The sequence below is a fragment of the Ammodytes marinus genome, assembly GCF_949987685.1.
Source record: "Ammodytes marinus genome assembly, chromosome: 6".
In the NCBI taxonomy this organism is placed as follows: Eukaryota; Metazoa; Chordata; class Actinopteri; order Uranoscopiformes; family Ammodytidae; genus Ammodytes; species Ammodytes marinus.
The window spans coordinates 11,327,280-11,471,458 of NC_137235.1; the positions used below are offsets into that span (position 1 = coordinate 11,327,280).

The 144,179-nt window shown below is 41.0% G+C and overlaps 5 protein-coding genes across 9 annotated transcripts; 2 read left to right on the top strand and 3 right to left on the bottom strand.

The window, feature by feature from the left end:
- Window positions 1-19,279: 19,279 nt before the first annotated feature.
- Window positions 19,280-63,342, top strand: lef1 (lymphoid enhancer-binding factor 1). 4 transcript variants are annotated; one of them, XM_080030180.1, is made up of 11 exons: window positions 19,280-20,235; window positions 22,276-22,342; window positions 23,587-23,711; window positions 42,523-42,658; window positions 45,886-45,973; window positions 47,711-47,830; window positions 48,643-48,805; window positions 49,584-49,691; window positions 51,455-51,503; window positions 52,121-52,163; window positions 61,847-63,342. In XM_080030180.1, the coding sequence occupies exons 1-10, from the start codon at window positions 20,038-20,040 to the stop codon at window positions 52,153-52,155; spliced, it is 1,089 nt and encodes a 362-aa protein (XP_079886306.1). In that variant the 5' UTR covers window positions 19,280-20,037; the 3' UTR covers window positions 52,156-52,163; window positions 61,847-63,342. The 4 variants fall into 4 exon arrangements, with proteins under 4 accessions (XP_079886306.1, XP_079886307.1, XP_079886308.1 ...); XM_080030181.1 differs by having other exon boundaries at window positions 61,850-63,342; XM_080030182.1 differs by having other exon boundaries at window positions 51,461-51,503.
- A 1,549-nt stretch (window positions 63,343-64,891) lies between these two features.
- Window positions 64,892-68,850, bottom strand: hadh (hydroxyacyl-CoA dehydrogenase). Its single transcript, XM_080030188.1, has 8 exons — window positions 68,686-68,850; window positions 67,353-67,481; window positions 67,099-67,256; window positions 66,590-66,716; window positions 65,890-65,979; window positions 65,731-65,803; window positions 65,350-65,466; window positions 64,892-65,229 (listed from the first exon to the last, which is right to left on the bottom strand). The coding sequence occupies exons 1-8, from the start codon at window positions 68,800-68,802 to the stop codon at window positions 65,111-65,113; spliced, it is 930 nt and encodes a 309-aa protein (XP_079886314.1). The 5' UTR covers window positions 68,803-68,850; the 3' UTR covers window positions 64,892-65,110.
- Window positions 68,851-69,565: 715 nt separating this feature from the next.
- On the bottom strand, window positions 69,566-74,995 carry cyp2u1 (cytochrome P450, family 2, subfamily U, polypeptide 1). The gene is made up of 6 exons (XM_080030179.1): window positions 74,418-74,995; window positions 72,532-72,821; window positions 71,709-72,072; window positions 70,921-71,082; window positions 70,616-70,783; window positions 69,566-70,512 (listed from the first exon to the last, which is right to left on the bottom strand). The coding sequence occupies exons 1-6, from the start codon at window positions 74,875-74,877 to the stop codon at window positions 70,331-70,333; spliced, it is 1,626 nt and encodes a 541-aa protein (XP_079886305.1). The 5' UTR covers window positions 74,878-74,995; the 3' UTR covers window positions 69,566-70,330.
- Window positions 74,996-76,351: 1,356 nt separating this feature from the next.
- On the bottom strand, window positions 76,352-87,344 carry sgms2a (sphingomyelin synthase 2a). Of its 2 annotated transcripts, none has more exons than XM_080030186.1 (6): window positions 87,251-87,344; window positions 80,742-81,248; window positions 80,081-80,198; window positions 78,774-78,927; window positions 77,817-77,983; window positions 76,352-76,922 (listed from the first exon to the last, which is right to left on the bottom strand). In XM_080030186.1, exons 2-6 carry the CDS (start codon window positions 81,188-81,190, stop codon window positions 76,737-76,739), a joined length of 1,074 nt encoding a protein of 357 aa, XP_079886312.1. In that variant the 5' UTR covers window positions 81,191-81,248; window positions 87,251-87,344; the 3' UTR covers window positions 76,352-76,736. The 2 variants fall into 2 exon arrangements, with proteins under 2 accessions (XP_079886312.1, XP_079886313.1); XM_080030187.1 differs by having other exon boundaries at window positions 80,742-81,245; window positions 87,251-87,323.
- Window positions 87,345-88,214: 870 nt separating this feature from the next.
- papss1 (3'-phosphoadenosine 5'-phosphosulfate synthase 1) lies at window positions 88,215-107,405 on the top strand. The gene is made up of 12 exons (XM_080030177.1): window positions 88,215-88,460; window positions 89,294-89,408; window positions 89,529-89,764; window positions 90,478-90,616; window positions 91,260-91,378; window positions 91,711-91,824; window positions 92,351-92,462; window positions 95,082-95,287; window positions 97,801-97,936; window positions 98,561-98,829; window positions 99,527-99,756; window positions 106,254-107,405. The coding sequence occupies exons 1-12, from the start codon at window positions 88,401-88,403 to the stop codon at window positions 106,390-106,392; spliced, it is 1,875 nt and encodes a 624-aa protein (XP_079886303.1). The 5' UTR covers window positions 88,215-88,400; the 3' UTR covers window positions 106,393-107,405.
- The last annotated feature ends 36,774 nt before the right edge of the window (window positions 107,406-144,179 follow it).

A 144,179-nucleotide genomic window follows, 5' to 3' on the forward strand; every position in this document is an offset into this window, starting at 1 on the left:
ACAATAAAAAAAAAAACCTATGTGCTACCTAACACATAGGGTTTTTTTTGTGCTACCTAACACATAGGTAGCACAAAAAAAAACCTATGTAGTAGGTAACACAATAAAAAAAACCCTATGTGCTACCTAACACTTAGGGGGTTTTTTTTGTGCTACCTAACACATACGTAGCACAAAAAAAAACCTATGTAGTAGGTAACATAAAAAAAACCCTATGTAGTAGGTAGCACGATAAAAAAACCCTATGTGCTACCTAACACATAGGTTTTTGTTTGTGCTACCTAACACATAGGTTTTTTTTTGTGCTACCTAACACATAGGTAGCACAAAAAAAAACCTGTAGTAGGTAACACAAAAAAGAAAAAACCTATGTAGTAGGTAACGCAAAAAAAAAAACCTATGTGCTACCTAACACATAGGTAGCACAAAAAAAAACCCTATGTGCTACCTAACACATAGGTAGCACAAAAAAAAACCCCTATGTGCTACCTAACACATAGGTAGCACAAAAATAAAACCTATGTGGTAACACAATAAAAAAAAACCCTATGTGCTACCTAACACATAGGTTGTTTTTTTTGTGCTACCTAACACATAGGTAGCACACAAAAAAAACCTATGTAGTAGGTAACACAATAAAAAAAAACCCTATGTGCTACCTAACACATAGGGTTTTTTTTGTGCTACCTAACACATAGGTAGCACAACAAAAAAAAACCTATGTGCTACCTAACACATAGGTAGCACAAAGAAAAACCCTATGTGCTACCTAACACATAGGTAGCACAAAAATAAAACCTATGTAGTAGGTAACACAATAAAAAAAAACCCTATGTGCTACCTAACACATAGGGTTTTTTTTGTGCTACCTAACACATAGGTAGCACAAAAAAAAAACCCTATGTAGTAGGTAACACAAAAAAAAAACCTATGTGCTACCTAACACATAGGTAGCACAAAAAAAAACCTATGTGCTACATAACACATAGGTAGCACAAAAAAAAACCTATGTAGTAGGTAACACATATCTATGTAGTAGGTATGTAGTAGCTACTACAATTTTGTGTACCTTATTGTAAAGTGTTACCGAAAAAGGTAGAAGTTAATACCAAATGTGGATGGTACAGAGATGTTAATTGGTTTGTTGGTCTATATAATCAACCCCTACACGCTCTGGGTGACTGTAAAGATGAAGACTGATACAGATTTTATTGTGGGTGAGATGATGCATGTACAGCGCCCCCCCCCCCCCCCCCCCCCCCCCCCCATCTGCTCTATGTTGCCTCAAACAGATGAACAATAGGCCAGATATCCTTCTCTGCACTCATCCATTTCTCCCCATTTCCCTTCTCATTCTCTGTCATCACATTTAAAAAAAGAGGCTCACAGACGCCCCATCAGCAGGGGCTCCCTTTCATCATTATGCTGAATCCATTGCTCTCCATTTTTTTGCTTTCTTTCATCACCCGCACAATGGGTCAGGAATCATCGTGGCGACATTATGCAACACGCTGTAACACTATTACCTCATTGTCACACTTTAGCGTCGTCGCAGGGGGCGGGTACAGCGTCTTCCACCGCCGTAATCCAACAAATAAGATAACAAATGTGCCCTCGCACGAGAGAGACACGTTGTGACTTTGCTTCCCTTTCTCTGCCAGACAACCAGAGTCACGCCGTCGCAAGTCGGCCGTCTCTTATTATTTCATGCCCCTTGGTTCTGTGTGGACAGGACACAGCACAGCGCACTGTTGGAGATGAATGAGGAAGATTGACAGCCAGCATCCATCCCACAGGAACTCATTAGGCTTCCTGACTAAAAGCTAGTGGGCACGCTCATGCTGCTTTTTGCCTCCTTCTTCCTCTGGTCCTCCTTTTAGTCCAACACTCAGTAAAGTTGGAGAAAGAAACGCCTGAACTCAGCTGCAAGCAGAGAGTGAACTTAACATGCTCTTATCTCATTTGATCTGCGGATCAGCTCCGAATAAAAGTGATTTTTTCTTTTCATTTTGACTTTCTTTTTCTGTGTTGTGAGAGTTTCTCTGCACATATCAGCCTCTATGGCTCTTTTGCATTTTGGTTTTGGAGTGTTCTTCTTCTCCCTCTTGCTGGCTGTTTCTCTTGCCTTTTCCTTTCTATTCCTCTTTGGCCCCCTTTTCTCTCCCTCTCCCGGGGTGATGTGAGGCAGTGGTGTGGGTTCTAAGAAGCCCTTGAAGTGTTGGCTCCTCTGAGAGTACTTTAAAAGGCCATTTCATCATGTTCATGAAGCGGCACTTGAGACCAAGCAAAAATATGACTTCTGTGAAAACTAGTATAAACTCCCTGGAAAGTTTTGTTGCGCCCTTTGCAGTTATATACCACTTTCTCTGTGCTGTCGATGTCAGCTCTCTCGCTGTTTTCTTGTCATCTTGCAGTCGGTTACATTCAGATGCATGTACATAATGTTTCTGGTTTAAGGAGAAGGGGAAGTGACTCACTGGAGTGAATGCTGATTGTAACCCTGATCTGAGCTAACTGACCTTAGAGCCAAGTGGTGCAAAGACACCTAAACATTCAGTGTCCATATGTCACTGGGCTTTGTGGAGTGGCACTTATGATATGCCAATTAGACAGAGAGATAGAAGGATGGATGTGCAGCTTTCCAGTTTCCATTCCGCTCTCAAACTGGGAAATCTACAGAGTAAGTGCATCTCACTTGGTTCACACACTGCAATTCATTTAACCCATCTATGAACAGTGTTAATACAGTGTGCAGACACACATTTCACTCAAAATGTATTAAAATCTTGCTGAATTTAGGCAAGTAAATGTTATAATGTTTGCAAATGTGTCCATTTTACACAATGGTTTTATTCCAATGTCCTTAACCAAATAAAATAGCATATTTTCTACCTGTACATTTGTAATTTGTACCAAATTACAAATGTTTGTCCTTTATCTGCATAACTGTGACAGTACGTAAATGCTTGTTGCTATTTCTCTGTGGGTTCATCACTTAATGCAACCCCCTCTTACATACTTACAGTAGCCATGTTATCTATTCTTACTTTAAATATGAAATAACAAAAGAGGTGTATTTTTTCCTTTGCCAAAATGCAAAATCAGAGAGGGAAAAAATTAATTACTGGAATATTCTACCCCAATATTTTATTTTAGTTTCAAATATGTGAAAATAGTTTTGTTGTTTTATTGTGACAATAGGAATTAGTTTAAGTTCAGGTCTATCTTCTTGTCTCAGCAAAAAAGTGCACACGAACACACACACACACACACACCATCTTGGATTTATGAACATATGAATTCCATATTATTTAAACTGAATTTGTGTTGTTTTGGATATACATTGACCGAGCTCCCTTCCCCAAAGCTGCTTACTGTTTCTTTCTCCCAATTAGTTTCCACACAAATTCAAGGCAAGTTCCTATTGAGCTCATGCGATCCACTGAAGACAATTACTTCTTTTAGTTGCAGTGTTGTACCAAGACTTTAGGGCTCAACAGCCTGTTATGGGAGCCGGGGTAAATACAGTGTTGTTTGAGGAAATGTTGATTGTGAAATCACAGTTTCATCTGTGATTAACATTATTTATAACATTGTTTTCCTTGGGTTTAGTAGTAAAACATTAATGGTAGATTTGCGAGGGCCATAAACACAATCTTTTCCTTTATTTTTTTGTGCCATGCCAATGGTTAAATATGAATTAAGAAGAAAGCAGAAGATCAATGGGGCCTGTATCACTCTCAAATCCCCATTGCTTTATGTTCTGTTTGATGTCTCAAGTGAAGAGCTCATTCACACTAAAATCGAAGACCTGTCATCTTGGTTGCAGTAAGAGCTGATAATACGGTGCAGGATCTTGACTATGGGTTAGTTTTCTAAAAGCCTTTAGGAAATTGTTGTTTCCACTGGGATGTTTATTTGTTCTTGTCTTTGACTCCTTTGCATGCTGCATATACTGACCAACATCTTTACACCGCTTATTGATTGTCAATAGGGACCAGTGAAAATGATCATGGGAATTTGATCCAACAGACCCTGCCAGATGAGTCCTTTCCAACTGATTCTGCACATACAGTATTACTAGTACAAGTGATAATCAAGCAACACAAATAGCCAACATTTTTAATTTTGAAAATGAGTATGTGAACAATAAGGACTCTTCCTTCATCCTTTATGCTGAAAACGATGAAGTGTGCATACAGGTACCCTTTGCCTTTTTAGATTACAACCCTTCTGATGTTTTCCTTCCTATAATAATACAAGTGACGTATTTGATACAGACCGCAGTGTTTCTCCTCCTACCAGGGTAAGCTGGGCTCAGTGAGTCACCTCAGACAGTTTTGAAAAGCTTGTGATATTTTTAAATAAATTCCTTTTGTTAAAATATAATAATTATTGCATGAGGCACTCGGCTGAATGACTCATTAAGCATTTCTTACAAGATAATGTGGGAAAATCTGACATCACTCAAGTTGATGAAAAATTGAAATTATGCTTATTATTAGCATGTCTTTCCCCTGGTTCCAATGACTTACATCCCTAAACAGTCAATATTATGATAGTATTGCTCTGTCCTGTTTTTATAATTCACGTGGGAATGGACACACCTTCACAAGACTGTGCCATTATTTTGGCAATTTAATCAGCAATTTTATGGAATTGAATGGACAAAGCACATAAGAAAACACATAGCTGATGTTTAATTATTGCACAATAATGATTGTATCCGTAATATTGAATTTCAATAGTGTGGATTTATAAGGGAACGTTTGTTATATCCTCACTTCCTCCTATCAAAATGTTCTTCATATGAATACATTTTTGCGAAAAAATATAAACGTTGTTTTTTTAATGGTCAATGTTGTAGGATTATTCCTGTTATTGAAAGTATAGAAACGGAGATGAAACATTGAACAACATGGAAAAAGGGACATTGGGGTCAAGTATGTTTCTTAACAACTGTTCCAACAGGGCTACCTGAACATCTCACCAACTTAATGTTTGGTAATCTATAAAGGATGTACAACAAGCATAAATCTATCACTGATTTTAAATGACCCCTGACCATATCTTAAATTATAAATGCCCTTGTTTACATATCTTGGAATGATCCGGGGCAGAAAGGTATCAGCATGGTAAATTACTAATCACTCCAATCATTTTTTCATGCCAAAAGGCCCATACATTTCCTGGTTCAAGTGTTTTAGATGTTTAGATTTACTGTTTTTCTCTATTTATTGGATAATAAAATGAAATATCTTTCAAACTGATCATCAGACAAAACATGATATTTGATGTTAACTGGAAAATCATTTGCAGATTAACTGATAATATAATTAAATGTAAGTCACACACTACCCAGATCTATCCCTGTGTAATTTGCAAACCCAATCTGTTTTTATTCCATGGAATTTATCAAACTAAGTGAGTATAAGTTGCTGTCATTTTTATTTGATCATTATCGCTTCTCCTTTAAGAATGATGTGTTTATGCAACCATCTTGCCTTAGCAAAATACATTTTGGGGATTTTTCCCCCAAGCATTGTGAAATTATCTGGAAAATATACACTGCCAACTTTCTCTCAGTTTTAATATTCCCTTAATAACTCATTAATCACAACTCAAGTATGGTGAAGGTTAGGTTGCTTAATCCACTTTGTTTAGGATCGAAAAACTCACCGTTACTATACTAACAATGTAAGCATATGACGAAGGATATGAATCCACGCCAACATTAAAGTAAAAACACACACACACATTTTTTTTAAAAGAGAGGAGCTGTAAATTATTATAAGTCCTGAAAGAAAGTTTTTCTTTAAGTGTATGTAGATGTTTTTTCCCCACTTGAATAAATAATTGTACAGGCGATCAGTCAAAAGACTAGCGTATGTGTTGTTACGTTGACAGATTCTGGTGAAAAATGTGGCCCTGTCCATGATTTCTTGTGACGTTGTGGAGCGAGATGTGGTCATGGCAGATGTGAAAATTGTTACAGGAGCTTATTGTGTGAGCCGTCACTTAGATTACGCATGTAAAGCCATGGAGGAGAAACCCACACGCCACATGGTGGAGTAATGAGATGAGACACAACGCAAACCACAAGCAGCCCGAGAACGAAGAAAAAAAAACTTCTCGGCCTGTCAGACGTCATGACAAGGCCACACGATGTAAATAAACCCCTATGTCTTGTGAGTGATAGAAAGAGGGCAATGGAGAGGGAGAGAGAGAGTGTGTGTGTGTGTGTGTGTGTGTGTGTGTGTGTGTGTGTGTGTATGTGTTGCTGTAATCATGTGCGACTGTGGATTTTAATTGTGCTGCGCCCATGCCTCCACCAATCAGGAATCTTTACTTGGCACGCTTCAGGGTGACCGCAAAGGAACTAAAAACAAATGCTGGGCAAACAAGGCGGCCCAGATCCGAAGCCACACTGACTGAGCCCATCCTGTCTTAGCAGCAACACAGCTGTCAAGACGTTTTTCAGGAAACAGACCTCCATTCCTCCACGCTTTCTCCTCAAGATTTTCCTTTTCACCCCAAATGATCCTGTCCTATTTCTCCCTTTCACTCCCCTCTCTTCCTATGACCCTCTCGCTATCTATCTGGATGCTTTCAGCCTCGCTCCCTTCCTCCTTCCTTTCCTCCGTGTCAATCGGCCCATCTGGGCTGTCTGGTGGAGTTGGGAACATGGGTCCCTGTCAGGGGAGCTCAGTGGGGCCCTGTTGAAGACACAAAGGGCGGATTACTGCAGCTGCCAGTCACACTAAGACCCACACAGCGGCTTCTTCGGAGTCTATTGCAGTGTCCTCAACCCTCACACCCAGTCCTATCACAAAGGGACATCATTAGCCCTGGCACAAAGGAGCCCCCCGCTCACCCCGTCTTAAGCAACACCACAATCAGGCCCACAAATAGCGTGATTAGTGAAGATGATATGCATGTGTAATGTATGCTAAGGCAGTGTCATCTGCTCAAAATGGAAAGGGGTACGTTGAGAGGGGCTTTGTTTTGGAGGAGCATCCTGGACGCAGATTGCACATCTTGTCTGCTCGCAATTGCCTGTGTTGTGAGCGGTCGTCTCACTTTTCCCGAGATGTTGTTTTTGCCTTTTTTTGCACAATGCACTCATTAACTTTGAGTTGAGTAAAGGGGGCAATGTGATAGCGATATGAAAGTCCATAATCATGAAATACTAAAGTTTTAAATCTGTTTCTCGGTTTGTTTTACTTTGCCTTAAATGATCTTTAAGGCTATTTATGTGTCGTAGGATTAAACTTAGAAAATTCATAATATTGCAATGCTCCAGCTGAGAGGTTATATTATATATTATGCAGTTTTAATTATACATCAAAAGGTGTGATTTAATTGGACTGTCCAGGAGAATTTTACTCCACCTCGATGAATGCATCTGGTGAAAATATGTTTTTGTCTCCAGAAATCATTACATTTTTTCTTAATAGCAAGAACAAAGAATTCCCTATACCCATCCCTCTCAGATCATCAAACAACCACAATACACATAGTTGCCCTTTTGTTTGTTCTTCTTTTTCATTCATTTCTTTATCATCAAGCAGAAACAGCAGGCTACAGTTGTGCGCTGTCGTGTTAGACCGAGATCAATTTCCATTCCACCCGCTGCTATTCAGGCCGATCGCTATGACAGATCACACCAAGCTGCTGCCCGGATCTGCTAATGCACCGAAGCCATGACAGCACTCAGGGTGCCTTAAACACGTATGCAGCACTCATGTCACCAACACTGTCCAGCACAGTTAGAGTGTTGCCTGTAGACTATAATTACTGATGTCTCCATTTATGCAGTTTATCCAATGAGAAGACTGATAATTGCATGGAGGGACAATGTTCCATGCTACTTGTGTCAGATACATTCAGACTGCATGATCAGGATCAAGGGATCAACAGCGCTGGTGCTAATGTCAACGACATCAAGATAGCCTTGAAAATCGAATCAAAATGTCTCATTAAGTGGACAATCCAATCTCTCTGGATGTCCACAGGGTCTCAAAGGAATAGTTGGCTCTAAAAAAGTAAAAACATCCATTGGCCATTTTTCAGGGGTTTTGGGCAGTGCTATTTTTTGTCCAGGGTCAGCTGCATTCTGTGACCTTATATTTAAAGTCAACGATTCTGGAGAATACTCGTCTTCAAAATCTGTAAATATCTCATCACGATCGGCTACCTGCCCGTACTGTGAGTGCGCTGAAAAAAACAAAATAACAGTTTAAATACGCTGCCTTGTCTCTGTAAACGGGTATGTAAACAAAGGGGGCCCACCATCGCTATCAACATGCCCGTTTACAGAGCCTAGGCTGTGTATGAACACTGCATTTTTTTCAGGGCAAACACAGTGCAGACAGGTAGCGGATCGTGAGGAGATACTCACTGATTTTGACAAAAAGCGATGTTGACAACAAGTGTTCTCCAGAATCTCTGACTCCACCGGAAAGCGATAAGTAAGTGTAGTTCTCAAACTGTTGAATTATTCCCTTAAATAGGCTTACCTTGTTTTCAAGTACTTGGGCTAGATGATTGAATAGAGAAATTCTCAAAAACTATGGAGTGCATATGTAAGCCGTTACTCATATAATTGTAACATCTACAATTTTGCTGCTAAAATTGCACTGCACATCTCCCCTACTTTGATAGACTAGGAACTAGATTTTTCCATATCACTTGTTTAATCATTGACCTGGGAAATTCTCATAACCTCAGATCAGTCTTTGAATGTGTTGGATTAAAGTGAGGAACAATATAAAAATGAGGCTCAAAGGCTCAATATAAAGAGGTTGGGAATGCCTTTTAAGTCTGAACCTGGACCAGTGGCAGTCTACAAAGAGAGGAAACATTCACATGTTTTATGTGTGGTGGGAGGGATTTTTTTTTTCTTTCGGCGCAACTGTGTGAACACTTTGTTAGAGTGTCATGTGTGGAGGGCTGGCTGGGTTTTTCTCTCTCACCTCTCTCTGTCCGTCTCCAAGTCTTTTGCATTTGACATTTTAGTGCCTGACCCCCCCTCGGCAGCACTGGCATTCCCAGACAAATCAAACCTCTAGGCAGTGACTGTGCTGGATGGGAGATGAAAACTGAGAAATGCACAAGGGAGGCTTGTTTATGTGCACCACTCTTAAGGTCAAGTGTATGGGAAGGGGGCAAATGACATTAACAGCAGTGGAAAGGCACAAACACTGGAAAATCAACAGGGGCAGGTGACCACATCCTGAATAAGATGCCTTCCTGATACATTTCAATTATGTGCAAGGAAACTTGGAAAAATAGCATACATGTTTACAGAACATCCTTTTAAGGTGTGGTGGCGACACACACAGGCCTTCTCGTGGCTACACTCTATGAAGCAGATGGCAGGGCGAGGCAGCGTAAGAAGGATTTTGGCAGAGGCACTTTATTTTACATCCTCTGGGATTTTACTGTTTCAAATTTGGCTCAAATTGGGGCCACCACTTGCGCGGAACTGAGGGCCAAGAGTTCAAACGCTCTCCTGGCCACATATTTTGGCGGTAATAAAATTAGCGACAAGACAAAACAGGCTGTAAGTGTACAGTAGACTGTTCGTCTCGGGGCCTCCCCTCCCCACACCCGTAGGGTAGGGGAGAACGGGGGAATCTGAGGCATCAGGTAATGTGAGCCACCCCCTGTATTTAGGCAACGGAAAACATTTGTGGTCATGTGAGATATATGTTTTCAAGCCCCTCTCATTTCCCCATAGCCCTGAAAGAGAGGACCTCATGGTGCTGTGGTAAGCATGTTTTTTTCACCAAAATAGGTATTTTGCATGTAAAAGTAAATTTTCTTGCTGTCAACTTAATCAACTGTTGTGCCAAAGCAAATGTATTCACGTAGAAAAACTTCTATCATACGTGTTGATGAACTACCAACATATGAAACCATGTGATGCTGATAACTGAAGATTAGCCTGAAATGAGAGGTAGTTTTTGCTCAAATTGTGGTGGTGGGGGAAAGTGAGCCAAATGCTGTGGGGGAAAGTGAGCCACTGTCTCACTTTCCCCACCATGAGGCACAAGATAAGTTTAGTCTTAAACATATTTTAATATAATATTACATAACATATGTTTTATTGTAATGTCATACACATTGTAGAAAAGCCATCATGCCAAGGAAATACACCAGGAAGACGACCTGGGGCAACCACACGGAAATAGCACCTTTTCATCTTTCCCTGTAACCTTCAGGGCTGGAATGTAGAGTAGGCCTAGTTGTAGAGTATGACAGGCTGATGTTATAATCCAGTTGGGTCTTCTCCTGTGTTCTGAGTCCCAGACTGTTCTCGCTGGTTCTGATTTTCCTATGCTTTGACCCCCAGACACTAGCTGGCTCTAACTGGCTCTATCTTTCATTTGAATCTTATTAAAACCTTTTGAATTATAATATGTTGTATTTGATTTTGTTCAGAGTTACTTTCAAGTGTTTAGAAAATTTGCTTTGCTTAATTGACCAAACCCCATCATTATTTTACTAGTCCGACATTAGTTCTGGAATGTGTGGCTAGCTTTCAGGATTCTTACTGTTACAATATGTGTTGTTATGGTAGTTTCAGAGTGGAAAAAGTAAGTGGATCAGTTTACCCCACAGCTGGGGTAAAGTGAGCCACATGACAACTTTTTTTAAAACAATCATATTTTCACTGCCCTTTGTCTTGAAAAAATTCTGCTAATGCCCATTTCTAGGAAACATCCTGAATTAATGGGAGATGTGTGAATTTGAGTGATAAATAATTTTAGCTCGCTTAGAGGGGAGCAAATATTAAAAGTGGCTCAGATTACCCCGTTCTCCCCTATGTATCGCACTTCAGAAATATAACCTGCAGCCACACGTTGGATCTCAAAGGAACTAGGTGGAAATACAACATTTTCAGTTTAGAATCAGTCCAGAAAGGAAGGCCAGTTACAGGGACACAAGGTCTGTCTTTGATCTCAACTACCAGAGAACAATAACTTACCACTTACCAACACATGATGTCATGCATGCCCACAAACGTAGACCTCAGCAAACATTTCCCAAAATATTTTTACTGCACAATCCCACACCAAACTTTTTATAATTGTTGTTAATTGTTGTTGGTATGTGTGCAAAAGAAAATAAGTTTGTTGCCATGTTAAGACCTATACCATTTTTTTTAAAGATGTAATTTAAGATATCACAGCAAATACATTTCATTGTTAGTAATAAGAAGTAATTAAAGCAGTGACAGGACAAGTAAATCACTTTTGTCTACTCAAGAACATGGCTAATCTTTTTTTTCTGCCTGGCCTGAGGCCTGCCAAGAAGAAATGACTCATTTGCAACAATTTCTTCATGTTGGGAGACGTGGGGGGAAAAACCCTTAGACAAAAGAATGAAATGAGTTGTTTCCCGATTCTGGCGCAGAGTCAAACACACAGCCTGCCTTAAAAAAAGGGAAAAAAACCCTCATCTGATGCCTTTTAAATACAACAAAGGAGCGGAGCCAAGGTGCCTAACTAAACCTGTCAAATTGGCAGCATGTGCCCGTGTCTGGAAATGCTTTCCTCTCTAGTAACAACTCCCGGGAATTGTGGATTTTTCCTCTGTGAGACTAGAAGAAATCAATCAGCACGAGTAAGTATCACACTCCAGTGGTTTTAACAGTTAATTTCCTGATGGTGTGGGCTGGTGCACACAGGAGATCAGCTACCAACCCTGGTTAAATATTGCTTGCTAGGGCTCTTTACACTGACTTGCTTCAGTTGTAGGCCCTTGGAAATCAAATGTGCATTATAACAAATCCAAACAAACGCATGGCTGCAAACATGAACACATTCACTTTGATTTTGCATTTAAAAAACAGATTCAAAATGGAATCTGTTCCGAATTTAAAAGAAGAACCATCCTTTTTTATTTCAAATATTAATTCCTGAAAGCAATGTTCGAAACTGGTGTTTCACAGTGCTCATATAATATGATTCTTAATTAATATGATATTAATATGTATCTAACAACTACACAAGTGCCCCCATAAGGTTCTTTGAAACACGATTTCAAATGCTGATGTTATTCTGTGTCAGCTGTATTTGTAAGTAAACAACTGATTGCCATATCGATTTATAAGTTTGATATTGCACTGCCCCTTTGGACAACATAACCTCAACAATTGCATGTTTATTTAATTAGCTTATAATGATTTCTTTTTGACATATCTTTTTATTTATTTACTTTATCAAATACATTTCAAGAATCCTAACCAGTATTCTGTAATTCTGTATTCTGTAAAGTCAGAAATGATGAGCACAATCACCAAGCTAACCTTCCTGTATTTACACACAGGCTCCCATACTGATATGTACACAAGCTCACTCACACACATGGTGAGCGAAACCAGGCTGGCCGTGTTTACTGTTTAGCCCTGTGTGTTGATGTGATGAGACACCCAGGCTGGTAACACAGGGCCGGAGGTACTGCCGCTCCGTGTTTGATCTCAGGCAGCCGCGGAGGGCTGAGGCTGGGCGATGGCACTGACGGAGGAGTGGGGTCAGCGAGGTGTGCTGTGTGCTTGATTACAGATTGGATGGGGGCCCCGTGACCTCTCAGCAGGTCAGCTCTGACCCCTGACCCGCACTCCGCAGGCCCCTGACACACTGCTCAATGCTTTCTGCAATAACACAGTGGGATGAAAGGAGTGGCTGTGTGCGCTGAGAGGACCTGGACCACTTCCCCTTTAGACCCGAAGAATGTAGCGCAACACAGCAGAGCACAGCGGAGGCTGGACGGCTGGTGGTGAAGCTTGGCCAGCCTCTGGACATATGTACAACCCGCCGCGCAATAAAAAGAGGCCTTGTCATGCCTCTCTAACCTGATCAATTACACCAGTCTAGACCTAGCCCCTTTCCCACGGTGAAACTAAGGGGAAAGACCTCAAAATGCACATGATTTGCTTTTTTCCCCCTTTTTAATATTTAATTAACCCTTGTGCTGCATTATGTGATAAGTCATTTCAGGTCATTCTCACAGACTAAACTGCCCCTATCAATAAAATAAATCCATGGTGCCAATGGGCAAGCTCAGCAGATTTCCACAAAATCCTCCAAACTGACAGTCCGCTGCGGAGAAGGTGGCCGTCCCAGCTGGGTGAAGTTTGTAGGTAAACACCCTCACCATAATTTTCCCCTCGAGGCACCTGGGTCAGCCAAGTGTTAATCTGCCCATTAGTCTTCCCCAGTGACAGCGGGACAGGGCTGCAAGTACACACACAGAACAGACCGCCTGTCATGATATTATATACCCCAGAGGATTGCTCTTTTGGCCGTAGTGAGGCAACACTTGCGTGTGGTGATGTGGGCGTGCTGTGTGTTGAGGAGTGATAGACATCTGTGCATGTCCATGTCTGTCCAGTGTTGTACACCAATGATGGCGGCATGCAAGCACTCAGGTTTTTTTCAAGCTTTGAGAATGTAAGTGAATACTGTCTGGCCTGTAAGAGCGAGCCAGGCCTCAGAGGAAAAGCGATCCCTTACCCTCCCTCTCTTTCTCTGAGGGGCATACTCAGAGCTTCTCTCTCTTTTCCGTCAGCATCGCTGACTGGCAAGGATAGAAGGGTGGAGTCAGGTGCCACTAGGTGTGAATCATTCCTTATCTCTGTGAGTAAGACAATAGTGGAGCCTGCTCATTGGATTCGGTAATCTGTACAGTGGGTGGAGGAGCGGATCCCCACGAGGAAACTTGTTAATCTACATTGTTTCAAATGTAGAAATGTTGCCACGTTTCATTTTAATCCACGCTAGCTCCATGGCTCTGTGGATGGCACTACTTTGGATGAAATATCTCAATCACTATTGGATGGATTGAAATTGGGTCTATTACTTCTATATTCCTCAGTTGATGAATCCCTCTGACTTTGGTGATCACTTGACTTCTCTTCTGACACTTTTTGACATTGAAATATAAAACAAGAAACAGGCCTCCATCCATTTTTAAGCATCTTTAGGTATCCTGACTTGAGGTTTCCTCCTGTTAAAGCTCCTCTATATTTTTCTCTATTAATATGATCATTGATTGGTTTCCACATTCCCTCATAAACACCCAGTTTGTGATTCAAGACATATGCTATTCTTTCCATTGACATACACTGCGCCATTGTCTTGATCCAAGCAGAGATTGTAGGTGCATCACATTTATTCCAGTTAGCTATTAATACCTTTGCCTGCAGTATAGCAAAATCAACAAATTTGTATTATTTTACGCTCTTGAATACATGTGTAACATTGGAATCTAATCATGGGTTTTTTAAATATTGCTTTGTGTTCCTTGACTATATCTTTGTTTTTGTAAACTCTAGCCTCTCCTTTCCAAATTGGACACATCCCAAATATATACATAGCACGACAAATTCCCCTCCCCTTCCATCAAGGAGATAATTTCATTTTAATGACAGTTTGTCTGAGACAGCCTCCTGACAGCGTTGTCATAAATCAACAGATCACACGTCTGCCCCACTCTCCCTCACCTTACCCCCAAGACACTTTCCTCCCCTTCAAGAAGGTGACTCACCTTCCACCAATCAAAGAGCGGCACAAACAATCACTCACTGGCCTGCCCCCAGTTTTGATTTGCACGTTTGATGAATGGTGTCTTTTTGTCGGCTTCAATTGCAAGCTCTTTTCATCATAATTTGATGTTTGTTTCCTGTCGTTTTCTTGGAGATGGCTGTGAAGGCTATAATTTCTACATCAAGGAAGTTGTTATGAATGACTAGCAGGTGGAATAGACAGCAGAGTAGGGAATTCACCACTGAACTCACCTGGCAGGTGAATTTAGGAGACGATATCGACAAATCATCCCAGGCTCTCTCTCTCTCTCTCTCTCTCTCTCTCTCACACACACACACACACACACACAAACACACGCGTAAATACTTGCACACAGTAAAGCCCAAACAGGAGATAATTAGGGTAATTTCTGTTTGAAGTATTATGCATTGCAATGAAAATAGAACAGATAAAAGATGAGACAATAATAGATCTAAAGAGGACCTTGACTGTATGTTGTTCCAACAACGAGCATTTTGTTTGACACAATTCATACTGTCTTCTAAACTGATATGCTGTCCCAACTTTATGGGTGAGGGAGTGGGGGGTTGGGAGTTAAAAAAAAATAATACTATAAAACAAAATGTACGAAACATGCATTATGTCCATCAACTTTGTATCTCAGCGTGATGTGGAGACCATGAATATATTTATTTCCTTCTTCAAGTTGACTACCACTCTTTAAAGGGGGAGATAAGGAATCAAAAATCTGCTGATGATAAATTATGCCGTGTATAGATATTTTTTTCTACTTATATAACGTGCAAAATGTAGTATCTAAAGTGAGAGACAACTGAATTCAGGTCACAGCACAGCAGGAAATCTTCCTTTTCATGTGAGATCCAGAGGGGTCAGTCTTATGAACTCATTAGGAGAGAAATGCTAATGTAGCTCTGTTTTTTTTCTCCTCCTGCTTCCTTCTCTCTCTTCTCTCCAACTTTTTTTTTCCCAGTAACAACCAAGGCTGCTATATGGTGTATTTTGATGTCAAGGGAAAGTATGTATGGTGGTTCTGACAGCGTCTTCATTAGAGAGAAGAGAGTTGTTTGTTGTCTAGTCATCAAGTCAGTCGCTAAAGTAGAATCAGACACAGCAAACAAAGCCTCATCGTTATCTTTGCTGTTTGTGCCTTATGTACTTCTCTCCTGCTGCAAACGATATCCCTTAAATGAATAGAAAAAAAACACTGGAAAAGAAAAATCCATAGTGCTCTGTGAAATATGTACATCAGTGTGTAGTGTTCATGGTGAACAAATGACCCCTCCTCACAAGCCCTCTTAACATGAAGATGCTCTACTCTGCAGTGGTCTCTTATCATGCAGTGGAGAACATTGAATAATTCATCTCTCACACACCCAAGACTTTAACAAACTACTTCCCTTGGCAAGACCAGAGTATGTCATTTGAATAGACCTTTTACGTTAGTTAAAAATGTACTTGCCGGAAACACAGTTCAATTGATACCCCAATTGTAATTTTTCCTGTAGAGGCTAATATGAATCCCACAAAACTGCATTGTGTAACATTTGCAACAACATGCTTTGGTCAAGTCAAATATGCATTGCTTTATTTGACTTCTTGATTAAACCTGGGCTTGCACATAATTATTTAACTGACTCATGATTTCAGAATGTCTGGAAAATATACTCTGCTTCTTAATAAAAATTTTAATTTTTTTAATTTTCGGGCTTTAATTATTTTGTAACAATTCTCATCTAGATCAACTCCTGTGTTTTGTTGACAATGGCTTTACTTCCACGTTGTTTGCTGGGATGCGAAGTGTTTTTAAAATATATAATAGGCCTATAGGCTTTATATAACTGAGAAATCTAAAATGCCTTATTTGCTTAGCTTTTGAACTGATCAATATACATCTGCTTCAAACTGGGCAGTATTGACAGTGATTGCCATGAAACCTGGTTACCATATTACATTATTTTATATAGGCCTTCATATGGGCTTTGCATTAAAAAATACATATCTGATTTGTTTGACTTATGTATGAATAGGGGAAGTGCTGCATAAAAAGTAGCCTACTGTCATCACCAATCATACATCAATACATCAGAAAAACCATTGTATTTGTTTTCCAGCTGGAGTCTCTGATACATCAAACAGATGAACTATTGTTAGTATATATTATACTATTATACCACATCAGTTTCAAAATCATGGTAATAATCAATTGTCATACAAATTGTGTAAATCATAAAGTAGGGAAGAGCTATAACAGTGTTAAGTAGGTTTTTTTTTAGCTGTTACAGAGGCCCTGGTGTCTCAGGGACCCCAAATGGAGCATTAGGATTAAGATTGGTATCCATAACAAACTCTTATATGTAGCCTTGTGATTTATAATATCTTACAATGCCATAAACCAAAACCTAAAACAGCAAACATGAATCATTTAGTCCTGTGATTTATTTAATCTGTTTAATTTGTCACAGTGGGATCTCTTCACCTATTACCTTAGGCCCGCAGGCCTGCACTCTCTCTCTCTCTTTTTAGTTACTTAATAGGCCTACCAATTTTTTACCCTTTCTCCTAATTTTAGGATTAAAACCATGAGGTAAGGGCTGTAAAAGACTAGGAAGAAAAAATACATTTCAAAGCAAAGATGTGGTTCCTAGCATGGTTTTAGGGCGGTGGTGGTGGATGGCACTATAGCATCATTTCAGTTTGTGCCAGAAAACAGCGGCGGATAATTAAATTAAACAAGTGCCGTAATTAGGTAGAACCGACACTTTCTACATAGCAGGAAAAGGAAAAACAGTTTATACTTTGTCACATTTTTCTTCTGCTAGGCCTCATTTTTTGGCTGTAAACAAGGAATATAATGTTAAAGGTTTTTTTTATATGAAAGGGTTGGTTGTTCTGGTCTGCCTGTGTGACATCTTTGTAATTAACTGTCTCTCTTTCAGTGCTGTATTTACGCACGTGTCGGTGCCTGTATACCGCGTGCGTGTGCGTTCGTGCGGGCGCGTATAGGCCTTTGTGCGTGTGTGTGTTTGTGTGTGTGTGTGTGTGCGCGCGCGCGTGCGGGAGCGTGTGGAAGCGCGCGTTTTCCGCTATACTCTGGAATGCAGCCAGTCTCGGCTCTTTTGAATCCACACTCGGCTTCCAAAACCGAAAAGCCTTTGATCTTTTTTTCTTTTCTTTCTTTCTCCTGCTGTCTCCTTACCCGGAAGAGAACCCCTTCTCTCTCTCTCTCTTTCTCTCTTTCTCTCTCTCTCTCTCTTTCTCTCTCTCTCTCTCTCTCTCTCTCTCTCTCTCTCTCTCTCTCTCTCTCTCTCTCTCTCTCTCTCAGCTGGGATGAACGCACACGTGGAAATGTTGGCTCGGCTCCACACTCGGACCAAATTTAGTCATACAAAGGGAGAGGGAGAGCGAGTGAGGAGGAGGGGGTAGAGGGAGGGAGGCGGTGGGGGGAAAGCGGGCGGGGGGAGTCGGGGATGAAAGAGCCAGCCGCCGCAAGATCAAAGGCAGCCGCAGCTCCGCCCCGCTAACCCCACCTCCGCGCTTTATAAAGATCTGCCTCCCCATCCCAACTTTGATTCTCACGCAATCTCTCACTGCTCAGACTCAGAAAGCACGACACTTCCACTGCTTTTTCTTTTTGCTTTATTTTCCCTTTCCTGTTTTTTTGAATGAAATATACAGGACTCTAATATTACCCAACTCGTTATTTTCTTTTAACTAATCCCCCACCCTCCTTTTTTTCTGGAAATGTTTTACTCTTGATTAATTAGCCTATCCAATATAATTATTTTGTGTATTTGTGTGTAAACAAATACTTTCAATAATAACAGCTGTAAATAACAGTGGAATTCTGGGATGCCAATCATTGTTCCCAAAACTTGGTTGTGTGTGTGTGAAAATAAAGTCGGGTCAAATGTTTCATCCTTCAGATAGGATTATGAGATTTATGAACATATTAAGGGTTCCTAAATATGCTAACGTTGAGGGACTTCTGGCCTGTTCTCAGTTATTTCGTTCGTCTTTTATGTTAGCTACATTTTGTTATAATCTTGCCGCTGTGGAGAACGACTTAAATGCAACATTATTGTGTCGAATAGCAATAGCATTGACTTAGAAATATGGAAAACAAGCCTTGATATAACAAATACAAGGCAAATTAAAGAGCAAAAAAATAAATAATAAAAAAATACACTCCCCCTTCTATTCCCAAATGTTGCACAATAAATAGGCAACATAGGCCTAGATTAATAATTTAAAAATGTATACCCTTTTATAGGTTGGTGAAAATGTAGAGTAATATATAGGCTACACCTGTACTTTGAAAAAGTGCTAGACTAACTAATGTGACCTAGGTATTTTTGCTTAAAATAACACTATTTACACTTATTGTGTTTAGGACTCATTTAGTTTTTTCCTTTTTTCCTCGTTATCGTTTTTATTTATCACGATTGTTTGAACCCATCTTCTTCTTCTTTGCCTCCTGTCTGCGGGTTTGTTGTGAGCTGTGTATAAATCTCTCTCTCAGGAGGAGTGTCAATCGGTGCGGTGTCAATCAGAGCTTCGGCTTCCCTTTCATCTCTCCTTCCTCCCAATGACTGAAGAGAGAGAGAGAGAGGAGGAGGAGGGAGCACGGCTACATTACCAACACACACATACACATACTGGTTACATTACGCTGTGGAAGCTGTGCGGCAGCAGTGGGAAGTCGGTCCACGGCGTGTTTTTTCCTCTCCTCTCTATATTCTGTTTTCTAATTGTCAAATTACTTTTGCTTTGTGTGACGGCTCCTCATGCGACCGGCTTTGAGGATGTATTTTTTTGTTAAGTGGCTCACTGCGTTGCTCGCAGCCTCTTTTAAGTATTAAAACTGAGTTAGCTACATCCATCAGTTTACCTTTTCACCTCCAGACGGTGTTTTGGTTTTTTGTTAGCCTACTTTTTTATTTATTTTTTCCAATTTCAAGGACGACTTCTTCCCTGGACCAACGAGGAAATATTTCTCACTTTTTGAACGTTAACGACGGTTAACAATTTTTTTTTACTGGACCATAGGCTATTCGTCGTTGGTTATATTGACTGAGATTTTAACTCGTGGTTCGTATCCCTTTTTTTATTTTTTTCCTCATGACATTGAGACGTGCACCGGACTCTCACTTTGACCCTTTAGGCTACACCTCAAGTGTAACGGGTCTGAGAATCTGTCCGTTTTTAGTTTAAAACACATAAGGGACGCCGACAGTTGCCACACTCCTCCTGTTGCTTCTTTGAAAATACACCGGCAGCGTGTTCGCACGCGCCGCTTCCTCTCCGAGTGACTCACGTTTGAAGAGGGCTGGTGGTGGTGGTAGGGGGAACGTTTTTGCTGGGAGTTTTTTTCTTCCCCCTCTGTACTTTTCAGACAGTGCTGGCTCTTGTGTGTGTTAACTTGCCTTTTTGTTGTTGGTTAAACACAAACAAACACATTAAAATGCCACAGTTATCAGGCGGCGGAGACCCGGAGCTGTGCGCCACGGACGAAATGATCCCGTTCAAAGACGAAGGAGACCCGCATAAGGAGCAGATCTTCGCCGAGCTCAGCCACTCGGAGGAAGAGGGAGACCTGGCAGACATCAAGTCATCTCTGGTCAACGAGTCGGAGAGCAGCCCCAACAGCAACAGCCACGATGTGAGTCATGTCATGTTCTGTGTGCACTGATGTGGTGCTGAGTGATGAGGGGGAGAGGAAGGTGGTGGGCATCAACTTCCATCAGCTTGAATCAACCTGTAAACAAAGTTGCTTTTATCCTTTTAATCATTAAAAGACCCGGGTTTAGTTCAGCTTATGGCACCTATGATAAGCTATTAATTACTCTGGGTGAGTCTGAATTATTTGTCAGCTTTGAAAAAAGAGAGAGCAGTCAGGCCTAAAATTAATTTCCATTTTTACAGAACCTGCTCAGATTTCTAATGTATGATGGGCTAATGTCAAGCAATTTCATCAAAAAGATGTTTTTCAAACCTGAAACAAATGTCTATACAAGCTGAGTTGAAGTATACTGTAAAGCCTCTGTCTCACGTTTGTATTATTTAAAAATTAAAACATTTATATAATGACACACCATTCAAAGTCAGTACCAGCCTCTGCTCACCCCCCAAAAAAGAAACCTCCTCTGAACATTATAATATGAAGAGCTCTATAATCTTTTTTTGGACACATTGGAGGCCTAAAAGCAGACATGACAGAATGTGGTGCCTGTAGTTCGTTCATCTTTAGTGGAATTTTGAGATGTAAAAAAATGAAGGAAAGAAGAATTTGGGCCATGTGTGCTGATGACTGTGACAAGGAGGCTAATAGCTTTGTTTGCAGGGGCACATGTAAACCCTCAGCAGCTGTGAACACCAGCATCCAAAGCATGGCTTAAAAGCCATATTGACAAACAGGATGATTAGTATATTTCAGTAGCACCTGCTAAACAATGAGGACAACATCTAATTATTCTGCTGAAAGGATGTGCTTGTTTATGTTTTTATTTTAATGTGTTCATGTTCATTTTAATTGAATAGCTTTTTTTCAATACATGTTTTGGAGTTGAGAAATATATAAAAAGCTACACCTATTTGTTTTGGGTTTATCCGAAGAATCTTTTTAAATAAATGTATAAAAAAAGCTTGAAATCACACATAGAATTTCACAAGAGGATGTATTCACAATGTATTTTTAATGTTACTAAAATTATTACTCATGCTTTTTATATTTCGATCCTGCAAGATGGCCTTACATCAGCCCACGTAAAGATACACAGAGCTGACATACATGGACCATCGCAGTTAAAATTAAAAAAAATAATAATTTCTGCCCGTGCACCGATCTCAGGATGTAGACTGCATTCAGCCTCCCCATCCCGAAGTTTTGTTAGCTGTTTAGTCATTAGGCGCAGTGTTAATGAAATTTTGAGCACATCCGAGAACGAGACTGTTCACGGTCACAGCCGCAATGTCCCAGAGACGCGACAGACGGAGGCTGAATGTTAATTAGGAATCCAGTAAAGTTTCCTCAGCTCAGCGTGAAGCCATCCTGAGGGATCTGAACTCCAAAAAGGGGCCCTCCACCCAATTCTGATTCTAAAGAGAGAAAGGAAATTGATGTGCGAAAAGCAGGGGATTTTCCTTCTTCTTTGTATTTTAAAAGCAAAAAATAAATAAAAAATGTCCACTATTTTCTCACTTTGTGTGATGCGTTTATTTCGCATTGCACCTATTGCACCAAGTCTTTTAATTCAAGACACAAAATACAGTTTATTTTAATTTAGAAGAAGGAAAGAGATGAAAATTAGAGTGAAGCTATGGTATGGAAAACATGTAATTGTGTAAGCTCCTTAAGGACATGAAGCTTAATTAAGTATTTCTTTTGAAGATTTGATGCAGGCTTCTCCATCACCCCTCTACACATAGGTGTGTGTGTGTGTGTGTGTGTGTGTGTGTGTGTGTGTGTGTGTGTGTGTGTGTGTGTGTGTGTGTGTGTGTGTGTGTGTGTGTTTAAGCTGGTTCTGCTTGGGTGACAACTTGGCAAAAGGGACAGCATTTGTCCCAGTTGTGTTTGTTGGTGTATGATCGTATCAGCATTTCTCTATCTGTGTGTGTGTGTGATTAACTGTCTGAAGGACATTGTAATTGATTTACCATCATGTACATTTTGAATTAATAATTTTTTCTTTCTTTTTTACAGGGAGCTAGACTATCCCAAATTCAGCAAGATTCATATCATGAAAAACACAGAGACCATTCGGAAGATGGTAAGTGACACCGCCTTAAGCAGATGCTCATTAAAGCAGCGTGCTTTAGAGGTCAACCAACATGTCATTTAGCTGCAATAAAGCCCCAATTTGATTTTAGGATAACTCGCTTTATGTCTGGAGAAGTTGAGGGTGTAAAAAGTCTCACATTACCCCCCCCCCCACACACACACACACACCGACGTGATCAGTCACACTTTTTCACTCTTGCTGGTCCTTTTCTTTATCTTAGCCCCTCTTTCTGGCAGATCATCTCTGATCCAAGTCTAGTCAGGACATGCTATACCTTCATGGAGACAGCTACCTGTTACCTACCTCGTAGATAAGGGCGCCCGCAGAGACAGGAAAACAAAGTACACTTGAATGGAAAGCAGGATGAATGTGCACTTTTCTCTTGTTATAATCGTGAAATTTGGCAAATTTGGTACAAACCTAAAAATTGCAGACGATTTAAAAAAATCCTATTTCTAACTGGCTCTTACGTTTCTTATGCAATTACCCCAATAAACCATTTTCCCCCAATGAATCAGCTCATAAGGTCGCACTGTCACATGCAACATGTTGCTGCCGTCCTCTGCTGCAGGTCATCACTATGGCTTCGAGTGCGTCTCCTCTTTGTTCCCTTTTCACTACTGAGCAAACTAAACACTGGGCTTCTTTACGGGAATAGATCCGTCATCAATCAGGCTATAACACTCCCCCCTTCCCCCGGCCTTATTACACAGTGTGTAGTGGCAAGTGGCGCTGTATTGAGGCCTTTTGTACAAAGCTCCCCCCTCTTAGGTCAAAGGCGTAGTAGAGGAACAGTTGGGGCGTCTCCTGTTTTGACACAGTCTGTATGTTCTTCTAATTGGTGCTAATTGGCACAGAGGGGCTCCATTGTTCCTCTGCATAATACAACCCTCCTCTCCAAGACGGGAAGAAAGGGCACAAACAAAAGGCCTCAGCGACACGGGGCACGGGTTAAAGCGATCCACAGTGATATCATTACAGCGTCAAAACAGGCGGGCGGACTTTCAGCTCTGTCATTTACTCCTCGCCTGATTTATTGACTGAAGCACGCTTAGAATACGTCATTTTGTAATGTGTGTGTGTGTGTATGTGTATTTTTTTTCTTCTTTTTTTAAAGTTCCAGTGTAGTGAGGAATCCAAAGAACTAAGATGTTGACAGATAAAAGAAAAATAGCCTTCATGTGATGCTTTTGCAAACGCATAATTGTCACTTTTTAACCCATTTTCATCAGGAAAACTCCAAGAAATGTACAGTAAAGGCCATCCATACTCAGGCTACCCAGGCTACATCATGATGAGCAACATGAACGACTCCTACATGAACAATGGCTCACTCTCGCCGCCCATGCCCAGAACGGTCAGTACCAACAACACTTATTCTTTTTCTTCTTCTCTAAGCCAGTTCATCAATTAAACTCATATGATACAATGGAATGAAATGCTGTTGCTGCAACAATGAATATGAGCCCAACAACCTGATAATTAACACACAAGTAAGAATAAACAACTCTAAATCTGATATTGAACTAGTAAAATCCAATTTCGATCAGAAAATACATCACCATTTGATTTTTATAAGCGGTTAAAAAAAGGTACTCAAACAATGCTACTTTGTTAGTTTATTCAGGGCTGCTCAGAAACAACACATTTTCCATGTTTATTTACATGCGCTTGTGGGATGGAAAGCAAAGCATGAAGGCTGATGATGATGGAACAGCAGACAGTTGTGAAATCTAAGTTCACGCTCTATTTAAGTTCAGTTTGACTGAAGTCAGGTGACGAGTTGTTTTGAACTCTGTCATAATAAAGGCAAAGTGTTCAGAGAGCAGGTAGACTGAGAAGGAAGGCCATCTGTTGCTTCACCGGCTTCACATACTGCACTGTCTCTTTTTGAAATACGTGACTTATATTATACATCTCTGGTGGTATCAGTTATTTCAAATTCCATATAAATATACCAGCTACAAATTACAAATAATTGAAAAATCTAAATACCTTTTGCAGCACTTTTATGAGTACTTTACTTAATGAAATCCGCACCATGACAAATATGTATTGCAAAATGTTTGCCAATTTCTGGCTTTAATTTTTATTTTTTTTATTTAGTTACTAGGTACCTCACAAGTAAAAATGTTTGATGTTTTCAAGCTTCTCAAATTTGTGCATTTGCTTACATTTCAATGTTTCCACTATCTGTAAAAGTAATACTTGGTGGTTTAGACTGTGAGATCAAACCTACACTTTTGAGGTATTGCACCTAATTGTGATAACTTGTACATGTTTTTAAACTTACCAAAGCCCTTGGTTCATTAGCTTGCAGGGCTATTTATTACCAAATAAGCATTTAATATTTACTAATCAATTGCTTTGAATTCACTATCTTACTGAGACATTTAGTTTTATATTTAATGAGTAAACCCTGGAATACTCATAAATAGTAAAAAAAAAACATATATGATAATAAAAAAATATAAAGTTATTGATCCACAATCTGAACCAGAAGCTATGAAAAAGTGATTAAAATAAATGAAAGGATTGATTAAAAAAGACAATATTTTCAGTTAAGATCACATTTTGTGACTTACAAACTTGAACCTCATAATCTAATATAAAACAATATTTGTGTTGTTGGGTTGGGCTTTTGTGTAATATTTACCCACACGTGCCGTCCCCATGACAACCATATGTTACCCTTGGAAACCAAATGCCTGCCATAATTTCCAGAAGATTGACATGAGAATGAGATACAGTTTTTTCATCTTGTTAAAATCTTAAGTGATGCATTTCTGCATGGCCCACATAAGCCCTCTAATTAGCCCAGCATGACAGAGGCCTAAAGGCAACATTACGTCGGTGAGGCTGCCCTGCAGAGATGTGTATTGTAGTGTCCAGTGGTGGCGTGTGCTGTTTCAGATATCGTCCCTGTAACAGTATTAATTTCAGACCAGCTGCAGGTCTCTCACTGGCGGCTTCCTGTGTCTGTCCCGTTTGCAAATTTCTCCTCTCAAGACAGACATAAAACGCAGGGCACACCAGCAGCTGTCCACCCTAATCCTGTTTTGTCCATGTCTCTGTATCACACTTTGGGAAGACAACCAGCCTCAGTCTGGTTATGGTTTGGTGCCTCCACACAGGAAACGCTCACACATGGTGCAGAGGAACCAAAAGCTCTCGGTTGTTTGTACTTTTGTAGCGCATATGGGTTGATTTCATCAGCGTTAAGTTGTGAAATGGGAGTTCTGTGTTATTAAAATAATTGACTTTCAAAGGCAGATGTGATTGTTGGGGGCAGAAGCCGCATGCTGTGTCTAAAGGAACCTCCGTCACTCCATCGCGTAATGATGTTAAGATTGTATTGCGTCCCCTCTGAAAATGTGATCACGGGTACTTCACAATTTGCCCTCTTCAATGAAACGAGTTAGGAAGTGTTGGACACAATGCTAACCAAATTGTCTTTTTATGGTTTGTTTTCTGGTCAACTTGATCAATTATTCCATCAAATGCACAGAAAAAGACCTGCGTAGAGGTCTGTATGGAGACCAGCTGACTGAATGAGAGGAAATTACCCTTCAATGCAGATGAATTAGGCCAGGCAGTTAGGCAGCAGTGGTACTGGCTGCCAAAACTTTGAAAGCCTTGAAGCGCTTTCATTTCATTTACCATGGCTGCTTTTCTTTTTTCCCCCCACCATAATTTCCCCCCTCACCCTGTCTTCAATAAAACGGTAGTCATTTTATATACGTTTCTCTCACTTATCCAATAAAAAGAGCCAAGGCTTGGTGGAAGGATCACGGAACATGAGTCCTCTGGCTTTCTCACTGATGTCAGCTCGCTGCCTCTGCTGCTGGCCACCGCAGCTACAGTATCTGCAGGCCTGGGATCGGTTTTCACTGAGATCAAAGGCACATTCTCTCTTTCATTCTCTTCCATCCCCAGCCCCACCGCTGCCCCCAATCCCAGTAGTTTAGATTGATTTCCATTGACCATGACATTCCTGCACATGCCGTCCAGTCATGATGGAGCTGTTGGGAGTAGCTGATTGTCAGCAGATTTTCAGGCTTCTAGCTTGATGGGTCGCCTCTGCCACAAGAGCCGAGATTTCGGTGTCAAGACGCCTAACGGTGTTCAGTTGCATACACATTGTTGACCACTTCAAAGACTCACTGGTGCGTTACGAGTGCCCCGATGTTTACGTAAAACTTGCCGTTTTTAGGATGTGGTGGGTACCCTGAGCAAAGTGTAGAGTAGGAGGTTCATCATTGCGGGTTGTGGATTCATTGTTTATTGTACATGATGCTTTAAACTGGCATCCAAGTGGCTCAATGTAATTGTACAATGATCATCTTTCTTGTGCGTCCGTTTTGTGATCTTTTTCAATGCATTGATGCTCATACAAATAAAGGTTGTAACAGGTTAAACCAGGAAATCGTCTGGTATATTTTAGTGTAATGAAGTGAGGTGATTATACAGTATGACACTTCAGCTTATAGAGATTTATTTTTTCTTAGTCTGAGTGTTTGGACTAATGAGGGTCAGTTTTTAATCATGCTAATGTAAAAAAATGTACCGATGGCCTGATGTTCTGCTGTTGAAATGAATAAATAGCTATTATAGCTAATATAGCTATTTATATCAATTATAATTTAATCACCGGCCTCTGCCAGTTGTGGTCGTTTCTGTTGACCAAATTAAACCTGCCGCTACAATTTTATATAATACCCGATAGTGGTAGTGATGATAATAGTTGAGAAGTATGACTTTCAAAGCCTTTTTAGGGTATCATCACTCCAGGTTTGTTATGTGAAAGAAGTTTGAAACTGCTTTTAGGGGATTCATTTATCTCTGAAGAACTATTCCTGCAGCATCTTGAAGTGAGGATTTGAAAATGACCTAAATATAGATCAAGATGCGTGTGATGGACACGTCACTCAGTGCATATTATTAAATTACCTGAATTCTATTCTCGGATCACGTTGATGTCTCATTAACATGTCTCTTTTTGTAAAATATTCAGTTGTACATGCTCTTCTATAGGTTTTAGGAACTCCTGCAACCTCTGAGAGCTCATGACATTTGAAAACCCTTTGAATAAACTCATACATGCATGGTTGACAAGATAAAGACACAACTGTGTGCTTTAAGGTGGAATGCCTTGTACTGTATCTGTGCACATCAGCATTTCGGAACTGACAGTTAAGATGTGTTGGTGATCTCCAGCTGTGATAGAACAGTCCAATGGTATGTGCAACAGCTTGAGGAGAGGTATGGATATGAATAGTTTTTTTTAAGGCTGGGTTTTGCTGCCATGTTGGGGGGGGGTGAATTAAGAGAGTGCCTCTCCTTTACTGTTCCCTTTGGACCCTCAATTGCAGATCCTCATGGCGAGAAAGAGGGGCTGTGGAGGAGGGTATACAGCACTGTACTTTCCCTTTGATGTAGTGGGAACGTGACGGATCTGCCAGCCAGTGTCTCGCAGCGTGGAATCACTAACCCAGGCTTACCTAACGGGATTTGGTAGGACCGCTCTGGTGTCCCTCAGTGCCATGTGTGTCCTGATCTCATGCCCCCAGCCCTACCGTGGAAGATCCCTGTTAAAGAGTACACTACATTTACCAGCAGCATTCCATGTCCACACATAATGTTCTAAATGGCACCTTTTTGGCACCTTGTAGTTTATTTTTTAAGTCTCACTAGGGTGGACATGCTGTGGGAAAGGTTGGAGCTGAATGTAGGATGTTGCATTTTAGAGGCTGGACTCCATTAGATCATCCCACTATCCGCTCATTTTGTTACCTCTAAGAAGTCCTTAGTACATCACTGTCTAAAACGTATATAGTAGTTTAAAATGAGATTAAGAAAAATAGAGCAACTGTATGATATAATTGCCTAATTTTACGGTATGTACGTTTATAACAAATCAGTCCTTTCGTTGAGCGAGGCACTATCAAAGAGTCACGCTGACATTGATGTCATCTGCTGTGCAGTGCTATCAAACGGTGAGATATGTGCGTACACATGAAGGACAGCACCAGGGACCTCACACAGAAGAAACACTTGGCGTCTCTGGCTCTTTGTAGTGCTGCTGGGTCGTAGTGTTTTATAAACAGCACCATTAACGCCAAGGTTTCTTCTCGCCCTCCACTCTATGGTGATGCTGGTTGACACATTTGCTCCATATGCACGGCTCTAATGATGCCATGTGGTTGCAATCACCTTATCGCTTTGTTTCATCTTGTTAAATGGAGCTCAGCTGAGTGATGTTTACCAGGACCGAGAGATATGCATTGTTGTGCAAGATGAGAACCAAAAACAAGACAATGCAAGTTTACGTTTCTGTAAGATTTTTCTCGATAATAATACATCTTTCTTGACAATAAATAAAAAAAGAGTTTAATATTAACACATTTATGTTCTTAAAGCTATAGTGTGCAACATCCACATGAGGTAAGCATTTGGTGATTGCACATGGATTTTATTCCTTCTGCTTTTCGTACTGATTTTTTCTTAGCAGTGGAATCAACGACTGAAACATTTCGTGGCCGTTTCCTGGGATTTTTCTGAGCTCCTGCGCCAGTGTCAGGGAGCGACACCACTTTGTAAAGTTGCCATACTGAGAAATAGAGAGTTTTGTGGAGCTGATAAGCTTAATCAACGTTGTGTCAACTCCTTTGGCAATGGCTTGAATGTAACCAACATTCATTTATATGAAAAAGCTACCCACTATAGCTTTAAGCGGATACAATAAAATGACTTTTTTACATGCCAATTGCAAGGCAGTGTAATTGCATTACAAAATCAGAGCAAGCCATAGATATAATAATACAAGTTATGACTTATTTGTTTGTTACCAGTGACCCACATGAAAGAAGGCTATTGACAAAGTTTAAAATATTGAAAATATGTTTCTATATGTGTCTGAGAAAATCAATCGGGCGGGGTGTCATGGTCATGAGCATGACATGCAGGCGCACACTTAACCCTATAGTTGATGTTTATTTTGAGCATGTGTTACTAGTCAAAGCGAAGCTCTCAAAGATGATGACACTTCCTTTGCTCCCCATCCTCCAACTGAATTGGAATGAAGCTTAACCAATCAAGCCCTGCTGCCTGGAGCCAGCCAGTCAGGCTTCTATGGACAGACCGCTGCTCAAGCCCACAACACCTGCTCGGAGGACTTCACTCTTCACCAGCAGCCTGCCACTGATCTCCAGGGGTCAGTGGAGGGCCTCGCCAAGGTTGTCCCTCATGCCCGATTCTGTTTGACTGGCCTGGGTGGGGACTTCCTGTAAGGGTGGGTCAGAAATAGAGACCAGGGGGGCTGTGTGTGCATGTGCGGAGTGTTTTTCTTGCTTTTCTTTTTTTCAATGTGTTGTGCAACAGTCGTAACGGTTTGCGATGTTATGACATAGTGTGCATAGTTAAATGGGCTAGTGGGTGAAGTGGTTGTCTCTCGGCAACAGTTTTTTGTTGTTGATGTTTTTTTAAGAGGAACTCAACATTTGGTCAGTGTGGAATGGAATAATTAAATGCATTTCAGAATCAAGCTTTGTTAATGTAAAACTTGACCCGGTTCAGTCTTTAAGCCGGGACTGAAGTTTGACAGCAGTCACCCAAAGCTGATCACAGTGCCTCACTGTTCCCTGTTACAGTCATAAAATGAGTAAAACATGAATCGCTTTATTGACTTCCTCTGGACAGCTTTAAGGACTATATAGAGGCAACCAGTGTTCCAGCTAGTAAACTGCATCAATGGGGAACAATAGGACCACAGGAGTAAAACATGGGTGCAAATCCTGCTGTCTGTGTCCAGACGTCAGAGAAGCTCAAACAGCCTTCACTTTGTCTAGCTAAGAAATAGAGCAATGATCAATAGCTGCTGTTGTATGAAGTTGGTCAGTCTCTGGCGCGCTCTCGCCCTCCCTCCCTTCTCTTTGCTGTTTCATATTTTTCAGAAGCTCATTATTTCTTTCTGCTGTGGGTGTGAGTGCTAAAGAGGCTCACATGCAATGTGTATCTGACAGCGCTGAAATATTAATGGTCCCCAGTGTAGGAGGTTGGTATAGGGCCTGCATAGTTACAGTACAAAGGGTGCCTTCTCGCCACCAGGCTTTATTAGCCAAGCAGTTAAATGAATAGGTTGATGTAGCTTGCGCTCTTTCTTCATGCCTCCTTTCGGGTTTTTTCGTTACACATCAAACCGCTTTCTACTTGTCTAACAGTTTCCAACATATGCACTAAACGTCTGTTTGATGGAGACTTGCACATGCGCCGTACAAACGCACGTGTACATTACTGTAAGAGCTACGCTACGCTGTTGAGCTTTTGTGGGAGGACAAAGAGGAGGGCTTTGCTATCAGTTCATTTTGTGTGGTCTTGGTCATAAAAAACACCCTGTTCTTTGACTGTGAAAAAAGCCTGTCTTTAATTTTTGGGAAACCCATAAAAGTTTGTCGCTCCTTTCATCGGCTGCAGAATTGAAAACAAATGCTACATTCTCCCCTCGTCTCCTTTGAACTGGCCAATTATGGAGTTGTGAAAATAAAAATCAGTCTCTTTCTTTCCTTCCTTCTCTTTCCCCCCCTTCTTTCTCTCTTTCTCTTCCTCAGTCACTTTCTTTTTTTCTCTCCTCCCCTCTTGTTTTTGAAGAAACCGAGGGGGATCACTGATGTCAAAGTCAAAACCAAGAGCATTAAGTAAACTGGCGAAATGCAATACAGCTGCAATCCGACATGACGCTAGAAAATAGGGCTGAGGAGCAGAAAGCCTCTCTCCCGTATTCCCAGGGCGCGCAACTGCTCCCGGCCTTGGCTTTGATCTCTTCAAAGCCTCCTGCCTCCTACTAGATGGAGAGTCTTGGCTGCCGCTCGTGAGCGCTGGAGAGAAGCAGGGAGGGAGGTGGGGGTGTGTGTTTTTTTTAAGGGAGGTAGGAAGGGGGGCGTCGTCTTCTCCTTTCCGGGGCTGAAATCAATCACAGTGCCGAGACAATTATTTGTCATTCAACCCCAGTCAGATTAGTGACTCTTGTTACCTGAGCGACCAGAGCTCTGTAATCTGTGAGACACACCGGCCTCACCAGCAAAGGAGTAGCCAGGAACAGGCCAGGGCACTTGGGGAAAGGAGGGGACTGAGGGGAGAGGTGCTGAAAAGCAGGCTGCCATGCTGCTGTCCAGCAGAGCAGAAAATAAGAGTACAATGGGAGTGATTACACTTGCAGATGTAGCCATATTTATGACAAGGTGGATAGAGAGACCAGGAAGAATGATGAGGGCTGATTGCCATGGCGCTCGCTAGTTAGTGTGCTAACGAGCCAGGTCTCTATTGTGTTAAAACATGTGCGTAATGTCACCTCCACTGTGCTTCCAGTCCTCCCCCACCATCCACCAGCCTGTCCCCCCCTCCCGTGCCATATCTCTATCCCTCATGCCCTCCACAGTCGACTCCGAAATGCAAGCTTGGCCAAGGCTCCTGCCCCAGGCGCCCAATTTACTATGGCTGGAGAAAAACTCAGTGGCCCCTAGTCACAGAGGAAAAGGCAGAGCTGAATGCTGCTCTCTCCTTGGTGCTGCAGTTCTTCTGATCTGTGCAACTGTTTCAGTGTCTTAACACACAGCAGTGTAACCATTTGCACCCTTCTGCTTTTTTTATGTGGCTTAATGGAAATTTATACCAATTTTGTTTGCTCCTAGTTTAGGCGAATCTACAACGTGGTAGTTGGATGCTCATGACTAATACCACTTGGCGTACATTATGAGATTATTTATTTGTATGACTTCTTTTAGGCTCATGTTATTTTCATGTGGGATTTTAGAAACAATTTATTAGAGGTTGGGTAGAGGGCATAGGAAAAACTGCAGATTCAAATTAACTTATTTATTTATTAATTTGAAATATCTCATTGCCTGGACTTTAGATTTTTCCCCAGTGCTCTGTCTGTAAGCGCTGATGTCACAGGGATGAGAACAAGGCTTTGTTTTTTCCCTCAGCAGTCACTTGATGCAGGATGATGAAACCCACAAAGATATCTAGCAAGAATGTGTTTGTTCATCTGATGAGTTCGTCTTGTGCTCCATGTTTCTTTTGATCATCCGAGTGCTCTATGTTGGTGATGGCAGGCTCTTATTTTCCCCGTGAGATGTACACATTGAATAAATAAGATATACCGTTCTGTTAAAATAGAATGTAGTTGATCGGGACCTTGATGTGTGTGATAGTTTTTAACAAGGCAGGCTGACAGGGAAGTGGAGCTGGACTCTAGAAATATAAAGGTCACACTGAATGGATTATATGGCATCAATGGAGCCACCGTCCAGCTCAGCAGGAGCCCTTAAATCCACTAGCAGCCCTAACCCTCTGCTCAGGGGCCAGGTGACGCTTTTCATGTCCTCCCAACGGAGAAACATCACAGAGGCCTCCTGCACTTTGAGCTGCCCATCATCAAACAATGCATCAAAACATCAAATCAATCCACCCCCACTATCCCTATATTTTAGGATGAAAGATAGGGGAAATGTAAGTGACCACCACACACCTTGCACCTCCAATCTACGCTTTGTTTATCAACCGCAAAAAGTGACATTCTAAAATATCGAAGCAACAAACGGAACGTAACAGAATAAACTATTTGTTATGAAAGGCTGAAAAAATATTATATGTGATTACTATAGACTAACATAAGTAAATGTGGTGTATTGGTCATAAATTCTGCTGCCAGGGATTGTAAAGATGCGTGAAGATGTTTGTACGCAATTTGAACATAATATAACATTAACTCATTATAGACTGACACAGTAAAGCAAAAGTTACATTTAAAGATACGGGAAACAACATTAAAGATATATTTATGGTTGCCACGATCTGCAGCCAACATTTATAATTTTAGTTTGACAGCATTTACATTTTGGTATGATTTAGACATTTGCTAGAATTTGCAGTTTAGAAATTTTGAAGGTGGCATATTCCCATGTCTTGTTTTATTGTGGCCAACAGTCCAAAACCCAAACGCATTCAATTTTAGATAATTCATATACGTACGGCACTTTTGCCTAAACATGACTTGAATTGAGTATTAAAGTACATGCTCCTAAAGCTTTTGTTGAACGACTAATTGTTTAAACATTTTTAAGTACTAAGACCCACCGATAAGTATCCTTGTTCAGATAACTCAAAACAAATGAGTCCATGTTACAGCTCATTCAGTCTTACAATTCTTTCTTAATAGACGAAGGACATGAGCACTAACCCTATGAATAAATCCAGCGTGGAGCTGTATAACAACCACAGTGTGTTCATTGTATGGCTCGTCTTTCAGATTTGTGGCATCAGGTGCACGAGTGTGCCCTATAATGTTGCTGTAACCATATGCCCTGAGCTTAAAGAGTCCCTTTTGTGCAGCCGAAATTCACTATTACCATTTCTTTAGAGGTATTAAGGGATTGGCAGACGTTGTCCGTTGCCATGTTGTACACGGCCTTTGTTTTGTTTGTATTAAAGCCCAGAAAACCCTGCCACAAAGCTAATTGACAGAGGCAAAGTTTTCATGTGACCGTTCAGATCCTTGGAGAGGTTCTTCAAGTGTTCCCTGCGTCTGTGGGGATGGAGAAAAGCCATTTGTTAGGAGGGGATCAGATTTGAATGGCTTTGTGCTTTTCATTCAGATCTGAACAGGGGCGTCTGCGCCTGGTTAAAAAGAAACCCCTAAAATGTGTGGTTTGATTGATGACTAATTCCAGACTGAAAGGCAGTTGTTGGTAGTCTTTACTAGTTAATCTCTTACAATGTGGAATCACACCCAAACAGTGGGCTGCTGGTATTGTTGTACGGTCCAAAATGTGAATGAGCTGAAAGGTTTGCAGTGGGATCTACAGCCATGTATATCTCTCAGGAGTGTGGCATGGGCCGTGCCTTATTATTACCAGAACCAAAACAGTCACATCATTTGTAACATAATGAAAACCCAGCTTTGCTTTTCTAGCTATGTAAAAGGATCATTTTGGAAGTAAACAGGGTCATGGTTCATGAAGGTGAAAGTAGCACTAATCATGTGACTATGGGGTTAAAGGTTCAGATCAGGGCCAGGACACAGGTGTCTTGTCACCTGAGGCAACAGGGCTTCTTTTGACCCCCAATTTTTTTTTATTACATAACCTACTGCGTTAGGTCACGTCATTTCTTCCATACATTTTACAAAATGGTGTTATTTCCTGTGAATTAAATTGTATGCAGCATTAAGTCATCAATACAGGCTCACTAACCCACTGTGTTTCTTTCTATTCTTACACACTGTGTTGGTGGGTGTGCATCTGTCTGAGAGAAACACAGAAGGAAAACTAGGTCAATACTCTCTACTGCTCAGGCAGAAGCAGCTCTCATTCAAAGCACATCCCCATGTGCGCCATTGAAAACTGTCCCCGGAAAACACGGCAGCGTGTTCACAGCCTGCTGATGCCTGCCTTTCGTCCAGCTCTCTCTAGCTAGCTAGCTTGCAATAGTGATATTTATCCCTTTCCTTTCCATGGATGCAATGTGTTATGTTGCATTGGAACTAGCTTGGGCTTAGTGAGAAGAGTTCTGTCTCCACAGGTAGAGACACACAAAGACCCCCACCAGACTCTATTTTCCCCCTCAACGCTGAGCTCCCAAATCCAAACTGACAGCCATTCATGCCCAGAATACCTGGGCGAAAGCTGAGGGGGGGAAACACTATCTAGGTGTAGCAGGCAAATCCGCTCTTGTTCGACGGATCTATGAAGCTCCTGCATAAGGCAACTCATCAGCACTTTTCCTTCCATTCTGCACTGCGTTTTCTCTCCGTCTCTGGTATTGTGCGGAGGCTAAGGTTTTAGCGCGCTTGCCACACAAAGTTAGCTTGTGCTGCGATTTTATTTGTGTACAAGTCTCGGGGCCTTGGAGTGTTGTTGTTGAATGTTGATGTTGGCACTAGCGCACTGCCTGGCATGAATGCAGCTACTCAGCAGACCAGAGCTGGCTTCTAATGATAAATCATGCAGTGTGTTAATGCAGCAGCGGGGTCGCTATAAATAGTTGCTTGAGACGGGATGCCGATTGATTCAGGAAGAAAAATAAAGTGTGCTACAAACATTTTCTTCTTGTGGTCAGCTTTTAAAGGCTGAGTTCAAACCTGTGCCCCTTGAGATTAACATGGTCTCGGGTTTAAGACAAACAGCTGCTCAGATAATTGAAGCACTGACGGAGCTAAAGGCGTTATGACTCAGCTTTTAATACAGTTAGACACTTTGGCGGTGTCCAGATTTACCAGGTAGCTATATTTATGGCTCTAGTGGGCTACCAGTGGTGAAAAATGACTGCATTCTGCATAATTTGTATCATCTAATCTATTGTTCAGATTTTGAGTTGATATGTCCCTATCTAAGGAAAGTGATGGTGCTACAGAGAACAGCCATGTTCTTTGTGGGGGTGTAGATGCCTAGTGGGTGCTCAAGTGTGTGTGCGGTCTGCCCTTTTGTGTATGTGTTTGCGAGTGTGCTCGCAGGCCTGCTGACAGTGGCACTTCAGCAGAATGTTTGCCCTTTCCTCAGTCCTTTGATGTGACCAGGTCCCGCTGTGATAATGAGCCCTGTGCCCCGCCGCAAGGTGAACATCCTGCAGTTTGCCCAAGGCTCTGCCAGAGCAGCGGCCCAACCCCCCCCCCCCACACACACACACACACACATAGAGTCTCGCTGCAAACACAAGAGTGCAAAAGTGGAGGAGCCAACCAACTTCCACGCAATGCCTCAGATAGTGTGAACACGACGACAACCCATAATATGCCACAGAAACATTTCAAGCCCAACATCTACACTTTTACTTATGCGCATACCACATTAAGGGCTTAAAATATGACTAATGGTGTGATCAATATCAAGATGTTTTCCAAGATAGCGAGAAATTACAAACATTTAATTTGATTTGAAGCATGTGAAGGCTGGTTTGCTATATTAGTCTTTGTGTCACCAAATGCCATGAAAAATACCTGGGCCAACAATGAATGAAGGATTCTACGTTTTTTGTGTGAAGCCAAAGTCGCATTGCCGCAGCTTCTAATTTAAACCCTCACATACTCTTGCATAACCTTTTTTCAAGCCTTGTCTACTCTTAAACAGACATGTTGTCAATTTGTCGACATTACTCCTTCTCCTTAGCTCACTGTGGCTTGGCAGTGTAGAAAAATAGCAGCTGGATAATTTCTAATGTTCCGTTGCTCTTAGCTCCTTTTTTAATAGCTCTGTGACATATAGAAATTAAGAGTTGAACACTTTAAGAAGCGGATCAAGCCTTTTAATCTGGGGCAGGCACATTTCACACAAATTATCTTCTTTGCACGTTCAGAATGTGAGTATGAGAGCTAGCGTGATTGGTTTGCTTGGAGCACCCGCTCTTCATGCCAACTGAAAGATGATTGGTAATCCATTGGCGGTGGTGGCAGGAAGGAAGACATTCAACTGTTAATGGCTTCTTTGTGTTCATATGTAGCATGTATGTGTTGTATTCATTAACTTTGTGGTATGTATGCATGTGGATTCCATGTTCACACAGTGGCACGTGTCGGTCATATGTCGGTTTTACGCTGGTATTTTGAAGACAGTGTAACAAATTCCCTTGCATGATAAAAATTAACATTGCATATGCAGTAAATGCTGGATTCTGCTATCTAAGCGATTCACCAAACACTATTCTGCTACAAGTTTGGCATATCCTTTTATTTCTTTTGTGTTTTTTCCATCTTTACCAACTGACCTCTCGGCCTTCAGTGTCAACACTTCTCTTCAACTTTCGGTCTTGTGACTAGCATGCAGGATTTATGATTGAAATGAAATGAGGGGGGAGAAGAAGAGATTGGGATTCACAGATGTCAATTTGTCTCCAGGGCAGGCTTTTCCTGTTATTTGTAGCCTCCTCCACTTCTTTCCCTGTGGTTGGCTTCGCTTGTTCGTCTCATTACCCTGGGCGCGTGGCGCTGCTTCGCTTGCTGGCGGCCCAGCTTTCTTCTCCATTAATTGGGTTTCGTTACATTAAGCCTCCTGGCTAAGGGGCCATCCTGCCAATGAAACATTCCATTTTTAGCACTCTATTCCAAGCTGGTGGGGTTCACCCTGCTGTGCGAATGGTAATTGGCTATTTATTTAAGCTTCCTCAGGTTGGTCTCCACTGGTTTTGATAAAGATGGAAGGGAGGATAGGATGTTCAGTCCCTTTTCTTTTCTGTGCTGAAAAGCTACAATGGAAGAATGTTTGCTTACTTTTGTTTGGAAAAGGTCAGACAGCTAGCTCACAAACACACCTTACAGAGAACACCTGGTCTGAGGGAGACTGTTGGATTTCAGTACGGTGCTACACACCCCAAACCCTTGTGTCATTCTGCGACTTTTGTATTTAGAGAGGCTTTTCATCTGTAATCTTGTCTTCTATATGATCACATTGTCAATGGAAACAGCCAGACAATATGTGAACAATCAGAGTGAGTGCTCTCTGCCAGTTATTGTAAATGATTTCCTCAGGTACTGGGAACTGTGTAATTTCATTGGAAGTGTACAGGAAACTCTTGATGGTTGCGTTTGCAATCACAGACGAATATTTTCCCTTTCTTCTGTTATTATCCTGGTGCTTGTTTTTCTTTCTTCGGTGCATCTTCTTTCTCCGGAGTGTAAAAAATCCCGTGAGTATGTGATGTTGGGGTTTTGGTGTGAGAGAAGGTCATCTTGGTGAAAAGATTTAGCAGCATGGGAATGCATACCCACCACTTGAGCTGCCATCTCCCCAGCTGTTTGTGAAACACCTCACATGGTTTTTACACACTGGATTGTAGCTGCAGGCTCGAAGAGTCCTCATTGCATATAAATTACAGAAGTGGGAAGTGATTATTATAAAATTCCCGGCGCTTTCCCATTTTTCCACTCCACTCTGCAGAAGTGGTATAATTGAGTGTAGGACAAAAGCCGTGCTGAGGGGAGGGAGGCAGCGGGAGGGAGGGAGATGCTAAAAATGCAATATTGCAAGGATCATTATTGCCCACATAGACACATGTATAAGCACACGCAATCACGCTCCGAAACCATGGCAGGATGTTGGTGGAATTAGACAGAAAACAAGCTCAGAGACATGCCATCAGAAGAAATTCTCAATATAAGAAACAAAATCGAAATGTCCCATTTCCCTTCCCCACCCCCCAATTTCAGTCGGCATGCCAAGTCACTGGCTCCCCGTGCTGAAACACACTAGAGTGTCTCCTCCACTGAGGGCTCCCTGCCAGCTCCAGTTCCGCACAATAAATTTCTCTTAAAACCACATCTGAGGGGTTCTTTAGAAGGGCTGGCCAAGCCTGGATATGAAATTCCAAATGGAACGTTTTCTTTTCAATCCTCGCCGCCTCTCCTCTTTCCCTCTCCCTGAAAAAATATGAATAGAAAGATCCTAAGCCTATTATTTCTCATACACAATAAAAGGGACCTCCAATATGGCTGCCCTTCATTGCAACACCACTACTGCTGCTGCTGCTGCTGCTAAGGGCTTTTGGAATCGAGATGGGGATGAGAGGGGATCAAATTGCAGCGATGTGGCGTGACCCTCGCTTGACACTTGAGTGTCTCCATCTACTTCCTCCAGGAGATTGGTGAAAGGGTGTCGCGCTTTTTGGGCGTGAACTTGCCAATACTGCAAAGTGGGTGCTGCAAGCCAACGAGTTTCCACCTGGAAGAATACAAAAATTGTGACTCCATGGTGGCCGTTGGCACATAATGACCATAACTTTGAGGTTAAAGCATGTGAAGAATTTCCCCTTAACGCCGGTACAGTTTTCCCCATCATTCTGTGTGAATTTTTAGAGAGATGTGAAGATGTAAGAACCGTAAAAGACAATTCCTTGCTCTACCTTTTCTTTTGAAAGTAAACCATGGTTATTTTTGGTATGAAGTTTATGTAAATAGGCACCCACATTTCCATACATTCTGTATTGGTCACAGAGGCCTGCAGGTTTTTCCTTGGTGCATTTTGCTACAATGGATGCAGTTTATTAAGAAGTTCAAAAAATTGGAATTGAAAGCTGTAAAAGAATAAAAGTGGGCTTCTCCTCTATGGCAGAAGCCTTTTAACTTTCTTTGGTGCCAAGTAATCAATCGCCTTTAATCGTCTTAATATGATGCAGTTTACGTTTGTGTGTTAACACATATGAGATACTAACTTCTGTTTCAACATGCTTTTTTTGTTGGAGAAGAAGACTTCCATCTAAAATGATAATCCTTCAGGTTCTTATCTCATTCCCGCAGGATGACAAATGGGAGTGGAGAGGCGTAAAATAATATGGGCAAGAATACTATCATTTAGCCCCTGGTGTGGGCATGTCCCAGCTAGCATGGTCCAGGTTAGCCCTCCTTTAGGGTTAGCAGACTTAACTAATTAGCCCTTCCCTCTGTAGGATGAGGTCTGACACTCCCACACTTGCAGATTATCCCGTCACCTTTGACTCTTGTTGACCAGGCTCAAAGAACCCCACTCACCTGGGCTAACCTCAAACGTTTCTGCATCATGGCTTGATTTTTCTTTTGGGAGTGAGCAGCGTGTGATTATCTCAAATTGTATGATGTGGACTGTGATAGTTGACACCGTTTGAGGCTAATTTTAAGAGAGGAACTTAACTGTAAGATTGTCCCTGGGAGGTGAAATTCCCAGCCCGATAAGGAGACTGATTCAGAAGACGTGTCATGTGGTTGAGGAAACCTTTTTTTACACACACACACACACACACACACACACACACACACACACACACACACACACACACACACACACAATGCCCTTTGTGTAAGTGGTTAGGACGTTCCCAGAAGGTAGGGAGAGCGAGAGGGGGTCTTAAGTTGAGAATGGTGCCAGTCTGTGAGAGGTTCGGGGGAAATGCAGACATTCCAGCCACCCTTGTGTCCAAGGGGTTTTGTGTGTGTGTGTGTGAGTGTGTGTGTGTGTGTGTGTGTGTGTGTGTCTGGTCAGCGAGGAGGGGCACCAATCACTACTTAGTCTTTCAGGAATGTCACCTTGGCAGACACCTCGCTAGGACAACGAAATTAAAGCTAATGACAAGAGTCTCTTGATTATATTGCCTCTTCAGACTCGTACTAAATTAAGATTTAGAATATGTTCAGCAACATCATTCATCATGTGACTGTTCCCTTGAGAGCCTCTGGATCAAAGAGTTTCATGAAACTATATTCAAAGCTTGTGGGAGCCGTCTAGTGCGAGATGTGTCTCACCTCACAGTGAACTGATGTCTCTCTGATTAGCCATATATCCTGTGGAGGTGATATTTTGACTCCAGCTCAGCTCTAGGCCTGGATTGTGAATAGTAGATTTAGCATGGCTAAGCATTGCCATGTGTTCAGTGCTGCTGAAGCATGTAAGCGCTGTTGGCTGTTGGCTGGGGGTTGGGTCCAGGCTTTTTTGGGGCCCGGCTTGGCCTGTTTTAGTTGTCAGGAGGGCAGGTCTCTTTGAGTCAGCCGGTGGATGGGGGTCCTGTGGTCAGGCCAATACCGACGTTATTACTCCTGCTTTAAGTACCGCCGCAGACATCTGTCTCACTCACTTGTGCTTGCTCTCTCTCCACAGCCAGACCCCTCCTCCTTCTCCTCCTCCATCCCTCATCCCTCCTTCCCCCGGCTCTTGCTCTGTAATGAACTCCCCTTATTCACTAGCTAATGACTGCCTTTGATCTCCCGCCTAAGACCTCTGCTCTAACTCTACCCTGTGAATCTCTCTTTTCTATCCCGTCTCTTTGCTCTAGTAGCGCTTGCTGGCTCCTATTTGCTCCAGTCTTTTGCTTGCTGTCTCAAATGTGCTCATGCAACCATTTGACTTGTTTTCCTCCTTCCTTGGGGGAATCAGCTTTTTGGTCCTGCTGACCTAGGCTAAACAAAGTTTTGAGGTGCGGCGCTAAGGCTTCTGAAAAATAAGACATTTAAAAAATTGTATTTGTAGTAGTGCTTTTCTTTTGTGAATACCAAGTTTCACTCACATCTACAAAGAGCAGGGCTGTACGCTTATTTTTTTAGGTGGTAGCACTGGTGCTAGCAAGCAAAAAAAATCAGTAGCACAAAAATAAATTCAGTAGCACACAAAGTATGATCGAAAACTTGCATAACCTTAACCCATGCATTTAGCTCTAATTACCTTTTAGCCTGTCATCTTGGTCTCATTTGAAATTCTCAATTAATGAGGGTGCACTGATTGTAATTTAGACAAAATAATCTAACCTGCCTGCCAATTGCGATTTTTTGCTGATTCAGAATTATTTCTCCCCATAAAATTAATATCTATATATTTTTTGTATATACATATCATTATTATATTCATAATAATAATTTTTTTGGGTAAATGTCCTTCTGTTAATTAAAACCTATAACTTGAAAACATATAGCCTATTAAATAAATAAGTATACATCTTGGTACAATTTAGGATAAGTTAAATAGGTTGTTGTGAATGTGTTGGGAGTAGTTCTTCAGTGGCTTATCAGTTATTTCAAACTTTGTTTAAATAGACTACTGTTGTTGACTGCTCTCTGCAGCGGAAGCAGTTGATTTTCAAGCTAGCGCACTGCAGGGCTGTGAAGTGCGAACTTCCTGTTCTTACCGGCTTCAAAAAAGTCAACTCACGTTTGGCTAGTAACATGCTTTTAATGTGAAGGCGCACCGAAAATGTTCTGTTTGCACACGCGCTAACTTAACTGCGTGCCGTCTCCTTCCGGTTATTACCGTTGGTGAAGTGTATTTATCGCAGCACAAGCACAGATCCCGAGCACACATCTTTCACCAGCCAAAGTGGAGGGTGGACTCAATAACTTACTTGCCTAAGACTACATTTACCCGAATTTGGAGAGTGTTAATGTAGAGCCCTCTAAGCAGTGTTGTGCAGCACTCCTCTGTGTCTCAAACAGACAGCATCTGCTCATTAGCACTCGTGCGAGTGTACTTGTATTCATCATCGCACGTGATCAATTTCAGTAGCAAATGCGATAAAAACTGTCGCACTGTACAGCCCTGACAAAGAGGCAGACCACCAGGTCACGTGGCAGTGTACAGGGCCATATTACGCATTGAATACTGCTGCCGATGCATTATGTCATCACTCTTTTATGTTTTTAAATGTTCTCGTATTCTTCTCCACAGTCCAACAAAGTCCCAGTGGTGCAGCCTTCCCATGCAGTCCACCCGCTCACCCCGCTGATCACGTACAGTGACGAGCACTTTGCCCCAGGATCACATTCTGGTCATCACCCCCATCATGACATCAACAACAAACAAGGTAAAGAACAAGCGTAAAGTTTGGACCATGACACGACACTCACAAGCCTGTACAACAAAGTAATGACACTTTGTGAATGATCTACAGTATGTTCCAAAAGATTCCAGATGTGCTTGTCATCCTTTTGCTTTATTATTCAAAGCAACGCCAACATTTTCAAAGTGGACCAAAATATTTATTTTCATCTCTCATCTAAACTACTACTAATTATGGATGCACTGATCCAATCTGAATCTGAAAACTGAACTCGAGGTATAGGCCAGATCTGAATTCTGAATTTGAATATAATAGTATAGTATATTTATATATAACGTCTTTGCCTCATTCCAACTTTCATCTAATATTTAGAGTCGGTGAGCACAACAGTGCAAATAAAATAGGATAGACAACTTATTGAAAGTCAAAGTTGCTAGTTTAATGACTTTGTTTGCTGCCATTCAATGCTAATTAAATGAATGTTAAGTTGATATTAATATATCAACTTAATTAATACAATTTAATAGGTGTGTTACTCCCTAGAAGGGCTTAAGTGGAACAAAGTTTTGTCAGTGTTAAATTGCATTGTTACATCTTATTCAAAGTGGCAATTGAAATTCTTAAAGTTTTAAACATCACACATGGAGAAATGCTTTGCGGGTTCAGAAATACAATGGGGTTTGACTACAAAATATCGCAATAATGTTAAACAGCGAACTTGGTCTGCATCAACTGAACCAAGACCTGAGGTTTTAAGTTTTTACACCCTTATCTGCCAACACTGTCAGAATTCAATAGAAACAAACAATCCAAAATTTGTCACCGCAAAGTCATCCTTTCTGTCAGCATGAAGTCATTTGAAGCAGTGTGTGGTACGCTGAGTGCTGCCCTCTCCCTCTGAACCCCGTTGCCTCTCTGTAATAACATCAAGCTACAGCTCTGACAGTCTTTTGAGGACCAGCTCCTCAGCCTGCGCATAGCTGGAGACTTTGGCAGCTTCTTACGGATGCTAAAAACATGTGGGCTCCTCCGTAGTTCTGTGCCCGCACCTTTTCTCTTCTCCCGGCTTTCTTCTTCTGCGGCTGCCGGTTGAAAAGGATCAGAGGGATCAGATGGGATGTAGGCGACGATGAAGATGATGATGTTGATGATGATGAGGCTGGGGAGGTTCTGAGGGACTTGCTATAAATAACAGTGTAAGAACGGCTGCATAGGAGTACGCAGCGTAGTGAGATGAAAAGTGAGACGTATAAAGAAACTGTGCTCCAAATATGTCAGAAGTGTCGTGCATCAGACACATTTCGTTGACAATTTTTCTAATGGAAGCAGTGAGGAAATGTGTTGACATGGAATTGAGCAATAAAACACTGCACGCATTAGATCTCAGAAATGTGTTGTCATGTAGTACAACTTATTAAGGGGTAGTGCTCTCCTTGGTGTTGGTCCATCCAAAGAGATCCACCAAGTTTGCCGACAAACACTGAAGAGCACAAAACACCGCCGGAGGTCTTCTTCTTACTGTATTTGATCTTAGCACTCACAGCCCAACACAAATCCATGTCTAAGCGATCCAGTTGCGGAATGAGCTGCAAATGATTTCCCAAGGCATATTCATGCGTGTATACCAACAGAGAGCCGAAAGATGCTTAAGAGGAAATCTCTCTCTTATTCTCTTTCTTGCTGTCCCCCCCCCCTCTCTCTGTCTTTCTCTCATTCTCGTATTGACCGACTGCTGCTCTGCCTTCCTTAGTGAGCTAAGACTTTGATCTGCTCGTTAATTATGAAAAACAATCATGGATTTTCTCATTATGCTCTAATATGCACAGGGCCGCAAATGCAAGACAGAAGGTCAAGGGGTGGTGGTGGTGGGGGGGGGGGGGGGGGGGTGATTTTCAGGTTTACAATGAGAATCGTGTCAGTGTTGCTTATTTTGGGAGGAAAGGCGTGAGGGTGTGAAGCCTTGTTTGGGTGTCAACGGGAACGTATGAATAAGGTGTGTGTGTGTGTAGTGTGTGTGTGTGTGTGTGAGGGGGGGTTAATTAGGCACCTGAGGAGTGTGAGTGACAAGGTTAACACGCTGAGGCTCTCTCCTCCCTCCCCTCTCCCGCTCTCCAGGCCCTCACCCCTTGCATCCTTCCCTTGTGCCCTCGGGAGGGCCCTCAGGAGTGTAGCTTGGTGGATTAGTGGGTAGGGGGTAGTGCTATGCACGCTATGAATCCAGCGTTTCAACATTGGCTTTGGAGATATAAGACCCCTGCTCGCCCTGCTTCTCTGAGGAGGGGAGGCCTCTTTAGACCAGTGCAGCCTGGAGAGAGAAAAGATAGAGGCAGGGAGAAAAATGTTGGCTCCGGCAGGGATTAGAAGACGGTGCTAATCTGGAGGCATTTGCCCTCTTTTCTGTGTGCGTGCATGTGTGTGTGTGTGTGTGTGTGGCACTAGTCTGTGTACTATATCTACAGACTTCCAGTGGTAGTATTAGCTTGCTCTGCTCTCAAACGAAATACAAAAAGGTGTTAGACAAGACGACATGAGTTGAAACAGATTTACTTCGAATTTAGCCATCTTAAAGCCACGTCCCCAGTTAAGTCTTCCCCACATAAAGGGACCCCTCGACCTTGAAACCCAGCTGGAGCATGCGAGCCGGAGATGGAGGAGCTTAGTCCTGTAGAAGATCCACTGACAGTTAGTCCAAGTCAATCCGGTGTCTGCAGGGAGAGCGGCAGCCTCTGCCACAAAGAGGAAGACCCAATTAACCATCTTAAAGACGCTCAAACACACTGGCAGCTAAGCAGGGGAAAATATGATCCTTTTCTTGCTGGTTGATAATGTGAGGTCAAGAGGCATGTTCAAGCTCTTACATGTGAACTGTCCCTGACTTATAGTGAAGCAGGATGGGAAAGGTGGGAAGGAGTAATAGGTTTAAAAATGAAAAATAACATTTAAAAAAAAAAACTATAGGTCCATATATTCGCCTTTTCAATTGTAGCACATAGTCTTTTTTGAGTCACTTCTTTTTTATATTTTATTTTTATTCTTTCATCTCGTTCTATTTTAATGTTCTTTGTGATGTGTTTTAAAATGATGAAGGCCACAAGCTGAAATGTTCCTTCTTTATACTAAAAGTGTTGTTTGAGTTTTGATTATAACTTTTGGCTAATGCCAGTTTGAGTGTTATAGGCACGTTTCGATTGGCACAGATTAAATTGTGTATCAGAATTAAATCCTTTCTGTGCCATTTGTTGTTTGTCTAGGAATGAGGCATCACCATGGACCAGACATGACCAACTTCTACTCCCTGTCTCCTGGAGGCGTGGGACAGATCACGCCACCCCTGGGATGGTGAGTGAGAGAGACAAAAGCCAAAATTTGCACAGCTAACGTAAACGAGTAGCAATTACTGTCCTGTCTCTTGACATCAGATGCACACTGACACTGTAGCCTAGCTTTGTGAAGTGAATGGAGGGATGGTGGCCTGCAGCAGCAGCAGCAGCAGCAGCCTACACAGGGAGGTCTGCCTCTGGCTGTTCCTGCTGCACTGCTGTGGCTTCAGCCAAACCGCTCCTCTGTGTGCCCAGCACATGTCAAACACATCACAGCATACGTGCCCCTGCATAACCATATGGCTGCTTAACCCCCATCAAAGCTTTCTGGAAGCACTTCTCTCTCTCTGAGCCTTACTTTATGTTTGCAACATTTGTTTGTTTTTTTTGTCTCTTTTTTTTCTTCTTAGAATGCATCCTTGTCTATTTTTCCTTTTTCTCAAAACATTGTACCTTCTTTTTTTCTATGTCAGCATGATGTTTGTAAAGACAGGGCTTTAGGCGTCCCCTGAATGAATCCAGATGTAAGGTGCAAAATCAACCCAGACACCGTTTCTTATTCAAATCTGATTAGCTATACTATATTAGCCCTCTTTTTTCCACATGTCCTTTTCCCCCTACTTTTTCACCTGAGGAACCTTGTTGTGATTGTGCATCCTTGGTCAAAGTTTGTACGCCACAATATGTCCCTTGCTTGAGAAAGTGTTGTGTTTGCGGTACTGAACATTGCTGATCAGTAAATGTCATGCTCCACAAGAACAATAAAAAAACAGCAACCAGATGATTGAAACACAATCACAGCATGATGAAGCGAGTGTTGAAACAAAACAACTATGAAAAATGGAGGTTCAACCACTTAGGGACTGAGGTCGAGATAGAAGGAGTATGAGACGGTGACCAGGAAAGAAAAGAATATCTTAAGATTTCATCATGTTTAGCAGGAATTTATATTCAACGCAGCTCTGGAAGAAACTCAAACTAATTTTAACAGATTTCTAAAAAAAATACTGAAGACTACTATGTTTCTCTTTCAGTTCCTATTCTGCATTGCTCTTGAAATGCAGTGTGAAGTCACACACAAACACAACTTATGGACACATGAACTCCTGGATAGATAGACACACAGTGGCATAGAGTCCAAAACATGCATGAGAATTCCTATAAATCATATCAACCAGCGGTACTCAACCTTTGTTTTTTTTTAAATATACATTGGGATCCTATTAATATGAATATCTTCTTGTGTCTCCTTGTTACAGTTTGGATGTTTATAAGTTGAGAGCGGTTCATTTAAATGTTTTTAGAGGAACGGAAAGTTAACAGAGTATTCCTCCAGAAATGTCTAAAACATAACCAAACTCGGTTCCTACCTGTGCGATAACATCACCACCCACTAAATGCATCTCAAGATTTTCACGTGGCTTTGTTTACTGTGTCCAGCAGGGTTACTATTATCATTATTATTGAGTGCTCTGCAGACCAAATTGCCCCTCTGGGACATTAGGGTAAGATGTTAATGAAATCAGTGCATACACAAAAACAACAGTCAGGGACTGACATCGTTTTCAAGCTGAAATCTCTGTCTAATTATTTAGGATTTAACGTCTAAAAAGTACAAATATGACAATGGATTCCTTACTTGTTTGTGTGCGCTGTTGCGTCGTGTTTTTTTCATACTTAGGTGAGATTTAGAGGACCCTTCCCACACCATGCTCCTTCCGCCTCTTTAATTAATGAAAGTCTGCTGTTATTGCAGGTTCTCACACCACATGGTGCCCGGCCCCCCGGGTCCCCACGCCACAGGGATCCCCCACCCGGCCATCGTCAACCCACAGGTCAAACATGAGCCTCTGCATGAAACAGACATCATGCACATGTGAGTCCTGCAAACACAAAACACCTCCATCAAACACTCACACTTTTTTGCTTGGTGTCCTCCCTGTCACACCCTCTATCGACAGTTACTACATAGAGAAACTGCATACTTCCAGGTATTGGTCCTGTCCACCACTACAGTAGTCCGCTGCTGAACAAACCCTCTGTCGGAGCCTTGTTCTCATTCCCTTGATGTGAGCAGATAAGCAGCGAAGGCCCGCTTGCTGTACTGATAACAGGCCTATGCTTCATTTGGCCTCAGGGATCGCAACGCACTTAGCCAGCAACAGATACAGGTCCTAGATTAGTGCTCGGATGAACTGAATTCACATCCCCAGTGTGCGCAGTGGGAAGTGCTGTGAGCGCCCTGAAGTGGTTATCACTGATATTTCCATTATTCATGGCCATCATTCCAGCGCCAAGACTGTGCTCGTATTAAAGAGGTTGTTAGAAAGTAAATCGGGATTGGGAGCCGAGTGTCTTCTGAGTGTGCGTTTGGTTTTAAGCGATTGCCAATGTGCTGTGGACAAGAAGGTTTGGTTGCCATTACTGGTGAAGTAATCTCTCTGCTTGAAGGGCTGCGACTGTGTGCAACTGCACATGATTAAAGAGGCAGGGGGCCCACAGCGCGGTCACCCCTCTCACGCCGCCTCCCCATTGGCTGAGAGCAACCAGACCCCGCCGCTTTTGTCGCCATTGCGGCACCACAATTTCACTCTTCTTTTGCTTTGCTCTTTCATCCTCTCATTTTCCTCTTCTTTACCTTCCTCCGTGTACCAGCGTTGATGTTGGTTTTTTCCCCCCCTCTCATAGGAAACCCCAGCATGAACAGAGAAAGGAGCAGGAGCCCAAAAGACCGCACATCAAGAAGCCGCTAAACGCGTTCATGCTGTACATGAAAGAGATGCGTGCCAATGTGGTCGCAGAGTGCACGCTGAAGGAGAGCGCTGCCATCAATCAGATCCTAGGACGGAGGGTAGGTGCACCCATCTCATTCTCTTTGTCACTGTAGTTTATCTGTTTTGATTTAGTCAAATCATCCAGAGATGGCCATGGCTCTAATGAGGCTGTATGGACTCCATTCCCAGGCCCAATTAGTTTTAAAAAGTACAAAGATTCCATTAACATACAGTTTTCTTTTATGAACTAGTCGTGATTATTGTCATGACGATTGCCCCAGCCAATTACGTGCCGTTTCTGCAGCACAGATACGGACTGCCTATCTAACTGACATTTAATCAAATTGGCTTTAATAAAATATGCCTGGTTAATGGCACGGTTGGAAATGACAAAATTTGTTCCTTTTTGAGGATGGGGAAAAGAGTGGAACCACATAGCCATGTTAAAAGCCTTAACGAATAGGCCTAGCGGTTGAGGCAGCCAGCCACAGCAAAGCCTAGTTTGTGGCCTGCATAGGGTAATTGCTCGCTGACATAGTTTGAATAAAAAGCGCCGCTAAATTGGAACCAGTGTTTTGATTTGAAATCAAAGTTTTGTTCCCCCTCCTCTTCTCACCCTCTCTCTCTCTCACTCGTATGCATGTTAATCTCTTCATCATGTTGTCCCCCTTCTTCTTTGTCTCTCTTTTATCCCCCTTTTTTATTCTACACCAAACGTTTTGAAGTTTAAAAGATCTTTTCTTTTTTTATATACCAAAACACCAGCACACTTCTCTATGCAGGGAACCATGCAACTGCATGCCAATAATTGACAGTATGCTATTTTTTCCCCTAATCTCCTTTGTACTGAAACAGTGGCATGCGTTATCTCGGGAAGAGCAAGCTAAGTATTATGAGTTAGCCCGCAAGGAACGGCAGCTCCACATGCAGCTCTACCCAGGCTGGTCCGCTCGAGACAACTATGTAAGTATCAACAGAACAGATTGACAGAGGTGCGTGCGTGCGTGTGTGTGTGTTTATTTTATGTTGTTTGTTCATGTCAGCGTTGCATGACTTGTTCTTTGAATGGCACACAATAATGGCACACATGTTTATTCACACTAGTCGGCCCCATGGTAATGGCGTCAATTTGTGGACCCTTTGTTACAGCCTGAAGTGCAATTTATAACACTGGGATCCACCGTTCTATTAACATCCACACTAAAATGGATTGTAGTACCATGGACATTATTATTGCCACAGTGAGTGAAAACTGCCTGGTAATTGTAATGCCAGTCTTTGATGTTTTCCATATCAGCATGGAGCTTTGGATGTAAAAAGCACCTGTTCCACTGTGCTGATGAGGCTGGATCGCACACGCAGCATTCAGCACAGCAACCTTTGCTCCCTCTAGCTGCCCAATTTTGTTTGTGAATGTGGGAGGTTGAGCTGGATTAAGGTGTGTGTGTGTGTTTGTGTGTGTGTGTGTGTGTGTGTGTGTGTATGTATCTGCTGTTGTCAGAACTGTCTCCGTGTGTGTATGAGTCTGTGAGAGAGAGAGAGCGCACCAGCCTTTATTAAAAGTGTGGCTCCGGCACTCACATTCACTCCACCACTGAAGTGCTTTGTGGTGTTTATCTGCCTCCCCTCGGACACCGGCAGCATCCCTCCTCCTTCTGCCTCCACTGCTCCACTGCCAAACTGCCTCGCTGAGAGGGGAGGGGGTTTCTCAGCTCTGCTCCCTGTGAAACACAGCACAGTGCAAGATACATAATAGCAGCTAGTGACAGTTAGCCCAGTTTCCATTTGATTTCCAGCTTTGTTTCTACAACCATATTTGATAGGTAGGGGGTAGAGGAATAAGAAAAAGGGAATGGCTTTCTAATTGGCATGCCAAATAGATAAACGGAATCTAATATATTTAGTAAAAAATGACTTTACAAGTACATTTTGTATTTGTGTGAGCCCTATCTTCACAAAGCAAATATTCAGCTGTGAACAGGAGGCCCATCACTGCCTGGAAACTCCCAAAATAGGTAACGGGCTGGCATAGAGAGCGTGTAGCGTTCATAGTTTTAGCTGTGTACCCCCTCTCTCTCATCCTCCTTCATGTAGTCTCTCTTCTTCCCTGTCTGCCGCAGCAGTAGAAGGCAGATTAGCTCATGAATAAGTGGATTAGCAGACTTTGCAGCAGGAAACCAAAGTGCTGCTCATATTTGACTAGAGCGACTCCACACTGCTATCTATACCTATAGTCCCCCCCTGGGGATTTAGCATAAGGTATAAATCCCACCACCACACTGGAAAAAAGAAGAGTGGGGCTCTTCACAGTCATTGAGCTAGACTAGCCTAACTCACAGTGAGCCTTTTTAATAGCACTTCATGTTAATATGTGTCATTAGAGGGATTTCAATAGCAGGGGGGGAATGACACAGACTGGTCACAAAAGCAGGACAAGCTACTTCTATTGGGTTAGGATGGTCCCAACTCCTCCCAAAAAAAGGCCAAAAATGATAGAAAGGAAGCCGTTTAAAAGGCAGTTGAAAGCAGGCAGAGTACACTTAGCATCACTCAGTCCGTCCCTCTCAGCGTGGCAGCTTGCGGTGGAGTCCGGAGTCCAAGGGATGCTGGTCGGATGGCCAGCAGGGGATGAGTGAACATGGCAGTCAGCAGCAGGTTACCAGAGTGGTCTAGTGAGCGTGAGTGCTGGAGCCACACTTTATGTGTTCCTCTTCTATATTTTTTAGGGAAAGAAGAAGAAGCGGAAGAGGGAGAAGATGCAAGAATCGGCCCCAGGTAAGCAACAGCCCCCAGCAGCCGCTTCCTTTCTTTTGTCTGTTGCATCTTAAAGTCGTGAGTTAACGCCATCTTTCCATAGACTACACGTCATCTTCTATACTGCCACATCTTTACTAAAGCACACTCTCTGTTAAGTTGTATAACCAACAACTGATCATCCTGTAAAGGTATACACAAACTACACTAATGTCACCTACAAACCTCATTCTGGCTTTGGTAGGCTGGCTTGATTCGGAGTGCTGGCATAGCCCGCCACACACTTTTCCTTCTAGACTTCCTTTGCATACATCCCTCCATCCATTTCTCCCCATCTTCACATATTACACCAACTTTGGGATTAGTCTGTCCATTCTATATGACTACTTTTCCGATTCCGAGGCTTTTTCCCCTATTTGTTTGCCTGCTGCACTACAGTATGTCTTTCTGCTGACCTTGTTTAGCCGCGCTTATGAGCCTCCTCTCAGCGCTGCAACTCTAATCCATTGAGAATTACATTTTAAGTAAAATGTCACTATATTTTTGGGTCTGTACACTGTGTAGGCCAAATGGACGGTTAAGAGCTATGCCGCCATGATACCTAAAACATTCATTAAAAAAGATGCAATTTTCTGCAGGTACAGGCCAGAGAATGAAAACGGCGTACATCTGAGAAAAATGGTAAGACAAATACCCCTATATCTCCTCCCTGTGTGACCAGTTCAATATATGTCAAGTATTTTTTTTAAACTGCTAAACACTGACTCAAGAGTGTGTACTCACAGACTAATCCTAAAAAGGTCCACCCTATCCTCACCATAGTCATTGTGTCGATGGTGTTAAGGCCTGAAGAGGGATTGTGCTTTGTGTGTGGAGTTTGTTCAATGGCCTCAGCACAATGGGCATTGGATTTTCTCCGCGTGTATGCAAACATGCGTGCGTGCGTGCGTGCGTGCGTGTGTGTGTGTGTGTGTGTGTGTGTGTGTGTGTGCCTAACCAGTCAATTGAATGTTTTTGTATGCTAAACACTGGTTGGATGGGAGGTCAGATCTGTTGTGTCAGCAGGGTATGGCTTACTCTTCTTCCATCATGCATTAGAAACATTTTCAAATACCTTTTTTTTTTTCTTTTTTTTAAATGATTGCTTAATAAATCAGACCGCTCAGCCACATTTGAAAACAGTTTTACTTGCCAAAAACGTTAATTTTTTTTTACTTCTGGTATAGGTAAATACAGTAAACTCATACACTACATGTGTTGTCCCTCTGCATCTTAATAAAGCATAACAGCATTCGGCAGGAACTTAATGAGATGCTATACCTTAATAAGATTTCACGGTATCTGGGGTTTCATGGTGCCTATAATGACTTCATAACAAAGGCACTCTGCGGGGTTTTTTTCTCTCTTTTTCAACGTGAATATGTTGAGATATATTGATTCAGATGAAATGTTACCAAACTGTCTTTTTTTTCTGTCATAAAAAGGATTAATGGTCACGAGATGTGTCAAAGGCATCTCTCTATCTTCTCCCTTCCAGTCTTCCTTACTCTCTCTGGATCTTTTTTGCCTTTGCACCTCTCTCCCAGTGAGCAGTGAGAGACGGGCAGATGTGACAAATCTGGTTCTAGCGTCAAAATCACCCCGGCCAGACAAAGGTTTTTTCCACTTGATCGATTCCTGACCCAGTAGCTCCCTATGAACTCAAAATTGGGCTGCTTTTCTTTTCTCTCTCTCTCTTTTTCACCGCAGCCGGTTTTCAAAGTGCAGGGAAAGAGAGCGCTAAAAGCACTTTATCTCTGATCCAATAATTAGCAGCGCCTAGCCGCAGCGGGATGGACACCCTTGCTGATTCTCAGTGACAGCCTTAAACTAATATGCATAATACCAAGGATACTGCCACAACTCCCCAATCCCTCAATTTATGCAGATCCCAAAGAGCTGGATTGAGGTTAGCTTGGTGTAGACGCCAAAACACATCTTTAAATGAGCTCGTTTGTCTATTTCTATTCATCTGCCCTAGCCTCTACCCCATCTGTCTCCCCTCACATATGGAAAATCTGAAAGGAAATTTGTTAATGAGGGAAATTTGAAACCACAATTGGAACACCTTTTTTGTATGAAGGTTCAAACATAGTTAGCTCCATTTAGATTGTTTTCTTATTAGCGCCTGTATGGTCGTAATGAAGATGTTCAGCATGACAAAGTGAAATGCTTCAGTCTTGGTAGATTTTATGAAGGGAGATTCGATTTAATACATGTCCTTCATATTAACATAATTTATGGCTTCTGCCGAGTTCTTCTGACTGTGAGTCAACCCAGGAGTTGAGTCGTTGAGCAGTGTTAAAATGGCTCGAGGTCGGTTCTTTGTTGTCTTTAGCATGTCAAACACTGGGTCCGCCAGTCAGCTGGCTCTCACCACAGTGAACAGCACTCTGAGAGGTCAGTACTCTTGACTATGTGAAATTACGGTTTTCCTATCACTTGACAGCCGTGACTCATCCCACTTTTTTAGTATTTTTTACTTAAACTGACAGGAAGTGTGCCGTTTTACTCTTCCTTATCTCACTGTACCTACACCCTTTTTCAATTAGTTCCTCTCTTTCTAGCATCCTCTCGCACTGTTAGCCTTTTGTCGGACTAAGGTCTGCTGATCTGCTTTTTTTTAAGATATTTTTTGGCACTTTTCATGCTTTATTGATAGTTTGAAGAGACAGAGGTGAAATGGGGCAGAGAGGGGAGTGACATGCAGAGAACGACCGCAGGCGGGAATCGAACCCGGGTCTGCTGCTGGGCCCGGCCCAGGGGGGGGGACGCCCTACCAACTGAGCTAAGGGCGCCCATTCAGAGCCTTTTTGAGATGGTTATCTGTCTGAGACACGGATGTATCCTCGAGCCTTTCTGCCGTTTCAGCCACTGCACATTTATTTTACTCTTAACAAAGGCCCTTAAAGGTCACATACAGTCATATGAAAAAGTTTGGGAACCCCTCTCAGCCGGCATTATAATTGACTCTGCTTTCACAAAAAAAAGATAAAAGTGGTATGTCTTTAATTTACTAGGAACAGCTAAGTACTGGGAAGTTTTCCAAACAAAGATTTTTTGAAAACCAGTATTTAGTTTTATTAAATAAAATAAAATGTGAAAAACTGGCTGTGCAAAAATATAGGAACCCTTGTGGTTTTGTTGATTTTAATGCCTGTAACAGCATGTAAAACTGATGACTTTAAACACAAAGTTGGTTGGATTATGTTGTTAAGCCTTGAACCTCATATAAAGGTCTGTTTAATCATGAGAAAATGTATTTTAGGTGCCTAAATGCAAGTTGCACTTCTCTTTGACTCTCTGCTGAAGTGAGACAGAATGGGATCATCAAAACAGCTCCCAAAAGATCTGAAAAACAAAGATTGTTCATTGTCATGGTTTAGGGGAAGGCTACAAGAAGCTTTCCCAAAGGTTTCAATTGTCAATTTCGACTGTAGGGAACGTTGTCAGGAAATGGAAGGACACAGGCATAGTGGCAGTTAAACCCAGGCATGGCAGACCAAGAAAAAAACAGGAGCGACATAGGTGGAGGATTGTGAGAATGGTTGCACACAACCCACAGATCACCTCCAAAGACCTGCAAGAACATCTGGCTGCAGATTGTGTATCTGTACATCGTTCAACAATTCAGCGCAATTTGCAGCAAAACAAGTGCTTTTTATAAAGACCAAATAACTTAATTTTTGTCTCATCAGTCCAAAGCATTTTCTTCCAATATGAAGCTGGCTTGTCTAAATGAGCTTTTGCATACTCCATGCAACTGTATCTGTGGCGTGGGCGCAGAAAGGGCTTCCTTCTCATCACCCGGCCATACAGATGTTTTGGTGCAAATTGCACTGAATTGTAGAACCATGTACAGATACACAATCTGCAGCCAGATGTTCTTGCAGGTCTTTGGAGGTGATCTTTGGGTTGTGTGCAACCATTCTCACAATCCGCCGCATATGCCGCTCTTGTACTTTTCTTGGTCTGCTAGACCTGGGTTTAACTGCAACTGTGCCTGTGTCCTTCCATTCCCTGACAACGTTCCTTACAGTAGAAATTGACAATTGAAACCTTTGGGAAAGCTTCTTGTAGCCTTCCCCTAAACCATGACAATGAATAATCTTTGTTTTTAAGATCTTTTGGGAGCTGTTTTGATGATCGCATTCTGTCTCACTTCTGCAGAGAGTCAAAGAGAAGTAGAACTTGCATGTAGGCACCTAAAATACTTTTTATCATGATTAAACAGACCTTTATATGAGGTTCAAGGCTTAACAACATAATCCAACCAATTTTGTGTTCTCAGTCCTCAGTTTTACATGCTGTTACAGGCATTAAAATCAGCAAGACCACAAGGGTTCCCATATTTTTGCACAGCCAGTTTTTCACATTTTATTTAATTTAATAAAACTAAATACTGCTTTTCAAAAAATCTTTGTTTGGAAAACATCCCAGTACTTAGCTGTTCCTGGTAAATGAAAGACATACCACTTTTATCTTTTTTGTGTGAAAGCAGAGTCAATTATAATGCCGGCTGAGAGGGGTTCCCAAACTTTTTCATATGACTGTATTATGCTAAATGCACTTTTTAAATGTGTTCTAACATATCCATGGGTCCACAGTGTGCCTAGAGACTGCCAAAATATTTAAAAAAATAACACTCTCCTTTTCTCACAATCCCCCTTTCTGAAACCCCCACCCCTCCCCCCCAATATACTCCAGTCAGAATTCTCCCAGTTTCTGACCTCACAAACTGGAAAGCCAGAAGCTTCCACTGTGCAGCCCACACCCCTATTTTTTATTGGTCCACGGCCCTGACAGACAGAGGGCGAGGCGTATCTGGCTTCGCTTCCGGACAGGGGGCGGGGGGAGCTCAAAGATTGTATATTTACGAGGGGAGCTGCAGCTCCTTTTTTTTTAAAATAGGCCATTGTTGGATTAGCTGAACATCAGCATAGTACAATAAATTATCTGAAAGTTTTTTTCAGCAAACAATTAAAGAAAAACGTATTAGGGCCCACTAAGACCATATAATATGGTGTATAATAGAACCGAAAAGTGTATAATATGGGAGCTTTAAAAGAAATCTGGCTAGCGGGGACACTTGCAAGCCCCCATAGAACTGTATGCGAGTCATCTCACTGAGGGAATCATGAGGGTGCACTTTTATTGACAAGCAAAATGGACGTCTTCACAAGTCTACGTTCACTTGAGTATTGCCTAATGCTTTACTTTTCATAAAGTCTGGTAAATGCAGTTTGAGGGTCATTTCTTACCAGTTGTTCTGGTCCTGAAACATGAAAGAAAGTGTTCAAGCATGAGCTTTGGTGGCTACCTTCTCTCCTCCTCTCTTTTGCCCCAGCTCCACTCCCTCGGATGTGTGCAGCCTGAAGTCAGCTGTCAAAAGACTTTTTAATGAGCTGCATGCGTGTATGCGTGCGTGTTTGCAAGAAAAATCCCTCATTCTCTCGACTTCTGAGTTTACCAAATCTCACTTAACTGCTGCTCATCCTTCAGTCTCCATCCCTCATTTCTTTCCTTTTTCTCTCACTCTTTTTTAAATGTGTTGCATCCTCCCTCTCTCTGTCACACTCAAGCACGCACATCTGAGCAGCCAGCCACACACTCCGGCTGCAATTAGGCAAGATTCGGCGTCTGCCTCTATTTCCCGAGTCGTTTCAATTTGGCACCGAGCCTCGAGGCCACTGCGGCACAGCCCAGTGCCTCCACACACACCCCGCCTTATTAGTGACCTGGGATAATTGGGGAAGGAATCGGAATCACAAAACTGACTCTGGGTCTCGCTCTGAGCAGCGCAGAGGAGAAGAGATGAGAGGATGTTTTTCAAAACTGTCCTTAAAACTGTAAGGGGGCTACTGTTTCCTTTTGGTAGCAAATAGAATTTGAAATGTTAAATGTGCACTGTCCTCTCGGTCCGTCACTCCCCCTGACCTCCACAAAGCCCACTCTGTGAAGAAAAATGACTCTCAGCACGTGGTATGGACCTCCAGAGGAGGCACTATGTCAAACTCAATGTAATTTTAAGTACGCATTTGTGGTTTTAGCTTAGAAGTACAAATCAGTGATGTCTTACATTGGTCTGGCAGCCCTATTTGAGAATGAAAACATTAAGAGGTGAGGTAGGCCTATAACCCTCTCAAAGGCCTTTGTTTACATGTGAAAATGCGGCTATAGTGCTCCCATTGTTTAGACTGGGGCTTGAAATTTGTTTTGATTGAGTCACGGGCCTATTGTGATGCGGTTTGGCCAGCTGCAGTAACAGTATGAGGGTCCAGTCTCTCAGCTTTTTGTGATGTCTTCTCTACTTCCTCTCTCTCTCTGTCTCTCCCCCTCTCAGCCTCACCCCCGCGGCTCCTTGAGGCATTGCAGCCCTTTCTTTCCTCCGGGAGAGGCAGAGATATGTGACCTTTTTATTAAAACGCTCCCCTCGTGAGAGGCTTAGGCCTCCAGGTATCACGGGGGCCACAGACAGGAAGGGGGGCTGGAGGAAGCAGTATTTATTTTTATGCAACTGCTGTCAGTCTGGCCATTGTTAAAGGAGGCAAAACCTCACCATCGTTTTCTCCCCCTTTTCCTCTTTTTCCTACTCCTATCGTCTGTCCTGACGGAGCATATGAGTGGCGGCAGAGGCCTTTGAAGCGAGACCACAGCAGAGGGAGCAGTTATTGTGCCGGCTCTTTGAATGTGCAGCTACACCCCCTCTCCCCCCATCCCCCAGCCTGCATAGGCTCCTACTGAGCTGTGCGGGGGCACACGGCCAGACTTGAGCTGGCCGGGCCCCCCAGTGATGCCGCCTCAGATGTGGGCAACGCCTCCAACTACCGCCCCCACACCCTCCCATACTCCCCCTAGTCTCACCCACACATGCCTGAGGTTTGGAGTTTTGGTGACTTCCCCCCCACCCTCCCCCTTTTCCCCTTTTGACCACAATTGGACCCCACCCTTTCCTTCTCTGCAATATTTAAAACAGACACATTCTTCCATCGTTGTTTCTCTACACACTTCTGACTGACTTGTTACTTTCTGATTGCTCCTGTGAAAAAAATACAGCATCCCCTGAGCCCTAAAAAAAATCAAAGGTTTTCCTTTTTTTTTTAAGGGGGGGGATTTCTTTTTATGTTGAATGGCTCAGAGCCGAAGAAAGTGCTGACACTGCAGAGGGTTTTGTTTAAAATATTGCTTTGTCTTCCAGGTGCTTTTTTTATTGGCTTGCTCTCTGTATTTTCCCTTTTGTCTTTAAGATCAGCACCACCACAAATGTATAGAGAGGAAGCTCCTTTTTGAAAAGGTGTCACCAAAGCCAGCTGTGCCATCCAGGGCCAAGGCCACTAAATGTGTGGACAGTTACTTTTTAAAGGTGAAAGTCTGCTGGTCCGAGCCTGACGGAAATGATCTAATAAGATGATGTAACAAAGGGTTGGCTAAGGTTGAAGAAAAAAGGCCAACGGTTTAATTTTTAATCTACTTTTTGACATTTGAAAGATGCTGTGAGAAGTGCTGGTTCTGTCTTTGTCAGAACCAATGACACACCTCAGTGATGATTCCTCTACTTCATCAACCATTGGGGCAGATGGTTTGCAAAGAAAGTGCCAACAACATGGGCTATCTTTTTTTATAAGCTGTCCAATTGGGCAAGACATATCTGCAGTCTGACAATCGGACAGGTTGGTTACAAACCCTCAGGTGAGCTAAACTGAAAAAGTATGATTATGACTCAAGCTGTCAATCGATCACAGTTCACAGAGCAATGTCCTTGTTCAACCTAATGTGCATAATGCAGCTTTCAGTACAACGACAGATAATTACTTACATTTTCAGGTGAGTTCATTTTCAGTTATACTCCCAAATAAAGTGACAAAAATAAATCTGACTTGTTCACAACCTGTCACATCATCAGACTGCACACTCGCTCTTTCCGTCTTCTTTTTAGCGATGTCACCATATTCCCACATCCTAACAATTAACTTGGTGACTTTAATGTTAGAATAACTGCTAGAAATTATGGCCATGTCGTAATCAACCTGATTCGTCTTTTAAGATGACTCCGACACGTCTTTCTTTACCCTTCAGTCTTTCCTCTTGTTTCTCCACATCTCCCCTCTTCCCTCTGCCATGGTAAAGTCTGCGCCTCAGCCTGTGCTGGAGACACCTCTCTCCACTTGGCTTATTTTTAGAGTAATTTGTCGGCGGTGTTTTCCTTTTTAATGGCACCAAAAAAAACCCCAGAGCTGTGTGTAGGGGTGGGGGAGAGAAAAGGAGCAGGGGAGGTGGGTGGGTTTAGAGGTTAGGGGGCTATAAGGCAGGCGGGCCCCAGCTGCGGGCGCTTTGATTTGGCCTGGGAGGTGAAAGCGCCGATTGAGACGCGAGGCCGTGCCAGTTATCTTAACCTCCCACACTTCAAAAGCTGGGCGAGAGCTTGTCCGACTCCTTCCCCCATCCCTCCTCCCTCCCTGCGTCGCGCAGAGGGAAAGGAATTGGGGGGAGAGAGAGAAGGGGGAGACTAAACCTTTGCTAGCCCTCGGAACAGAGGAGCGTTTCATTTCCTGCAAAAAAAAAGTCCAGCCGGCATTCCTGAGCACTGTGGAGGGAGGTGAGGGAGGGAGGGAGAGGAGGGGTCAAGTTGCTCCTGAATCCCAGTGTTTGTGTCGGCCGGACCTTGTGAAGAGCTGGCCCAGTGCCCCCTGCAACCAACCGCCACGCAAGTACACCCCCCCGCTGCTGCTACCACCACCAATTCTTTTTTGAAACTTGCGCACGCACACACACTTCTCACCCGCAGCCCCTCAGGCCTCTTCCCCCGGCAGGAAGGCCAGCGCTTTTCATGTCTGCGGTGGGGGAAGGAAAAATGCTCCCCAGGAAACAGGGTGCAGCGCCGGGCGTGCGGGCGGGCTTTGAGATCCTGGGATGAAAAGAGTGAGGGCGGCGGAGGTAAATAAAAGCGACAGGGGCTCTCTCTTTCTCTCCGAGCGCTCTGCTCCTTTCAGTTTCTGCTTCATGCCGCTCGGGGTCAGCTCTCCTCTGGAGAGGTGGCCTCAGTCCTTTTCCCTTTTATCCACATGTGGTAAAGCAGTCTGCAGGGTGGTGTGTGTGTGTGTGTGTGTGTGTGTGCGCGTGTGTGTGTGTGTGTGTGTGCGTGTGCGTGTGCGTGTGTGTGTGTGTGTGTGTGTGTGTGAAGACTTTAGTGTGTTAAGATGCAGCGAGCAGCAGGGCTCAGCTGACTTCTCTCCTACAAAAACACACTCTTGGCTTTGCCACAAGGGAAAAGCAAACTAATACCGTTTCTTTTCCTTTTCTCGTCTTCACAAAACATCCCATCTTTTTAGTCGCAGGAGGCATCCATCCACCTCTGTCTCTGCCGCTCCACTTTGATCACACATTCTATTTGATGCTGCTCGGGTCTAAAATAACTCTCCTTGGCTTGTCAATAACTGAAGCTACCTCTGTTATGTTAGCTCAGGCCCAGATCACAAGAGGGAAAAGAACACTTTTTTTCAGCTTGACAAACAATTTCCCTGTCAGGGAAAAGTGCCAGATTCACGGGCCGTCATGTGAAGTGCTTTGAACAGTCGGGTAACATGTTTTACTCAGTAGTGCCAATCTGCACCTGAACCTCGTCTGAGTCTCATTTTTCCCAACGTAGTTCCACCAACTCGGTCACTGTGGTGCTCATCCTGTGCGGAGAGCGTATTCCTCGACCTGTTTTTCCCCCACGGCCCACCTGCGGCGGCAGCCTTAAATGTCATCCAGAAGCTCCACAATGGGCTGCTGGCCCTGAGAGAGCCAGAGGAGGAAAGAGTCGGTCAGGGGAGGGCAAAGAAGAGCGGAGTGCTGCCAGCTGGGTCACGGCAACCCCCATGTTAGACCAGATCAAAGGCAGACCGGCCCACATCCTGTCACTGACCTATAACCCCCTCTCTGTAGTTCAGCGCTTTGCTCAACACTGCTGCAAAGGCTCTTATTCAATCAGCTGTAACACTAGGAAGAAAAAAAAGATTAACTATGTAGATGGTCATGGCGAGGTTTTTGTCCCTCCCTGAACCGGAGAAGCATGCTTGCATGGTGAGACACTTTCGAGTCATTCTGACTCATGTTGACATGTCTGGTTTTGGTTTATGTGAATGCGAACAGTGTTTTGGTGTGGGTTACTAATGTGTTTTTAATATCTCCCCCCCCCCTCTCCTCACTAAGAAGAAGCAGCTATGCTTTTTGTGTGTGGGTGTGTCTACAGATGCAGTTAATTAATCGTTAACGCAGTTGATTGATCGATCGTTTTTTTTTCTTACCGTCTTTGTTTTGTTTGTTCTTTTTTTTCTTTTCAGTAGGAAAACGTAGCAATTTCTCCACATGCAAAGCGAAGGCAGCAGCTACGGGCCCTCTGCTAGAGATGGAGGCCTGCTAGATTCCATGAAGACCCTTAAATCTCCAAACTGAAGCCTCCAGTTCCTCAGAGGACCCCCCCCCCTTCACCCGTCCAACCCCATGTAACCCCCTACCCCCTTTCCTCCAGCACAGTCACATGTTGTTGCCACCACCACCACTACCAAAAACACTTCACTGTTTGACTCTCCTCCCTCTGTGAAGGTGCCTGCTGTTGAGACACTGAACTGAACAAGACAATCACTATAAGTAGGAGCACCATCACGCAAACCACGTCCTTGCACCCAAAAATCATTAACTCGATGTCTGTGTTTTGTCAGTTTCCCTTTTTACTATCAGCTTTACTGCAATCCAAGGCACTGCACTGATCAACAATAACAACAGCAGCAATTTTGATGTTCACACAAACTTCTCCACTGCACCGCCCAAACACCTGTTTCCAACTTACTGTAATTTATTTGTCACCTCGGTTCCTTTGTATAGTTCATTAGACCGACATTTACTCCCTCAACACCCCCACCCCTCTTTCTCCCTCACTCTTCCTGGATTTTTGAGACCATTTTGGGGTTTCGCCCGACCGACCAAACACCTCTTTTTAGACTGCACTAAGGAAGACGGAGGGATCTCATCTCGTCTAAGCAACGTCCCTCAAGACGCCATTTTAGTTTGATGCTGACCAGTTGGTGCAAAAAAGGATCAACATTTGATTTGCTTTTTTAATTTCAAACTGAGTTTTATTTTGAATGCTTTTTTTGTATCTTGAAGCTTCTTTTGTTAAAATTTCTTTGTGTATATTTTAGTGTTTTTCCTTTCTTTTAAATATTGTTTTTTTTATATATATATAGTGGTATATATGAAAAATAAGCTTTGGACACAGGAAAGCCATTTTTCTTGTTGAAGCGTCTTGCAGAAAATTTAAAGTTAAGGCTTATTTTGATAACTATTTGTAACAAATAGTGACCTCGAGTCTTGCTCAGATGTAAAATAATGCTCAGTATGTGTACTTTTTAAAACTGTCAGGATATGTCAATTTTCTTGGTATTTTTTCAGGCAACATTAGGACAAAGGCGAGAGTGGATAGCTCAGAGGCCTATATTTTATTGTTCTAAAACATGACAAATGAAGCAGATATATATATTTACCCCAGCACTTGGCAGTCTTTCTTTTATTGCAATGGACCTTTGTCTTTTTTCTCTGGTAGCTAATAGTGTGGTCTTTAGCCATGTTGTTTATTCCATGCAAGCATCTCTGTAACATTTTGATTTTATTGCTCTATTTTAGTATTACTTGATGAATTCCTTTTTTTATTATCATATTTTGGGTCACTGTCATCTTGGTGTGGCATTTTGCTTCCCAAGTGGTCATATTTGAACTGTTTCAACATGTTTTTTTTTGTCCTTGTTTGTTTTGTAAGAAAAATAAAAAAGGCACCATTGGCTCATTTGATTACTTTATGAAAAGACCAGAGCTATAAGTGCCAGATCTAATGGCCTGTGTCATCCTTAGAGAATATAATGTAAGGGTTCGCCAGTGGTTACACATATTAGTGTTGTAAAGCAAGTTCAACAAATTAGATATAACTTGTTTTTGTCTTGGCAAGACTTACTTTTATCAATCAAATTAACAATCAAAGCTTCCAGAACAATGCTTATGGGGCTATACTTATAAAAGAGAAACGAAGTACCGTCCATCAGGTACTGTCTGGTAAACCCCCTTTAAATTATGTTAATACTCTTTAAGATAAACCTGAATATATGAAGTAAATCTCAAAAGATCAAAGGAAACACAATGCTATTTATAAACCATCCATATTGTGCCTCTCAAAGTAGAACAGCACCACCATGTGTTCATGTTAGGTAACTGGACATTTTGAAGGGGCAGAGTGGGTAATGCTTTTAGGAAAGCATCTCAGAAATGATTAATTCCATGGATTCAAGTCAGTTTTATTTATAATGCACACAATTACACATTTGTTGCACACATGATCTGAACATGGGCCTTTAAATAAAATAAACAAACTAACCAAATAGCCCTTTAATATGTACCAAAGTAAGAGCTGCAGAATTATAATAAGGAATTATATAAAAGGTTATGGTCACCCTCTACTCTAAAAGTGTTTTTGTTATGGTTACGTTCCTTGGACGTTTGAGCCTCACCGACACTAGAAAGCTGTTTTCAGGTTGAACTGCTTAAGGGAGAAAGTTTCTCCCCTTTAATCTAAGTTTAAGATGTGGACGTACAGAAGGTGATTCTGTGACATCACAGCTAGTTTGAACACCAGTTGGGTTCAGCAGCTAGGCAACGTTAACCAAGTATGAAGGGAAAAGTTGAAGCCTTAAAATAAACTACGAATGGACCTTTCAGCCAAGTAGGAGAAAAAAAAATCGAAATAAACAATATTTGCATCTTTAACGATTCTGGATTTTTAAATGTGGAGGAAGGAAAATGTTCTTTCATGGACATTTTGAACAAGATCATTGAAACTTTTTGAGAAGAGACAACTCATTCAAAACAGTTTTTTTATGAATTAATTTGTGTCTGGAAGGGAACTTATGGATCTGGTAAAAGTATGTCCACTAAGGGTCAGGTGCTGATCTTCACATTGAAACAGGTTGTGCCTGCTGTAACCATTCCCCCCGTTACTGATACATATAAGCTTAACAAGGAAGCTTATATCTGAGTGAGTCACTCAAATCCAAAATCATTTACTTTTTGTACAATGTTTCTCTAGAAAGTGTTTTAATTGTTGAGCTGCAGTGGAAGGGACAGTAACCCGGAGGAACTTTGCACCGATAAGAAAGACATCCACTTGATATTTTCAAACGATTGACAACAAATACATGTAGCACATTTGTTTAAGCGTTCAGACCTTAGCAGAATGTCTACTTTGCAGAGGCATTGACTTGTGTGTCACAGTAAATTTAAGATGAGCTGTGTACCTACAAACTCAAAACCTTTTGCTTCTTTGTCAAAAACAGACAAATAAGTAATTTAAAAATCAATTTTATCAGATTTAATCTTTTCATACATGAACACAAAGATTGTAATATGGCGGATGTTGATAAGAAAATGGACTGACAGACAAAAGTTAACATTCGATGTTGAAGGAACAGGCACTTCTTTCCGTTTGCAGCTTATTTTCTGAAGCTCTTATTAGTTTACATTGATGTCTATAACCACACAATCAGCGACTCTGTAAAACTAAATCACTTGTACTTGTAGAATCCTTCTCCTGTCTTTTTTCCTAATTTGCCCTCTGCAACCAGCTTGTTCAGCAATTCACTCGGGGCAAAGAGAGGGTTGCTAGGGTCCATCGCACTCCAACCTGCAATGACAAAAAGGGAATGCTTTCACATTTAATATATCAGCATTTTCTCGCAGCATTTTTTTTTAATCTTTTAAATTAAAATCCTATCAACACCTATACTGTCCCTATAGTACTCACCATCAATGATGAACTTCATGGTGTCTAGTCCAACATAGTCTGCAAGCTCAAATGGCCCCATGGGATATCCCGCACCAAGTTTCATGGCAATATCAGTGTCCTCTTTGGATGCATGACCTGAGAACAGGATAGAATACAACGTTTACCATGCAAAACTGCAAAATCAATCAAAATGTTGAAAATGGATGTAACAGCATATTGAAGTAAGGCCCCAATATTTGATGCAGTTCACATTAACATGAATGTGACACCAAAGACAAAAAATGTATGAGAATATTATAATAAGTCTTGTGTTTCCTCTTAGAAACGTACAGTACTTAAGGACCATTTACTGTAGTGAATGATCCTCAGAGTTCCCATGCTCATGGCAGGTATACATACCTCTCTCAATCAACCGGATGGCCTCCGCCATGTAAGGAACAAGTAGGCGGTTCACGATGAATCCTGGTGTATCCTGGACAAAGAAAATGTATTGTGAATGTTAACTTCGATTTTTAAAAATAGACTGCAGCTTTGAAGGCACCAGACAACTCATCTTACCATGCAGGACACTGGGGCTTTTCCAAGCGCTTTGCTGAAGTTCAGGAGGGAATCAAACGTCTCTTGGCTTGTTGCTGAGGTTCTCACGACCTGTGAAAGATGGGACAGTTCAGCAGTCAATAGCAGGATACAGGTGTCTCCGACAGGAGCAGAGATCTGCATAAATTAAGAGTCTTATCCTTACAATATCAGTTAATGGGTATAAAAAGAGTGCAGAAACCCATAGCCCTAAAACCAAAACTTAGCCAAGGGCAGCTCAACCAGTCGTGAGGAGGAATCTAGTGGCGTTTCCCTTGTACGACATGTCAGGTAACTAAAGTAAGCATACATTATTATCCTAAATACTTCCAATAGAATTAATTTGACCTTTGAATGGGTTTTGAATGGATCCTCTGGACACAAAGATGTTCTGCTGAGTTTACTTCAGACTGAAGCAAAACATACACACAAAAACATGCGCGCAACCTCTTCTGTTGATAACGACCTGAATCTGTTTAGTTGTGTTCTTTATGTTCTTACCTGGTTTTAAAAGACTAACCAATGAAAGGGGGAGGGGGTGCAAATAAGCTGCGTCTAATGGCCCTTCATACAGTTCATTCTTAATATGTGACCATGTGAAATGAAACTGTGTTGTCCCTGTTAAAAACTCAGATAAATACAATGACAAACGCACGGATTAGAAATAATTCCCGGAGACTACCTCTACGAGTTTCATCATGGGGACGGGGTTGAAGAAGTGAAGGCCTCCGAACCTGTCCAGTCTGTTGGTGGAGCTGGCGATTTCAGCGATGGGCAGAGAGGACGTGTTGCTGGCAAAGATGGTGTGTCTGAAAAACAAAGCACAGAAATAAAATGATTAAGACATAATACATGAATGTGTTGTATTAAAAACTTTATTTTATTGTCCTTTAAATAGACCACCAAATGTGATGTATCCCCCTTCTCTCTATCAGACCAGAACTTCACACACACACACACACACACACACACACACACACACACACACACACACACACACACACACACACACACACACACACACACACACACACACACACACACACACACACACACACACACACACACACACACACACACACACACACACACACAGTTGGTATTAAATCCTCACTACACAGTAACTGCACTCATTTGTAATCTCACAACACTTCTAGCTAATAAATTAAACTGAAACGAGACGGAGCTTACGCCGGTGCCACCTTGTCGAGATGACCAAAGAGATCCTGTTTGATTTTAATATTCTCCACAATGGCCTCCAACACAAGATCCGAGCCCTGAGCTACAGCACCAGCATCCGTATTGGTCGACACATTCTGCATGACTTTCTGGATGAACTCCTGTCCTGCCTGAAAAAGAAACAAAAAACAAATATCTCCCATTAAAGAAATACATGTCACTCTTTTTTTATTTATTTTTTTAGGTCTGGTGATCTACTGTCTCACCTCTGGCTTATCTGCAAACTTCTTCTTGACCACTCTTTTAAGGCTCCCTTCAATTCCTTTGACAGCCTTCTTAAGGATGTCCTCATTTGTGTCCACCAGTGTCACCGAGTGGCCAGTTGCTGCAGCAACCTGTTGGAAAGAAATGAGTTCCAATATAACTGGAAACAGAGACATACATGGCAGTGCTGAGGTGGGAGCAGAAAAGGTGGCACTGTTTTTGATCCAGTAATTGCTGCTCAACAAATGATAGTGTGTGCCACTGTTGCCTGTTGGTCTTAACTGGCTTAATAAATTAGTAAGCAGCAAATGTAAACAGAAAACCAATTAAAGATTCTAAAAAAAAAAATTGTATTGTGTAAAACAGTCTGCTAAAGAAACAGATTTTGGAGTTTGCTGTGTGGATGTATATTGTATACCACCATGAGATGAACAAAAAAGCAGGGAGGAGAAACACATTACAAGATTTGTCAAACTTCTTTTTTTTTTTTTTTTTTTTTTTTTTTTTACAAGTAGGCCTATTTAAAGTCGGTACAAATCAATAAAAAACATTGATGCATGGATTTTTTTTGTATAAGAACTGTTAAAATACATTGACAACTTGTATATTGTGAGACTATATACTATATTAGTGTGTACGATTTGGACACAAATTCTTCAATAGCAGTTTAGTGGAGAGCAACTATAGAGATGAGATTGCGACACCTTGTGGTCAAATCTGTACCTACAACTGCAGTGCATCATAGTTTCAATCCTTCCTGAACTAATTGTATGTGGCAAAACGGGGTTAAGAACTGTGTTTGATGAGTGACAACTAAATTTATCTTGAACACAAATTCCGAATCAACCACAGGGAAATGTGAAACTTTTTAAAGCGAACGCCCACAGGCTTTTTGGTCCCATGGTTCATTGCGAAGGTGGTGAGACAAGTGAGACAACAACATACAACACATTAGTTCTATATTGGACGTGTTTTCGGACAGTATGTTGCGGTTTTAAGAATAAGGACTTCGAGGATAATGATGTACTCCCTAGTATGGCAAATGCAGCATTCGCGTTGTTGACAGCTCCACCTCCATCGAAGAGCAGCACACACTGCTTCTCCGAGCTTATGGACCCCAGGAAGGGCTAACTCGCGTCTTTTAATAGTGGTCATCCTCCGAAACGTATGCATGCATGTATATTTATGCAAAACAATATATCTTAAACGGACAATTTTTCACTATGTGTTTGAAGCGTGTGGTTTGGCTCATAGCACGTCAGCTGGCTATAGCTATAATGAAGCTAACTGCTAGTAACTTGGCTAAACAAACACCAAAGGCGTGTCGTCGCTTACCTGTGCAATTCCTGCGCCCATCTGCCCTCCTCCGATGATCGTAACATTCTTGATAACAACATGTCTGACTGCCGAGGACGACAGACCCCTGCATATTTGGTGAGTGAAGAAAGCCATGCTGCTGTGTCGACCTACTACAGGACTTGTTCTGCACACTGACCCGGTTACGTGAGAAAATTGGGAGAAAGGTCGTCAGTCACGTGACCGCACAGACGCTTCTATGACCTTTCCCACAGATACACTATATGCCCAAAAAGACATGCAAACTGTGCATGTTATGCATACAAAGGTCATAATAAGTGTTACGTCCTACTTATGGGCCAATATTCATAATTAGCAACACAATGTAAACACACTCTTGAGTAAAAGTGTCAAATTTATTTAATTAAACTTAAATTTAGATACAATGTATGTATGTATTTCTAAAACACATGTTTTCATATAATGTAAACAATGTGTTGTATGTTATTGGTATGTTCACATTATATCTCATTTCATATTGTCACATAAATCTAATAGAGAAACAACTACAATATTCCTCTGAAAAGTAGAGTAGTGGAAACATTATTGAAGAAATAAAAGGACGGGAAAGTACCTCAAAATTTAAATAAAGACAAGTACTTGTTTTGTAATATGCTTGTCCTGTATTTCAGCAGTTATTTAAATCTTAAAAAGAGATGTTTGATTTTGAATTATTAATTTGAGGGCTGTTAACCTTTTACCACTGCAGCAAAAGTATATGGATTCTACAGACCTTGCTGCTAATTCAATAAACAACTTGTAAAAAGTACCAGAATTACTCTTGAAGGTTTAAAAAAAACACCAAGCTTTACATTTTATATATATATATTTTTCATATGATTTTAATTTATGATATTTATGGGTGCACATGTCCGTGCTTCAAGTGAGTCAATACCATACACTATGTCTGTGTCAGTAACAAAGTTTTACAAGTCTTGCCTCATACATTCTTCACATGGCTAAAATGTCAACAATTTAAGACAAAAACATTGAAAAGAGTAAAAATTGGAACCAAAAATATATATTCATGACAAATGGAGGTCATTATTATTAAGATCATCTGCAAATATAACATTAATTGAGTCTGTAAGGAAATATTTTCAAATTCTTCTTAAAACTAAAATCTATTCTCCAATAAGATACATTTTAAAAACAGGTAAAGATATTCAGCAGATAATTAAAAGCATCTGGTGTATTATACTGATCACTCCTCTAATGGATGATAGACAACAATATCAACAGGATCTTGATAATATAGATCATTATAACTTGACCATCAAGTAAATATACATAACGATTGCATAAATATCCTTGTTAATTTAACACCAACTGTAAGACATCACTTTGAAATGTGGTCATCTGATGGTTGAATACCCATCAGAAATGTAAATGTCATGGACCAAATTATTACTTAAAAATTCAAAATGATATTCAATAAATTAACTGATAGTGAAATATAATATGCAGCCATAATTACAATAGCAACATAAGCAATATTTTGCACATATTGCATTGTCTTTCCCCAGGAAACATTAACCAACATTTTTGGACTTTTGCAAAGACTTGCTCGGCATCAAAGCCCCTGGTTTACAGAGCACCAGTTCAAACCAAGTCTTCCACAGTGTCATGTGCGAGGGCTCACACACACGGTGTATGGGCAGGGGGCCAGCGTCAGGCCAAATCGTCCATGCAGGTTAGGAGGAGGTGTTGCCTCTGGGAGTCTGAATGTGAAGGCCTGCAGTAAGATGGTAACAGTCAGGAAGAGCTCCATCTTCGCCAGCTGTTCACCCATGCACACCCTGCGACCTGGAGGATAGAGACAGTTGAAGCCATGGTGTACAAACAATTACAATACATTTAGCTATTCATGTTTCAGTTATTAAGCTCATATAACTAAGGAATGGCATACCAATCCCGAATGGTATAAAGAACTCTTTCCTGCACAACTTTCCCTCATCGTCCAAGAAGCGTGCTGGGTTGAAAGTGTCTGGGTCGTCCCAAACAGCGGGATCTCTATGCACCGACCACAGGTTGGGCAAAACAACGGTTCCTTTGGGAATAGTGTAGCCTCTGAACTCTGAGAGAGGAAGGAAAAAAACATCAATGTCATGTCATCCCTTCACCTCAGCCAACGAGATGCTCTTGAAATGATAAGAAATCAACCGAATTCAGCTCTGTAGATATTTATTATCCCCGAGGTCCAAATAGGTTTACCTGTTGTCTCAGAGGCCATGTGAGGAATAGCCAGAGGAACCGCAACCGTCAGTCTCTGCACCTCCATGATGGTGGCTTCAGTGAAAGGCAAACTTCCCTTGTCGGTCAAAGACGCTACCCGCTCTCTGCCCACCACTCGGTCAATCTCAGCCTGGACCTTTTCTGAAATCCAAAAAGTAGAAGCAAAGCGACAAGTAGGCCTATTTAAAGACGGTACAAAGCCATCTCATCTCAACAAATCAGTAAAATGTACTGTGTCAGAGTCCAAGAAAGCGATAGTAAAGGTTTTGAAATTGAAAGTAATTGTTTTGAAGCGTTAAGCAAGGCAGTTGTGAGACATTTGGAGAAGTGGTAAAATGTGTAACTGATCCAGACAATTTGTCTTCCTAAAAAGTAGGAAATATTTTAGCCGTGGTTTCCACAGACCGATTCGTTTTCCCCCCAAAAGAGTTTCCATTTATGTACAAAACAACATTATCGAATTATTTACATGTAAAGATTATAGAAATGTATTGAATTATTGACTCAAACAGTTGATTTAAGATGATCTTACGAACCAAAAAAAAAGATAATGGTTTTACTACTTGTATAACTATATCAAAATCAGACATAATCTGATTGGGAGAAATTTCAGATATTGCAGGTGATAGTCCCACAGCTCCACTCCAGTGTCAATGTGGAGGTCAGTTTTGCACCAGCAGACCATACAAAGTGCTAGATTTCACCGGAGCACGAAAGCAGTTTGCAAGAGATGAACCATACTATGGACTGTTGCTATACTATGTTACCTTGGATATCAGGGTGTAAGACCATGTAGAGCAGTACCCACAGGACTGAATTAGTGGTGGTGTCAGTGCCGGCGATGAAGAGATCTCCTATGATGTAAAAGAGATAGTCTTCGGTGAAGCTGCTGTCTTTCTCTCCGGCGGCTTGCTGGGCCAACATCTCCATCAGGTACATGTCGGCGAGATCCCTGGGGTTGCTAGGATCTAATGTCTCCCGGTGCTTCGCGATACTCCTCTTGAGAAACACCGTGATGTCTCTCTCCACCCGCCGTAGCTCCGCGAAGACCCCGAAAGGCAAGTAGTAGAGCAGCGGGAAGACGTTGATAAGGACCGCGGCACTGTTCACGCAAATCTCCAGCCCTCGTACCTATAGGCATGGGACGACAACCGGTTTCAAGGTATACCGTGACATGAAAAAGTAAAGGTTTCAATAGCGCCGTTATCTCTGTCGTTCTAAGGTACTAGAACACACAGGATGTTAACATGGAAGCTTTTGTAGTATTAATGCTCAGAATATTTCTGCCGCATAACCACTTTCACTAGAAGAGAAATGTGTAGAAAGTGAACATGTCTCTAAAAACCTTGTTTAGCTGCTCACTTAAAAAGGACTGCTTTGTTTAGAATACGTCAATTGTTTAACGTATAATGTTATCATACAAGTTTATTAATGTTAAAAAAAAAAAGATTATGTCCAGCGGAAGAAAAAAAAAACTTCACCCAGACATTTCAAAATAACACATTGAGAGCTGTAATCGCAATACTGTGATATTGTGAACCCGTGGTATTTTTGCTTAAGGTTATCATACTGGCACATGCCTACTCGTACCATCAGGTCCAGCGTGGTGCGGAACTCGCTGTCCTCGTGACTAAAGCGCTGACCCAGGATCAGCGAGCAGATGACGTTGGACACGGCGTTGCTGATGAGCGGGGCCAGGTCCACAGCGGCGCCATCACCACACTCCTCGTTCAGTCGCAGCAGCTCTGTCTTGATGCCGGCCAGGCCCTGTTGGATGCAAGGCTCCAAGCTCAACTTCCCCAGGCCAAAGTTTCGGAGCGTGGTGTGGCAGAACTTGCGCTGCTTTCTCCACACGGGCCCATAAGGTGCGAAAACTATACCTGAAAGTTCCATTTAAAAACAAAAAGCACAAGGCTATTAAAAGGTCAAGCATGTCAGGGTTAATTTAGTTGTTTTTCATTCTTATCTCTAATGGACTTCAAACTATAACACACACACACCAATAAATACAGACTACACCTGCCAGGAGGATAATTCCGTTTTTTTCCCTGCCCAAATCCTACATTTGATAGTGCAGGCCTAACATTGGTAAATGAAACCTCTCAACATAATATTGAGAGTTTTAAATCTGGAAAAAAAAGTGATTTTTCTTTTGCTATTAGTCAACCTGTTTACTGCATAGCCCGGATGCACAGCCACGTTAACAAGGATATACTCATCATTTGGCAGTATATTAGGTGAACTAACCTCCAATGCAACAGTCTTGCAATAAATCCTACTGACGTGATGTCAAGTGTTTTTGTTGTTGAAACAGTTTAAGAGGGTTGTTGATTCAACTAAAAGGTAAAAGGCAACTAAGAACTCTTTCAATGTTTATGCACAAGTGTGAATTGATCAAATATGTCCCCATCCCATAGTCTGTGACTGTGGTCATAGTAAGAAGTGTTTTGACCATGCTTTTTCTTAACCATATCTTCACACTGACATTTACTATGTCTTCTGGTTGTATTAACCGGTAGGCCTATACAAAAGGATAGAAATAGCATATGCTCTGGATTGATAAAAGAATATCTTAAAGGCTCTTACTTTGGACTGTTTACTTCACTGATCCAACAGACTTAACTTATTGGGTCACCTAGACACAACCTGTCAGACTGTCTCAAGCGTATACATGTCTAATTAACTGGCTTACTGACTGTGAATCAACTCATTTGCCTGTTTACGTCTGACTGGATATTGGGACCGTCTTACATGTGTCGAAGTGATGGTAATCTTTTAGCACCTGTAAGGAAAGAATAGGACTACTAACACAGCTGCCAACACATAGGCCTATGATTTCTTCTTGTCATGTTTTACTAGTTACATTTATTCTCCATTTTTTCAAAAGCCTACATAACAAGACTTCAGGTAGCTGTATCCGGAGGCAGCAGGAAAACGTGTTAAAAACTGGGCTGCTTCTGTTGGGAGACTCCTTGTGTGCCCAGGGAGAGCTCTGTATTGAGCGCCAAATGAAATCCCATCAAATAAGCCAATTCTTGTAATGTTTCATAATAAACAGGCTATAGGCCTCTTTAGCCTATTCAGACGGTTTTGATATTTTTTAAATAAAGACTCTATTTTAGACTTTTCATTATACATTGGTAAAGGCAATGATAAAGGCAATAACCCTAGTGTATGGGGCAATACTTAACCGATCAATATTCACTCACTAGGTTGGATCAAAAAAACAACCCAGCCTTCTGTAAAAGTTCAAACCCAGCGCCTGTTCTGTCCTAAAGTTACCCAACAGACCTAGTGTGATTGTTGGGTTACTTTGTAACCCAGCAGTCAGTTTGGTGAACCTAGGTGGAAATAACGAGTAGAAATACGCATACAGTGTTTATGGGTATCTGTTAGGCTAAATTATAACATTTACCCAACATTGACATGATGTTGAAAAAAAGCAATAAGACAATCTAATGCAAACAGTGTCCTACCTTTGCGTTTAGTCATGAGAGTGATAGCAGGGATGTCTGGTCTGTCGGAGAACACCTCGGGGTGGTTTGAGAGAGCATCTTTCACCACTTCATAGCCATTAAGCACAACGATCAACTGACTCCCTACAAACAGGCTGTACACGTTGCCATACACTTTGGCTTGTTCTGTCAAAACAACCACGGCGCTTTTATTTCCAGTGCTGGCTGGTTGCTGGCCGAACCTCCTCTGGATGAAGGACGGAATGAGAAAGCCGCCGAAGTTGCCGACTATCGGCCAGGGCTTCGGACCTGGCGGGATATTTGCGAGGTGCCGTCGTCTCTGATAAAAACTAAGTAAATAATACCCTATAAAGAATACTGTGAAAGCTACAATGTTTGCGTGTGTCAATACAGAGCTGCTCAGATGTTCCAGCCATGACAGCGAAACCATGTTGTCAAAGTTAAAATAAACTGAATTCATTGAGCTGACATTACTATCCCATCTTTACGGGTATTCGTACAGTCCTAGTGCAATTATTGTTGATGCAACAACACCGCGAAACTGGTATTTAAGCGACCTCAGCCATGCCATGGACCTATTATCCAAGACCTCAGCTCACGCTCTTCCTGTGTTGTTGTGAAACGTGGGTCAACGTAGCACCTTTACTGGCTTCCTATTGGCTGACAGTTCCGTGACCTGCTGTGATTGGTGCGCTGTGACAGGCCTAAGTGATTTTCAGCCCATCATTTTGTTTTACAGGCATGGCCCTTTAATATGCTTTTTGATAGGCTACAAAATAACAGCCTAGCACAATTTTATAAAATTGTACATTTCCATTTAATTGAAATTTTCCGGTGTGTAACAGAAACATTTCCCCTTTGGGGAAGGGCTACCACAGAGGTTAAATCCATGATTAGATGCCCATTAAATATACTTAGGTTAAGTAGGCTACTATTTATATTGTAAACATGGCTATAGTTTGAATAATCCCATATCTAATTTCAATATCAATGTTGATCAATTCTATCAGTCATAATCGTGTTTAACTAAAATCATTTGAAAAAATGAGCACTGCCAAACAACAAAATATTTGCAAGATTGTACTTTTTTAAAACAAATTCAGTTGAAATCATTGCTCAACTTCACTGCAGAGTTGTGGTGAGTATTAAACATGTTAAACAATGGATTTTTTTTGGTACTATTCCTATTTCTTCCCAGTAGAGGGAGCTATTCCCCATGTTGACAAGCAATTCTGACAAAATAAAAGTAATATTTTATTGCAAACATGTCTATAGTTAGTAAAATCCTATCCCTAACATCAGCATCAATGTGGACATCAATTAACTTCACATGGCAAAAGCAAAAGTACATTTCAGGGTCTACATTTGAATGGTACTTTTTTTAATAACTATTTTGGTTTTGGTTTTCTTTGGTATTTTTGCTTCCCGCTAATATAAACTACAGTATTAGTTGATATTAGAAATTAAAACAAGCATAGAGATATGGAAACGTTACGGATACAGCATGAGACCATACAATATTTTATCATACAAGCAATATATTAAATTAAAAATTATATAACAGTTTTAAATGTAAATAATGAAAAGCTGGATATATACTGTAAAAATGCATGTATGATAGGAATTACTTCAGAAAAAAGGTCTGCAAAGTTGAACAGATCCATTAAATATACAATTGTTTCGAAAACAGATAACTAGTATATAACATAATTATGACTTTCACTGATGATTTTTTAAAATCAAAAACACACAAAGCATTTGTATGGTTAAATTTTAATACAATAGTACAATTTAGGAACTACACCTACAGACTAAATTCTACTGAAGATACCATATTTATAATAATAATAATAACAATAATAATAAAAAATCATATAAAATAAAAACAAATACAGAACTGTTAACGGCAGTTTTGTTACACCTACTGACGTTTAATACACTAAGGCACCTTGTGACTTGAGCACATTGATATCCTATTGAGGTAAACCCCGTCAACGCATAGAGTATGAAAGAGTTATGGTAGCAGATCTAAAGTCAAGTCTTTCAAATACTGCAACAAACCTGCAAGTCAGTTGCGATAAAATGTCACTATGCTGACACAAGTATCAGTTACAAAAACGATGACGACCTTGCAGGACTTTATTTTATAAATAAATTACATCTACAACGATCACACAGAGACAATATGAGTATCCTTCAAGACACATATTTGATGAAACACTTCTTTCATAGCTAATAATCTGGGACCATTATGTTCCTGTCTAGTAGATAAGTCTGTGTGAAGGCGAATACCACTTCCGTGGATGATCAGGGGTCATGTCACTCCTCTCGTGTGCTCTGTACCATGGAATACTTCTCGCAGGGGTTCTTAAGGCAGGCAGGGGGCCAGGTGATCGGCCAACTGTAAGAGCATGGCACCGACGTTTGGACGTTTCTTTCCAGGAAGTTGAACAGTGGGTTCCACCAGGTGTTGGTGAGGTAGTTGTTGGGCGAGCATTTCAGGGTCTGTCAAGAAGAAAAAAAATATCCTTGAGAATAATATCAGTAAAGATAAAGGTTTTTGTTTACATACCAAATATTTTTTACATACAGGGAATGCTGTTCAAAGCGCTGCTGATGAACAAGCCAGTGCTGCGTGATCTAATAGTTACTTTTGTTATAATTGCATAAACAGTTAGATTATTGGAATATACTGCAATGTTAAACATTTGTGGTTCTCTCTAGTTGAAAAAAAATACACAAATCTAAGATATTACATAACCACCCTCTTTATATAACTACAGTAATCTGAATATAGGAACAGAAAAACAACAAAATGTTTTCATTGCACAATTTCAGAGATTGTGTGTGTGTGTGCACGCACATTTTTTATAAGCATTTGGTTTATTGATATTCTTTATTGCAAACTTGTGATGAATGGTATGTTAAACATTGGATGTTTAATAAAATAAACCTTGCTAAAAGAAACTTGCTTGGTAACACCCCATAACTGTCTGAACTATTTTTGGCCAGTTGAGGGAGTAATTCACCATGCTGAAAAGCCTTTCTTGCTGACTATTTGAAGGAAATGAAACCAGAGCATTTTGACAGTCTAAAAATATAGCACATACTCACTGTAAACATATAATTACATGAAATACATAGACGATTTCACTCAAACATGAACTGTTATAAATTCTTCTGTCTGCATGCAACTTTAAGTTGGTACATTCAAACAGACAGCGTGAACAAAATCAACCATATCTCCATAAAGACAGTAAAACCCTCTATGCATTAAGATTTATCTGAAACAAGGCTCAATGAGAGGGGAGCCTTATGCTATGAAAGCTCTTTATTTGAGCCTCTTCCACTCCAACACACACACAAACAGCCACCCAGTGTTCAGTTGTGTGTTCAGACCTGTAAGTTGGCCATGGTGTGATACCACCAGAACAGGCGGGAGGTAATAAAATAGGCCACGACCACGTCCACACTGTAATGTTCATGTGCCACCAAGATGCACACCACACCCACTGCAGCCAGCAGCCAGCACATCAAATGGTACCACCAGAAGGAACGCGGCGAATCTAGGGAGAGGAAGCAAAGGAAAAATAAGAGCATTGACAATATTTTTACGACACAATCCTTTTGTGGCCTGTTCTTCCATGTTTCAACTGTCGGAGCAGTTTTTAGCATTTCAGTGCAATGTGACAAGAACAGAGAGATTTTCAGCAAACTTAAAACAACTTCCACTTCAAACAACTTCAGACATCTATTTGTTATATATCATCCTCACATTGTTGTTTCATTTGTTTGTTCTTTTTTAGAAACGTCTTTAATACAGCTCTCGAAAAATCAAAAGACCACTCCATACTCTAGAATAGGCATTTCTGCATATATTGATATAAAATCCTCTAAATGAAAATATGTTTTACTTGGAATAATGCTGTCAGTAAAGTTTAATGAATAAAACAAGAATGTTCATTGTGCTCAACACATACCAAAGTCAAACCAGCCAAACAGATTATTTGGACTGGTCTCCCCAAATTGATTTGCACAACTGTATGTACCCAGCATACCCTCATTTGTTAAATACATCTAGCTTAAATTAATGCAGTCTAAATAAAAAATAAATAAAAAAGACTACGATTATAAAGGTTAAGTCTTAGTGTTTAAATTAAACCCAACACTATTGAAAATGTGAGTATATCCAGCAACAATTATATGTTAAAAGAATCTGTGCAAAAGTGGCAACACACATCACTTGCTTGTATCCTTTTAGTCCCTTGAAGGTCCGTGTGTTCATATATTATTCATGGAAATTCACATCAATTATTCCATACAAGCAAACAAACAAGCTTTGCTTTGAGTACTTACACTCCTTAATGAACAAGTAGGTGAGAGTGAGCATCACAGTGTGTCCACTGTAGAGGAAGTCTCCACACAAGAGATGGGAGCTGGTAATGGACAGACCCCCACCTGAGACTAGTCGCAGAATCCGCTGCATTTTTGCCTGGGAGTCATCGTGAAGCTGGTCGAGAACGGGGAGTTGATAGATATATCAGCAGCAATATCATCATCAATTATTATTTCTTCATTATCATTACATTTGCCCAACATTGTTTCAATTAATAAATCACATAGCCCACTCAGACTACTGAAAATGTCAGAAAAAGTAAACAAGAATATCCATCACAAGCATTCAAGGCATTGTCAAATTGCTTGTATTGATGGACCAACAGCTCAAAGGTCAAATATATAAAATTAACAGTGAATAAGAACAGCAGCAAATCTTCACATTTTTCATATTTGGCATTTCTGCCTGATAAACACTTAATCATACTAGTTGATTATCAAAACTGAGTTTCCATTAGTTCCCTGGCAACTTCACGGCAATGATAAGACAATGAGAAATGACTGCACCCCGGCAAATAATAGTCTCTCAGAAAATCCTTGTAGCTTTAACTGTTTTTTTATACTTTGTTTTTTTGTAGAGAGTAAACAAACAAGAAATTAAATATCAATACGTTAGCTAAAGTGGAGCTGGTAGGTATTTTTTTGTAATCGTTTGACAGAGCCAGGGTAGCTTTTTTCCATGTTTCCAGTTGATTTTGTGCTAAGCTAAGCTAAGTACATAACTGTAGTTTCAGATTTACCAAAATGTCGAATTGCACCTTTAATTTGCTGTCGATTTTTTTCATTTTCAGACAACATAATATAAAGCTGGCTATTGACAGGGACCTGAAATGCGCAGTCAAAATCAAGAGGAACGGAAGAAAGTGAAACAAAAAAAGTTTAAAAGTATCATACATTGCATGCTGAAATGTTGTGCTTGTTGCTCAAATGACTGAGGATAACTCACTTCTAACAGTTGGCTTTTTATAGACCCTCCAAAACATTCCAAAACATTGGGAACATAACAACTAGCCCACTAAACTAACTGACCTATGCTCCTATTTCTCTACTACATAACCCAACAAACAGTTGGCGGGAGCACATGTTTCTGATCAAGCACTGATGCACCTCAGTATTGTTGATGTCCTGAGGCAGTTAAAAGTCAAAATGGCTTTTTTATAGCATGCTTCGCTTGCGTGCCTGTAAAAAATGAGTCCCAGAGGGTGAACCGGAGTACACGGCTGAGAAACCACAGCTGATGCCCGCTCTGATGTTTGCGTGCTGCTCACCTTTGGAGCACAAGTCATATGCATGCCAGGTACAGGCAGGGTGGTGATGTACATAGTAACACAGCGGTACAAGTACAGGGTGCCAATGAGGAAGAAGAACCGCCTGCTTGCTATCGACCTGCAAACGGACAATATTAGAGGTACAATTGAGTAATACATAAATCATGTGGTCTCGTGAATATGAAGTAAAATATACAGTATTTTTAACTATTTATATATCTATTAATATGTATAAGTATACTATAATTCTACAAAATACCAAAACTATCTTGCACAGTGGGATGAGTCAAGGTGTTTTCATGGGAGGGCTCCTGTTCTGCCGGTCAAATTTAGTTTATTTACCAGACTACATAATGACAATGGAAATCCTCCATAACGTTATTTTGTAAGATTACACTTATTTTTTGATGATTTAAATGAGAGATTTTTCCACAATCTTCATTAAAACCTTAACGGTAAGGGTCTGGTGTTGTTATCTGCTCTGTGACTATAATATGACATGGTTCCCGAGTAGTGACAATAGTTTCATAACCACAAACAGTTCACTGCTCAATGCTGCACACACACTGAAGCCTGATCACATACAGTATATAATACCTCTAGACTTCTCCTTGAAGCTGAAGGAAAATGTACCATACGTAATAGTACCAAAGGTTCTTACTTGTATCTGAAGAAGAACAGCTGGATCAACCAAATGGCCAGCAACACCATTCCATTGATCTCTGTCACTGTAAATGCCCACTTGACCCTGTCAATATAGTCAAAAAACTTATCGGGAAGAGGCGGACTGCTTTCTTTGGGCGGGACCCTCTCGTGCACCACAGTGATGACGACTGTAGTCAGGACCAAGTTAAAACCAGCGTAAAAGAAGGCGATCGCTGTCTTCCACCACTCCATTGGCAGACGGTTGATCTTGGACTCTGGTACCGAGATCTTCACGTAGTCATTGTGCCTCCCTATGCCTTTCCGAAAGCCCCTCTTTGTATCCTCTCCGCCTGTGGTGTGCACGGGACAAGTTTTAGTGCCACTTGGCACAGCAGCACCTTCCATTCCTGGGTTTAGATTATCAGTGGGAGAGTCTCTTGCACCCACAAGCTCCTGAGATGCCATGGGTGCCTTCACTGTCCATCCACGGACACCACTCCTCTGGGGTCAGGCTTTTAAGCTGCTACGAGAGAAAACAAAAGGTTGGAACCTGACAAACTCTGTCGTTTGGAAAGCACAAGCATACTATTGTCATGTACACAAGAAAAAAAAGCACACACACACTAACAGGTATTGCTTGATTGGATTAAGACAAAAATCACCAAATCACCAGAAGGTTGTTTACTTTTTTTCTCCACTCTTCCTTATTCTAGGAATTAGCAAAGCAAAATATTGAGCTGTTATGGATCCAATGCTCTTGATTCCATTGGTTGAAATGTCCAATTCAGACAATAAAAGTTCTGTCTGAGTTTTAAGCCAAATTTTCTAGATGTGGTGGTTGTATGAGTAAACGCTGTGTGTTATATTTTCCCTTCCCTGCACGCTCAACAGAAGCACCATGGCAGTTTTATGTTTGGACGTTCAGTCAAACTCATATTTTGATTCTGTTTCAAAGTATTTCCAGCACACTGCTCTGGCTTCCTGATTTTGCCTCAACAAGCAGCTGCCATGGTCACAGCGGTTTTAACGGTCAAAAATAATCTCTTGCACCAGAGGACATTCCCTGCACATTCTAAAAGTTTCAAGCTGTATGTATGCAAAAACACTCTACTAAATAAAACCCATTGAGATTAAAGGTTTAGCCACTGTCTATTTAACATCTGTTTAAGAGCTTTTTAATGTTATCAAGCCACATTTCCGTGCCAGTGGGTTTTGGTCAGTTTTTTGAGAAAATCTTAAATGGATGTCCAGAGCCAGAGATGAATGATCAGCAATGACACCCAGAAGACAAACAAAGCTGAAGATGAGCTAGTGCAATGTTTGTTGTCAAACCTTTTTCAGTTAATGACTTGGAAGAGCCTATTTTCATTCCTTCGTGTCTAAAAGGCTTTTAGTCCATTTAACAGCTCCATTAATGGATTTGAGGATCTTGCTATTAGCCATGAAATGCATCACAATAAATGTCATTTGGGACACATAGACAATGGTATTAACTTGGAGAAAACCTAGCATTAAGACCAAGGATGGGATAGAAATAGCGAATGGCTGGATACAAGAGAGCTGCCTAAAGTATCAGTTTCCTCAGAATCAATTTTTGGGTAAATATTATTACAGTCAAAATAGGCTTATAGTACAGTGCCCCCTGACTAACCCATAGCAAATGTAGCCTCTGTTACAAAACTGATGGATGACACAATCTAACATACTTTTAGGGTAGTTAAATGGGTCATAGTTTATATTTATACTGATCGGTATGGCAAATAAGATCATCAAGGTCGAACAACCAATGTAAGTAAATTACAATGCAATATCCCTTGTGTCATTAGTGAGATTATGTTGCAGCTCTGTTGTTAGTTATCATGCAAGACAGTTGTGATACTAAATAGGAAGCACATTTTGCAGTCGCTGTATCGCTTTAAATTCTGAAAGCTTACAAGCTTTGTTTAGTTTTCTGTTTAAGTCTGTAATTAAACATTAGTGAGACGGATACATCCTGTTACTGCTTTGATTAATGAAACACTATTGCAGGGCCTGTAGTGTTTTGACACCGGAATATTTCATGGACATTATAACACAGCTTGTTTATAATGTTTAAACTTGACCTAAAAGTCCTCCAATCAAAAGGACAACATATGTTGGTTATTATAGCCTTCCAAAACTTCTTGTGACCCAATGATTCCTAATCTGGCATCCTTATCAGCATGGCATTGTTGTATGTGCTTTCCAAAGCAGTTACAAATGTATCATGGCTGAATGAGATCTACCACCTCTTTGCTTAACAGCTAATTAAAATCAGCTACAAATGACAATTTCTCACCATTCCGCAGAGATGTCTTTTGACCACACCCATAGTCAGAGAGGTGCAACTCACACACTTTGAGAGGGCAGGGAAACACTGCTTTTAAATTGAGTTTACTAAAACTACTTGGTTAAGGTAACGGAACGACTGATTGACAAAACAATCCCAAATCAAGTTCCACTTGCTAACTTTTTATTGGCTCTCAAGTCTTCATCAATAGAGTTTTCATAATTGTTAAAAACTATTTGTACTCTATTTATGCTGTTGCCCCCACCCATGTTCTGGATCCCCATTGAGAGTATATTAGGCCTCATTCATCTGCGGGGAATTAAAGACACCTGTTATTAAGCCTCTGGGGGGTTATTATAAAATGCTGTCTTTACAGTTTCGCCTACATGCACCAGTAGCTGTTTTGATTTCATACATGGCACATTGAGGACATCTTGTCCATGTTGCAATTGGCTTATAAAGATAAGCACACAAGAAGACTGAATGATAATGTTTAAAGATGACCTTGAGGTAGGATGGTTTTGTTGAAACTACAATTTCACAGGACAAGAGCGACATTTCACACATACTTAGTTAAGGTGACTAAAAGACGGTGGATATCAAAAGTCAACTCGATGTGAAGCAGTCTAGTTATTATTCATGCAGCCACATGAGGCCAGTTGTTGGGGAAATGCAGACATATTTTAGGCTATTCTGAGTATTTGAACTATTGACCACTGCTGCAGTTTTCTTTGGGCTTATGGAGAGCATACTTAAGAATATTGACTTTATTGTCCAAAATTGTTGAGAAGGACCAATACTTTCTGTGTTCGGGTGCACTTTTCTCCTTCTTTTTTTTAATGTATGAGATGATAATAATCATAATAAAAACATGGGAGCCATATTTATTTATTATGAGACTGCACATGTGAAGTCAGCAGAGCCTCTCCTTTTTTTTCCACCGACCCCCCTCCTCCCTAGTGTACAGTACACAGTGTTTTCCCACCAGCCCGAGCAACCATGGCACTCTAAAGGGATGGGTGGTGATGGAAAACTGGCAGAAAAACCTATTCCACATGGTCACAGTCCGTAATGGATAACTTGGCTGGCTCCACTCACTCAAGCTATTTCAAGAGAAAGCCACCCAGTTGCCTTGAAGGCTGTATTTTACTCCAGGGTTGCAAGGGCTTTGACTCCATTTTGGGGCCTTCATAATAACATGCTACTATTGCTGTCCACTCATTTTCTTCTTCACGTCATGTTTATGGTCTTCATCAAAGGAATGGTTAAAAATAAATCACATCAGAGGTGGCCCAGCCCTGAACAGAGAAGTTGGCCACATATGTTTAAAAACTTGTTTTAAAGTTGAAATTTAAACTACATGTTCAGCACTACATCAGGTTCAGGCTTTTTGTTTTGTCATCCAATATGAATGGCTTTATTTTGTTAACACTGTAAATTTCAAAAGTATCTCTGAAGGATGATTGAACTGTCTGACACAGGTTTGTATAGCTCTTTTTTTGATGGATTACATTAAAACAGATCTCCTTAAAGGTGCTACGAGGAACTTTTTAATATTTCTGAAACCGTCTCATTTTTCCTCTGATGATCATAAATGACCTGTAACAGCAAATGAGACAATCAGTGCAGAAAATGATATTTTTATATAGTTTTTCTTATTAATTAACTAATTAATTAACTCCATTAAAGCTAAAAAATTTTTTTTTAAATAAATGTTACTTAAATGAAGTATAAGTATTTTTGAGTGAACTGTACCTTGCGGGTGTAGGTGTCAGCGATTCTGACTTTTTGACAAAATCACTTTTGGTCAAAATCAGTGAATATCTCCTCATGTTTGGTAGCTGACCGTACTGTGTGTGCGCTGAATTTTTTTTTAAAGGCTGTTCATAAACACCCTAAACTGGAATATAGCCTACGGAAACAAAGGGGGCCACCATAGTTAGCAACATGCCCACGTTTACAGATCCTGTTTATTAACACTGTTATTTTTAACCGTGCACACAGTACGAACAGGTAGCGGATTGTGAGGAAATGTTCACTGATTTTTACAAAAAGTATTTTTGACATAAATCATTCTTCAGAATCGCTGACTCGACCTTTAAAGGGAAAGTTCAGTGTTTTTGAAGTGGGTTTGTCTGGGGTACTCAGGCATAGTTAATGTGTTACCTTATGAAGATGGCGATCAGTGCAGTCACTATAAAGAGTATGGGCGAGACGTCGCTGTAGCAGAAGTCAGCCATGAACTGTTGCAGGTGGGCCAGAAGAAGAAAGTTTTTTCTCTTCACTTAAATGCTTGCCTAAAACATCCATTCAATCAACGCTAAACTGAGATTATTTCCCCAGCTTTAGTTTGCCACTAGACAGGAGTCTATTTTTTGTACATCCGCCAATCAGCTCCTCAACTTTTTCAAGAGACGCAAGAAAACAAAAATAAACAACTGTTTGGCGGAAAATTGCCTAATTAAAACAAATGATCTAAATAGTTCAAGAGGTTTTTGAGTAATGACACTAAAACCAAAAAGTGTTTCAATTGCCCCCGGTCTCCCCTACTAATGCACTGATCATCATCTCCATAAGGTAAAACACTAACTAAACTAAGTAGTCCAACCTCATACAACCCCACATAAAAGATACTAAACTATCCCCTTAAGTTAGAAAAGGAGAATAACTTGTTCTGCATACAAATATAGCCTGAGTGTTATATTATGTTGTACTATATTATTCATATGTTATTACTGATGCATTATGTTTTAGTAGTTGATGTGAAGTTAATATTAAGTGATTGATACTGTATATTAGTTTAATATGAAATATCATATTACATAAGAGCATCTAGCTTAACTCTTGATCAACAAAATATTTATAGTTGTCCACTAAATGTTTTGGACAATCAAAGTTTGCTTCTGAAATGTAATTGTAATTGTGTAAAGTAGAAAGTAGAATGTCAATGTTGTGCTTAGGTAGTGCATGAGTTATTGTAATTAGTTATTTTCTACCAATAATTATTATTATTATTATAAGTAGCTGCATAGCAGATGGCGATCATAGTAATAGTAAAAGTATAGGAAGCATAGCCTACTTGTGGGAATAGGGGAGGTTGATATCAAAGCAGCAGAGGAAATTGTACAGTTGTCATTAGCAATAATGAATATTAATTTAGCAGTAAATAAAATATGAAATCAATGTGAACGACAGGCAAGAGCAAATTTGGGTTTAGCACACTGATATTTACTCACTTGATGCCATGACTACTGTATAACACTAGCTCTCTGCCCAAAGCTGTTCATCAAAACACAAAAACATACTCTTTCTTGACACAACAAATAAATCGTGTTGCTTTTGTGAAAAAGACGTCCTCTTTTATAGCTTACAAGCCAGAGTGATCACACTGCACATTGAGCGAAACCTACTTTTTGGGTACCATAACCACATGTGGGGTGGATACTGGCAGTAATGTCAGAGTCAGGACTGGGTGTCTCCCATGCCTCCCATATATTACAGGGCGGCAGTCTGTCACATGTGATGTGTGTGTAGAACAGCCAGTTTTGAAGTTTACTTTTGGGGTGTAGCACAGTGGCCCCACACACAGGCTTAAACAGCATGTTCCATATGAGGCTACTGGGTGGGGCAACAGGTCATTGCATGTCCTGTAATTAAGCCATTTCGTTTACAGTCAAGGCATTGCGGTTGGGAACTGAATTATTAAAAAGGCATTAAAGCAAGGCACCACTGTACAAGCATATGTCTGTTTACTGGGTAGGCTACCATCATAGAAATTATGTTTTTGGTTTGCATTTAGAAGTGTCAGAGCTTCATATGTGACAACTTGGTTATGAATCACAATGAGATGCTGTAGCATATACTGACAACATACCATAAACACGCAGTCTTCCAGCTCATGTCTATGATTTACCAAATACAACTTTATCCATTAATGTATAGACAACCAATATTAGCCCCTATAAGCCTATTACAAATGAAAAAGATTGATTGTGTTTACTAAAATTCCTAGCCGGTATCTGTGATCGAGACTGATAAAAACAAAGTTGATTGTCATCAGGAGATAGCCTATAAAATCAAGTCCGGCTACCATCCCGTTACAGACCACACATGAATGCCACAATTCGTCTATTAAACACATGCAACCCTACACATGCCGACGAGAAGATGAGGACCTGTCTGTGTATTCACATGTTGCACAGTTTGTAGCATCCTACCTGGTTTGCTCGGGCCTCTTCGTGCCTCTTCCTGCACTTGCAGTTCCTTGAATCCCCGATGCTGCGCCCTGTTCGATCGCTGCTCTGCTCAGGCTCGACTGAGGCAAATATACGACAGTGCCGCTCGCTTTAACAGGGAGCGCTCCTCCCCAAAGCACCACACATTCTCTCATCCATCCAGCCTCCGCATCCAGCCTCCTGCCTCGCATCCCCTTTAATTCACAGTAACTGTCCTGTAATCAGCACAGCCATCGCCCTGTAACTGCGCTTATTTTAAAATAAGGGGTTCTGAAATAGGCTATCCTCATTTAAAAACTGTTAGGTAAACAGGCAGGATATTTTATTATCTATGGTTTCTAGGTAGATGTTTTTTTTTTTATTAAGTTATACCAAATTCTACTTACACCATTAAAACAATGTAGCATATCATAAGCATTTAAAAAAAATCCATAGGCCTAGAACAAATGGGCTAATTTATTATAGGCTATAGGCTATAGGCTATGTTATATAATATATTTTAGGCTAGCCTAGGCCTATATCATGTTCACATAGGCTATTTCTAGCAATGTCAGGAAACAACCGTCTTTCCTTCACATTCCAAATAAGTCAATTAGTCTAACCTATCTTATTGTATTTTTATGCTTTTCATTTAGTTTTGTATTGTTTTTGATATGTCTGAAAAAAAAAATAATAATAATACAAATAAATTGATAACTGTAATTGTCCTTGCTTTGCAGGGACTGACATCAGATCAGTAAAGCCATTGAGAATGTGATGGCATAGACTGTATATAGCCTAAATAAGGTGATGCTGAGACCCTATGCCTATAAATTAGGTGATGATGAGACACGATGACGAAACTAAACTGACACACAAAATCATAATCACCGAACTCACCACTGGCGGAGGAAGTGCGTCACTGCGTCGCTGGTGACGTGGCGACGTGGCTGCTGCTGCTGGGAGAGCTCTTCCCGGTTGTCGTGCCAGCAGGCTCCCCGGCTCAGGGATCCTCCATTCATTGGAGAAACCTGTTACAAAAACAAAACAAGACATACAAGTTCTATCAAGCAATACCGGTTTCTGCAGTGCTGTGTGTTTTGAAAGAGGTATAACCATAACCAGTTGAATTAACCGCTGACTGTCGCCCGCCATGGAGACGTTCGGCAACTCAAGCAAGAAACAGAAGCTCAGCAACTCCGCTGAGAACTGGGTGAGTTTCCATCAGTTAAGTTGAGATAATTCATCAAATGGACTCATCACGTCCACACCTGCGTCCTCTTCCACCACCACTGACCAGCTTATGAATAAACAGGCCAACTGGTCAAACAGCTAGCTTGCTAGCTAATCAGCTAACTGCTATACAGTAATGCTAGCTCTACATTTAAAGCCATGGGTGCTAGCAACGCCGTGGCTAACCAGCTGAGTGCTAATGCATTTAATTAAAGGGCATCGACTGTTTCCTCTTCGATTGATTGATGATTACAAATATTACGTTAACTCTTAAATGTAGTATTTACGGTTCCCAAGGATAAAGATGAAAAAACATTAAATCACCCATTGTGGTAGGCTACTCCAACATGCATTAAACAACACAAACAATTAGACACACTCTCAAAAGTATAACCCAAATAGTTGGAAAGAATTCTGTTAATCGATTGTTTTTGTGTTAACTTTCACAGTTATATATGATGGTTAGCTTTGTTTGGACAAGCACATTGAATATATTGCCTTTAAATAAATAAATAAATAAAAAACATTTTATAAACAATTTGACTGATCGAGAAATAATGAATACAGTCATGGATAATAAAAAATAATTTGTACTGTCAGCTGTACATACATGTTCCATGCTCTCCTTATAATATCGAACACACTTAATGAACACACGTGAGTGTAACACATTATGATTACAAATCATATTGTAAAGTATCTTTCAACATGCTTGAGTTTGTAAGGCTTGCTGTGCTCATTTTCACCAGCATATGTATTTTTTTAACTTTTTTAAACCTGGGCTCAATTCACAGTAAATCTTTATCATTTCAGGGAATGCAACGTGCAACCAATGTCACCTATCAAGCGCATCATGTCAGCCGAAACAAGCGTGGGCAGGTTGTTGGTACGAGAGGAGGGTTCCGAGGATGCACCGTTTGGCTAAGTGGTAGGTTTTGAAATATCAGAGATAAGAGTTCAAGGTGTTCTGTTCCAAACCCCCGTATATCCTCTTATAGCTGTTTTCAAAAGCTGTTTTAAAAAAAAAATTGTCATTTTTTGCGCCAAGGTTTGTCCGGTGCAGGTAAGACCACAGTGAGCATGGCTCTGGAGGAGTACCTGGTGTGTCACGGTATCCCCTGCTACACACTGGACGGGGACAACATCCGTCAGGGGCTGAACAGAAACCTGGGCTTCAGCCCACAGGACCGTGAAGAGAACATCAGACGCATTGCTGAGGTGGCCCGGCTTTTTGCTGATGCTGGGCTGGTCTGCATTGCCAGCTTCATCTCTCCCTACGGCAGGGTGAGTCTCTGCAAAGAACTCGCTGATCTCTCTCCATAAAACCATTATTGAGCCGTACACTGTAGATCAATTATGGCTGTTCTGTGTACAGTTGTATTCTAAGCTGAAAGTAAATAAGCCGCTGTACAGCATTCAGAGTTCATCTATCAAATCTATTTTTGGATTGATTACGGATCCATATGGTTGATGTTGCTGCTGACATGACAGATTATCATCATTATCCTGCTAAAATTGATGATGCCGGTTCCAACAATGGATGTTGTGATGTGATGACGCAGCATGATAAAGCAGATCTTTTGGAGACAAGATTTTTCTATGTTCCTGATCTAAATTTCAAACTTATTTGGCTCACCATTTTGAATTGTTATTAATAGTTAAGTTATAATAGGAAGTTATCAGTGTTCATTTTGAACCAGGAAAAAAAAAAGCCTACAGCAAGTTCTGGATTACACCACTTGCAGTGCAACAATGTGACTCTGTTTTCACTTCGCTATCTGTTATTTGAAGATAATTCTGAGCTGTGCTTGCTGATATAGAAGTACCTTGTTCACTGCACACTGTGATGAATGGTGTCCTCTTGCAGCAGAAAACCACAGTCATTTTGATTGGTATAAAAACCAAACCTAATGCGGCATAATACCATGCTATCTTTCTTTAACTCTTTTCCTTAACCGTGTGAGTACCAAACTCTGTGTCTGATTATTGTCTTTAAGGATCGTCTCAATGCCAGGAAGATCCACGAGGCTGCAGGGCTGCCTTTCTTTGAGGTGTTTGTGGACGCTCCACTGGATGTCTGTGAGCAGAGGGATGTGAAGGGGCTGTACAAGAGAGCCAGAGCGGGGGAGATAAGAGGTGTTTATGTGCTGTGCATCACAACTATGAATTCAAACCCCGCTTTTTTTGTTTTGTTAGTGCCCTGTTGCTCAGTAGACACATTGACAATGCATTTACATTTTTATCAGTGGTGACATCTGCTATCAAATCCCTCAGAAAGGACTGTGGCAATAAAACTGATGTCTCACTCTTACAGGAAGTGTTTCTTATCACATTTGCAACAGTTAGGTCTCAACCCAGTTTCCTGAGTTTTGTGTCATTACTGTAGAGTAGCTAAACCTTTTGAGAGTCTGCCATAGGGAGGTTGGGCCTTGTTTAAATAATGTGATTTATTTTATTCCTGACCTGATCGAAAATAATTCCCATTTATTGTAATTGATGTACCAGTAACTGCTTTCTAATCAATGGTGTTAGCCTGACAAACTTAACCCACTCGTTAATAATTCTTGATCCTTAGGTATTGACAGAGCCGTTATTAAGCATGATTGCCTGATCATGAATTAGAGTTGTTTAGAGTCACAATATTTTTGGAGAAGTGGTGTGGTTTAAGCATTGTGTGTTCATCTCAAATCTTAATTTCAAATCATGTATATTAGGAGTTGTATTCTTTCTATTGAATATATACTTCAGACTGTGCATTTAATTCTCTTCATTGTGTCAGGTTTCACTGGAATTGACTCGGAGTACGAAAAGCCAGAGGCTCCGGATCTGGTGCTGAAGACCGACTCCTGCAATGTGAATGAGTGCATACAACAACTTATTGACCTCCTTCAGGAAAGGGTGAGAGGAGGAAACATATCCTGCTTGTTTAAAATATATGAATTACGTTTCAAATCTGCTGCTGTTGTTTTTACTGGCTATGGTCCCCTTTACAGATTAGCTGTGTGACCATAAGTCCATTCATGAGACATAAAAATGCTGTCTTTCCTCTGTTGGCCACAAGGTGGCAGTGGCGCATCATATTTCGTATCAACGTTGACCGAATCTGCACTGAATGATGTAAATTAATATTTACCAAGTGAATGGTAAACCTTCACAAAAATCTTGACTTTGCAGGATGTTTTGTGATTATTTATTTCTAATGATCCATTTTCTTTCGTCTGATTCTGTAGGATATAGTTCCGGTTGATGCCTCTTACGAAGTGAAAGAGCTGTACGTCCATGAGAATAAACTGGACCTAGCTAAGGCTGATGCAGAGACTCTTCCTGCTGTGCAGATTGGAAAGGTGCCTCTGATTTTCTCTTTTAAAGGTGGAGTCAGCAATTCTGGAGTATTGTCGTCAAAAACATTTTCCTCAAAATCAGTGAATATTTCCACATGATCTGCTATCTGTCCATACCGTGTGTGCTGAAATAGAAAATCCAGTGTAAATACACAGCCGAGGATCTATAAACGCTGTGTTGCCCGTTTACAGAGCATAGGCTTTGTATTAACCCTGGATATTTTTAAAGTGTGCCCACATTAGGCAGGGGTAGCAGATCACAAGGAGATATTCACTGATTTTGACAAAGTGTTTTTGACCACAAATATTCTCCAGAATCGCTGACTCTACCTTTTAATATGGATAAAGCTTAATAAATATATTTAGCCAAAAAACTGGTCATAGCCTTTACATGCACTGTATTTAGAAAAGTTCTTTATCTACTCATTGGTACATTTACCTATATCCTTTTCATTTGACCTGCAAAAAATGATAAGTTTAAAGTGAATGTGTATGTAACATACTATATGTGAATGCATATGTTCCTCAGGTGGACATGCAGTGGGTGCAGGTGCTGGCTGAAGGCTGGGCCACTCCTCTGAATGGCTTTATGAGAGAGAGAGAGTATTTGCAGTGTCTTCACTTTGACTGTCTGCTGGATGGTAAGATGTTTATGTATTTTGGGGGAAGGAACGTTTAAAGAAAAATGCAGTGTTGCTGTACTTAAGAGAAGGCACTAGATGGAGATGAACACACACAGAATGGAAATAGCGGACGTACCTCTGGCGGGACAGTGTACATGTCTGTAGTGTACATTTCTTCATCATTCCTCCATATGTTCTATACATAGGGCACTGTGGGCAGCAACATATGGTCTGAAGTTAGCCTGTCCATTTCACTTTACCTAGCTCATATCCAAAGGGTTAACTCATGGGAGTTTCGTGCTATTTTTGTCAGTCAAACTAAAATGTCTTCAGGTTTCTCGCCAACATTTTATGCTTTATTCCCCCCCAAAAGCGGAGCACTGTGATCAGATGGAGCGTTAAAGTAGATTAACAAATACTCCCTGCATGTGTCCCTGCAAACCACAAATCATATTTCATACTGTTTGGCATACTGATGTGCTAAGAAGTGCTCCATTATACAGCAGTGAAGTCCAATTTAACCAGGATACACATTGATATAATCTGGAATCAAGTGGATTTGGATGTAAGGGTTTTAAGAACGACAATGTTGAATATTATATTGGTGAAGTAATAAGTCCATGTGCACCCAAGTCTCAGGAATGCCTTGGTCTTTGTGGCCCTTTCTAGAAAACGAATATCACATTGGTTATAAAGTCTCTTGGTGTAATTACAGCAATTTCTCATGTATTGTTTGAGAGTCCAAGAAAAAGTCAATTTACTTTTATTGCCCATATGACCACTCAAACCTCGGTTGTGTGTTGTAATGCCAAACGTCTCGTTACACACACACACACACACACACACACACACGCACACGCACACACACACACGAAAAATACATAAAAAGGGTTGAAAGATGAAATAAAATAAAAAATAGCCTGTATTAATTTTTAGCTCTTGACAGGTGTATTTTACAACCACTCTCCTCATTGAAGGATAAAGTCATAAAAAATGTTTCAACTTCAACAAAATCAAAGACGACTCATGTTCTTTCCCCAGGGGAGAGATGGCTATCCTGAGAAGCCCAACTGTCTCGACAGAGAGAGGCAAAAATATACATTGATGTCAAAAGATCTTGATTCCACTTTTCCTGTTTGTCAGGAGAGAGAGGGGATACAGAGGAAGAGGCCTGTATTGATTGACACCGCACACCGCCATTTGTCCGTTTTCACTTCCTTCCAGGGATTTGAGAGTGAAAGAATCACAATGAAAGGATTGATCACATTCACAATAAAACACTGACGCCGGTCGAGCAGCAGAAAAAACTGCACGTTTGACTAATCAAATAATCCTGCAAAAATAAACAAGAGAGACACAAATTCATGCTTGTGTCTCTCCTGCTTCGGACATTTGGCAGTCCTGTGTCTTTGCGTTTTTATTGGAAGCAGCTGTGCGCGCTACACTGTGACAGAGGGGACGAGAAGAGGTTTCCAGAGGGAGCCGGGGGTCGGGGGCCAGCAACAGTCAGCCATAGTCCCCTCCTGTTTCCTCTGCATTTGATCTGATGTGATGTGAAAAGCGTGCTGCTCCAAACGTTTTCATCAACCTGGATGTCAAAAATAAACCCGCCACCAAAGCCCTGTCAGTACACACAGCTTAAATCATGAAAAAGAGAAAGGGTCAAGATCCAGCTCAGCTTAACAGTGGATTTCTTTCTCCACTGGCTTCTTAAGTTGCAGCTTTGAAGACTCACTGTAGCCTGTGGTTTAGCTGTATATTCCACGTTTAGCCTGGAGGGGTAAATAATGGAAACTCCATTAGAACGGTTGAGCTGTTATCCTGTCTTTTGTTGGATGTCTGTTCTCAGTGTCCTAATGCTTTGCGTTAAGACCCTTTTGCATTTTCTTCCCCCTTGATGTGTTATCTGATATTAAAGCTGCCCTCTGCCCTGTGGAGTTAACTCATTAACATAGATCTAATAATCGTGTTGATGCATCCTCCCTACTCGTTTGACTTTTGCAAGCTGATTTTTAATTATAATTTTATATTGTGCAATGCCTCTACACATCTCGGTCTACTTCCATAAGTGGAATAGCTTGAAATCTGTGGCAAAATTATTTTGCTTATTTTGTTGCCTGCATGCTTGTGTTTGAGCATAATGCAAACAAAATGGGGTCCCACTCGCAAAAACCTTGCTCCGTAGTGTTACTAGTGGTCATCAACACCACATTGTGGCCGTTTTCTGTAGCTTGGACTGTGTGCTGTTATGGTACAGATAATACAATGATGAGTACCGCACTTACATTTATTTTCGAGCAACAATTAGTCATTAATTATTCAGTGTCCTTTTCAAGTCAACAATCTTAGGTTTCAACTTCTTAAAGTTCGAGTCAGTGATTCTGGAGAACGCTTGTTGTCAAAATCACTTTTGTCAAAATCAGTGATCATCTCCTCACAATTTGCTACCTGCCCATACTGTTTTTGTGTTGGAAAAAATAATCCAGTGTTAATACACAGACATGGCTCTGTAAACAGGCATGTTGCTAGCTATGGTGGGCCCACTTCCCAGTCGGGTTCAGCCCTGATGTATTATCTTTCCCCATAGTAGCTTTCTGTTACTCTCATAAAACTGTTCCCGGTTCTCAATTGTCTTAGGTGGCGTCATCAACCTGTCAGTGCCTGTGGTGCTGCCGGTGTCCACTGCCGATAAAGAGCGGTTAGACGGTGTGACCGCTATAGCCTTGGTCTACGAGGGCAGGCGAGTGGCCATCCTACGCAACCCAGAGTTTTACGAACATCGCAAGGAAGAGCGATGTGCTCGCCAGTGGGGCACAACCTGCAAGGACCACCCCTACATCAAGGTATGTCGCTGAGATGACACATTGGGGCTCACAGTTTTTACTCTCTGCAAACAGAATTGACAGTATAAGCAAATATTTTGCAAATGCTACAGAGAACCTTAAAAGCGCAACCTATGTGATAAACACTGCATGTGAAAGCAAACGGCCCTCCCTGGATCGGGCTCTTGATAGAACACAGATCCGAGCTGGCCTTTTCACACTGCTTATGGAAAGACTGAATAGGTGGAAGAGTGGGGGAGCTTTTCTCACAGTCTGTCAGGACGCCCGGTGGTAATCACTTGATCTTTTTTTGGTCCACTCCTCATTTTGCAGGTGTTATATTTGGATTCTGAGTCTCTCGCTCAAATGCGTTTGAGAATGTACCAACAGGCCATTGGAATCCCTGCCAGCTTCCATCTTTTCCACTCACGCCACCCATCTCCAAATATACCCAGGGAATTGTTTCCATCTGTCTCCTATCGACTTGCTGTGGGGGCTCAGGTAGACGCGGTGGCGAGATAACGTCCTGAAATGATCCTGCGGAAAGTGGCTTTGGCTCGAGGCTGTCTGGTGTTACAGACGAAGATGGTCGCCAGATTGTCTTTTTATAATTCCATCTGCGTTGACTTGAGTGCAAGGTTACTTTTAAAAGTTGCATGGCCGACTAATTTTAAGTCCCATTGTTTTCCAGGATTAGTGCAGTTGGTTGCCACTTGTATATTTGCAATGGTGGCAATGGAGACAAAAACTAATAGTAACCCACGTGGTATTTGGGGATTTCACTCCATGTGGTCAGACTAAGTGTCAACCTCATTGGCTCATTATAAATCCCTATGCTGCTTAAAATTCTGAAAGGAGAAGATTATGCTGTACACTAGACCACAGCTGTCTCAATATTTTGCCGCTCTTGGTTGTCATTTTTAATCATAGCACATATATTTTCTGTCACACCTTGTTTGTGATTAAATCTGGCCTGGTATAATGTTTGACGGTGCAGGAGGCTGCCAGTTTTCATAAATTGGTACCATGTCTGTCCAGTGTCAACACTTGATGCCTCAAGAGCTGGCTGTAAACGCATGCTGAGTACTCTGTATTTCCACAACGGTCGTTCTTTATCCTGACTAGCTTGTGACAGCTGAACATGTGTGTTCAGCCCGCTATGATTAAGGTGTCACTCATTAAAATTGTGTGTGTGTGTGTGTGTGTGCGCGTGTGTGTGTGTATATGTATACATAGGTTGTATGTTTAACTCTCGGCGCCGGAGCCAGTCTGTCAACACACCCCTCTGCGCTGGTAGCTCCAACCCTTTCTATCCAACCAGGAACCAACCATGTGTGGTTAATCCCTTTCTTCCTGTTTACCTGTCCGTCAGTCAGACAGGAGCCCCCTTCATCGGAAACTATGGTGTAGTGGCTGTTTATTTGGCCGGGCCCCTTTTTTTCCCCATGTGAAGTCCCGGGGCACCTCTCAACGATTTAAACAGAGCACATGTGCACGTGGAGTCCTGCTCCTTTGATATATCCACTCAGACATTATGTTTTCCATTCACTTATGTTAGGAAAATAAATTGCGACCTTTTCTGTGCCGATGATCTCTCCAAAGAATACGACTGTTAAGCATCTTTCATGACTCTTCTCGCGCCAGCAGCGGACAGATTGGATTAATTGGAGTGTGGAAAACAAATCACAACACAATCCCCGAAAACTTCTTACGACCGAGCCAAGTGGTTATTGTTCCCATCACGTAGACACCTCTGCTGCTGACAACTTTTTTTTTTTTTTTGTATAGTTTGCCAGATCAAGCTGAAATCGGTATGTTTGTGAAGTATGGATATCAAAGAGGTTTTTCTTTGTATTATTTCACATGATGAATTACACGTCAAGCGACATCTTTTTTTATCAACTTCCAAATTCGGGTTTTCGCAAACGCCTACACACTTCAGGTTTCATTTGTGTTTTTCTCTGCCTCAGTGCCGGAGCTGTGCTTCTTTTAATAGCGAAGCCTGTAGAGAATTGTCACTTTGTATCACATTAACATCACACAGGGCCAGTGTTCAGTAACTCTAGCCACAGTCTCATAAATGCCACAAGAGGCCGGCCAAAGATATTGCCTAAAACAAAAGCAGCTTTTTGCCTGGATCCTGAGCACTTCTGTGACATTGTTGGATTAATCTCCTGAGGGGGGAAAAAAAAAAGTCTCTCCAAATGTGGTCATGAGCTCATCCCCAGGTTATATTGTGGAATTCGATATGATTTTGTCTCTGCTCTGTTACTGAAATTAAAGTAGTACATGTGGCCGAGAGCAGAAGAGCGCAGGCATGCCAGAGTTTTGTTGACGGTTTAACGACATGCAATCTTTGATTTATGCCGGTGTGTCTCCGACGTTTGCAAAGGGATAATAACTCTTTGAGTTTTATTAGACGTCACGCTGGCCTGGTTCCAGCACAGTGAAGTTTTTATGAAGCATGGTGTCTTAAGTCTGGATCATGTTGGAGTGGTGTTTCCCTGTCATGATCATTGTGACTTGTATTTCAGATGGTGATGGAGAGTGGGGACTGGCTGGTAGGGGGAGACCTGCAGGTTCTGGACAAGATCTGCTGGAACGACGGACTGGATCAGTACCGACTGACACCCACCGAGCTCAAGCAGAAGTTTAAAGAGATGAATGCAGGTAACGGGCCAAGCTCTCTTTAGTCCCCCTGTTTATGTTCTGTCAGACCTGATTTGAAATGGTGATGATGTCTTGAAAAAGATGTGTTATTGACAGTATATTATTTATTAACTGCTACCTTTTTAAATTTTTTTCTCAAAAAGGGGAAGACACTCTCGGTAGCCCACGCATGTCAATACTTGTATTCTTTGTTTATTCTTTGGGAAAAGGTGAATGGGAGATTAGGGAAGTTGTGGGATTGAAAGCTGGTGTGATTCAGTCCTTAACTGTATGTTGGTTTTTCAGTGGTTGGGAACTTTGCTGCTTCATTATCTTTGGGTATATTGTGGTACATTTGTTTTGTACAGAAGTTAACTTATCTTTATTGGTCAATTTACACGAGGCACATTGAAATTCGTCTTTTCGCATGTCCCCTCTCAAGTTACCACACTTCGGAGGGGGTCAAAGCGCAGGGTCAGCCATAGTACAGCGCCCCTGAAGCAGTTTGGGGTTAAGTGTCTCGCTCAAGGACACAATGGTAGAGATAGTTGGCACCGTAGATGTAATACCAGCCACCGGTAGCAGAGGATGGTTACGATCCATGGACCTCTGGGTAATTTGCTCACCCTTTCTCTCGATCTCTAGATGCTGTATTTGCCTTCCAGCTCCGCAACCCGGTCCACAACGGCCACGCTCTGCTGATGCAGGACACCCACAAACGTCTGCTCGAGCGAGGCTACCGCCGGCCCGTCCTGCTGCTCCACCCACTGGGCGGCTGGACCAAGGACGACGATGTGCCGCTGCCCTGGAGAATGAAGCAACACGCTGCCGTTCTGGAGGAGGGCGTCCTCAATCCAGACACTACCATCGTAGCCATCTTCCCTTCACCCATGATGTATGCCGGCCCAACTGAGGTAATGATAAGACCAAGTAATGTGCAGGTACATGCTTGAGATTTCTTTCCAAATGAGTCGTAATGTTTTCTTCAGATTGACATGGGACAAAATAAATGTGACGTTAGTACTGAGTAATGACAACCGACACAGGGAGGAGAACGGCCATATATTTGGTGTGTGTATATGACAAAGTGAGTGAAAAATGGCAGGAAATGGGAATGACAATTGTCTAGAGGACGCTCCGTTTAGTGTCTCATTGCCATACGCAAAACCACTTTGTGTGATTGAGCGTAGCTGTGTAGCTGGGAATCTTTAATCATTCACGGATGATAATGAGAAAGCCACGATGCAAAATATTGAGAGCAGATTGGCGGCTGGTGGAGTTAGGCCGTAAATTATATTTATATTGTTAATCTGAATGGGAGGTTTTAAAGAGCCAGACACAACTCCAGCCTTATTGCTTTGACCTGGTTTACCCTTTAATAACAACATATACCCACAGTCTGCCTGCCACTTAAATAGTAAAACTCCCTCTCCAGTGTTATTCTTTCGCCACACACTGAAAGCCAATCTCTTCCAACTTGAGCAGAAACTACTTGTCTTGTAGCCCAACATGAAAATGCAAAGTATCGAAATGCATAGGCAAGAACCAAGTGGCATCAGTATACATCAGTATATTAACAGTACTACTTTTATTTTGTTCCCCTGTATTCAGGTTCAGTGGCATTGCAGAGCTCGAATGGTGGCCGGAGCTAACTTCTACATCGTGGGCCGTGACCCTGCGGGCATGCCGCACCCCGACACCGGAAAGGACCTGTATGAGCCCACCCACGGGGCCAAGGTCCTCACTATGGCTCCAGGCCTCATCACCCTGGAGATAGTACCCTTCAAGGTCGCTGCTTACAACAAAACCAAAAGAGCCATGGACTTTTACGAGCCCAAAAAGTAAGTACTGGGTCCCATCATGCTCCCCATTATCTTTGAATACAGAAAAAGTTGTATTATTATGAAAATAGCTCATTTGTAGATGAATTAAAGAGTAATAGCTCAAAATAAATAAATGATGGCATTAGGGGAGGGGAAAATAACAAGAAAAGAAATATGTGTCTGTTAAACGAAAAAGGTGTAGTTTATTGTAACTACCTTTTAATACTAAGAATGTTCTAATAAGCCACTAATTCAGCACTAGGTTTAAGCTAAACAAAACAGCTTGGGATAAAGCTTCCAAAATATTTAATATAAAATAATAATTATATCTCAATGTATGTGTACCAATGTATTTAAAGATCTCCTATTATACTACTTTTCTGGTCTTAATTTCTTGTTAACTGCTATCGAGCAACCTGACACGAATCACATCACAAAAAACCATGTAGATTTTCGGGACACTCTTCCTCTCACCCTAGCGAGCACAGCAGTCTGCTCCACACTCGGCTCTGTGTATGGTTAAACATGACTATAAATCATTATAACAACGTTTATAGGTCATAAAAGTCAAAAAGTATACCGTACTTTTCGGACTATAAGCCGCGACTTTTTCCCAATTTTTCGACCCTGTTATTACACAGCACAGTATGTTCTGTAGCTACTAGGGATGGGCGTTAGTAATCGAGTACTCGAGTACTCCTCGTTTCAAATGAACTCGATTGGTGGATGAGGAAAATCGTGTTTTTTTTTTTTTTTTTTTTTTAGTGTTTGTAGCCTTTAGGCCGGCCGGCGGGCCGCCCCTATTTTAAAATGTTATATACGTGTACAAAACGGCACAAAACGGATAAAATAAAGTCTAACAAAATTAAATATTTTGATGCAAGTGCAATAAACTGAGCGTTGTGTCAAAAAGCAACTGCAAATAACTGCCACCTCCGTGCTACCGCAGCGCAGCCTGTGTTCTCCACAGCACCGCGGAGCTGAACACGGTCTCTCCTTTCTCCAGAACATTGTCAGGAATATAACTGTCCAATTATTTCAAAGCAGATGATAAAATTACGTTTATAAAAAGGGGAGATGACACCTGTTACTCTCAGTTAGTAATGAGTAGCCTAGACTCCAGGTGAGCATGCAAGGTGCTCTCCGCTTGGAAAGAAAAGTAAAGAAGAAGAAAGGCTTACTGCAGGCACATTCGCTCCGAGCCAACAACAGTTAAGAAGCCTTCAATAGGGAATACGGGGATAAGATTCAAAAACCGACCGGTGTAACGTTCCGTTTCACGAAGTGAGCATTACGCGGTTGGATATACAACTATTTGCTTTGGTGAGTTTTTTATATGTATTTAAATTGTAGGACAATCATTTAATATTATTTGCTGCCCTTCTTATTTTAAATGGTGACTTAGGCAATTTTTTGGTTACAACTACAGCCCATTTTTTTCTCTTTTTTTCTCCCCAACGCAGACCTACTCGATCGGATTAAATTGTGGCCCGTCTATTTAATTACTTTCAGTGAGGAAAATGTGTTTTAAATTTATGGGAATAAATCCTTAATATCATATGGCAACTGTGACTGTTTGACAATAAGCATTGAGTGCTTTATTGCGGTGAACTGTTGTTCTGCAGACAGATGCGTTGCGTTCTAAAAATAGAAAAAAGTTTAATGAGGAATCGATTGATCCTCGAGGAATGCAAGTGATCACACGAGTAGTGAAAACACTCGTGCCCATCCCTAGTAGCTACTGCACTAAATGGTAACACTTGAATACGTTATGCAAATATGCAACTTGTTTGTTGAAATGTTAATAAATGGGAGATTCCTTAAGCAGCCATCTCTTTCCCGACAATCCCCTCTGTGCACGAACTCTTACATATGGTAATTAAACATTATAACACCTGCGGCTTATAGTCCAGTGCGGCTTATAGTGCGGAAAATACGGTAATAGGTCCACTTTAAACTTTTTATTTTTTTAGTTTAAGTCACATTTGTCAAACTCAAGGCCCAGATCAAAACCAGATGTGGCCCGCGACACGTTTTGATCTGGCCCGCGAATCAATTCAGCCGATTTGAATCAATTCTGGGGGGGGGGGGGGGGAAATATTTTTTTTTTATTTTTTTTTTCATTCTTCATGGAGCCTGTGCCATATCCGCACGTCGTATACACTCCCAACTGTTAGGAAACTTACGTGGCTTACAGCTAGGAATGTCTGCTGAAAGTTCCACAGCTCAGGATTTTAAGCCATGAATTGATGAACTTGCATCTAAGAAGAGCTGTCAGTTTTCTGAGGGCTGTAAATAGGCCAATATATGTGGCTAAATAGCATGCTAATATTGATGATTGATTGTGTCAAGTGTCTAAGGATTAATGCCAAAATTATCTAGTTTCTAACTTTTGCTTTAAGTTACAATATAGCCAACTAGCTAACGTTAGCTAGCCGCTGATAGCCCACCCCTTTCGTTTCCAATGGTGGCTTGGCATTTAATTACCAATGTAAAGTGTCATAAATAGCTAACACTGGTGCTGCGTCATGATTCCTAAAAAAAAAAAACATGTGATATGTTTTGAATGTGCAGAAAGTTTAGAAAAATCGAGGAGAATAAATATTGTGGCTCAATCCAGAATGCCTGAGAGCCTTACTGCATTATAGTCCTTTATAAGTGTTTCACCAGGAACCTGAATGTTGTCTTTTCCTTTACAAAAAAAGACATTTCCACCATAAATTGATGCCGAAAAGGCACAGATTGGTGGATAAAAATCCACCAGAATGCAGGAAATTAAGTGTTTGACATTCAAAAATTTCGGGGGGAGCACCCCCATACCCCTCACCTATAATTTGTCCCCCGAAAATGTTGAAGCGAAAACTAGCCATTGTACGCAGTTTATATACTTAGTTAGATATGTTCTTTTTATTTTTCGATTAAAAAGAAGGTATGTCAGTCTGGCCCTTAGTGTGATTATCATATCGTAGAGTGGCCCTTTGTGAAAATGAGTTTGACACCCCTGGTTTAAGTAAACTACACGTCCTTCCTTGTCACAACCATTTCACAAGACTTGGACAGATCTTAACTGAATAAATAGTGTGTTCATGCCGGTAACTACCCCGATATCTTAAGTTGTATGTTGAATTTTTAACTTTTTCAGTGATAACTATTTTATGTTAAATCATTTCTTTAAGACTTCCGACTCCCTTTCAACTCTATACAGAAACAATTCAAATTTTCTTCCGGAAAACAATATAAGTTTGTCATTAGTAAATTAAACACACTTTAACAAATTACTTATATAATTTTTTAACAGTAGAAATAGTTTAGAGCCTAGCACACAACCTTGTAGAACTCCACAAGTTACCTTTACCCCCCTAATCAGAGTGAATTACTCTGTCTCATTACAAAAGGAGGGAAAAAAAACCTTTCATCCATTTTCTTTCTTTCTTCTCTATATTCTCCGGTAAAATGCCAAGCCAAGGAAAAAAAATTTTGTTTTTCTTCCTACTGTTAAGGGGTTTTGTGAATTAGCATGAGCTTTGTCGTTTATCAAAAATTACAGACCCGTCATTATTTAAAGTCAGTAAATGGACACTGCACATAATAAATAACAAAAAAACATGCAATCTCACTGACCCTCGTCCAGGTTTGACGTAGCCTCCGCTATCAGGTTAAGCAACTTTATTTTTGTTTGGCAGGAATCTTTAAACTAAATATGGCTAGACTAATCAAAAGATTTGTTTTGTTTTCCATGATGCATTGTTAGGTCGTTGAGTACTAACTAAATTGTCGGTTGATTGGGAACATTTAGTAATTTAAGTGTGGATAAAGATAGGTAACATAACACAATACAACAATACACATAGCTAAGTTACTGATTAAAGTGGAGAGGAAACAGTTTGTTGTCACGGGTGTTAAATTCAAGCATTCAAAGCTTTCATTTGACACATAGGCAAGCAAATGTCTAGTGATGAAAACTAATTCAGACTAGTGTTAAAAACAAGAATAAATGCAACCAGAAAAAAATATATAGAGGTATGGTGGATAAAAATTCTGTGACAAAAAAGTGTAAAATTCGGCACATGCTTGAGGGCAAATAAATAGCAGACCATATGTTTTGTAATTGCATCAAAACATGGAAAATTACTTCATTTACCTTTATTGAACTTTTAAACACATCCCTGAATGTCATTAATGTGAAATCAGTAAATCACACTCTTTATTAAATACATCATAGTGTATTCTTTCATTGGCTTCCATCGACCCAATGGCTTTATCATTTAAGGGCTAAAGCCAGGGACCAAATGCAAGACAGTTACTGGATTTCCAAAGTCGGTTTTCGTCACTCAGTTCGATTTATGACATTCCATTCTCTCATGCGCCTTGCCAAATTTCAGGAGGCATATGGATGCTTCTCCTAATCACCGGCAATACTCCTCAGTTTCTCTCTAAAGTAATGGCTCCGATCACAGCAAGCTGTTTCTAATTTTACACTGTATAAAAAATGTTCTCAGAAGAATTTGCCTGGAGCTCTTTTACCTCACGCCATGTGAACTTGCTAAGTCTTCCTCACAGTTTCTCATTATTTTTAGAGGAACGTGATGTGCTATGTGAAGTTACAGCAATTAGATATTGTACCTCATGAACGGCAGTGCTTTGTAGCCCTTTGAATGTAAGCTCAGTGGAGATAAGTGTAAATGTCTGTTAACAAGATGTCTAAAACAGCCTTGATTATCCCTGACAGTAATAGATGAGGCTAGTGAAGATGTGATGAACTTGTGCCAGTACTCCACTCAACATTGAGTGGAGTAAGATGAAGACTGTCCTTGGCTGTTCGCTTCGAAAAACAGTTTTCCATATCTGCGCACCACAAGGTGAACTTAACGTGCAGTGTGATGCCGTCTGTCACAGAGAGGATAGAGTGGACTTGTCAATGTTTGAAAGTTACGAAAAATGTTTGGACATGGGAAAACTACAATCTAATTATCGTAGTAAGCCTTCTGACAGTATTGGACTTTCTGATCAGTATTTAATTTGAAGCGTTTCGTATTTCTTCATGCAGACTGTTTTCCGGTGTGTTTTTTTTAACAGCAGTATACGATACCCCAAAGTGTTAATACAGGGTTTTTAATGTGTCTGAACTACGTCCAGGGTTTTATTCCATTAAGTTGCACTAATGTGTAACTAATGTAATGGCAATGTTTCATTGAAAAGCAGCACTAATCTAATCAGTGTCTGGTGTTTTCTTTCACATTGAATTAGAATTTTAGGAAGGAACATGCTTTTATTGTTGAGTAGGAAGTGGCATATAAAATATAATTTATTTATTTATTTATTATTCTTTCGGACAATTCCACACAATACACAATTTTCTCTTGCAAATATTCATACATCATACTTTGTGTTGTCCGAAGGGAGACGGAAGAAGCCAAAGGCTTATCAGGTCCCGCCCCCATTTTCATCAAATTCGGATTCAGATACACAGATTACTGTTACAGAAAATAAAACAAACAAAACATTTTTTTTTATATATATATATATATATATATATATATATATATATATATATATATATATATACACACACACACACACACACACACACATACATTAAAGTGAATCATTTAGAGATACATTTATTATTATTTTTTAAAACTTGGAGGGTTGGGCTTAACTGTCCATAATGGCACTTATTTCTCTACAAAAAAAAAGAAGCATGTCCACGAGTTTGGGAGAAAAGCGAGAACGTGTTCTGTTTAAGATCAGTTCCATCAGTGGACAACATGCGTTGCGCTGGCATGGAGGTGTCAGGAATCCACAGGTGCTGCTTCAATTAACACAACCATCCTTTTTATTCAGTTGCATCTAAATCTTTTTTTATTTTGTGAACCTACACTTTTGTGCACTTCTGTTTTGTGTTGTGTTGGACATTTACATTTTTTTTAAGTTAAATAAAAAAGGGCCCAGACGCACACACAAACTCCAGGGCCCTAGTTCACGAATCGGGTTCATTTGAAACAGGGCTACTCGAGGAATCGATCACTCACGTCTGTCTCTAATATTTTTATTAAAACCTTTAACTTAAAGCCTCTGCCTGTAAGATTAAAAAAATAACACTTTGGCAACTTCTAGTGGTAGTGACAAAAATAATCCATAAACCATCTTTACACACAAACTCACACATGTTGAAGTTCGGCTGCAAATGCCTCCCTTTACAACCATTATTGTAATGACAGATTGTCACAGTGTCTCCAACCACGGATTGATTTGTGAGGAGGACTTACTCATACAGCAGCTGGCAGAAATGGTCAGTGTGATGTTGAAAGAGATTTGTTTCCGTTTCAGACTTTTGGATTGTGTTTGAGGAAATACTAACTGGTCTGATCCTACGCTTTGATGCGCTTGATTGAAAAGCAGCGGGCCGGTTTTTGTTGGCTCATGTTTCCTTTGCTGTCCGTAAGTATATTTTCATTGATTGAAATACGTCTGTTCCTCAAAACTCTCTTTCTTTTCTTTTTTTTACATTGCAGCCATCAAGATTATGATTTCATCTCAGGCACACGTATGCGGAGGATGGCTCGCGAGGGAGAGAATCCACCTGACGGCTTCATGGCGTCCAAGGCTTGGGCAGTGCTGAAAGAGTACTATAAGTCACTGGAGAAGGCCTAAAGTCTCAGTGGGAAAAACTAAACAAAAAACAAGCAAATCTATTGATGTTTCAAATGACAAATGTTGGGACCACTTATCTACTATCAAACACACCGCTCTGTCTTCTGTCTGTCACATGTTGATTAAACTGTAAATCATGAAAAAGTTGTTTTTAGAATTGCCATATTTGTGTTTTAACGGTATGAATTTTATTTAACTAAACAAGCTCTGAGATTTCGGAGGTAACGGATAAACTAAATTGTTCTTTCTCACTAACTTTAAAAGTGTATTGACTGCTTACAAAAATAATGTAAACATCAAGGCTCGTAATTACCCCAATGGAAAGTACTGTTGACCAGTATTTACATAACTAAGAATGAATGTTGAATATTTGTGATGTCCAAATTTTTTTAAAGTTACTGTACCTGCAGGAGGAGGTCTCTAAACTCACTTCTGAAACCTGAACAAGTTGCTTTGTACTATATGTTTGCAAGTGGCAGTGGTAATTGCTAAAAATTTGGTTTACACACATATTTGATGTATAATTGAGTGCCTTGGTCTTCAGAGAGTGATTTCACATGATGTCTTGTTTGAATTAGCACACAGACACGCACACACCTGCTCCTTGTCCCACTTGTCTTATTGTTACACTGAAATGGTCCAGTAGTTCGAGAATTGCTCTGTGCTAAACAGATCTAAAGATGTTTTTTAATCGAGATATGCAACCCTATCCTATCTTCTAGAGAAAACTTAACCTTTTTTTGTGTCATAATTAGTATATTTATTCTGTCCTAACCTTGCAATGTTTACTCTTTTTAACGGTTGTGCATGTAGTCCGAGTGCTTAAAGCTTGTCGTCTCTCAACAGTCTTGATTTTCTTAATTTTTCATCACTTTTTTCCCCACTCATGGGTTGCTAATATTTTCCATGTGGTAATTCATTTTTAGAGTTGGCCTGTATAATCAGATGGTTGATGGTTAAGATCAAGGGATCCAATTTGTAATCTTCCTTGTCCAATAAAGCATTTTTAGCAAAAAGAACAATTTGTTTCCTTTTCCTTTGTGTAATCTTTGGGTTTGTTACACAGTGCATGGCATATATTATATTTGCTCCTTTAAAGCACACCAAAGAGTTTTAAATATATAACATGTTTTCAAGTAACTCCTTTTGAAACCTGCACCACATTTCATTGATGAGATGTCATCAACCTCTAGTTGCCTGGGACAACTCAAAAGCTCTTAATCCCTCATGTCGTTGTGACTAACCTGTTTCAAGTGCCTTTTGTCAGGAACATGACATGAACAGTGCACTCTACGCAATTTTTACTTCTATGATTTTGTGGGCCCTGCCTGTTGGAGCGTTGGTGACCTCCCACTAGGTCAATCAGCTGTATATTGAATGAGACAGACCCTGTAGTGACCCTAATCAGACTCAGATACACTCACACACTCGCACGCTGTGTACAAAGAGCAGCAGCTGGCTCCCAGATGCAGCAGTGCAGTGAAAGTGGAACATAAAGGGTTAAATCCTGACCCAGAGAAGAGGCTCCGTCAACAATATTCTGGATACTTCATCTAATCCAACTCCAAGATGTAATGAAGAGATCTGCCAGGAGCAATTTTTTTCTACCTTTTGCCAGATCATGTTCAATCTCAAGTGGTAATCAAGCTGTGTCCCAAGTAGAACTTCAAAAGAGGAGCTCTTCACACAGAAAAACATATCAAATTATTTTAGAGTGGTTGGCTTATGATTTTTGTTGTTCTTTTCACTGTCTGGAAGAGATCAGTGCTCGCTGTATAATGCACACATCTGTCACCATGAGCATCCATAACCTGATGCTATCTTGCAGTCCATATTAGTTGTGGGTCCCTTTTCAACTTGCTCACCCTATAATTAGATCTTGCTAGGACACTTGTCATCTTGCTACAATGTGGCACCCTGCCAGAGGAAAAGGTTGATGGTGACTATTACGTCCCCTAAATGGTCTAGAGCAGGGGTTTTCAAAGTGTGAGAGAGTGAGCCCCCCCTCAGAGAAAGTGTTCATCAAACTCAGATGACAGCATTACTCTCCTGTTGGTATAAAAAGGTCTGGTCCGCACGTGCACGCTGAATAGCCACTGTGGAGGACAAAAGCAACAAAAGCCAACACCAAACAAAAAGGGAAAACACATGCACTATCTACAGTCATATGTAACATAAGAAGTAAATAATAAGAAATGTGCATTTAGCAGTACAATAAAGTGTCAAACCGTGCAGTCCCACCACAGAAAGCTTAGACATGTGTCGCCACGGGCCCAGCCTTGTACAGAGATCCCTGAAATGTAGAAGGAGAGTAATCTGAGTCACACAATTCTAGCCATAAGAGCTACTGATGGGTTCTACCAAAATAAAACAGATAAACATAAATAAAATATAAAAACAGTAGAAAACAGTGGCTGGCCTGGTCCTTTGTATGAGTATCCTCAACATACACACTAGTCCTGCCTGTGGCCCAGCAATTCAGGAAGGAGGGGTGAGGGACTTCCACTCCGTAATGAGGCTTCTTACTGGCCACAGCAACCCTTTGTCACGTTCAGTGACCTGCCAGAACTGGCCCCAGTTCTCTCCGTTAAGAGAGGAAACGTGTGTCCTTATATCGCTAGGCAGCACAGGGGGAGAGCCGAGGTGCACACAGCAAAGTAGCGAGAGGGAGTGTGTTGACACCACACCGGCAGACTTTTATTGCTTCCTGCCTAATTGTGTGCCGGTCATGTGACATCGTCACGTGACTTACTTCATGATTCCCACACATGCAGTAATTTATTTGCTAAATGACAAACAGGCAATTCCCAATTGACTGCAGAAAAAGTAGCCTTTTGCCTGGTTGTAATGTAACCAAGCAGTCTTATTTGTTTATGGTTGGTCTCTTTTTATTTACAATTTGCAGTATAATGCCTAGAAAGGAGAGGTTAAAAAGGAAAAAGAAAGGGAGCTACAGCAGGCAGCCCAGCATTCACCAGCAGCAAGGAGGAAGATGAAGATGAAAGGTCAGAGTCAAGACCAGAGTCATGTTAACTGTTCAGGGCCTTTTAAAGCTCAGATGTTAATGTTGAACTGTTCCTCAAATGTTATTGAAATATCTTAAAAGCTGTCCACACATTTTATTTTAACTACGCAAAGTGGGTTGGTGGTGGTACTAAATCAGTCATGAAGCTATAAGCTAATTATATTATTTTGTCCCAACCATAAGTTATTTCTATGTTACAAGACTTGCAGTAATTTTGTATTTACCTTAATAGGATATTATTAGTACGGAGATCAGGGGCCTAACGAAGACTTCAAAGAGATAATTCGGGATAAGGGATTATTTAAAGAGGACCTATTATACTACTTTTCTGGTCTTAATTTCTTGTTTTACACTGCTATAGAGCAACCTGACATGAATCACATCACAAAAAACTATGTAGATTTTCGGGAAGCTCTTTCTCTTATTTTGGCGATCCAGCACGTCCTGTCAACACTTGAGTGTGTGTGCTTCGGCAATCTCCGCTCCCTCCGCCTGTGGATCGGCCATCTCCGCTACCCTCCCCCCTCCTGCAAACCCCACTCCGTTGTGATTGGTTACCTTCCTTCCGGAACACTTCCAGTGGCGGGAAGCGCGAGCATGGACCTATAAGGGCGCGAGGCAGACGCGAACAGGGAAGTGACAGCATTACCATACATGGAAACATCCGCGTGGTGACTTCACGAAGTTACATGCGACGTCACGAAGTTACAAAGGGTAGACCGCTTTGAACACGTGACTTCTCGACTGGCTAGAATAGTGTTTAGTGCTCGGCACAGACACCCCAGACGGTCAGCAGGGAATACGTCGAAATGCATGTAAGTCATTATTTGATAATTTAGTATGGTTAAGCATGACTATGAATCATCATAACAACGTTTATAGGTCATAAAAGTCAAAAAGCATCATAGGTCCTCTTTAAAGAAATCCGAAGCTGACTTTTTTTCTTTCTGCTTTTTGGTAAGTCTGTGTCAACAAATTATTCCAGAAAATAGTACTAAATAGCCCACATTGACACAGGTGATTTAGCCTTAGCTTTCTTCTCAAAGTGCACTAGATTGATGAATTTTACTTTAAAGGGTTCAAATTTTTTTTAAGTACTCCCCCCGGAACCCCCTAGAAAGTCCAGGGTCCCAAACACAGTCTCCCAAATTCCTTTGAGAAACACTCTATGTGTGGCCGGGTATTAAAAGTCATTAGGCCAGGGGGGGATTTTGTACAAGTACCCTTAAAATGATTTGGTCATTCATCGGTAGAATATATTGTGCCCTTTTTTTTGCACTGAGCACCTGCCCCCCAAAATGTCTGTGCACGCCACTGGCAGACAGCGTTCAGCAGATAGCAGAGAGCAGCACATGGAACTGGTAACAGGGCCGAGAGCAGAGAGAGCCAGCAACTGCCATGCAGCTCCTATTTTAAGCATGCAGCCCCTTGATTAGGCTTCCAGGTGTGCCTCGTTTAGGAGCAGCAGAGGTAGTGGAGCAGAGGAGGGTGGAGCCGAGGATCTGGAGGCAGTATACACAAGAGCCCATTAGACAAGACATGGGAATGTAACAGCCAGAAGACTTTGTAGTGTTCTGACTTCTGTTCACACATCACATGGCGCAGGCCTTCACCCACCTGCACCGCATCATATGTTTCTTACATAATTCAGACAGTCCTAAACAACATTTATCACAGCCAATGGAACCAAAGGTTGTTTGGATGGGTTTGAATGTTACTGAGTTAAGACATAATTTATAAAACGACAATTGAAAAAAACTATTTGCCAGATTCATTAAGGGCTTTTTTCTTATACCTTGACCTACTTAATAGACCACAAACAATTCAATAAAAGTTTTTATAACTTATATTTATAACTAGCATTTATAACGTCTGTTGTAAAAATTAAATAATGTTTAATGTTGAGCAACACAACTGTAATGATATACTGTATAATCTTATTTTCACTGGGTTATGTAGTTGTACATATACAAATACATAGTTTTACTTAAACTACTTTAAAAAATATTTTGAAAGTTAGTTTATATTTCAACAACATAAAGTAAAGCATGTACAGAATAAGGAGAGCCAGTGAGAGAGGTTTAGATAAATGAGGTAGTAATTTTAAAAGGTGTGCCTATAGCATGAGCCGTTACAAAGAATGCAACTGTCCCATGTTGCCTTTCTCCTTAAAGCTGCAGTTGAGAGTTTTTTTACTGTAATATTTGGCAAAACTGTCATAATAGCCATTCAGCTATATGTAGGTGAAGTGGTCTGAAAATATTTTTTTATCACTCTGCTCCCCCCTGCCTCTGTGTGCTGCCCCCCAAAATTGCCACAGCTCATGTTAATTTTGACCAATCAGAGCGAGGTCAGATTCTCCGTTCTTATTGGCTGTGGGACCTGCGTCAGTTGCGTGAGCGTTCACGACCCTAGCAGTCTGACACTAGCCTACTGTTTGGCACTAGGCTACTACGGCGGACAGCGAGTAGCAATGTCTTCACAAACGAACCCTCAATTTACCATTCCCAGGATACCAACAACTAACACCGCTAAGACAGCAAAAAAACGAGGAAAGACGAATGTTGAAAAGTTAACTGCTGAAAGGGAGACGGAGAGAGCTCGAAAAAAAGTACACGGGCCATGTCTTCTTGCCCTATCACATCAAGACCTCTCCGACCGCGACCCTGTCCCCTTCCTCTGCCCCTAGGCTGCCTGCCGCTAGCAGCAGGACGTCCGCTGGCCCTATATAGCCCTCGTCCTGTGCTCAGTGTTGCCAACTCAAAGCGATTTTGTCGCTATATTTAGTGACTTTTCAGCCCCCCTGGCGACTTTTTTTTTCAAAACAGCGACAAGCGACAAATCTAGCTTTTGGTGACTTTTTTCGCCAAAGCAAGTATCACCTCTTCTCAACGAGCAGCGGGAGCACTGACACGCAGCCCGCTCCTCGCGCAGCAGCCCCGAGCAGCCCCTCCCAGCTGCGGTCAGAGCAGGAGCATAGATAGAGATACACACACACCTCTCCGCTCTGTTACAATTAGTTTGCTATCTTCCCTGGCTGTTACAGCTACTTTTGTTAGGCCTACCAGCACACTTACAATGATTTTAAGCTAACATACATGGTCTGTCTGTGATTAAAATGTATGCTCAATATGTACGTATGAAGTTATCATTACTAATGTTTAATCACCTCGGAATCGGACATGGTGTTTGTCTCCTGTCAATGTAACTGAATTCACATGAACGCGCATAGCTGTCGTTCGGAGGGAGGAACTACAGCAGGTAGAGCGTTGGGAAAACAGCCGTTGGGATCCCAACGGCTGAAACTCTCAACTGCAGCTTTAATGGCTGTTAGAAGAAGAAAGAACAAAGTTCTCGGTGACAGAGCTGCGAGAAAAAAATTACGTCATTTTCTTCTCTCAGCTACTAGTATAGCCTACTCATCACAATTTAACAAAATAGAAATCATCATGTGCCCCTCAACTAGTAGGGGAGAAATACAATGCAAGTTAAAAACAATAGCATTAGTAGCTCTGTCTAAGGGGCTCCATGAGGGGCCTTGAAGGCCCTCTCACACATACAGAAATAAGATTTCTATGTGTGAATTCTAAATTGTTCATAAAAAGTAGCTATCCACCCTTTATCTGTTGAAATGGGCCCCTCCATCATGGAACATGGGTCTGATCAATCTGTTTAAGAAAAATATGAATGCCTTCTGCATCTCAGGATTTGATATAGCCTCTAAAATTTCCTCTCAAAGTGCACCAGATTGATGCATTTTACTTTAAAAAGGTAAAAAAAAAATCTGGGGGGGCATGCCCCTGGAACCCCCAACATGGTACAGGGTCCCTCCAACAGTATCCCAAAAACCTGTGGGAAACACTGACTTCCTTAATATGTTTTGCCATTAATTGTATGTATCTGTGCGAACAAGTCAGTGTACTGGACTGGATAGGGAGGAGTGGGGGGGGCCCTTTAAGAGTTTGTGCCCAGGGGCCCATTGTCTCATAATCCGTCTATGCTCGTGAAGTATGTAATGTCAGACCAGAAAGAACTTCTCGCAGCTCTGTCACCGAGAACTTTGTTCTTTCTTCTCGCGGAGTATGTAACAGCCTTTATACATAGGCTATGTACTGTTCAACATGCATGCAATATCGTACATGCAATGACATCATCAGTGTCTCATCCCATACCACCAAATGTTTCTTCTCTCACATGGACTTCGGCTGCATTTATCTCCAATTTCCTTCCATCTGGTTTGAGTTTCAGGAAAAGCCAGTCATGATAAAAACAGGCTTTCCTTTGCAAAAGACAATACAGTTATATAGGACCCGGTTCAAATTCTAGGACAACTGTGTTCCTCAGTGACGGCTTTGAGGTGAGTAGAACATAGTCAGCGCTCAGCAGCAGTAATGATTCTAGGTGATCATTTGAATCCACACATTGTTTCATGAACTCCAGTAAAATTGTACGTGTTGACATACAGTATCTCACAAAAGTGAGTACACCCCTCACATTTCTTCACATTTTTCTTTATATCTTTCCATGGGACAACACTGAATAAATGACACTTTGATACAATGTAAAGTAGTCAGTGTACAGCTTGTATAACAGTGTAAATTTACTGTCCCCTTAAAATAACTCGACACACAGCCATTAATGTCTAAACTGCTGGCAACAAAAGTGAGTACACCCCTTAGAAAAAATTTACAAATTGGGCCCAAAGTGTAAATATTTTGTGTGGCCACTGGCCACCATTATTTTCCAGCACTGCCTTAACCCTCTTGGGCATGTAGTTCACTAGAGCTTCACAGGTTGCAACTGGAACCCTCTTCCACCCATTTATGACAGCATCACAGAGCTGGTGGATATTAAAGACCTTGCGCTCCTCCACCTTCTGTTTGAGGATGCCCCAAAGATGCTCAATAGGGTTTAGGTCTGAAGACATGCTTGGCCAGGCCATAACCTTTACCCTCAGCTTTTTTAGCAAGCCACTGGTCGTCTTGGAGGTGTGTTTGGGGTCGTTATCATGTTGCAATACCACCCTGCGGCCCAGTTTACGAAGGTTGAGTGCACGTGGTCAGCGTCATACACAGAGGTTGGCTTTGGAAAATAGACGTATGAGTGCTGCCAGCATTGCTGAAGGGCTTGAAGGGGTGGGGGGTCAACATGTCAGTGCTCAGACCATACGCCACACTCTGCATCATACTGGTCTGCATGGCTGTCATCCCAGAAGGAAGCCTATTCTAAAGATGATGCACAAGAAACCCCACAAAAAGTTTGCTGAAGACAAACAGACTACGGACATGGATTACTGCAACCATGTCCTGTGGTCTGATGAGACCAAAATACATTTATTTGGTTCAGATGATGTTAAGAGTGTGGAGCGGCAACCAGGTGAGGAGTACAAAGACAAGTGTGTCTTGCCTAGAGTCAAGCATGGTGGTTGGAGTGTCATGGTCTGGGGCTGCATGAGTGCTGCCAGCACTGGGGATCTACAGTTCATTGAATTCTAACATGTACTGTGACATACTGAAGCAGAGCATGATCCCCTCCCTTCATAAACTGGGCCGCAGGGCAGTACTGCAACATGATAACGACCCCAAACACCCCTCCGAACGACCACTGGCTTGCTAAAGAAGCTGAGGGTAAAGGTTATGGACTGGCCAAGCATATCTCCAGTCTTAAACCCTATTGAGCATCTTTGGGGCATCCTCAAACGGGAGATGGAGGAGCGCAAGGACTCTAATATCCACCAGCTCCTTGATGTCGTCATGAATGGGTAGAAGAGGGTTCCAGTTGCAACCTGTGAAGCTCTAGTGAACTACATGCCCAAGAGGGTTAAGGCAGTGCTAGAAAATAATGATGGCAAAACAAAATATTGACACTTTGGGCCCAATTTGGACATTTTTTCTTAGGGGTGTACTCACTTTTGTTGCCAACAGTTTAGACATTAATGGCTGTGTGTCGAGTTATTTTGAGGGGACAGTAAATTTACACTGTTATACAAGCTGTACACTGACTACTTGACATTGTATCAAAGTGTCATTTATTCAGTGTTGTCGCATGGAAAGATATAATGAAATATTTGAAGAAATGTTAGGGGTGTACTCACTTTTGTGAGATACTGTACATACGTAGTTTAACAAGTTGTACCTTTAGGCTCTTAAGGGGCATTACATTATCCTAAAATACACATTTTATATCAAGAAGTAATTTAGCCTAAGTCTGGTTAGATTAGAAATTTTACAATGTATTAAATGTATCAACCAACACTGGGATATTTATATAGTTCCTTGTGTATACATCCTATACCAACATTTAACCATCAAGACATTTTACCTTACCTTTTTTTGTTTCTTTTAAAAAAATCTTCTTCACCCTTCCCTGTACAAACAAACTCTTCTCTTTTCTGCTCACAAATTATGAAATAGCTTGTCTTAGCTGCTTGGAAATATACATCTATTGAGTATGATCTTTTACTAAAATATGATAATATACAGATATGATGTGCTGGATAGCTCAGTGACTTAGGGATGTATAATGGTTAACATTTAATTTCAGCGTTCTGATCATATGATTGGCTCATGTTGCAATGGTCAGAATGCACAGAAGCACAGACAAATATGAAAAACATTCATAAGTTCTTAAAAGTTTATACACAGTAGACAGCCAGAGAATAGCCAGAAACTATTAGTCATGCCACCCTCATACATGTACTTCTTCCTCTCACATGCCTTTGAAGTAGGATACATGAGACACTCATTACTACAAGATTACAACAAACTGATAAATCCTTCTGCTTTATGATTTTCTTGTCAGTGCAACATGTCGGAATGAGGCTAGACAGCCTCAGGAACATTACCTCAGTAGCCAGAGGCTCTATAAAAAGAGATCATACAGAGCGAAGAGGATCATGCATCAAATAATGGCTTGTAAGTACATCAAAGGAAAGAGTCTGTTTCCCAACCTTTGAGGACTTTGGAAAATAAGAATTCCTGACTCTTGCTATCAAGCACAAAAGGTGGGTTTACGCCCATAGCATCCTCCACAGCCTTCATGAACCTCCTCAGTCAGGGTCCCACCTATAGGACAGGATGCAACAGCTTAGAAAAAGGAATATAGGTCTATCTGTAACATTTACCAACCAAGAGGATTGACAGCTATGTACAATGTCAACCAATATACTGTAATTACAGAGGGCTTGACAGGATATGTGTTAAGATAATTAAAAAAAACTTTGTTTTCAATTGTGAAATTAAGATTAAGATTTGGTATATACAGTAAATATGCAGCGTTACACTACAGCCGCCGCCAGCCCTTTCGGACTGCTGCTACTGCAACACTACGAAAAGAACAAAAGAAAAGGAAAATTGAGATCTGATGAGACAGAGACCAAGTGTAGTTATGCACACTTGTTGTTCGCTGATTGGACGTCCCCGTCTCCAGCTCTCATGAGCCGCCAATCCAGTCAAGCGCTGATCCTCCTTGTGTCTTCTGCTGCAGGTGTCTGTGTCAAACATTTCTCTCCAGCTCCAGCTGCTGGCAATCATCATCAAACAGTCCGTGTGCACCTCTGTGACATCACATCCTGGCGCTAAGGTGCTGGGAAGTGTAGTCACTAACATAACGCTCATAAACATAGCTACAGCATGTCAACTCGACAAAAGAATACAAACAGGACAGGACCCTAAACATGTCCGTAACAGCACATGTCAACAACAAAAAGCAGTTGTTGCTGTATACTTTGTTACATTTGTCAGGAACACATCTACATAAATGATATATGACTAAATAAAAAATTTAAATCTTTAAGTAGATTTTATTGCATTGGCCAGTGTATCCCTTTTCTCTGACAGAGTGGCTTGGACACACATCAGCTCACGCAGTTGCATGCTGCTTCAGTGTTTATAATGAATAGCAGATTCACTTTGAAGACTTTGTGATGAAACAGAATTAAAGATTCTTTGGATCAGATTCATTGTGATAGGGACATATTTCTATATTTCTGTATCCAAACATTTCAGTCTGTGCACCAAATTCATTATCACGAAGCGGTTCAAGGTCTCGTCTCTTGACTGCATAACAGGCTGTCATCTCACTTACTCTGGCTTCTATCGTTGGGACATGGTGTTTAACTTTGAACAAACATTGGATCACACTTTATTGGACTGAATATTGGAGTAACTTTCTGTTTCACTGTATGTTTCTTTTGTCGATCTATTTTGAATTGACCAAACCTCTGACAGGTACTTCAAAATGAAGTACCTTTTCTATTTACTCACTCACGCAACTTATATGCACAATTCATTGGTTTATTGAACCTGGACAGTTTAAGAACAGTCAGCATGTTTGCTATATGAGTGATCACAGGTGCAATTCAGTGGGCCAAGGAGAGCACTGCTGGCGTTAAACAACCCGCTCAGCAGATCATATTGTAGCTTAAGGATTGTTTGATTGAAGCACGGCATTTCTTTATTTGGGACTGTGAAGTACTCACATGCTGCCTGCCAGAGAGTGTAACCCAGACCACTGCCTGAGGTGCAAGTTTACAGAGAAGAGCCAGGAGTTTAACAGATATCATTCCTTTGTGAAACCAGTAGATGGAGAAAGGTGATGTGCCATGTGAAAAAAGCAGTGAGTCTATAATGTCTCAAGTAAAATTACATGTGGAAAAGAGGCAGTGCAAATAGCACATGGACATATTTAAAGAAAAGGGGGAATAAAGGTTGCAGTTGAATACGTTATCATGTATCATAACTTAGTGTCCCTACTGGCATTTAAAAGTTACATTGATCTGAACATTAGTTTTTCCTAAGATACCTTATTTGGTATACGTACTGTATGAAGAACATATTTAAGTGCTGTGAGTTGTCAATATGATATTAACTTTATTGAATAATAAATAATGTAGGCTGAACTGAGTGGATTCAAATAATATTGCAGACAGATTACTAAAGAAAATCGGAGATTCCAATTTTAGAAAAAAAATGTTTACCTCAGAAGGTGTGCATTTTATTAGTTGCTTCTGGCCACCATCAATCAAGGACACAAGTTTTATGAGATCTTTGTGGAGACATGTGCGTGTCACAGGCGAAGAAACATTTAATTCTCGTAATCCTTTCAATTATCATATGGATAACAAGGGATTCAGTCTTAAGGTGCCCGAAATCCTGCTACTCCATACATAGGACTGCAGTCATAAGTGTAGATGTTAGTTTTGGCCGACAAACACACAGTTGAGATGATCCGTTGCTGGACACTCATGAAAAATGAAAAATCTGGTGGACATTCTATTATCTCATCAGAACTCTTCACATCCACATGAGTCATGGCACATCAGGACGTTCAATCCTGTGCATCAAAACAGTCTTTTCACATAGCACATGGGCAAGTCCACACGATAAAGAAAGCTCAATTACAATCTCTAGAAAATCATTTTTTTTTCGGATTCGTGTGGTCGATGGCAAACCTTTATGCTGTTTTTTTTGGGAGGAGACAGAAACAATTTTTGAGTGTATTTGTTCACCCTTTTTATGAATGTAGGGAGCCACACTGAGCTGATGAATCACGATGAACATTGGTATTCACTGTAGCTGAATTGACTTGTGCATGGCAGCATCTGGGAGATAGTATAACCGTCACTTCTAGCAGCTTATATCAAAAGGTGTAACAAAAACAAATTAAACAATAGAGTTTGAATAAAATGCAGTGAAGTGAGTGTTTTCATTGTTAAAGGGATACTACAAATTGAACAAAACAATTAATACAATGAGAAAATAGACTGAAAGAAGGACACAAAGACAGCTGTAGTTCCATAAAGTTGGAATTTATACCCTATGATAATTTATTGTGGTTGCATTATATTAGCCTATTGCATGAATCAACACATCACTGAATGAATTTAGTTCTGGCAGGTTAAAAAAGCCAAGCATCACAATATGCTGAGTGAGCTGACAGTGGGCTGACATCTGGCCTACCACACCCATCACCTCTCAGGATGCAGCTGAGGCCTTCTCACTGTCACTCAACCTGTATCCTGATCATGGGTGTAGATTTCATCAATGTCCCCCTCAATTTTTAGAAGAGGTACATTTTGATTTACATGGGTTTTATGTAGGTTTATACTTTGGAGCCTATGGCATTAACGAGGTCTCATTCCCTTATTTGTTGTTGAAATGAAGGCTTCATGCTTCCCTGAAAAGAAGTATATTTTTATTGGTATAAGTTGAATGTGCAGAACGTTTTGAACAATACAGGAGAACACATATATGAAAGCAATACCGAATGCCTGTATGCCTTACTGCGTGATATTAAATAATAAATATTTATGTCACTGGGTACCTGAATGTTATCTTTTCCTTGATATAAAAAAATTATTTTCACCATAAATTGATACAGAAAAGGGACATATTGGTGCATAGAAATTAACCGGAATGTGGTAAATGAAGTGTTTGACGCTCAAAAAGTATTGTGAAAATAAAACCTACGCCCATGATTCTGATGATTACTTGTTGCTGTTGCTACTGCTGCGGTTGGCAGGAACCTTCTCCTGCCCCCACAGCCTCCAAATGCTTTTGTTTACATCAGTTGAGTACAAACCCTAAGACTCTGTGTATTTCTAGGGTCACATGAGCACAATTGTTGTTTATGGTGTTGTTATGTATTCCATGTTGTTATGCGTTATTGTCACAAAAAGGAGCATATGGGCAAGTCAAAACATATCTCCATTTTGGAAACATATTCGTCACTGCTGCTTTTTTGTGGTTTATTTTGTTCTTTCCCCTTTTGCATGAAGCTGGTGGAATATTTCAATTCATGTAATATTAGTTCACCATCAGCATGCCTTAACCTGATACACATTAGCTTTGTCATTTAAGTAGATTTACAAAAAATAGTGTGGCAGCCCACACAAATTGCCAGCAACATGTTATTTGATTTGGTCGGCTTGTAGTGCAATGGGAGATTTATTACTTCCAGTTCAACTGTTCTGCAGTGCTGGATCGATCGTTAATGGGATGTTACTCATTGACTATTGATTACTGTGAAACAGTTTGTGTATCTTCAAATAAAGTAATGCATCATACTCTTTACCAAATGATTACTTGACCATTAATGTACCGTTAGTGAATCAGTACCTCCTCATTTACTTACTACTAATGCTTCATTAATACAGTATCGCCCAGTCTATTTACCATTAACTAAAGAGTGCTTGAATCAGTTTCTCAGTACTTACCCATTAACTCGCCATTCGTTCCTCATTCGTTCCTCAGTAACTACTCACTTTTTGTGACCCTCATTTTAAAGTGTTACCGACACACACAGTAATACATTTACAATATACAACACAAAATATTGCGGATGTCTTACATCCAGTAGTGTTTTAGTAGGGAGCGGGGGGTAAAAGTTCAAGACGCCACGTTATGATGAAATTGTATGTCCAACTTGTAGCATACTGCATGCAAAGTACATACTTTTTAAGGCCAACTGCAATATGTAATGGTATAAAGAAAAGTATTTGGAAGTGATTTGGATTGCCCGGTTTGACTTGTCACTATCTGGAAAAACAAAGGTAACATTAATAATGTAGCCATATGGGCCCGAGATTCAAAGTAGTCAAAGCAAATTCTCCCCTTAATTGTAATATTTACACCTGTGCTGTTGCCAACTCCTTGAAATGATAGCTTCATATCCTTGCAACTCCTTGAAATGATAGCTTCATATCCTTGACACTAAAAATACTGAAATTGTCCACATATCAGTACCAGTGTTTCTACTCATTTTTACTTATTTTTTTACTATATTGCAGCTGGTTTGTACAGTCCAGCATCCATACAGTAGGCCATTGACCCCTTTTCATAATCTGCAATTGTAATAGATTATATGCAGTGAGTTCACTGTGAGTTCACAAGGGCGACTCATACGTGTAGACATAATGAGTACCTGGGATTTACTTCCCGTTGCTTTTTTTGCTTTCAAAAGTGTGGTGATGCGGTTTCAGCCTCTCCTCCCTGGCACCGTTCACTCAGGCAATCTCAAATTCCCTCATATCATCAGATGTACTGCTATCCGATGCCACGGTTGTATTTGTCTTGGACATTGTTCTAGCTTTGATCATAAATTGCAGTAATTACTCTGGGCCTTATCCTTCCCTCTGGAAACAATGTGTGGAACAGGATACGTACACAAAAACCAATACAGAGGCTCCACATTATGTGGGGAGCACCAGTGAAAGGATAAATAGCCCGATTAAATGCAGCCTTTATGTTTTTCATCCACAATGCACTTCACAGCTCAGCTACTAGTGTGCAGCCACTTAGCAGCGGATCACTTATGTCCGGATGTGCTAACGAAACAGGGTGTTCTGTAATTGAACCAGATCTCTTTCTGGCTCACCTCCCCTCCAACCTCCCTGTCCTTTCATCCTTATGTCTCTAAGCACAAATAAATAAATGAGCTAAACCTGAGACTTGACTACAGGGAATTGTTCATTATGAACTCTGGAAAACAGCCGCAATCAGGACAAACAAGAGGCTGTGTGACTCATTTTTGGTCCCTGAATAGTACAGGGGCCATACAATTAACCCCTGATTTGCCACATGCCCTTCCATCGAATTCACGCAGAAATTATGCCCTTTGTGGCCTCCCCTCAACAGGAAACAAACACGTTTGAATTCCAAGTGTTGCATGCATACCGTGATTAACTTTTGTAATTAGAATTCCTGTCATACTACACTGTAACTTCCTGGAATTTCACAAACCTCTGACTCTCGGAAACAACCATCAGGCCGCAGTGTAACATCAGTGCGGTTATCCAAAAATATGGTGACAGAAATTCCCAAAATTCCCTATTTATACATAAAACCTTTAATGACGTGAGATCTGACCCTTCCAGTGTTGTTGCGACACATTTTTCAATGCACAGAGGTTGTGAGAGAGCTGATCATCTATGGCTCTTTGGCTTTCACCTTGAAAATATTGGACCTGAAGTTTACTTACTCTACTCTACTTACTGGACTTTATTATGGAATATAAAGTCATTTCAAATCAGTGTTTCAATAGCACCAAATCACAACACAAGATGTATCATGAAACTTTTCGGTAACACTTAAGGTCATATTTTCAACCATGACTTGTAACTTGATTAGGAAGACATAGAATGATGATGCCATTCTGCTGATATGGGTGGCATAACGCCTCTGTCGTTCAAGAGGACATGGACGAACTACGTATTTGTTTTGTCTTTATATTTTGAGGATTTGTTGGACTTTAGCCATGAAAAAATGGCTTGTAGCTGGTGCTGTCTGTGGTTCTGGTGCTCAGAACCACAGACAATTTTAACATCAATATTTCCATCTAAGACTACATCGTCATTCTGCTGATGTGGACCATGTGGTATAGCTGAGAGCTCTAGATGAGATGGACCTTGAAGTGAGATTGTTGTGTCTATATGTTTTAGCAGAGAGGACAACCTGATAGAAAGTAGATGTATAGCCCACATGACACAGAGCAGGATGACGGCCTCTACATTCTGAGTCATTTTTCACATATTTCACATTCAGTTACTACAAAGCCACAAGCTGAGACATACACTGATCCAATGTCAAAAGTATGACTGGGATTCCAAGCACTGCGATTTTAGCCAAAAGATTGGTCATCTATGGAAATGTCAAGGTTCCAAGAATTTCAAATCAAATTCCATAAGTATTAGTTTTGAGCAGCAGTCTATTGAATATGTGATACAGTTTATGGTACCTCTTAACCCTGACCAGAAGTAGTGCTTGAAAATAAAACGATAATTGATAGAGTAAATCTTTGCCAGTACTACCAAAAGAGCTTATTTTGACTGAAAAACAGGACTGAATAACATTTCCGAACGAGCTCCAGCTTTGGAGAGGATTGCGCAACACTTGGGTGAAGTTGATTTCTACAGCATTTCTTATTGGAAAACATCCTCAGCACACAGCAAGGGAAATATGCACCCACCAACAGTATCAAATGTGTATCCCGGGGGAGGTCATTACTTTATGATGTGGTATGTTCAGATGCCAACATGTAATGATCCACCTCAGGAATATGTGTTCACTGCCTTCTGCAAGTGAACACTGCTGTTCAACATAAATACTCTTGACATTTCCAGGGCCAGTATTTAATGTTGTTCACACAGATCAATTCTGCCTTCGCCTTTTACCACATGCAGCACCAAAGTCGAAAATCATGTTCTCATTTTAATGCTTAGCTCAGAACAGAGTTTTGTTTAAAACTTAGAATTGTGTTAACACGAAAAGCAGTAATTTGCCAGCGGATCCTGACCTGTTACAAAACCAACTATCAGATTCGATTTCTGTCTCAATTTTATTCATGAAAATGATTACGTCCCTGAAACTGATATTAAATAGTAAAATGTGATGTTACATATTCTCCTCTTTGTGGTGAAAACAGGGACCTACCCAGGGACTACAGAGGAAAATGTACCTTAAGCATATCTGGTAAAATACATAAAAAGTCATATTCATGTTTAATATGGTACATGTTGCGTTTCTAGGAGTTATCAAGGTCTGGGGCTATGGGCCACCGAGGTCTGAAGTCAGGGTGTGTGTGTGTGTGTGTGTGCAGAGTTGGGCCCTGAATTATTAACACCTACATTTTATTTTATAGTATGGCATTGTATGACAACTGCAAACGTTACATTGGCTTTTAAATAAAATAAAATGTAATAGTAATTTGAAGACAATTGCTCTTGACAAAATGGAAATCTACAAGGTCGCTGACAACTCAAACTTATGGCACCAGTGTTCAATGCGATCTTTGCCTTTCATGTGTTTTCACATTTGTATTTAACTGCTATAAAGATTGCATTGCATTGAAAGGAGCCAGTTGAGGTGGTTCGGGCATCTGGTAAGGATGCCCCCAGGGCGCCTCCCTAGGGAGGTGTTCCAGGAGCGTCCAGCTGGAAGAAGTCCTCGGGGAGGACCCAGGACTAGGTGGAGAGATTATGTCTCCACGCTGGCCTGGGAACGCCTCGGGATCCCCCAGTCAGAGCTGGTTGATGTGGCCCGGGAAAGAGAAGTTTGGGGCTCCCTGCTCAAGCTGCTGCCCCCGCGACCCGATTTCAATAAGCGGTTGAAGATGATGATGATGATGATGCTATAAAGATTTGCTTGGCTACACACAGTAATGTTTGCTTAGCCACATTACCCTGACAAAATGTCAGAATGCTGCAGGAGCAGATATCACATATCACTAGTGGGACCTTTGTTTAAACCTTACGTTTTTTGTGTAGTTTTGTAAGCAGAAGAAGCAGTAGGTTAATGACAATGCGAAATTGCTTCACAGGTGGATTTATTGTTGACAAGAATAGGGGCTAAAATCCAGTTCCTCTCACTGCCTAAGTCTCTTTACATCCAAAGGCAAGGCTAGTGGTGGTCAAAAACAGATTATTTCTTTTATGGGCTAGAAATAAAAACATTCCTGGCTTATGCCCTGGAAGCCCCATGTTGATGATACTGATATATGGGGCCTTACAAATAAATGAAATAAAATAACATAAACCCTCACACTAGGACATAAATTAAGTAGCACTGCTTTGGTTTTATAATGTAATAAAAACAAAATAATAAAACACATAATTTGCATATTCTCACCAGCGTGAGATTGTGGTGTGTTAGCAACGGGAACCTGGCATATCAGCAAACAGTTGCCTATTTAGTAATCCAGCAGCATTATTGCCAACATTATCTGTTGTTTACTATCAAATTAAACTACTTGGATAAATAACTCAAGCTCATTTTAAATGGCCCTGTTTTTTTTTATATTCTCTGTGGTTTTTGAAAATCAAAGAAATGCTATTATAATAAAGTGCCTTCAAATAAATTCATCAAGATGAAGTTAATGCCCAGACATGTATTTTTGTTTCGTATTCCCTCTAAACTCAAGCATTTATCCAGCTTTGTATGGTTGGAGTTCTGTGCCTGAGGCTAAGTGTTTTATTTCAGTCATCAGTTCAGTGTCACAGGCTGATCCTCAACATTATAATATCATCCTGCATTAGCCTGGGGATAAGGACCTCCAGTAGATGAACACCCTGTATGTTGGTGTCCATGTACTGTAAGTACACATAAGCCGTAATATCATACAGAGTGTACACAGACTAAAATAAATTAGTTCAGAGTTGGTTATTCCTTCCCACGCAGTTTGTTTTCTACTGTAGCCATTCAAAGCGCTTCCTGATTTGCATACACTGTTTTCACCTTGGCCACTTTCATTTGGCCCATTGTCTGGAACAGTTCTGAACAGGCAGTGTTCAGTCTTGTCTCAGATTCAACTTTAAAAAATTCAGGTGAAGTCTCATGACATTGTATCTGGATAATAAGGCTGTTTGACTGTAATAGATCATGTTCATGGCATAATTTCCAAAATCACTGCATGACAGCAACACAATAAACCTTGCGCACAGTCAGAGTCATGAAGCAGACTCAAGTATTAAATTGATCAAAACACAAAAGTCAAATAAAATATGAAAACATAACACAAAGGTTCGCATGAATGATCCTTCGCGACCTATTTGGGGAAACAATATCTAATTTAATCCAGTATCCACACTTTGCTGTTGAATTCATAATTGTGGGCATCCTGTTTGCTTTAATTATCCTTGAGATGCGTCCAGCCTTGACTGGAGTCCACTGGTGGCACATTTAATTGATTGGACATGGTTAAGAAAGACCCACGGTATCACAATTCATACTTTTGTCAGGACAAAAAACAAGCAATGAAGTCTAAGAAAAAACCTCAGAGATTTGAGTGTGTCAAGGAGAACAGTCACCTCGGTAATGTTTTAATGGAAGAGGTTTGCAACCTCTGAAAGATTGGAGAGCTTGCTGGAGGGTCAATCATCTGAAAAGCACTCCATCAATCAGGCCTCTATGATATAATGGATACAGAAGACATTCCAAAGGCCACTCAGCCCACTCAGAGTATTCCAAATGGCAAAAGGACTCTAAGAACATGAGGAAAAAACATTCTCTCGTCTTTGGGCATAAGGCCAAGCCCTATTTCTGGCTAACACCAGACACTGCTCATTACCTGGCTAATACCTACCCTACGGGGAAGCATGGTGGTGACAACATCAGGCCATGGGGTTGATTCTCAGCGGCAGGGACAGGGAGACTGGTCAGAATCAAGGGAGGGATGAAGGCAGCCAAATACAGAGGTATTTGAAGGAAACCTTCTGGGGCGACTGTTCACCTTGAAGCACACCAAGCATTGGCTTTGAGACAAGTCTCTGACTGTCCTTGAGTGGCCCAGCCAAAGCCCAGACTTAAACTCCAGAGCGTCTATGGAGAGACCTGAAGATGGCAGCTCACAGATGCTTCCAATCCAATCAGTTGCAGCTTGAGAGGATCTGCAAGAAGGAATGGGATAAACTTCCCAAATCCATGTGTGCAAAGCTGGTTGGGACTTCTTCAAAGTACTCAATTAAGGGTCTAAATACTTTGGTAAATTATAGATTTCAGTTTAGATTTTTTATAAATTAGCAGAAATTTAAAAAACACGTTTGACAATATGGGTCATTAAGTGTAGATTGAGGGTCAACAATTGCAATTTTATGCATTTAAATTTACATCTAAAACACAAATCTAAATCTGTAGCCACTGTATGTTTAGGATGAATGTAATGCCAAATGAGCATGCTTCATTCAATTACATGATGGAACACTTTGGAAAAGGTTAGAGAGTCAATCTTTAAAGAGGACCTATGATGCTTTTTGACTTTTATGACCTATAAACGTTGTTATGATGATTCATAGTCATGCTTAACCATACTAAATTATCAAATAATGACTTACATGCATTTCGACGTATTCCCTGCTGACCGTCTGGGGTGTCTGTGCAGAGCACTAAACACTATTCTAGCCAGTCGAGAAGTCACGTGTTCAAAGCGGTCTACCCTTTGTAACTTTGTGACGTCGCATGTAGCTTTGTGAAGTCACCACGCGGATGTTTCCATGTATGGTAATGCTGTCACTTCCCTGTTCGCGTCTGCCTCGCGCCCTTATAGGTCCATGCTCGCGCTTCCCGCCACTGAAAGTGTGCCGGAAGGAAGGTAACCAATCACAACGGAGTGGGGTTTGCAGGAGGGGGGAGGGGAGCGGAGATTGCCGAAGCACAGGCGGAGGGAGCGGAGATGGCCGATGCACACACACTCAAGTGTTGACAGGACGTGCTGGATCGCCAAAATAAGAGAAAGAGCTTCCCGAAAATCTACATAGTTTTTTGTGATGTGATTTGTGTCAGGTTGCTCTATAGCAGTGTAAAACAAGAAATTAAGACCAGAAAAGTAGTATAATAGGTCCTCTTTAATTAATTGTACTTTTCTTCTTTGAAATAACATAGTTTAGAATTATGGATGCAGCAGTTCAACTTATTGGTTTGAAAAAGAAAATCAAAACATCAGGTCCAAATTCAGCAATTTCTTTTTTTTTTTATAAAATATATAATAAAACATACTTTGGGTATGTTAGTTGTATTTTGTTATTAAATCAACAATAATAAATCCTTTAGTTCTTGGTTGAAATTTGTGAAAAAGAATGGGATCTATGTAAAGACACACAGCGCAGTAATCATATCCTACTACTGAAATGACAGTGATTCCAATGTTGTGGTCAAAATAAAACCCTTTCAGTCAAATATGTCAGCGCTTCATGCATGCTTTCTTTTTAACTCAATGACAATCCATCTTTGAGTTTAACCAGTATGTTTAAGAAAGAATTTTAGCTCAAGGGCTGTGTATATTTTTCCAACCCAAATGTATAAACCTCCAAATTTAAAAGAAAACATAATTATGGGTTTATTATAGCATGACAACAGCAACATGCAATATTGCACACAAAGAAATGGCTTGCCATTCACCAAAGCTTTTTTATTTTGTTCCAGAAACAAATCTTGGTGTGTGGTAAGCCGTTTTTTCATATCCAGTTCTTATGCATTGCCTGCCTTTTACCAGCACCGACTAAATCATACTGCTCTTGAGGAAATGTACATACGGTTACTGTTTTAAATAAGGTCTAACATTGACTTACATGAGAAAGGAGCCAAACTAAATAATTTACTGCTTTCTGATCCTATCATGATTAAACATGATTCAATTTGGTGCACTGTTAACTGAAAACTCAACAAACTATTCATTATAAATACATTCCAGCAGCTCAATTTATGTCCAGTCAATCAAATAAACAAAACCAGCAGCGTTACCCTAATTGTACAACAGATGTGTATCGGGAACTTAGGTAAAACAATACAATCCTGGATTGAACCCAACCCCCAACCACAGCGAGTTCTACCAGCATCCAATGCGGAAGTGACAAACATTGCAGTTCACCAAGTGGCCACTAAGATGTGGTATCAAAACAGACCAATTTCTCATTGACTCCCATGTTAAATAGGCCATTTTCACAGCATCATTAAACCTATTACAGGCCTGGTACAAAAAAACATTCTAGTTTGTATGTTTAGGTCATATCTTCATGACAACACTGAGGGGGGTGAATCTTTTTGGATCCTCTCAGTTATACAAATTAAACCTTTTTTTGAAAAGGTACTTCATTTGACCTCTCTGCAACACCCTCAGCACAACTCTAGCCCCTTTTACACAGAGATTGCGGCATATTGACGGAACAACATCACTCCAAAATGCCGGCTTTGCTTGCTTCTGTGTTATTTACACAGAACCAAGCAACGCCGGCCTGCTGGCGCATCAGTAGTCCCTTTTACACAGCGCTCCGGAATGAAAGAGGTGCTTGTAAACAGCGTCAGGTGTGACGTAAACATTTAGCGCCGCGCCTGTCAGCTGCTTTACAACAACAACAATGGCCGGTGAATTGAGAGCAGAAGTGCTGGAGCTTGCAGTAAGAGGGCCGTATTTTACTGTCCCCACGATGTGCCAGTTGATCTCGCTACGCGCTGAGTCCAACATCACTGGGACAGTTAACCAAACTGACTAAATCAATCCGACCGCTTCACCTCTGTGTGTGTGTGTGTGTGTGTGTGTGTGTGTGTGTGTGTGTGTGTGTGTGTGTGTGTGTGTGTGTGTGTGTGTGTGTGTGTGTGTGTGTGTGTGTGTGTGTGTGTGTGTGTGTGTGACAGGTTGGTTGTGAGCGAGTCTCTTTGTGAGGGCAGCGATCTGCCAATCAGACATACACATACACACAGTGTGTGAAGTCACGTTACTGTAGACAGAAATAAAGTGTGGATATACGCTCAGACTTAGGATAATAATAGCGGCGGCGGAATGTGTTAGCAAAACAGTAGCTCTGTGGCTAACAGCTGAGCCGGAGCCTTCAGTCAGCTGAAGCAGACAGTCTAGCGGGGCGAGCAGACTATTCCCCCGTTACTAGGTCGACCTTCAAGCTGAACAAGAGCCCTCCGCTGCGCGTCGGGCTGCTGCTTCAGCTTGTCGGTCTTTATTTCTAGCAAGTGACCCGTTCGCTATACTTTATCCCTTACTTAGCCTAGCCTAGCTTTCCATTGTACAACTTCTCCTGGGCAGAAATAGACTCATACACTCTGCAAAATGAAGCGCGGGGGTTTGGATTGAGCAACTGACTTTATGATCAGCTAGATTATACACCGTTCCTTTTATTTGGTGATTTTTACGGGACATCAGGCCGCCGTGGTTAATGTTAAACACACGTCCTTCAACTGCTAACATGGTCGCATGTTTAGAACGTAGACTATGGAACGTCAAACGCCCCCCTGTTCCGCAACAACAAGCTGGAGCATTTAAACAGAGAGGCGGAACTGATCGTGTCGGGAATCTTACTACCCCCCGAGGTAGTAAAATTCCCGGAACGATCACTCGCACCTTTCTTCCCTCGTTCCGCAACTGTCGCATTTACACAGCTGGGGGGAGGGCCGAAAGGCCGGCATATTCCCGGCTTTCACTGGCTGTGTAAAAGGGGCTACTGACACATCCTCTTCTCTTGTAATTACTGTGCTGGCATCGTAAAAGGATGTTTATGTTTCAGCACTGTAATCTACCACCAAGCTTTTCAGTGAACACGAATACCACAGGAAGCTCAGTAGTATTGTATAATGCATTTTTTCCCTTTTTTAAATTCAGATGAGAAATTATATCAAGTAATTTTTATTTAAACTTTATCAAATATTATTTGTTGACCTGTGTTCCGTTTATTGTTCACCGTCTAAGGCATTCTTTGCTGGAGGGTTTGATGCAATAGGTAAAAGATAAAAATTTCACATGGCCTGACGATATTATGTTATAAAAAAAAATGCTGGGAAATGTTTTGAGTGTCATTCACATGCAACAAACGGTCTATTCTGTCGCTCACTGTCGCCTGAGGAATGGATATTTTCTTTGTGTCTTGGCTTTCAGTCACTCACCACAGACACTTTGTTCAACAAACGTCGACTGCATTTGCCCAGTGACTGAGAAACAAAACATGCGCAATATTCATCACATCTTCCCCCAACAACTCCCCGGGGAGGCTACGGGTCAGCATGCCTCTCAGAATCCCCAAAAACCCTTCGGCATTCGACTGTTGTCAAAACCACCGTAACAAATGTGGTTCGGCACCACAATTAGGGCCAACTGAAATTTGACCAAATATTGCTGTAGACTAAAAAGCGTTCATGTCAAGCTTTTTAAAAATGAGAATGTAAATTAACTTTCTTTGACTGGGCTGAATTTTGCTCTGACTGCCAACCAAGCCATTACTGTTTCATTTGGTTTGACTCAGTGCTTTTTAGAGTCTTTCTAATGTTTTTGAGACAGTCAGTGTAAATCAACGTTTTTCTCAAGAAGCAGACCTCCATGAAGTCTAACATCTGCTATGTAAATATGCTTGCCCCACTCGGCCCTGCTTCACATCACTCATGAAGTCGGGGGGTGTCATCTCAAGCAGTCACAGAAGCTGTCTTTTATCATTTTAACCAACCTTGCATAGAGCACCATCACTAGTCCACCACCAGCATATTTTCACGTCTGTCTAGGTCAGCTTTCAGGTCTTCTACATTTTATTGCTCTTCTACGTGAGAATGGTTGTGCGCCTGGCATTTATTACAGCCCATATTGGATTCACACACGTACAGAGACAGAGGTAAACACACTTAATCCCAGAGTTTGTGTAGTCATAGTTGTCATAGCTTCCCTGCTTGAAAGTGGATCTTGTTTGTAAAGCCGGAGTCAACAGCCCTTTTCATCTTTTATATTGAGTTTAATTTATTCGTTAGCCGTTTTTGCCAGTGACACATTGTTTGAAACCGGTGGCGTTGCTGAAAGCAACAAGTGCTTAGGCTTTGACTTTCCCAAGTGAAAACAGAAACCTCATTTACAAACACAGTCTGTTAGAAATTTAAAGGAATATTCATGTATTTTCTAATGTTTAACCTCATAATTGTAGCCATTCCGACGATGGGACTTGCTAACTTTGCACTCTCTGTTATAGCGTTTAGGAAAAACGTGCAATGTCTGCTCTGAGAAAAGGAGTCTGTCAAAACAATGAATATCATGAGGGCAAGCTGCAGGAGCCTTCTAAAGCTTTTAAAATAAACTTCCAGTGCACAAGAATGATCTAAAACACTTGTCTCCGAGTCTGACCGTAAGAAGTCACAGAAGGTTTCTTTGTGGATTAGTTTTGTTGCTAACTGCATAGGGGTTTTACTTATGGGGGACAAGATTTATCTGTACACTGTGTTTGTTTGTGTGTGTGTGTGTGTGTGTGTGTGTGTGTGTGTGTGTGTCTTTTGAGTGTTTTGATGATGGTCACAGTGGAATTTATCATGTGTCTTAGCTGCAGAACTATTAGAAAACAAGAGAATGTTTTTGTCATTATCATTATTACAAAAACAAGTGCAATGACTTGTGATCCAGTTAGAAGACTGATTGTTAGTATTTTCCTTTTTTATAATCCCATATTTATTAAGACCAGGTTGCTCAAAAAGCTGTATCTATGGTACTAATTTGTTTTCACAATTACAATGTGATGACAAACTTAATGGACTATGTTCACAGGCAATGTTTTTTTGAGTGATGGAAGCAATTAATTTACGAGCCGTACTGCAGTCACAGGAAAGGAGGTCAGGGTGGATGCCCAAAAGCACTTTGGTTAAGTGAAAGATGAGTGTTCTGGGTTAAATGCTAACGTTTAATGCTACTTATCCAAATGTAATAGTGGTGGCATTAAGTTTTCTCCAAAACTTATTTGCTGTTTCAAATTAGCAGTTCTTTATATAGGTGGGATGGTTGATTTTTTTTGCAAATACAGATGAGGAGCTAAATCAAATGGGAGAGGAGAGACAAAGAATACAGGCAGAGGCGGAAAGGCCCACAAGACATTGTAACTGAAGAAACTGGTGATGTTCTTGTGGTCACTGCTCTTCACAGCTGACTGAGGAGGAAAACTTTGAGGCGAAGAGTAAGTCTTTCATTTTGTAGAAACAGCAGTGTTTTGTTCCGCCAATCTTATTTCCCAATCTGAGAGCAGAAAAAAAGGCAAACATACTGTATGAAAATAATACCAAATAAAATGAGTGTAAACCCAACAACAAGCAAACATTGTCCAGATCCAGTAATAGGAGCTTCAATCCTTCATGAGGGCCTGTAATTCTATTCATACTAGAAGATGATAAGCTGCTTAGGTGAACATCTGACAATGTTGCTTTATCAAAGATGGCTGATCGAACGCTTGTCCTTGGTAAAACATATTTTAAGCTTAGCTGTGAATAGTGTCCTGTCTCTTCACTGGTCTAGATTCTCAGTGCTGGTTTTTGCTGGTAGATGGGAGGATGAGCAGAGGAAAAGGATGTTACATGCAAAGCTCTACTGTAAACAGCAGCACTGGTCAGTCTGGCACAAAGGAGCCAGTGATTGTAAATTGTAAGAGGAGAGGCTGCACCCCACCACATGGCTATAAAGCATCATTTCTGAGTGATGAGATCATGCACTACCAAGATAAGCCCTCAGCTAATTGAGTGGGTGGCATGGATGCAAGACTGCTGTCCCTTGTTTTATCGTCATCCCGGAAATGTCTTGGAGTGCTTAGTGTACAGTAATTAGCCGGGGACACATGAAAGGAGGTTTTCCTTGAAGGATGCTCTTTCAAAAGTTGCCAGGTTTGACTGAACACTGTTTGTGCATACAAATAGCTTTGTTTAACTTTACTGTGGCTTCATTGGATGCAGGGGAACGTACCAGTCTTGCTCAATCTTTACAGCTTTTTTTGTGTGGGACGAAGACAAAAACGTTATACTTTATTTCAGGTTAATGTTAACACCTAGAGACATCTGGTCTCATCACATCAATGTGTTTTTCTCAGTTATTCTATGATGTACAGATGTTTGACACAATGCTGCAGTTTAAAAGGTGTGCAGAGGGGTCAAACCTTTCGCCTCTGGGATATCACTTATGCTTGAAGGGTAGAAAGGTTGGGACGACTTGAGAGGCCCAGTGCTGGAGAAAAATTCCAGTAGGATTATTTTATTAAGAGAAGTGGGAGTCCAGAGACAAAATACTCCTTCAGGGGGGGCATAATTCATAGCTACGCCACTGCACATTTGTGCCTCCACTCACCAAGCTCAGACACCCTCGGATTACAGATTTCTCTCTTCCTGTCTTGCCTGCACACATTAGTCACATCTAAAATGAGAATGGTAAGAGTGAGCAGACCTTTAACTTTGCTTAATTTGATGTGTGCTTACAATCTGACACTTTCAGAAATACAGCTCAGGCTTTTTTCTTTTGTTCCAAACTCTGTCAATCGGCTGTTAGTTTTACCACCGTTATTAATAATGACCAAACATCTCACAACGTTTTTCTCATTTTGTCGTTTTTCATTTGAGACAACCCAAAAAAAGCTTTGTGATGGTCTGGCCATTTACCACATCAGATGTCATTGCAGCGATGTTTCTGGGTTCCCGGATCTTAGTCAATTAAAAGAATGGATGGCCAAAACTACATAGTTTAAAGTTCCTATGTCCGGTAAGTAAATGGATGTCAATTACATCTTCTGGTTCCCTGAGTTGGAACAAGATTTTCAAGGTCCATAACTTGTCAAAACTTAAATGATTTAGGATAAATGCATCTAAAACATGCGTGTGTGTGTATCATTGGAAAACCAGGATGCTGCAAGATACATTTGTGTCAAACTGTTCCTCTGTGGATATTTGGTTATCATAACTGAATGCTGGCAGATAGTGTGTCTATCTCTGATGAAGAGGCCTGGAAGTCCAGAGATGAGTGATCACTTTACGATGGGAAGTAAGAGTTTGGGCTCTGACTTGACAATATCTTCCCACTTGTCCAAACCAGAACCATTCCAACACTGACCGACACATCTGCAGCGGAAAACATTTTAAATTTAAAGAAGTCACAGATGTTTGAGGTAATGTGATTAATGGTGGTATTGGGAATTTAAAAAAAATTATAATAATTTTTGAAATATCTCTATAGTTTTTTTCTCCTGACACCTTGAGGGTTTTCGGAAATTATTATTTATTTTATTTTTTTTACATTTACATTATCAACACTTTAGGAAAGGACTTTAACACAAGTGTTACAGAAGATGCTCCATAAAGGACGGCATATTAAGATACCCCTAACTTGGCAGCATAAATCTGGAAGGGTGATTTTGGAAGGGCACCGGCCTCAATGCCTTATTAGGATTGCTGTGGAACCTTTTGACAAGGGTTCTAACCTCCGACTGCGTCACAGAAGCTGCTCAGTAGCAAATAAATAGGACTGTTATTAGCAAAGTTATCCTGATTCTTCGCAACTGGACTTTTCACGCTAAACTATTTGTCAGCAGTGACGCCACACATGTACAGCTAATCAACTGTGAATTATGAAATGACGCTATAGTTGGACAACCCTTATATGTCCATTACGGTCCCGGTGGGGCCTTGTCCTTGTGGAATTAAAATGATCTCCGTCCACTCTCAATAGAGAATCCCTCTGAGCATGTGCATTTCAATTTTCCACGTCCGATACACATTACATTGTGCCATAGGGGCCAAGCAGGCCCGAGCCCCAAATGGCTCACACGGCTGCCGTGGTCTTACTGTGGACACAAATCAGGAGAACGCAGTCAGAAGCATTTAAAAATGTTTTGTTAATTTTTTTCTTTCTTGTGAGAGTAGGTGGGACCAAGCCCCACTTGCCCCTAATGACCAGTCGCCACCGTCTATCACTGATAGAATCCTACGCTGAAATGTACAAAGAGGTCCACCTCTGTGACTTTCTTGTGCACCGACATCACAGGTTTGGGGACAATGGAGCATTGTGTGGCCGTCATTTAATCCAGTACTATAGAGGGACACTGATAGTGAGTGATCACAGAAAAATTATGTCACCACAGCTGCTTGCAGGAACAACAAAGAAGTACCTTTTAGGATGGGCAGATCTAAGGTTAGATTAAAGCCAGAAGAAAACTCAAGAGTTTGATGAGCCCCTAATGACACACACAGACATTGATTACATGGCACTCTCTCAGAAGATGTGAACTGTAACCTTGGTCAGGTTTCAAAAGCCTTATTTGACCATTACTATCTAATTGCATTACTTGAATCCTTTCGAATGTCATTTTTGATTTCAATATTTAAGTTTTCAACAATCGTTTCAATTAAAAAGTAGATTCATTATAAAAACTGAAAAAAAAGAGAAAAGAATAAAAATAAAAGCTAAGCACTTAACGTCAAACATATATTAAATAATGTTTTGGCCACCAGGGGGCAGCAGAAAGAAGCGATTAACAACCATTAACATTTTATCACCTTATAAAGTAGATATAGCCAACTCAAACATTAGCGTATTTCCTTTCCTTTAAGCTTTATCTGACATTTATATGAACTGTGTCCCCATTGACGCGATAACGCCACCTAGGTTTATACAGAAGCCATAAGACCTCTTTAAATCAACCAAATTTACCAAAAGGATAAATAAATGGATAAATATTAAAAGAGACAGATTATTTCATCGGGTGTAAAGTAGTCAAAACCAGTGGTGTCCATGTTTATTCCTGAAAACTAAGATAAAAGAATACAAACTAACTAACAACAAAAACATACTACTAAAAACTACAAATAAACGGACAGGGTAAAACAAGCCAAAAAATTAAGATAAATCTAAACTGCCTGGCAGGAAAGGTGACTAGGCTCAAATGGAAGCAAGGCTGTGAAAGAGCGATTGCTGGTAAACAAAAAAAGAGGTGTAACCCTCTTCCACTGCAGGCCGCTAGCATGCAGTGTTTGTCTAGTCTCTTTAGGATGTCACTTAACACTTTGCCTCGTAAGCCTATCTGATGCTGCTGCCTGCATTTCGAAACTTGGTCAGTGTTCCCCACGTTTTCCATTCTTTTCCTTTCTGACACGTTTAGCCAGGTGCTATAGGGTCTGCCTCGTGACACTCAGCTTTTTATTACTCTACAATATTCACCAGCTAGCCGCTAACTTTGTCTGGCTGCAGTTTGCTGCTGTGCTGAACATGCTCATTAGCTTTTAATCAGCGCTTTAAAAGATTCAATACAAGAGTTGATAAGACTCTCAGCCTAAAGGGTTCAGGTAGGCTATATTAGCAACTCGATCCGTAACTTAGTTTTTTGGTTACGTATGACACACAAAAAGCATCTTAACATTTATGAGAATCACAATAATTTCCAGTTGTCTTTTTATCTAGGCCTAATCTACGTATGTGGCACATAAAAACTATTTCTGAAAGGTACGACAAGTTGATCTCAGTTTCCCATTATTGCAGCACATTGTAGCCTATAACTCTTGTTATAAAAAAAAGTTAACTTGCTGATGAAGCTATTGGCTACAGTAGCAACAAAACCTAAATATCCTTTTACAGGACGACAGGTCTGCGAGATACAGACCCAAACGCTATTGCAATTACTGCAGAAATTTCTAAGCAGCACTTTAGGGTAACTGCGTGAGCCAGACATAACATGTATACCACCAGGCTCACATGCATTTGGTCAGGGCTGGCTTCAATTAAAACACTATTACTGTCAAACCTAATCAACACTCCTCATGGGGATCGCAGCAGAAATAATTAAGCTTACATTTATCTGTTCTCAGTCTTGGGTTCTAAGTATGCTATTAAAATCCCACAGATGGTATAATCAAATTTCCTGGTTTACCATATTGATTCAGTGGAATATTTGGAAAATCACAGTTTATCATGAGAACATGGTATTTATAGCCTATATTGGTCAGGCACATCATAAATCTAATTTGGAGAGTTGGCCGCAAGCTGCCAAACTATGGCCCAATTGCATACTGCTCTGCTGAACATGTACCTGGTGGTGCCTGTTATTCATGGTTCACGCTAGTCTGAACCACAGGCTGAAATTATCTTTGAAAATATGTCAACCTCAGCATAGACAACTATATTTAATCCTTCCCCCTCCCATGTAATATTGCAGTGGTGTTCTAGAATGAACAAAAGCCTAGTATGCTCACTATTGTTCTGTGTGATACCTGTGCTCTAATGTGTTACATCTTTGTTATACATTGCATTTACCCATGAGACATGCTTATGGAATGTCAAAGCCTTTCTCATATCAATTGTTCACAGTGAAACTTCAGGAGGACAGGCAGCCGCATCTCAAGAGAAGACTTCAAATAACAGGGACAGCAATGACAGTGTGCCTCTGTGTGTTGCCACTTCCTACCGCCCAAGGCAAAGACAGCACCGTTTGATTTAGAGGCAGGAATGACCTTCAAGGCCCTTGATTACTAGAACCCTGCATGCTTTCATGTGGTCAGCATTCTGCCAGAGAAGGGTCACTGTTATCGATTAAATAATCTGAGGCAGAAACAGCGTGCATTCATGATCCCAACTGAAGGCCCGCCTCTTCGGAAATGGCCTAATCCATCTTCCTTGGGAAATGAGAGGATAGGAACAATTATCTGAAAAGCAACATGTCCTCTTTTAAACAGAGTTCACTGCAACTTCCAGTTAATCTTCCTGGAATGTGCATTTGAAAAAAGTTATGAAAGCAGTGTTGGACTTTTGATTAAAGTGATGTTGTTAACTAGGCGGATCAGAGATGCCGGACGTGTACTGTATGCAGACTGGGTTTTACTGGAACAATGAATCATTCTATTTCAGAGGAAGTAATTCTGTGGCTTTATTTCAACTGGCTCAAAACTAAGGTCACAGGAGTAAGAGTCTAGAGCTATTCTATGCTCCTGTATGTTGGGTTAAGTCTTACAAATGACATTCATGTATTATCTAATCAACATAGACATATGGCAGAGATTACCTAATCAGAATTGATACCACAATGGTGACAATATAATAACCTTTTCCCAAGTACTGTACATGTAATTAAGCATTTTTTTGTGTCATTACAACTGTATGTCATGCATAATGTTTGATGCTTCATGTCAATTCTATGTTAAGCACTTAAAGCTGGGGTGGGTACATTTATTCACTGTAATATTTGGCAAATATTTCATATTAGCCATTCAGCTATATGTAGGTGAAGTGGTCTGAGAATATCTACTCATCACTTTGCTCACCCCTCCCTCTGTGTGCCGCCCCCAAAAATAGCCACCGCTCATGTACACTTTGACCAATCAGAGCGAGACTCCGATTCTCCATTCTTATTGGCTGTTGGGACTGTCCGTTCACCTTGGCAACGGCGTTGTTGCGTCAGTTGCTTGAGCGTTCACGACCGTAGCAGTCTGACAGTTTGGCACTATGGCAGCCAACAAACAGCAATTTTTACAATCAACGGCCCCTAAATGTCCTATTTCCCGTTTAACAACAACTGCTTATATCGCTAAGACAGCAAGGATACGAGGAAAGACCGGGAAAGACACTAGTTGAAAATACATTAACGCGCATAACTGTCGTTCGGAGGGAGGAGCTACAGCAGGTAGAGCGTCCAGAGAGAACACAAGATGAGCGGTTGAGGTATTTGGATTCAAATCTCTATCTCAACTGCTATTTTCTCCCAAATCATACACCCCAGCTTTAATGCTTTGCAGCACATTTCTGCTCACCAACTACAATCCAATCAGTTGGTGGTTTACTACCTTCATCTGGTGAGGATGCTTTTGTGCTCTAGAAACAGTTATACATTCCTTTGCTACTTTCTCAGGTTTATGATTAGTTGTTGATGAATGTGTATGTGTGTGTCATTATGCAGAATGGTCCATTTCAGAATAATGTATATTATATACATTCATTATTATCATTAAAGGGGACATATCATGCTAAAACCCGGGTTTAAATGTGTATCCGAGGTCTACTAGAAAATGTTTTCATGGTATATAGTTAAAAGAACCCATTAGTTTTCTACTATTGTCCATTTCTTCGACGCCTTTTCCAGCCTTTTATGCCCTTTCTCTCAAAAGCTTGGTTTTGATATCTGCCCCCCTTCGCAAAAAGCCTAGTCTGCTCTGATTGATCAGATCTACATGGCCGTGCATGCACCGCTCTGCTCATTTACTCTATACCTGCCTACATGGGTGTAGCCAGGGCCGCCTTAATGCACGGGCTTACCTGGGCTGAAGCCCCAGGGCCTACGAAGATCAGGGGCCTCTCAAAAAATAAATATATATATATATTTTTTTTACTGTCTCAATATAGGCCCCTGATCTAAGAAGGCCCCGAACATTGTCATTTAAAACAATAAATTATTGACTGGCTCATGATAGGCCCCTAATCTTCGTAGGGGGGGGCAGGCGTACGGAGAACAGGGGCCTATCATGAACCAGTAAAGAAAAAGGAAAGAAAATAACATTATTTTTGGCCTATGAAGATCAAGGGGCCTATCATTCACCAGTACATTTTTGTTATTTTTGTTTAAATAACATTGTTCGGGGCAACGCAGATCAAGGGCCTATATTGAGTTGAGCCATTAAAAACAAAATGAAGAGTTCAAAGAGAGAAGTAGCTTTGGGATAAGGGATTATTTAAAAAAAAATTGGAATGCTGAATGACTGGATTTTTTAAACCTGTATATTTTCGTTTCTGCTTTTTGGAATTTCTGTGTCTCCAAATTATTCCAGAAAATAGCTCACATAGGACATGGTTGATTTAGCTTCAGTTTTCTTCTCAAAGTGCACCAGATTGATGCATTTTACTTTAAAAGGTTCAAATTTTTCTTCCGGGGGGGCATGCCCCCGGACCCCCCTAAAAGGTCCTGGGACCCCACCGCTGTCTCCTCAATAACTTGGAAAAACACTGTAACCAACCATGTGTGTTTGGTTATTAAAAGTCATTAGACCAGGAGGGGGTTATTTACATGTTACCTTAAGTGATTTTGTATTTCATCAATAGAGATATTGTGGTGTAGACAAACATGGCTTTAACGCATCTGTATTGTAAGACCGCCGCCCGGGGGGGCCTACGAAACCTCTCAGCCCCAGGGCCTAGTGGCAGGTAAAGGCAGCCCTGGGTGTAGCACCGGCCGGCTGTCAGTTTTGTTTACTTTTGGCGATTGCAGCATAGAGACCGATGTAGCCAGCTTCATTTCTACTGCAAATATCAGCACACTAACCAGTTCTAAACCAAAACCTTTACAACCGAACATGTCCAGGCAGGAGTCTGAGCTTGAAACTGTGGCATCAAGATTGTTCTGGTTTCCCTGACATCAACCTCAGGTAAATACAGTTTAAATATGTCACAGTCAAGAATAGAATATGATCTAAGTCTTTATGCATAAACTCTCTAAACTGGTAACATACACCCTGTTTTACGTTTGTCTTTACAGGTTAAACTGAGGAATGATCTACAGCCCAGTGGAGTGAAAAAGCTTTGTGAAGCGATGCTGAGGTAGCATGTAAACATGTACATGTAGCCTGTTACGTAATGTAATCGTTAACAGTAACCATAATGAGACAGGAGAAGGATGTATCCTGAATCATGTCAAGATTCCCCGGAAAAGCATTTACTTTTGTAAAATGTATTGTTGAAATAATTATGGTTTAGAAGGTTTGTCAGAGCTGCAAATGATCTGACACCCTTTCAATATCTAGTAGATAATGTATCATTTGTATTGTGATCTCTCATTCATAATAACGACAATATTTAATGAGCTTCAATGGAGAGTCTCCAGACCATATAGTATACCTGTATATAATGGATGAAGCATCCGGGCTGACCTCAGTTATTCCAACTACATCCAATCGTCCTGGCCTATGCGTGTCGCCATCTTGTCAGATTTTTACACAGCCTCAATCCCTTTTACCGAAAAAGGGCATTTATATGACGTCAGGGGGAGGAAGATACGCCCATCTAGCTGACGTATACCTCCGAGGCACAGTGAGGGCCAGCAGACGGCTAGCTGTCACTGAAGAGGCTGCGCCCCTAATTATTCGTACATTTTAACTTCCAATAGTTCAAAGCTAACGTAATCCCAAAAAATTCACCCCCCTCAGTGTTATCAGAGCCTGTCTGACTCTAATGTACTCTGCAGAGGTAGAATTCGACAAGAGGTCCTTCATAGTGACAGCTGCCCCTTATTTTGGCTGATTTACATTTTAATGGCTTGTCTGGTGGTGACAAAAAGTGTCCCACCACTTAGAAACCTTATAAAACATGAATGTATTGTAGAAAAAAGTTTTTATTGATATGAGAGCTTATTTAGTGTTGCTTTTGATGACAAAAGCTCTTTTTAATCATTAAAGTACATTTCTTATAGGATTTATTGCATATGAATGATTGAACCCTTCTCTGTGGACACTGTTTTGGACGTCGTGAGAAGATGACAAGTGTCATATATTTGACACAATATATATATGATACAATTACATTTAAGGAGATACATATGCTCCAGACATTCTATTCTTAATCCCTTATAACAGGGGTCCCCAAACTACGGCCCGCGGGCCAAATGCGGCCCGCGGCCCGCTTTTTATTGGCCCGCGGCCGATTTTAAAAAGATAATGTCATTTTTTTTTCTTTTTTTTCTTTCTTTTTTATATATATATTTTTATTTTTTTTTGCATTTCTTAGTTAACCCACTAGTGCAGGGGTGTCAAACACTGATTGATTGGCCCGTGGCACATTTTAAAAATATAATGTAATATGGCGCTTTTAAATAATTTAAATGCACTCATTATATTACAGACAAATATGTCCCATAAAAGAAAATGAGCAACAAGCCCATCCCAGAGGACCCTGCATAATATTTTATTTTAAATTAATATTATTATGGAAAATCTATGCGTCCTTCTCCAATAGCTTCTAATTCATCTGACACAGTGTCTCCATTTTTTTTTCATACAAAATTCTTCAGATTTAGCCTCTTAATTTCCCTCTCAAAGTGCACCAAATTAATGCATTTCGCTTTAAAAACTTTAAAAAATCTCCCGGGGGTCATACCCCCGGACCCCCCTAGGAGAGACCTCGGCTGGATACTATTTTCACCCTGCTGGACATTGGACGCAAAGGCAGAAAATACTGGGTGTATCATTGCCATATAAACAAGAGGGGGAATGTGTCTGTTTAATGTGCAAGGAAAGTGTTGCCGTGAAGAAGGATTACAATTTACGAAGACACTATGAAACTAAACATCAGAGCAGCTACATGTCCTGATAAATGTGTTATTTTTGCAAAGTGGCCCGGCCCTTCGTAGATTTTTCTGTATGTGGCCCTCAGTGAAAAAAGTTTGGGGACCCCTGCCTTATAACATCTACAATTTTAAATATTTTTACTTTTAAACATAACAGCAGTTTATATTGGAAGACGGTCTTTTGTCCCGCTTCTCAAGAATCACTGACATGCATGAGATGTTTGTTAGGAAATAGCTACAAAAGAATGATGCAAACGATGAAATGCAACTGTCCAGACATGTACTCATCCCTACAATTGATGGTTCTTATCTACGATTTTGTCAGAAAAAAAACAAGTTAACCAATGAAATGAGCACACCCAAATCCTGTTCGGGAACAGCTCTCAGAGAAAAGATTTCTAGATAATCCATCATTATTGTCATCCCTGAAACATTCCAGTAATATAAGTAATAACAGTCATCTGGATTTAAAATCAAAACAGCTCCCAAACGGATGTGTTTTTCTTGTGTTGTCCAATCACTTTATTTTCTGGAACAGGACCTGCTTCCTCTTGGCCCGACGCACTAATGGTTAGCCACCTGCTGCATGATCCCCGTCATCAGGCCGCCAGCTCACATCTGCTGGCCACAGAGGTGGTGATCTACCAAGAAATGGACAGTCTCTAGGGTCATTTGTTTATCATCTAGTGTGGGTGTAGTCCATATGCATTTTCTGTGTGAGTCACATCAAAGTCAGCAAGACAGCATTTCACTGAAACCCACTGCACTAACAAAGCATGATTTACACACATGTTGCTGGGTCTCAACTGTGGGGAACCCCATATACACAGAACATAAACACCCAAATTTCGAAACAACCCCAAATCAAAGGCAGACTCAGGGTGGGCTGACTGGAGTGTTGTACTGATGCGTGGCTGTGGTTGGTCAACCAGGAGTCTCAAACCAGTCCGAGACTGCGAGACCCATTAATAAGAACCAGTTTGGTTCGATTACTAGATTACTATATCAATGCACAATGACTGTATCCCCAATACTAGAACTATAATCTGAGTTTGGAACTTCACAAAGCATGTACAATGTTGTGTCTACAGATTACTGCTATAATCAATCTAACATAATTTGGTTTATACATGGTGCCTTTGCCAGTTAACACAATGCTTTATTGTATATTACACAATGTAAACTCAATAAACACTAGGAAAAGGAAACCAAGTGAGGTGTGTTAAGACAAATATCTTAGAG

Coding starts and splice junctions, on each gene's coding strand:
- sgms2a (XM_080030186.1), bottom strand. CDS start 81,190: ATGGCATCTCAGGAGCTTGTGGGTGCAAGAGACTCTCCCACTGATAAT. Junction 78,928..80,080: donor ATATGACTTGTGCTCCAAAG/GTGAGCAGCACG, acceptor GTTCTCGACCAG/CTTCACGATGACTCCCAGGC. Junction 77,984..78,773: donor CTACTTGTTCATTAAGGAGT/GTAAGTACTCAA, acceptor TCCTCTCCCTAG/ATTCGCCGCGTTCCTTCTGG.
- lef1 (XM_080030183.1), top strand. CDS start 20,038: ATGCCACAGTTATCAGGCGGCGGAGACCCGGAGCTGTGCGCCACGGAC. Junction 23,712..42,522: donor CGCCGCCCATGCCCAGAACG/GTCAGTACCAAC, acceptor TCTTCTCCACAG/TCCAACAAAGTCCCAGTGGT. Junction 45,974..47,710: donor ATCACGCCACCCCTGGGATG/GTGAGTGAGAGA, acceptor CTGTTATTGCAG/GTTCTCACACCACATGGTGC.
- cyp2u1 (XM_080030179.1), bottom strand. CDS start 74,877: ATGAATTCAGTTTATTTTAACTTTGACAACATGGTTTCGCTGTCATGG. Junction 70,784..70,920: donor CATGGCCTCTGAGACAACAG/GTAAACCTATTT, acceptor TTCCTCTCTCAG/AGTTCAGAGGCTACACTATT. Junction 70,513..70,615: donor CTTTATACCATTCGGGATTG/GTATGCCATTCC, acceptor TCTATCCTCCAG/GTCGCAGGGTGTGCATGGGT.
- hadh (XM_080030188.1), bottom strand. CDS start 68,802: ATGGCTTTCTTCACTCACCAAATATGCAGGGGTCTGTCGTCCTCGGCA. Junction 66,717..67,098: donor CTCGACAAGGTGGCACCGGC/GTAAGCTCCGTC, acceptor TTTGTTTTTCAG/ACACACCATCTTTGCCAGCA. Junction 65,980..66,589: donor CCATGATGAAACTCGTAGAG/GTAGTCTCCGGG, acceptor CATCTTTCACAG/GTCGTGAGAACCTCAGCAAC.
- papss1 (XM_080030177.1), top strand. CDS start 88,401: ATGGAGACGTTCGGCAACTCAAGCAAGAAACAGAAGCTCAGCAACTCC. Junction 91,379..91,710: donor TTGACCTCCTTCAGGAAAGG/GTGAGAGGAGGA, acceptor CTGATTCTGTAG/GATATAGTTCCGGTTGATGC. Junction 92,463..95,081: donor CTTTGACTGTCTGCTGGATG/GTAAGATGTTTA, acceptor CAATTGTCTTAG/GTGGCGTCATCAACCTGTCA.